Below are 105,519 nucleotides of genomic sequence, written 5' to 3' on the forward strand. Positions count from 1 at the left end.
ATGCAGCATCACTTTGCAGTATTAATGGGCATCCAGAAGGAGGATTGGCTGATGTCGAGTCATTTGGTAATTCCTGTTGACTTGCTGATTCAAACTAAGGAGTTCTCCATGAGTTGAAGATCAAGATGTTAATGTCTCACAATCAAGATCAAGATGTTATTGTAGCATGGCTTCATGTGTACCACTGTTGTTCAGTTTCATCACTAGCATTCCTTGAACTCCATGAATTAGATGTCCATCACTAATTAATTGTGTTTGCTAAGACTATGGCTCAAATTAACTTCGAATGATACCTCAAATCCTGAAGAAGCTGCTTAGAAACATCTTGGAAACCACACAGAATATCCCCACCCCCAAAATGTAAAAATCTACTTTGATAATGTTAATGTGCTTTTTCTGTATTTATTTTGACATTTTATTGTTTGTGAATCTTAGTACTAAAATTAAAATCAGCCTATTTCTATTTTTCATCCGATTAACAAAGAGCCTGCCTGTCTACATGGTATTTTTTTCTGATGAAAAGCAACAGCACATATTGGGATCTTATAGCTTGACATAGGCCTGCATATCCCCTGGTGTATCCAATGTCTATGTTCAATATTGGTCTAAATGTAAAGGATGCAATGTCACCATTTTTTTTTTTTTTTGTTGGTTGGGTACCATATTTCACTTCCTGTGCTTGACCTCTACCATCTTCTCGTCTTTACCTCCATATTTTTCTCACCGCATTCCTCATTTTTACAAGATACTCTCTCTCTCTCACACACACACACAACCCCACCCCACCCCCGACCAGCATCTTCACAAATTAATAATTCAGAACACAGATAATCAGTCAATAACATTCTTTCATATACAACTAAATAATTCACTCATCCATAGAGGACCTCTGCATTTATGTGTGTATATACTGTATGTGTGTGTGCATTGTGAGTGAGGTAGGTTTCGTTTGTTAGGGCAGCTCTGTCTATGTATGTATGTCTTTATGAAGCTATGAACACACTATATCCTATTATAAACATCCGCAGTGGCTCAGAATAGTTTGTTCTGAGAAATGGTTTAAAATAATTTGCATATGCAATTTAGTTTTACATTTTTTAATTCAATGAGATGTGCATTGTCAAATTACTTTGTGACCACTGTATAGAGAAGTCATCTACCATTAACAGTAAATGAGGGGCTCATATGGGATTTGAATCCTACTGACTTGTCTCCTAAACCAACAAGAGAGTGCAATGACCAAATACAGTTACCAAATCAAGCACAACATTAAATAGTTTATTCCAGGGGTGTCCAAAAACCTTGATTATTGATGGTTCATGTGTATAAATTAGCATCATGGTTTTATTTCAAACAATTCATTTTATACATGGAGTCCAGACAAAACCAACCATGCACGTTTACGAGGCAGTTCACAGAAAAGAAAGCATTTTTGCATTAAAATATTTTTGATGCAAGTCAGTGAATTGGACAAAACTCAAGATCTGGAGATATATTCTTTTAAAAGGTTAACTTATTTTAACTTGTTCTAATATGCAGCACTCATGTGCTAGACGTAAGTGTAATGGTCAAAGACATCCGTCGAGTGGTTATTCCTTTATCTAAAATGCTACCTTCTGCAGAGTTCACTTATTAACACTGATCCAACACACCTGTCTGTAAAAGCATAAGGTTTGATTAGGGTTGGAGATGAACTTTGCAGGAACATAGAGATCCAGGAATAGGATTTTTGTGTATCTTCTTTGTCACATTTTTGTCACCCTCAATGGCCACACCCAGATCACATCTTGCAGACTCTGCTAATGAGCTGATGAACTGAATCAGGTGTGTTAAATAAGGAACACATACAAAATATGCAGTTTTGAGAATCACTGGTCTAGGAAAAGGGTTTTCAAACCTGTCCTGGAGGCCCCTCAGCACTGGTAATTTTCTTTTTCTCCCTTATCTGATAAGGGCTTTGCAGACTCTAATGAGCTGATGAGTTAAATAAGGAGTGTTAGACAGGGATAAAAAAGCTGTGCAGTGCTGGGCGGCTTTTAGGACAGGTTAGAAAACCCCTGGTCTAGAGCAGAGAAACGATGGAAAAGCAGTGTAGTGGAATGCCAAACCACATTCTGTGCAAACAGCCCCTAGATGTTTTGATGTAACCAAGATCTGTTTGCATTGTTCTTCTCTATTACTGCCAGCAACAAATGAGCAGTGCTGCTTCTAGTGGGTTCAACGGGATAGGTTAGGGTTGGGCAACTCTAGTCCTTGAGACCCATTCTCTTGCAGAGTCCAGGCTTGTCCAGGTGTGTTTGACTAGGGCAGGAGTTTTGTTTTTCAGGACAGTGGACTTCCTGAATTGGTGGTGAATCACCCTACCCTAGCATACACTCTTAAAAATAAAGGTGCTTCACAATGCCATAGAAGAACCCTTTTGTGTAAATGGTTCCATAAAGAACCTTTAACATTCTTCAGATTATAAAAAGGTAAGAAAGAGATGGTTCTTTAAAGATCCTTTGACTGAATGGTTCTTTGTGGAACCAAAAATGGTTCTTCTATGGCATCGCTGTGAAGAACCTTTTGAAGCACCTTTATTTTTAAGAGTGTATTCAGAGAAATAATTTCAGTCAAACAGCGCAAATTCCAAACAATGGCTTATGGCATGGGTCTCCAAACTCGATCCTGGAGGGCCAGTGTCAGAGTTTAGCTCCAACCCTAATTAAACACACCTGAACCAGCTAATAAAGGTCTTAATAGGCATGCTAGAAACATCCAGGCAGGTGTGTTAAGGCAAGTTGGAGCTAAACGATACCGGCCCTCCAGGACAGAGTTTGTAGACCCCTTGAAGGTCACAGTAGGATGACAAAGACTTTCATTGCTTTTACCAAGTGTGTATCAAATGGACACATTATGTGACACAATTGCCCTGTGCTTTCCAGAGTTTCCTGCATGGGGATTGTCACTTCAAATTGGAATACAACCATAAATTGGGGGCTCGTCCGGGATATATGAACCCACAACCTCTCACACGTAAAGTGTGAACCGTCTCCCAGTGTTTCCAATGCTGGATTAACACCAACAGTATGCACACAGTGTGACAGACTATATGTAATTGAACGCAGAGAAAATCTTTGCAGAATTCCCTTTTTAAGCACTAGTTAACAAGAAAAATAGTTGACTATTGGTGAAAAATATAGTGTGGTTTCCTTAATGCTGTATTATTTTGTCCTTAGGTTTCATTTGTCCTCTGGTTTGGCAAATTCTATTTTGCAAATAGCAACATATAGGCTAAAATGGCTAAGCTTTAACTCCCTGTTTAAACTATTTATGGCTTTGGACAATGTTATCAGCAGGTCATATATATCTATAAAAACTATATGCAAACAATGGAGAGTGAGAAAGAAAGAGGGGAAAAAAGCTTTTACAACCTCAGACTGAAAAACACTGATAAAGATCTGCACAATGAATGGAGTTACATGAAAGCCAATGAATGGGTTTGTAATTAATAGTCAGGGGAGCATCAGATTGTGTTGACATATGCATGTCAAATGTATTGGTGTGGTTAATTAGGGGTCTGATGTGAATGCAGCTGTCTTTGAGGGCCAGCTGGGATTGAGTCTTTTGTTTCTGTGGAAAATGAAGGGATGCTGAAAAGAAAGAGGAAGTGATAGAATTGAAAAGACAGGAGCTTTCTTTTGGCATGGCGACTGTGGATTAGCATTCTTCCGCTGCTTAAGCCACATCTCTCCCGCTCACACTTATTCATTCTCTCATTTTACTCTTTCCTGTCTGACCGGCCACTTGTCCACAGTGATCCAGGTTCAAAACAAGCTAAGCTTTATGGACGGCATATTGTAGTGCCACAGTTTGTAAAAACAAGCAAAAATAGCATTTGCACTAATGCATGTACAAAAGAAGCCTATGGGCAAGGCATTTAGGAGATATTTAGGAGCCTAAATGTGAAGCTTCTAGTTTTGTTAAAGTGCTTACATTAATTCTTTCATACAAAACTGTGTTATTTGAGCTGTAAAGTTGTCGCAGTCATCCTTTTAACAGTAGGACTCTTCTGGGCAGATGAACGTCTTGTGTTATAAACGTCATGGCTGTGTTCTAGTTAGTTAAGGTACGAGAGGCTGTGCTACAATACATTGTTTTATTTAATAAATTTAATTACAGTTGGCGCAATTCCTTTTTAGCATGTACTGTAAAATGTTGATAATATTTGGAAAGTGTGTATTTTAATTAGCTGGTCAGCCAACATGGGTGGCTGATATGATACAATTTAATGATAGCTAAAGTTATGAATTTAAATATTTATTTTGTTTAGTTTTTACTTAAAATTAGTGCTGTCAAACGATTAATCGCATCCAAAATAAAAGTTTTTGTTTACATATGTGTGTGTACTGTGTATATTTATTGTGTATATATTAAAAACACACACAGTTTATATTTATATTCATATAAGCTATTTTTTACATAAATATATTTAATATATAAACATAACATATTTTTCTGAAATGTATACATGCATGTGTATTTATATATACATAATAAATATACACAGTACACACACATATGTAAACAAAAACTTTTATTTTGGATGCGATTAATCGTTTGACACCACTACTTAAAATTCATAAAAATATCTGAAAACATAAAATGTGCAGTATCAATCTATCATAGTCTATCACAGATTTTAATGTTTAAGTGTTACAATGTAATTTATTGCTGTGATCAAAGCTGAATTTTCAGCATCATTACTTCAGGCTTCAGTGTCCTTCAATAATTCTAATGTTCTGCTTAAGTAACATTTTCTATTATAAACGTTGAAAACAGTTGTGCTGCTTCATATTTTTGTGGAAACTGAAATTTTTTTCTATGATTTTTTTGATGAACAAGTTCAAGAATAGCATTTATTTGAAATAAATATCAGCAAGTACATTAACTTGTCCTCGCTGAATCGGAGTCTTAATAAAAAAAAAAGAAAAAAAAAAGTCATTTGAATCCAAAATAAGTTTAACTTAGTTGTTTATTACCCATACTTTCAATCAAAGATTGACAATCATTCAAACACAACCAAACTTATACATTTTTTCTCTACCCCATACACACATTTAGTACTTTGGCCAACTGCTGACAACAAACACGAATACAAACAAGCACACTCACACACGCTGCACTGCCAGCATCAAAATCAAGTATTACATTTCTTTTCTCCCAATAAACAAATAAAACTAATAAAATAAATTAAAGGCAACTTCCAAAAACCATGCACTAATTTTACAAATGCAACAAATAAATATTAACATCTAAATTAAAATACAGAAGCTCTCCCAATTAAAAAGCAAGTACAGCCACAAAATGTGCCGTGACCACGCGCTCACACAAACAATACCGATCTAGCACTGCGACCTCATGGTAATCCTATCAGGCCACAGGAAGCACGCAGGTGAGCGTTTCGCGTGAGAATAAGAGTGACGTTACATTCATTAGACTGCATTGTTGTGCTGTGAGGTGTTATTATGAGCATGCAGCTTTGATTCTATCCTCATGGTGAAGTTACGTGACACTGTGGTTTGTTGGATGACCATATGTCAGGTTGCATCAGGATTACAGCCATACCAGCTGTTCTTAATGAAATGTGAGTCAAGGAAACACCAGTATTTATGAAACGGTCATGGCCTTTTATAATATAGCACCAGAAATTTTAAATTAGAGACCGTTTAGCACATAACATTTCATTTTTGTTAATAACTATAATTAATAATTTCATCCAATTTCTTATTATAGTTACAGTTTCACTTTTCATAGTTTTAAAGGTTGTCATTTACTCATCCTCACGTCCTTCCAAATATGTTTGACTTTCTCTTCTGTGGAACATATCATGCAGCAAAGTGATAGTTGACTCAAAAATGAACATTTGCTGTTAATTTACTCCCCCTCAGGCCATCCAAGATGTAGGTGACTTTTTTCTTCAGTAGAACATTAAAAGATGTTTAGCTGAAACCGTGGTCCTTGGTGATTCATAAAATGCAAGTCAGTGGCTGCCATCACTTTGAGAGTCAAAAAAGCATATAGAGATAACACAAAATTAATACTCATGGCTCCTGATGATATATTGAGGTCTCATGAAGCGAAAACGATTGGTCTGTGTAAGAAACTGAATATAATGTTGTAATGTTCAGTTTCGCTTCATAAGACCTCAATATATAGTCAGGAGCCATGAGTATTAATTTTGTGTTGCCTATATATATGCTTTTTGACTCCTAAAGTGACAGTAGCTATTGACTTGCATTTTATGAATAACCAAGGACCACAGTTTCAGCCAAAACTCTTCTTTACCGTTCTACTCAAGAAAAAAAAAAGTCACCTACTTCTTGAATGAGAAATTAACAGCACATTTTCACTTTTGGGTGAACGATCACTTTAAAACTACATTTTCATTGTACAAGTGTGAACATTCTGCATAACATCTACTTTTGTGTTCCACAGAATTTTGAAAGTTAAACAGGTGTGGAACATGAGGATGAGTAAATAACGACCAAACTTTTCCTCCATTTTAATAATGATGTATTTTAGATTGATTTCTAACATTACTAATAATGCTGTAACTTGTAAAGCCTTAAAGTTAGGTTATTCTAATTTAGGTCAACTTTGTGAACAAAGGAGTTTCTATAAAGTAGGCAATTAGGCAAACACAGGTGATGCAGTACACAGGCAAACGACTGGTGAGATCAGCTAAAGCCTTACACTAATGCGATTCTGGTTTAATTTCAGTTAAGTGAGTCTTGGCGGCTGAACTCTGAGTCAGAATTGGGGTCCGGGAGGGCATGGTTATCCTGGAGATCGGGTTCAAGATCGGGATCATTCTCGTCATTGCTTTCTGCACTGTAGTCGACTTCCTCCAGGAATGCTGGCTCATCCTCTTCCAACACGTATGTGGTGGGACTGCAGGACACACACACAGCTGTCAGTTAATATACGTCAGCTAAGTATATGAGAAGTGAGATCATATGTTCAGACAGAAACAGATAGAACAATTTATTCCCATAAATCATAATCAGTCTACCTCATTTCCAGGGTTGCCAGGTTTTCAAAACAAAACCTGCCCAGTTGCTACTCAAAACTAGCCCAATCGCGTTTCGAGGGGGTCTCTCGGTAAAAATCGCGTTCTGGGGGGTAAAATACACTTTTTTTGGGGGGGTTCCCCTGGTAAAATTCGCATTTTAGGAGGCTAAATATCACGTTATTGGGGTCGCTTCAACCCGCAGCCATGAAAAACAACCCGCGGCAATAGTGTTAAAGTAGCCCAATGACTTATTTCTATTAACACTACTTTAATACTCAGTCGAGTGAGATTTTTATCTCTTCTGCAAGTGATGTTTGGAAGGCAAAACTCAATGCCTTAATGTTAGGGTGTTACTGTTAATAAGGCGTCCTGGGTGTTTTTGTTTCATTCACAGTGTTCTCACACCTTTTGACTAATGAACTTTCATCTGCACTAACAGAGAAATCACACCAGCATTCGTTTTAAATGAACCAAACCTTTCAAGTGTAAACATACTCTAAGCTTAAAAGTGAAATTGGCAGTGTGAATCAGTGCATATTCGCATAGGGTCTAAGCATCAGCATTAGCATGGCATTTTAAACTTTATTTGTGTGGCGTTTTGGCTTTATTTTTTATAGGACATATTGCAATATAGACAGACAGGAAGCAAAATGGTGGAGAGGAAGATGGAATTGGGAAGGGTCCTGGAGTCAGGACTCAGGTCGTCTGAAGTGCAACTGCTTTACAGTCGGAGGGCTCTTCATAAGTATATGAAGGCTCTGACAAACATTAAGGTATTTATAGAAGTCAATGAGCTTAATCATGCAAGAGAAACAATATATGAATGTACTTATGGATCATATTAAGAAATGCTAAGCATAAGAAAATGCAATTTGTGTTTAAGCTAGCTTCCCAAGGATGCTAATGGAATTATAATGTTTGCATATAAGACTAAGTAACTAAACAATGCTATGAATGAGAGTTCATGTTTAGGGACATCTTAAGAGAGAAAATGAATTTATTCATGCAATTAGAATCTTTATGGGTTTATATTTAATTAGGCTAAGCACTTCTAAGCATGTGTAGTTTTCATGAAGATTGGCTCTAGCGACATCAATAGCTCCTGTGCAGGGCAGCGGTTATATAGCAGCTACTGCACCATCGGGTTAATCCAGCAGTTGTATGTCGAAAAGCTTCTTCTGAGTCAAGTGTGCATTGATGATCATTATATTCAAGTGAATTACTTCTTTGCAATCAGAATGGATTCTGCAATAGAGCACAATCAGCGGCTTCATAACAACCAGGAAATCCTTGCTGTCTTGAAGCTTTGAAACATACAGTAGGATTTCATTTGAATGTACTTTAAAAGCAGTGCATTCATTACTAATACTTCGATTTTAACTAAAATCCATATACTTTTAACGTCTGGATATAGAATTCATGAAAGTCCCTTTTAAGGTAAGTCAGCTCACTCGATGGCCTTATTCACAACACTACAGGCCACTCCTGTCTATTTAAGCCAACAGGAGACTGATTTTCCTTTGCTGTAAACAAAACGTTGTTCTCGCGAGACTAGCATATTCTCACCGGAGCTAATGCTTACGCCTACGTCATCTGCAGGAACACCACTCTCTCATGAACACGCGTTTGACAGTTAGCGGAAGCTAGAGATTATGGTTTATACAGTTTTAAATATGGATATTTGTCTTACACAAATGCATGGATTTACTTCAGAAGGCCTTTATTAACCGCCCGGAGCTGTGTGGAGCACTTTTATGATGGATGGATGCACTTTTTTGGGCTTCAAAATCTCGGTCCCATTCACTGCCATTATAAAGCTTGGAAGAGCCAGGACATTTTTTATAACTATTTTATTTGTCTGAAAGAACAAAGTCATGTACACCTACAATTCCTTGAGGGTGAGTAAATTATGGGGTAAATTACATTTTTGGGTGAACTATCCCTTTAATGGCATGTTGCACGTTCGGCAACAATTTTTTTAATCACTAACTGATGCAGTGTGAAGCTTTTTATTTCTTAAACAACCATGTCAGAAGATGCATCCATGTATATATTCCAGGATGTCAATGCCAAGATTCATTGGGCCCAAATTTTGAGAGATTGGCCAATACAGAGTCCCGACGTTAACCCCATTGAAAGTCTTTGTGAAGTGCTGGAGTTGACTTTATAATGCCTGCCCAAAAAAGTAGCAGACTCTAATATTTCATTGGACTGTCTAGCTTTAATAACATTATGCTTTCATTGTAGCATTGTTTTGACCACGTTATGCAACATTAAGAGTTGCATTCATTTTTGGCCAAGATCTTGTACTGACAAAGGGAGAGTTAAACCACTCTGTAAAGTGGACTCCAGACTTTCAGTAGGGTTAAGCTTAGAACTCTGTGGTGGCTAATTCATATGTGAAATGACACAGTTTGGGTCCAATGAGTCCTGACATTGCCATCCTGGAATCTGGACATGAGCACGTCTTCAAACCTAGGACCAGATTTACTAAACACTGCAAATTAGCGTTAGAGCGCAATTCCATAAAAGTGCTGATGGGAAGGGAAAATTCTGCTGGTGTTTTACTGACAATGCGCGCATTGAAGAACACAGCCAGATCATTTCCATAATGACCAGCGCAATCTACCAAGAGCAGCGCATACTGCCACCTGCTATAAAGACATGCTTTTTGGGGGGTTTAAATAATGGCGCAAAACCTTAGTATATCTCATTGCATGATTCATCTGAATACTCTCCTCCCATAAATTTTGCAGCTGAAAGGGAAACTCCTACAAATGCATATTCAATAATGTCAGGCACAAATATAACTCCATACCTTTTCAGTGCTAATTCTTCACTGCACGTCTTTAGTAAATCCTGAAAATACTATTTTAACGCCAAAAGACGGTTTGCACTTGCGCAAGCTGTTAGTAAATCTGGCCCCTGGTTGTTTAAGAAACAAAAAGCTACACGCTGCATCAGTTAGGGTTAAAACAATTGTTGCCAAAGATACAACATAGTAATCACTGCATTAACACTGCAATTCTAGAGTCTTCAGTATTTGCTTATTTGAATCCAAATGGCAGGCAGTGTATATAAGCTGTACTATATAAAACTGCTAATTTACCAGATATTCCCATGATTGGTATATGGCGGACCAAGTAAACGGAGCCCACCCCAATTTCTCTATAATATTCTTCCCTTTAGAAATAACCCAGAACATCCATTCAATACAAGTCTATGGGATTTCCCATCTCTCTTCAACAAACTGCAAAATTTGAGCCATCATTCATGCCCGTAACACAAACGCTGCGGGACGAGTTACGAGCCACAGTTTAATACTTTAGGTGAAAGGGTTGTTCAAATCTCTAACCCTAATTTTGAGCTATAATAAATACCGGTCAATACAACAAAACCAACAAACGACTCCTACAGGTTAGTGGTCAAAAACCTCATGTGGCGGCAGAGGAGGCATTTCTTTGCATGCTTCTCTCAGTGTCTGTCTCTCCTAACGCAATAACCTTACTAAGAGTGATGATGGTTTTATGGCTCTCTTGTTAAGCAGTTAAATGATTTAATGTGTGGTCTGGTGGTTTGGCTGGTTTTAGTGGGTTTTTAATGGTTTTAATGGTGTGAGGGGGAAGAAACTGGATCCGAGCGAGACGGGCAGAGGGGAGGGGTGGGGGCAGACTCAAAGTGGATTAGTGGGCGTTTTGATCAGGTGATTAGATGACTATAATGAGCGGAGTGCTTCTCTCTTCACTCAAGTGCGCTGAGCCCCATGTGACCGGCATCTCCTCAAGTGGTGCCGGCCATTAGAAGAGGGCTGCAAGATCGTGTGTGTGTGTGTGTATGTTGTTATCCATTACAGAAATACACAAGCCGGGATGGGCCGAAGTACGTTCTCCCAAGAAGCTTCTAGACTCTAGAAGCTTCTGACATCATGGACATCATGGCTATTATTGTTCTGAACATTGCGGGCTCCGAGCTGCTTAATGTTGTATTGAAATTCGATATGGCAGCTGTTGTGCTGATTCATGGGGCAGCAGAATAACAGGACGTCCTGACCTGGATACGATCACTGTACTGGTGTGTGAGCGTTTACCTGGTGATGTTGGGGATGCTGCGGGTGTCTATCAGGTCGTTCTCCATGTCCAGCAGATGGGAGTTGTGGTTGTGGAGCTCTAAGGGGGAAGTGAAGCGTCTTAGCCTGAGCAGAGCCAAACAAAACTGAGCACCCATTTCTTCCAGTTCACTTGTACCAATCTGGAGCCCCTGCAAACACACACACACACACACACAGATCACAGGTTACATGGACCATTTGTTAAGGATTTGTTTGTAAAATGAGATCTGGGTTACATTTATTAACAGAGGACGTGTGATTTCATGTCCTAATTCACTCAGCATTGGGGTCTCTGAGTGTATATTGTCTGGATGTGGGACATGATGAATTAAAATATGGTAATGCTTTAATTTTAAAAGACCAATTCTCACTATTAACTAGTTGCTTATTAGCATGCATATTATTTATTTGTGTGTTTGTGCCATTTGTTTGTTGATTAATTTCTGGAGGGCTTAAATGCAGAAATGTGGAGCTTATGACATTATAAAAATCCCTTTTTTAAATGCAATTCTTAATTTTAAAAGATTAATTATTCTGTTATAACGTGATTATTTGAGCTGTAAAGTTGCTTTTGTCAATTTTCTTGTCGTTTGTGTAAAAATATGTAATCCATAATTGCACAATGTTTTCTGTTGAAGCTGCTTACAGTGAATGCTGAGTCGGTATTTAATTGTTTTTTAAACGTTTTCCCCCATGCCCATGTTTATTATTATTTATTAACTATTATTTTGACCTGCTGCTAAATGACATATAAAACCAAATGACCTGTGACAGGCAGCTCGACATGTCAGTCTGGTGGTCTCTTCCAGTGTAAAGTGGGCAATTTTTTGGATCAGACTGTCATTTAGTTTTTGTCAAAAATTGAAATTAGAAATAAAGTAAAATTAACATGATTTTTTTTTTTTTTTTTTTCACCAACTTAAAAATTAATGGACAGAAAATGAGAATACAGAAAAGGTTACATGCTGTTTCAGATTCAAACGTGTAGTGGCCACATGAACCAATACTTGATGGCTCCAACACAGGTCTGTTACAGAACTATAGAATGCAGTTCTGCTTATTATTTTTTAATCGGACGATGCATTATCATAGCACTAACCTAGTTATTGTAAATTGTAAGTTTGTCACTGTTATAGTCACATACTGGGCAGAAAGAAGCTTCAGCCATGTTCCTTGATCTCACAGAGACGCCATTATGTGTCCTGCAGACAGGAGACTGTGAGTCACACATCTTTCACACAGGGCCTATAGCACCATCTACTGTTATCATTCAGTATGAAAACCTGGCATTTTATATTCATCAATATTTAAACATCATTTAATTAGAGAAACAAGCTGTGCTTTTATCACTTTTGATAATATTAATGAGTCAGTGAACTGAAAAACATCTGTTCAGTTCTTGTGTGTCAGTGGATTCTGTTGGTGACCAAGAAACAATAAGTCCAATTTTTTGTTAGATATGTGACAGTGAAAATATCAAACATGCAGCTATAATGAATGACACTGTCATTAGAAAGTAACATTACAAAATGCTTCCTATACAAATATTTAAAAAGTGTAAATGAGCAGGCTTATGCCAGCATTAATATTGATCCATGCACTCATTTTTAACCATAAGAATTTTTTCAACCTTATGTTGAATTCCAAAATAAAAATTACAACTGTACATACAAAACGCTGCACATAATAATACTACTACTAATAAAGGATTTGACTTACAGCATTGTTCCAGAACAAAACAACTGGAGCAAAGTTCTCATATCATTCTTATTCTCCACCTTTTGAAAGGCAGGGTAAACCCACAGCTACACACACTTGTACAGGTTTTTCACATTACGCATTACCCTGGGTTAAAAAAAGATGTTAACTGAGGCTTAACGGCACTTTTACAACAGGGTTAAACAATTTGAAAAGGGCTTAGCACTGTTTTGAACTGTGGGTTATGACTCTAAATTCCAGTGCCAAATGAATACAGCAAAGTAAAGTGTGGCATCTCTGTCTGGATGAACACTCATCTCAGATGGCTGAATTATCACAAACCAAACTGTTGTTCATTCCAGCCAAGAAACATCCTGCCAAGACCTTGTTGTTGTATCATTAGATAACTTAACTATCTTCACCCTCACAGAGAGCCAAGAACCCTGATGTCATGCTGAACCACTTTTATTTGCACCTTGCATATGGTTAAAACTCATCCTGTGTTAATTTTCAAGCTGAAGTGTTTTTTCTTTGCCTGTTTCCACAGGATTTGCATGGGTTACAATGAGTTCTATTTTGAAAGTTTCTTGTCTCTTTGCTAAGTGTTCCCACACCCTGTGAGAAATTAATTTCTTACTAGATAACAGAAAGAACAATAATAGCAAGGCAAGAAACATACTTCACACAAGTATGCAAATCGAATTTTGAATTTGGTTGTTAAAGGCGATCTCGTGTCATTAGAAGGTAATAATTGAACACAAGTACTGGCCAAGTTGTCTTAGCTGATTTCAGGCATAAGAATAAAAAAAAATTTCTGCCCAGGTTATTTGCATATATAATAAAAAAAATATAATATAATGTAATGTAATATATGTACTTGCTCAATAACAAAATTTTGGTAATTTTTAATAATTATAATTATTATTATCATGACTTTTTAATATAAAATATTTGATAGCGCATTTTTTACAATTATATTTTCTTGTTTCATTAAACAAATTTTGGATAAGAAAAAAATAATAAGTCTGTGGTTTGTTTATCAGTTTTCCAACTGATGCCTCCAAACCTGCTACCAAAATTCATTCTCAAAATTTCTATTTTCTATGTTGGCCAACCAGATAATTAAATAATAACCTTAACATAGTTACATATTTAAATCAAATGAATTCACAACAATGTCTAATGAATAAGTTCACAAGGCATCAAGATATATGTATATCATCACTAAGTCAATAAATTTAAATGTGTCATTTAAACGACTTGTACTGCCCTCATTGGAAAAGTGATATTCAATAAATCAACCTGAAACTCACTGACACTGACCCTGGGCCATCATTGAACCCTAGACTGTACTCATTAAAACTCTTTCTCATGGCACGCGTGACGTCAGATCCCTGATTGTTAATGTCGACTGTTTCCTGCCCTGCTCTGAACATCAAATAATTGGATAACAAGAACCAAATGGTGATTTATACAGTATGTTGTGTGTGCTTTTGTTCTTTATCTGCAGATGTCTTGGTAACCCGATATTCTTGGTCATTTTCAGCAGAACTATGATTTTTAAAAACTTCTGTATATCCTAAATATTATTGATAAAAATAAGGCTTAAAGTTAATTACAAAAAACCCCACTGTCTCTCTTTTTCTGAATAAAATGGAGCACCCTCACCTTGTATTTGCCCTGGTCGCAGCCGCACAGCGTGCTCTCCATGGTGTAACTGCGCTGCACTCCGATCTCTCTCCACACCACCACACGCGCCGTGGCCTCTTTAGAGCGTTCAACTACAAAACTGCAGCTGGACAGGCTGAACGCTGGAGCCATCTGAGACAGCAGCTTCGGCAGAGTCTAAAAAAAACATGACGCACAATAAGCATCTTCAACTTCAAGTGCATTTTAGAAAGCTAAATTACTTGACAAGATCAACACTTGACAGAAAGTATTTATTTTTTTAAATGATTATTCTCTACTATCTCTTTGAATTAAACAAACTGTTTATGCTGCTGTAAGAATAATTCACCAAAAACCAAAAACTCTGTCATTTACTCATCCTCATGTCATTCCAAAATCTCATGACTGACTTTAGTCTGTGAAAATATATGCGATATTTGAATAATGCTTAAGTTGTTTTTGTTTATATAATGTAACCCAGATATTTTAAGCTCCAAAGTTGGCAAGCTACCTTTATTTCTATAGTGCTTTATACAGTACAGATTGTGTCAAAGCAGCTTCACAGTAATAAACTAGTAACACAGTAAAAATAGTCAATTATGGAAACTCAAATATGGAGACAGTTCAGATTCTGCTGTAAAGCAGCTCTAAAAAAGACGATAGAGTCAAGTCAGTTCAGTGTTGATTCAATTCAGATAGGGCTACAGTAATGGCCAAAAATATCGGCACCCTTGGTAAATATGATCAAAGAAGGGTGTGAAAATGTTATTCTTTTATTTTTTATAAAAAAAAAATAAAAAAAAAATAATAAAAAAATCACAAAAATCTAAGATTTCATTGGATAAGCAGAATTTAAAATGTGGGGAAATATCATGAAATAAATGATTTTCTCAAATACACGTTGGACAATTATTGGTACCCCTAGAAATTATTATGGGTAAAATATCTCGTATAAAGTATATTCCCATTCATATTAACAATTTTGAGCACTCCAGGGTGATTGAACATGAAATTATTCAGCCATGGCTTCCTTTTTCACAGAAATATAAATGGGAGGGAAAACAAAGGCCAAATTCCCTTAATCATCCATCACAATGAGAAAAACCAAAGAATATATTTCTGATGTGAAGCAAAAGATAATTGAGCTTCACAAATTAGTGAAGTGGCTTTAAGAAAAGAGCTAGAGCAGTGAAAATTCCCATTTCCACCATCAGGGCAATAATTAATAATTTCCAATCAACATAAAATGTTACGAAACTGCCTGGAAAAGGACGTGTGTCTATATTGTCCTAATGCACGGTGAGAAGAAGAGCTTGAGAGGCTAAAGACTCTCCAAGGACTGCGCAGCTGGAGAATTGGAGAAAATAGTTGAGTCTCAGGGTCAGAAAACCGTTAAAAAAAATTGTCAAACAGCACCTACGTCACCACATGTTGTTTGGGAGGGTTTCAAGAAAAATTCTCATAGCTCATCCAAAAACAAACTCCAGAATATTCAGTTATCAGACACGACTGGAACTGGCTTCTATGGTCAGATGAAACTAAAAAATGAGCTTTTTAGCAGCAAACACTCAAGATGGGTTTGTTGAACACAGGGTTAAAAAGTACCCCATGTGTAAATGAAACCCAATGAAATATACTGCTGTATTTTTGATGCTGTGAGCCTATATTTCTGCAGGAGATCCTGGACATCTTGTTTAGATACATGGTATCATGGATTCTATCAAATAACAACAGGGGGGAAAAAAATCAATAAGTGACTGACTCTGTTAGAAATCTTATAATGGGCCAAGTTTGGATCTTCCAACCAGACAATAATCCAAACACAAACCTAAAAAACAACACAAAAATGTGTCACTAAGCACAAAACCAAGCTTCTGCTGGCCATTCCAGTCCTCTGACCTGAACCCTGTAGAAAATGAGTGAGGTGAACTGAAGAGAAGCACCACCAACATGGAGCTGTGAATCTGAGGGGTCTGGAGTGATTCTGGATGAAGGAATGGTCTCTGATCTCTTGTCAGGTGTTCTCTAACCTCATCAGGCATTATAGGAGAAAATTTTGAGCTGTTAAACTGGCAAATGGAGGTTTCAAAAAGTATTGAATAAAAGGGTGCCGTTAACTGTGGCCAATGTGTATTAGAGAAAAACATTTATTTCATAATGATATTTCCCCCCATTTTAATTTCTTATTATCCAATGAAAGATTAGATTTTTGTGAATTTAAAATAAAAGATCAAAAGGATTAACACTGCAGATTAATTTTCGCAGCCACCTTTGATCATATTTACCAAGGGTGCCGATATTTTTGGCCATGACTGTACATGAAAAATCATTTTAATCGTTCTCACGATTTTTGCTTCTATCGATTTATTAAACGTACTCGTCTGTGATATTTGGTTATTTATTCTGAAATGTTTCATTTTAATTTGGTGTTATCTTGCATTGATACGTTTTCAGGTTGCGATTGCCAGATATCAAGAATTTAAATCCCCCAATCAGAGCTCTTCTCTTGAATTGATACATTATCCGCCCAGTGGTTTGCATAATATTCCCAACCTGGCTTGCTCTACATTACAGAAAAAGCACTGAGGAGCTGAAAACACCTGCAAACATTAAAGTTGGAGTTTAGTCATCACTATTGAGATATTATGCCAAAATAAAAGAAAAATACAGCCAGTCAGTTTTCTTTTACATGGCCATTTGTGCTGTTTGTTGCTAGACGGTATAAAGGCAGCATGAATTTATTCCAAACTAAAACAACTGAAACATTGATCAGATATCTTCTTTTGTGTTAAACACAAGCATTTCCATTCACTAATTTCTGTTTTGGTAACCAGTTCCTTTATTATGTAAACTTGGGCAGTCATATGTGCATGATTTGTAGACAAGCCATTTTTGCAGGTTAGTTATCATAATTGATCTGGATGGACCAAAAAGCATATTTGAATATTGTAAATGTTAAGATGATGTCTACATAATACATCAAACGTGCCAAAAAATGTCAATAAAAGATTTAGAATGGTAGCATATAAAAGTGTGCAGATGTGTTACCCTGTATCCAAGGTCCTCGTGTAGGTCACCGGTGCCGACACTGGTCTGCCACACCGTCTCCTTAATACTACAGCCGTACATGAAAACGTTCTTCTTCCGTGAATGGCCGTGATAGTCGCAGAACACCTAAACACACAGTTCAGAGACAAACACACTGCGTGTGTCATTACTTCCGTTTAAACAGAGTTCTCTCATATACAGCGTGATGCTCTCTCACCAGTGGAGTTCTTCCTGTAGCTCTGAGGTACTGCAGGAGACTCTTGGCGTGGTAGATGGTGGGGTGCAGCTCGGCATTGGGGTTCTGCCACTGTCTATTCAGATCCTCCCCACTCAGAGAACAACGATGACTGCAGAGTGTTATTACAGATAAAGTGTGTGAAGAATGATTGCCCTTTCCATTACCAGTAACACAGTGTGATAACTTTAATTTACACTATTAACAAACAATGCCACATTATCAATATTTTTATTACACAAAACCTAATCACCGCACGATATGCCGATTAATAAAATTAATTTCACATCAATTTGGGCTGAGAAATGACAAAAAAGAAGCTTTAAAAATAACTATTTTGATTCAACATAAAATTTAAGCAACTGCATTCAATGTGTCCTGACGCACAGGTCTGGGCCAGGGTGGAGTGCATTAAATGCGTTAATAATTTTGACACACTATTTTTTGCATAATTAACTTCATCACATTAACATGTTAAACTGACAGTCCTAGAAATTATATAGAAATAAAATATTAAACATGTTATTTTTAAAAATGGAAAACTTTGGATGGTTCTGCATTCTAATGAGGAATGAAAGGGGTAAACACTTTAAGACTGTACTGTCAACAGTATCTCTATCAGTATCCCTACAGAATCTAGTGTTCTATGTTGACATACTTTCCATTAATGACGCCATCAGGGTTGAGCATGGGGATGATTTTGAAGATGTAGCTCTCTCGTAGACTTTGGGCTTGAGGACTGCAGCTCATGAGATACTCTAGGGTGCCCTTCATCACCCAGCTAGAGTTAGTCTCTCCAGGATGTACCCGCGCAGACAGAAACACCACTGGACGGCTTCCTACAAACACAGCATATCTGAGTGCGCCACACCTATTCACAGAGGCTGAAATCACATTACTGACCGTTTGCATGAGAGAATGCATGGAAGAGTGCCTGAGTGAGATGCATGGAAGAGTGCTTGAATGAGCGTATGCGCAAGATCATTGAAGAATGCATGGGAGAGTGCTTGAATGAGCGTATGCGCAGGTGCATTCAAGAATGCATGGGAGAGTGCTTGAATGAGCGCATGCGCAGGTGCATTCAAGAATGCATGGGAGAGTGCTTGAATGAGCGTATGCGCAGGTGCATTCAAGAATGCATGGGAGAGTGCTTGAATGAGCGTATGCGCAGGTACATTCAAGAATGCATGGAAAAGAGCTTGATTGAGAGTATGCGCAGGTGCATTCAAGAATACATTGAAGAGCTCTTGAATGAGCGTATGTGCAGGTGCATTCAAGAATACATTGAAGAGTGCTTGAATGAGCGTATGCGCAGGTGCATTCAAGAATGCATGGAAAAGAGCTTGAATGTGTGTATGCGCAGGTGCATTCAAGAATGTATGGGAGAGTGCTTGAATGAGAGAATGCACTGGTACATTCAAAAATACATGCAAGAGTGCTTGAATAAGCATATGCACTGGTGCATTCAAGAATGCATGGGAGAGTGCTTGAATGAGCGTATGCGCAGGTGCATTCAAGAATGCATCGAAGAGTGCTTGAATAAGTGTACACGCAGGTGCATGCAAGAATGCATGGAAGAGTGCATGAGAAAGTATGTGAGTGCGTTCATGGGAGGGGTGTACACTCGAATACATGCACGAGTGTATGAGAGGCTGAAAAGACAATAGCAATGAACCCTGAGGATGAAAGAATGTGAAAGAGCATGCAAGAATTCATGGGAACAAGCATGTAAGAGTGCATAAGAAAATGCATGTGTATTTATGAAAAAGTGCATTTCAGAGTGCTTGAGAATGTGCATGTGACAGTGCATGCAAAGGGCACAATAGTGTTCATGAGAAAGTGTGTGCTTAGGAGTGTGCGCGCAAGAGTGGATGTGAGAGTGTACTTTAGAAAATGCATTCGTGAGAAAGGGCATGAGACCATATGTTGTTCATGAACAAGTGTTCATTAGAGAGTGCATAGGAGCGTGAATGCAAATGTGTTCAATAGAGAGAGTGATTTAAGTGTGCATGTGAAAGTGTATCAGAACGTATGCAAATGATCATCAGCAAGTGCATGTGAGAGTGCATGAAAGAATGCAACAATTTGTAAATTAGAAAGAATGCATAGGAGCATGCATGTGAAAGTGCATGTGGAGTCGTTATGACTGGCTCATCAGAAAGAGTGCATGAGAGCATGCGACAATGTCAATTAGAGAGACTGCATATTTGTGTACACGTAGGAGGTGTCATGAGAGTGAGTACATGCAAAAGCATTCATTCAAGAGAACACATGGTGTGAGGCATGTGAGAATGTGAATGTGAGATTTTTCATAAGAGAGAGTGCATGCGTGTATGCATGGAGATGAATGTGAAAGTGTTCACGACAGTGGATGCATGTGAGCATGCATGTAAGAGTGTTCATTGGGAGTGGGCGCATATGAGAGTGCATGAAGATACATGTGAGTGTTCATGAGAATAAGTGCATGTGAGCTTGCTTGAGGATGCACGTGAGTGTTCATTAGACTGAGCGCATGTGAGCGTGCATGAAGACGTATGTGAGTTTGCATGAGGACGCAAGTGAGAGTGTTCATTACAGAGAGTGCATGTGAGCTTGCATGAGGATGTATGTGAGGGTTTATGAGAGCGAATGCATGTGAACATGCATGTAAGAGTGTTCATGAGAGTGACTGAATGTGAGTGTTCTTGTGTGAATGTTATTGTTCGTTAAAGAGAGTGCATGAGGACATTAAAGAATGTTTGTGAGAGTGAGTGCATGTGAGTGTTTATGAAGGTGGACGCATGCAAGAGTGTTCATGGGAGTGAGTGTATACAAGTATGCATGTGGACATAAAAAAGTGTTAATGAGAGTGAGCATATGAAGATGCATGTACTGCAAGAGTGTTAATGAGAGTGGGTGCATGTGAGTCTGCATGAGGACGCATGTGAGAGTGTTTATAAGGTGTGTGAGTGTTCATGAAAGTGAATGTAAGCAAGAGTGCAAGATAATGCATGTGTTCATGACAGTGAGTGCATTTAAGAGTGCATGTTGAGTGAATCTACAGAACTGATAAGCTATACTGCTATGGCTGCATGCTTATCAGTGATATTCTTGTGCGTGTTACATACTGAACTGGCTGATGTGATCATGGCTGGATGATCCTGGCATGGCTGTGATGGTGAGCAGGGGACAGCTGTTTCCTCCCAGAGTTTCACACAGATCATCCTGTCTGTAGTAGATCTGAGCTGTGCGCAAAGCACTCAACTTCTCCAGATGCATCTAAACAAACGAGGAACAATAAAAATACAGTATGAAACATAATAGATTAAAAATATCATGCCATATGTCTGATGGTATCCATTTTCTGCTGGATTTCTGAGGTACGCATAAATGCATGCTTACTGGGCTACTATTGCCATATTGCCATACAGTTGTGCACAAAACCACTAGTCTACAGCTCTAACAGTATTCGGATTAGTAAGGTAAAAATGGCTACAAAAAGCATTAGGATTTATAATAAGCATTCTTTATGCACCTAAACTGGTATACTAATGGGCTTCTAAGTATTAATGTCCATCAGATGCATCAATTTAGGGAGGGTACATTTGTATAGTACCTTCAGCATTGAGTAGGTGTATGGGTAATGGTAGGCAAAGTAGCAAACATCATCTTTATGTTGAAAGGTCACAGTGAAGGTCAAGGTGAAGTACGATTTGCCCTTTTGACCGCCAGCTGCAATGGAGCTTCGTGAGAAATTATTTCTGTGGTAGATAGGAATAGAGGTCAACTTGAATTCTTTTAAATCATAACTGTATTTCAAATGCATTATAACCGTTAATGATAATGTGTAATCATAAATATGGAAAGGATGGTCTTTACTTGTAGTAACAGATGTCTGATCCTGTTCTAAGCCAATGGGGGCTGCCGTTGATGGCGTCCTGTACTGAGTACATGAGCACTTGCATGCCTGTCACACCATATATAGAAATCAGAAATCTGACAAACACACTCTGATTTTAAAGGTGGTTATATGGGTTGGTGGGACGCAAATAGCTGAATATTCTTCAACCCCTATACATACTGATGTTAATATGAGAACAAATTGGTTTCCAACTCTAGCACTATTCATAATAGTGTTAATACTTAATAATCCAGGTTAATGGCACAGACATTTGAAAGTAACTATCGCCATTCACATCTGTGTTTGTGCACTTGAGTAGAGTATATTTCTGAACTAATGCTTGAAATGACCCACCATAATTGAACTGGCTGTTGGACTTCTCACAGTTGATTAAGTTGAATCGATAACGAACTCCAGGACGCATATTGCCCACCTCGAAATAGAACCACTGGTGGTAGTGATTACTATTGATATCCGAGTTCAAGATCAAGTCATACTCAAACCTGCCGACAGAAACAAGCAATACACAAAAATGAAAAAAAAAAACAACTAGAAACGGCTTCTTTATTTTATGACAAGTACATTTATAAAAGAAAAAGGGCTTATAATTTAATTCTGCACATACTTTCTGACTTGTATTGCTTTCCGTAGGTTTCCAGACTCAAACTTAGAGTTGAACTTCAGAGACTCGCCGTTGTCAATTACTGGACAACTGAAAGAACATTTTTACATAAAAAATTCAAGCGTTTTGAATAACTCAAGACAAGAGCCTGGGTATGTCTGAAACAATAAATATATACTTTTTTAAATTCATCACTCTATTCCTACCAAAAAAAAAAACAATAATAAAACAACAACAACAAAAAAACCCTGAAAAGTGGCATTAGTGTCAACAGCTAGTGTTGGCCGATATATACCAGATGATATAGTTAAGTATTGTTTCACATTCAAATTTCATATTTTAAAATAAAAATAATAAAAACTACAACAACAACAATTATTATTAATATTTTGCTTCACATAACTATAAAAATAAAAAAATCTTATCTATATTTTGCTTTTATTTCATTATTTTTAATCAGTTTTCCATAATAAAAAAAATGTGTAATGTATATAGTTACAAAATTGTATATTTTCAGCTGCAAAATGCCAATAAAAATACTTGCCTACCCATAATGATAGTTTTTTAATTAAATATTTGCTTGATTATGTACAGTATAAGCTCACTTGAATTTGCTTCTCTCATCATAGCAAGACCTTTCATTTTTGTTTCATACTCCTATAGTGCCCACTGACCTCTGATTGTCTAAGTCATATACGACTTTATCGAGGATGTCACTGGGGTGAATGAGCCTCTCTATATCCTGGAAGATCTTTGTTCTGTTGGAAAATAGTTCATTAAAAAATAAAAATTCTGTCATTTTGTCAACTTACTTTCTACCATGGAGCACAAAATGAGATGTTCTGATAAACCTTCTATTCTTTAGAATCATAGAGTGACCAGGAGCGGTCTATAACACTTATTTAGGCCTGATCATCGCATACAATTCTTCAGAAGATTTGGAATATAGTCACATGGACAACTTTGATGCTTTTATGGTGTTTTTTGAAGCCCTGGCTTTTGTTGTATGGAAAAGAGCAGTGTGAACATTTTGCTGAACATCTCATTTTGTTTTCCATGGGGAAAAAAAGATACAGGTTTCAAATATGGCATAGAAATAAGACTTTATTAAATAAAGATAAATAGTTTGCACACACAAAAAAAGAGAATTAATTGAATACTAATTGAAAATTTACTCTGAGACCATCCAAGATGTACGGTAGATGAGTTTGTTTCTTCATCGGAACAGATTTGGAAAAATTTTGCATTGCATCACTTGCAATGGATGCTCTGCAGTGAATGGGTGCCGTCAGAATGAGAGTCCAAAAAACATCACAATAATCCACAAGTAATCCACACCACTCCAGTCCATCAATTAACATCTTTTGAAGCCAAAAGCTGCGTGCTTCTAAGAAGTAAATTCCATCACTTCTGGACAAAATTCAAAAGTCCATAATTCATAAATGACACTTCCTCTAGCAAAAAAGTCCATCCTCCGTTTTCCTCTCACATCAAAAAAATCCACTGGTATATTTGTTCAAAACTGATTTGAACTGTTTTTGCTTGTAAACAGTGCTTGATCTGTGAATATTTCTCTCCTGATTCAGACAAGACAACTTTTTCACAGAAGACAGCAATATTATGTATAAAACTCATATTTAGCCAGAAGTAAGGGTCTCAAGTTAAAAACATGTAGCTTTTCACTTCACAAGACATTCATTGATGGACTGGAGTGGTGTGGGTTACTTGTGGATTATTGTTTTGTGATGTTTGGACTCTCATTCTGACGGCACCCATTCACTGCAAAGGACTCATTGGTGAGTGATGGAATGCTACATTTCTCCAAATCTGTTCCGATGAAGAAACAAATCTTGGATGGTCTGAGGGTGAGTGAATTTTCATAAAATTTTCATTTTGGGGTGAACTATTCTGTTAACATTTCAAAAAGGTTGTAAAACATATGTGTAGTACCTCTGCACACCATAAACCCTCTCTAGAATGGGCTCGCGGAGGTTGAGTGCCACATGCCCAAAGTAATCTGGGTAAGCCACCTCTGTGTAGGCGGGCACTGAGCGGGTGCTCTTCACAATCTCTAAGTAAAGGTCAGGGTCGTGCAGCGGCAGCAGTGCTGCGGTGTCTGGAACTTCCAGCACCCCTTGTTCCCCGCCCTCATCCTGAGGCCCATCCGCAGAGCCTCCATTCACTCCAGCATCTAGAACCAGACGGCCCAAACTACAGACCAGATCGGGCTCCGATGTGCCCTCTGGCCTTTTTGATATGCTTTCCAGCTCCAGAGGTGATTCCTTTGACTTGGGCGTCAGAAGGTCCTCTCGCAGCGGACGTCTGTTCTGAGGGCCAAAGGGGCTTGGCGTGGTGGGAATGATGATGGGACGATGACGCTCTGAGTCAACACTTGATGGAGAGATGACAGATCTGGGGCTTTCAAAGTCATCATCCTGAGAACAAAACAGAAAGTGATCACACCTGATGACTAAGTGAATGAAGGAGTTTCCATATATGAGGGGTAAATGCAATCAAAAAAAGAGAAAGAAAATGGTTACAATATAAAAGTTATCTATTAAAGACGTATTTTTGCGTCTGCAATTTTTGTAATCAGTACATTTTTAAATTGCATGCCTTTTTTGCCTTTTCATTATTTAATCAGAAGTGCTCTCACCTCAAAATTCTCACTGAATTCCCGACAGAAATACTCGTAGGCTCTGAGCTCATCGAACGGACGCGTACTCATCTGTATGGGTCGCAGTTTGTTGATATCTGTCTCTATGTCATCATTCTGCAGTGCATAACAAACATGAATTATAAAATCAGTTTCCTGATTGCTCTTTTACAGACAATTAGAAACACGTGTAGAAACAGCAGATCATAGTATAGTACTGTGTGACAGAACAGGTCTATTTATTACCTTCCCATCAAATCTGGGTTAAAGAATTAAATAGCAACAGACGACATATATTCCAAAAAATGAGCGGGCTGGTATTTGGTCATTTTAAAATGACTGGTATTGTCTGATAAACATTTCCTGCTTGGAAGTACTAAAATGACTAAAACTGAGATACAAATATATATATATATATATATATATATATATATATATATATATATATATATATATATATATATATATATATATATATATATATATATATATATATATATATATATATATATATATATATATATATATACACACACACACTGTATAACTGACAATAAGTCAGACTAACTGAAATAAACCTGGCTTATTTGGTAAACTTGTTTTATGAAACAGGCCCCTGATCATCAGCTCGTCAGCTCCAATAAACTGTGTTCCAGTTATACACTTTACGTGTATAGACATATTTTTCACATAGCTATGAGAAGCGTTAATGGACGCGTGTGCGGTTGCCGTGCTGTATTTAATCAGGATAAAACCGTCTATTAAAAGCTAACAGAAGTATTAGCATTTACAAATAACAGCGCATCTAAACTTATGAGACAACAACAAACAAAAAACATATGTGCTTGCACAGGTTCTGTGAGATTCGGGCTCAAATTGACAGGCGATATTGACGACGTCACTGTTTACAATACAACCGGAGCACATGCCGCTGAGCTGAGGGGCGTGACGATTAGACGCGATCTGGCAGTTCAGCCAATCACAACACACTGGGCCAGCTAACCAATCTGAGCCCACTGTGTATTTCTGAGAGAAGTGCTTCATAAAACCAGTAAATCATCAGAGCATTTATCGGAGAAGGGACAGAGCGGTGTACAATAAAGGTAAATTATGTGAAAAATAATGTTGTTTTTTTATACGAAGCATTAACACATGTTAGACTGCACCCCATAAACACAATCAAGCCTAGGAAAAAAACAGTCAATCACCACTTTAAACTGTTTTATTACATTAATCCGAATTTGGCTGAAATAGTTTGATTTATATATATATTTTATATTAATATAATTTGTTTTATTTATGATTGATATCGGCTGAGCGGTATAATTTTAGTGAAGTTTAACGAGATCGTTGTACCTGTGATTTGTGACCGGTTTCATCCTCGTCATATTCTGTGTCATTTTCTGTGTCGACCTCCGTGGCTTCATTCTCATCGCTCTCATCAACTACATCATCCACTAACACAGAAGACACAACCAGCATTTAATACCAGTTTATAACTCTGCATACAAAGTATGAAACAGCATTTGCAACCAATTTGACTTCTGTTAGGAGACATATTTTGAAAAGAAATATTATTTTATTTTATTTTTTTTACGGGACTTGCATTTATCCTTTGCCAATTGATTGATAAATCACATACAACAATACCAGGAACAATATAAAGACGATAAATATGATGCATTTTTATTTCATTTTGATTTTAAGGCGAGACTGAGATTTATCATGCACCATCACCAATAGCAATGACACCCTGTGAGTGCAGCTGTGAGTGTGTTTTACCTCCAGGCGGCTGGTTGTACAGCTGCGCCACCGGTCCACCGGCTGGTATGTGTGGTAGTGGGTGGTGAAAGACACTTTTAATAGTAGGCAGTGGTAGGCGGTTCTTTGGAAAGCACTTCCTCATAATTAGGCTGGAGGTATTGACCAGTGGATCCAGTGTCCGGACAGACAGGCACTCCTGAAACACAGCACAGTTATATATCTTCATACTGTAGTAAAGCTGTCTGGCATGTTCCAATGGAAGCACAAATAAAATGAAACTTTATCCAACACTTTCATACAGTGGATGTGTTATAAAGGATCCTCATCCCATTGGCGTCTATGAAGGCCTTCCTGCCAAGCTTAATGTTAGTGAGGTTTTTGATGCATCCCAGAATGCTCTTGCGGATGACCACATGGCGGTGACGTGTGTCATTGCGGTGCCAATCTTGGTAGATTGTGAGTAGCGTGGGAAGGTATCCTCTGTCCACTGCCCGACGGGCATTCATTCCTGAAGATTGAGACACATATACATAAGAGACCTGTACATCATTCAGCATCAACAGCACTGCAATAACATGTTTTATACTGGATGTCAAATTTCAATATATTTAAAAATTTCATTTATTTCTGTGATCAAAGCATTCTTACTCCAGTCTGCAGTGTCACATGATCCTTCAGAAATCATTCTAATATGCTGATTTGCTGCTCAAGTAACAATTCTGATTATGATCGATGTTAAAACAGTTGTGCTGCTTCATATTTTTGTGGAAACGTGTATAGAATATATACTGTAACAGTATAATAAAATAAAAATAAGTATAGTACTAAAAGGTTCTTAACTCTTGACAAACAAATAAAGATAAAAGGGTAAAAACATGCTCAGCTGATGTTTTCAAAAATCAATAACAACATGTTAAATTGTATCTGTATGGACATTAAGACACCATTTTCATTCTAATTATTTTAGAACTATTTTTATTTTCATTTTGTGCGTGTGTATGTGTTATTCTCATTATTCATATTACTGTATTAGGAATAAACATAATAGTACATCTGTCTGTCTGTCATATTAACATGTTCTTGACAGAATGATCCTAGCATGCATCTTACCAGACTTCAGTAATGACGCTAGTGTGTCCAAGGCCACTCTATTCGGGAAAAGACTAAATAAATTAGTCAAACAAATCAAGACAAAAACACAGTAGTGATCAGAAAAACACAAAGGTGATCACATTTTATGTTGTCACCTCATATTTGGTGATCAGTGTCATTCTTGTAACAGTTAGTGCATTATATGATTCTCAGATCCGGTAAACATGAACACACACACACACACGACATACTTCGGCAGAGTGGTGCTCTTTTTGCTGAAGGGTCCGATGATTTCGAACATGACCTCCAAAGCGCCACTCTTTCCCAGCGACACTGCATTTACCACTAAAAGAAAAGACAAGTTCAATACAGCCTCACTGTAGCGATGCACAGAGTATCAGTGAGCATGTCATATCTTTTTATATCAGCATATTGCAAACGTATTCCACATCATAAATGTACAACAGAGCACATAAAACGAGTGAACGTACAGTTGCTTGAGTAGACCCGAAGCACCTGAAGGCACGGCAGCAACAACTTGTTGTTCTGCAGATTATGCTTCACTAGATTCAGTGTCATATTCAGAGCCCCATTCAGACGCGCTTTTACACCAAACTTCCTGTCTGAAAAGGAAGTGATGTCACTGGAAATTGATCATTTGTCCACTGCATTCTTAATCAAACTTCTACAGATTCAAACAGATAAATCTACAAAATTCAAGACTCCAACTGTACTCACAAAATGATTTTAGATCATATGTTTGGCAAAGCTAAAACGATTAGTTCTGGTGTCGTCTGTACCTTTGGGGCCGACTTTGACCAGTAGAGAGTGAATGTGATGCATTAGCTCCTCATTGGCTGGAGGGTCTTTGCTGGAGCTCACCAGCAGCTGCAGCAGAATGGCTGTTCCTCCCTTAGACACAAACACCCCGGTCCTGCGGCCTCCACCTACCACAACAAACACAGCAAGATCACGCCATGCTGTCCTTCACAAACACACTGAGGGGTCCTGATTAGAGCATCTTTGAGCTGATTCTAGTGTTGAGAACAAAAATGACTTTTTAAGAAGTGCTACTTAAAAAAAAACTAAAAATGCTATAAAGAAAACAATTACCAATTTATTAAAGGGATAGTTCACCCAAAAATGAAAGTTCTTCAGTAGAACACAAACAAAGATTTTTAACTCAAACAGTAGCAGTCTGTCAGTCATATAATGGCAGTCAATGGGACCCATGGCTTTGAGTAAAAAAAAAACATACACAGACAAAACCAAATTAAACCCTGTGGCTTGTGACGATACATTGAGGTCGCGGAAGTGATCTAAACAATGAGTGATGTATACAAGCGACTGATTGTTTCCACGCATGCATCTACTATGCCAGAGCATGTTGACATGTCACGTGCCGGCTGTTGTGAACACGCTCAGGACAGTTGGACATTGTGGTGGATCAGAGGTAAAAAACAATATAAATACTGTTCAGTTTCTTGCACAGACTGATTTCATGTCTTAAGACCTCAATGTATCGTCACAAGCCGCAGGGTTTAATTTGGTTTTGTCTGTGTATGTTTTTTTGACTCTCAAAGCCATGGGTCCCATTGACTGCCATTATATGACTGACAGACTGCAACGGTATGAGTTAAACATTTTCGTTTGTGTTCTACTGAAGAAACAAAGTCACCTACATCTTGGATGCCCTGGGGGTAAGCAGATAAACATCACATTTTCATTTACTATGCCTTTTATTAAAGAAATAATAAAGTAAACAAATCCTTACAAATGGACATATAGAGACAACTGTAAACAATAATCAGACAAACATTACAGAAGTTCATGTTCATGTATTAATATTTTAAAATAGCTTTTATTTTAATATTTTCAAATATATATTATTTTTCATATTTCTATTTAGCTTTCATTTCTTTTTATATTTCAGTTTTAGTAACTTTTAATTTTAAGTTTATAATGTTTAACCCTGTAAAGCCTGACATATGAAATAATCTAATAAAAATATTTTTTTTTTAAGTGGAGGAACAGGGTTGAAGACCTCTGCTTTTTAGGGTTAAGTTTGTCATCTAACATTAATATCTGATTTTAATTATTTTATTTGAGCTTTATTTCAAGTAACAAAACAAATGATAGTTTTAGGTTTTAGTAACAATAACACTGAAACTCACCCACAGTCAACAGTTCATTCAAGATAGCGAGGATGTTGAGAGTGGTCTGCAAATCCTGTGTATTCTGGACGAAATCAAGTGGATTAGCAGCTGAAAAACACTTCAACTTGAGCTGAGATAAACGGATGTGATTCTGTGTGATGGTACTGTACCTCCAGAGATGACAGAATGATCTCCATCCCACCAGAGCTTTTAGACCCCACCTCCTTACGGGTCTTCTCTAAAACATGACCAAACACACAGCCCATGATTCAACTGTTGCATTTCAATTAAACTGAATTAAACACATCATAGATAGGACCATTTATGTTATGAACAAGTTCCCTGCTCAAGCACAGGCTTCAGATGACTAGACCACTAAACTAGCACCATACAAGAGGACGTGCATTTTAAGATCAATTCAGTGAGAAGTTTAACATTATCTGTTTTTTTTTTCCTGGTATTTTATTTTTCCCTTTTGTCTTTTTCTGCAACATGTTTAGGCCGTCACATTCATCTCATTTTACACCTTAGAAATCCAATAGCCACTCAAGAAATGTCTCCTTGGCAGAGACCTGGGAACATAAGCGGTAAAGAGTCTTTTATGACACAGGCCTTGAATGACTGAGATGCTTTAGTATGGCATTCGGCCAACAGAGAGGTGTGTGTGTGTGTGTGTGTGTGTGAGAGAGAGAGAGAGAGAGATCTGCCTCAGTAACAACTGAATCATAATTTTGCAATCTGTAGCCTAATTAAGACCATACGGAGTTTGGCCTAACTAAAATATAAAAAAAACAACAAAAAAACAAACATAGATCTCCTGAACAAAATTAATATTCTAATTATGGTGCTTTAATTAAGTGTCATGTCAATTTTAATATTTTAAATAACTTTTGTGAAAAATATGGGTGAACTAATGTTCCATAGTCATTCAGTGTAACAGATATATTTATGTAAGCACACTTATTTTGACCTGTACTTATTAAAACATAAAATATAAAAGTGCCGCTCACACAAAATTGTATTTTTTTTTAATTATTAAAACTTCTTGACAAATGGGTAAAAAGTGGTTTGAAGGATATTTGAAAAGACTGGCAAAGATTTTAATTTTAGTGCTGCCGAATGATTAATCGTGATTAATTGCATCCAAAATAAAAGTTTTTGTTTACATTAATATATGTATGTGTACTGTGTATATTTATTATGCATACATAAATACACACACATGCATGTATACATTTAAGAAAAATATGTTATATTTATATATTAAATATATTTATACATAAATTAAATGAATATAAATATATACATGTAAATGCATATAAATATTTTCTAAATATATACTGTATGTGTGTGTATTTATATATACATAATATGCACATAACACATTCTAGTGTACGAAAGAAAAATAAAGATGTATTAAACTTTTATTGTTTTGATGCATGAAAACCCCATGAAAATTCCTTTTTAAGAGAGAGAGAGAGAGACTGAACACACAACATTTGACAAAAATATTGACGTATGTTGAGCACAAAGTACAACAGAAGCATCTGTCAACTCAACACGTCTTTAGCGACAGACTAAAGACCGCACCGTCACATTAAAAACAATTTGAGAAACATTACAAAAATATAGAGCGGTCAAGAATGTCAAGATGTTCCACTGCAGGAATAATCCTGCAGTGGAACATCTAAAATCAACACCTCGTGAAGAATAAGAAGTTTGGCTGGGGTTAAAATATCGAGTCATGCATGCCAAGACTCCTCTTAAGTAACACCCGCACGAGAGACACAGCCGCTCCATCTACCATTAACGGCAAATGAACTTGTTACATATCCCAGCATGGATGTACGCACATAAATAAAAAGTGCTGTGCAAATCAGAAACCGGTGACACGGCAGAAGGCTGGAGAGTACACATGTCAGGCTGCAATGGACACGGAGTAACCGCAGGGATCAGAAAAATCCTGAACGCATTTCAAAACCGAGTCATGTATAGACTATAGATCAGCCTGGACTGAATGGTAAAATGAATTGAATTCATTTAATTGCTCGAGTTCACAAATTAATTACATTTAAACATTTATGCAACCTGAAGTACTGTTTTGCTTTCTTTGCTTATACTGAAAAATAAAACTTATTTTGATTTTATTAATAAATAACAATTTAAAAAATGATTAAAAACAACTATTAAATAGATAAAAGAACAATGCATTAAATAATCATATGTATTTTAGTTGTTAGACCTTTGTTTAATAGAATGCAATATTAATTCTTAGCAACGTTACTGGTTGAATTTGACTGATAATTTATCATTAAAATGAGCTAAAATGAAACTTATAATTATTACTATTACACTGAAATCCTATATATTTATTCAATGTATTAAATGATAAAGTTGAAATACATTTACAAGAGATACAATTTGTTTAGTTGAGTGTGAAAGATTTGTTGCAATTAATTGCAGTTTCATTAATACTAACTGATAAAACTAAAGCTGAAATTAATATGACTATTACCATAACTTTCATTATAGTCAAGTTGATTTTACTTGTATACAAATACATTTTCACAACACACATTACAGCTTTACAGACAATCATGTTAATGTTAAATATTATAATGTCTAATTTTAGAGTAGTTTATGATGATGATGATATAAACAATCAAGCAGATGAAATTTGCTATACAGTATATTGAACATTTTCAAATTTAAAAGAGATGAAATTTGATTTATCGTAGAGGCTGCTACACTTAGTTAAGTGTGAACCTTTTTTAAATAACTAATCATCATGTCTCATAAGCATTGTTTGGAGACATTTCAGCAGCTGGAAGAAGCAGCTAAATATAATGAATGATCCATTTCTCCGAATCTAAATGCGGAGTCGTGTGTGAGCATATCCCTCTCTGATCTTACCGGGGCTGCACGGGGGCCGACACAAACCGCCCGTCTTCCTACTGGCATGGCTTCTATAGTCCATCTTTATTGCCAACACACATCCAATCCAGTCTTATGCCTCTTCTCATAACTTGAACGCACTCCAGCGCTTCATCCATAACACTGATACTGGGGAAATTCTACACTGGTGTAATCATATTTCACATTGAAGCAGAGCCCTCCCACTGCCCAAGTGCTGTCAGTCAAAACACACACGCCTTCAAAGCCCAACAGATCAATGACAGTCACCAGCAGCATGACCGAGAATAAGGGGAACTGAGAGAGAGAGAGAGAGAGAGAGAGAGAGAGAGAGAGAGAGAGAGAGAGAGAGAGAGAGAGAGAGAGAGAGAGAGAGAGAGAGAGAGAGAGAGAGAGAGAGAGAGAGAGAGAGAGAGAGAGACCATTGGGAGACATGGGAACACTTGCTGACGGTATCGTGTGGGGGTCACAGTGCAGATAGTAGAGATATTACATATATGCGGTGTATGGTTACGGGCAGCAGGGGTCAGAGGGAAGAACAAACCAGTACTGGATATCCCGGAGCAGTCACATTTCACAGCTGATCACCTCAGCATCTCAGGGCCTGTTTCAAGCCACATTTAAGATGCGTTTTTGATGATCGAGACATTTTAATCAATTAAATTTTAACTGAATTATTTACATGATGCACTGTGATTAATCAAATTAGATTAATACTGGCTGAGAAAAGCATGCAAAATAAAATAACAGTAAAAGTTTAAAATGGATCTTACAAAAAAAATCTGATACTGATCAATATTAAAATCTTGATTTTTTTTTTTTTGGATGTGGGGGGATAACTTGCGTGAGTGTTTTCGTGCTTCCTCATGGTTGGTTTAGACTAAAACCGCCAGTAGGTGGCAGCCCAACCCTGTCTTTATTAAAGTAATTAATTCAAAACGGGTTGATTCATTTAGAAACAAAGCAAATGACTGTGGCTGTGTCCAGAATCACATACTCCCTTGAGTAATTACTTTTTGAAATAAGTAGTTACTTCACGACTAGTCTCATGTAGCCAGACCTTCAGAGTGACGGCTGAAGGTCTGGGAACTTTGGCTGCTTTGAATGGCCAAGGCCTGCCCAAGAGGCCATATGACTGACAGGTAAAGCAACCAATCACGTTTCGTTTTGTGCTGCGTCACGTGGGGCATGGAAATGTCGCCACAATAACAGAAAACAGGGAAAAACTCTCGGACATATTTTAAAGATTCTCTGCCGCAAAAGACGCCTTTCTTCTTTCGTGAGGGGGGTTTGGCATCAAAATATCGATGCCAAACTCTTTGTTTCCAGAAGGAACGTTAAAGAACGCGACACACACACCTCCCAGAAATCCTGTATAATTCAACCAATCTGATGGCGACTTAGAAAATCCTGAAGTGTTTCTAGATAAGTGTGCCATCTGCATCAGACATTCAGCCAACGTTCCGTGGGTGTGACGTCTGAGGCTGAGACTACTTCACGACCACAAAAGTATGTATGTAATCTGAACTTACTACATTCCTCATGTTGTCATTGTCACATGATCTACCAGTGTCAGCTGAGACACGTCACAGCCATTCATAAATCCTCTCCCTTGGCCTCATGGGAGTGTAAAAAGTCCACTGTATGCACATTCCAGAATCACGCCGGAAGTAGTAAGTCACCTGGGTACATTTGCCTATTCTTTTAGGAGTACTGTGAATTCGTACATAATTCTTTTGTCACATACTGTTTTCGTGTACTACAGTGTAGGGAAGTATGCGATTTTGGATGCAGCCTGTCGTTATTAAAGGGTTAGTTCACCCAAAAATGAAAATTCTGTCATTAATTACTCACCCTCATGTCGTTCCACACCTGTAAGACCTCTGTTCATTTTCGGAACACAAATTAAGATATTTTTGATGCGGATACGTTGTGTTTTTATCTGAACATAAACAATGTATCCGTGTGACGCAGCTGACACAGAACAGCATATGTTGTTTACGTTCAGTGGATACTTCCCAAAATGGTGCCAGGGTGACATGGAGGAGACGGGCTGTTGAATAAAGTCATTATTTTTGTTTTCTTTTGCACACAAAAAGTATTCTCGTAGCTTCGTAAAATTATGGTAGAACCCCTGATCTTCTTGCTATGTTTCTGGACCTTGATCGTGTAAGGATCCTTGCTGTCTATGGGAGGGCCAGAGAGCTCTCGGAATTCATCAAACATATCTTAATTTGTGTTCTGAAGATGAACGAAGGTCTTACAGGTTTGAAACAACATGAAGGTGAGTAATTAATGACAGAATTTAAATTTTGGGGTGGATTAACCCTTTAATCTTTTTATTATGATTAATCACAGTGCATCATGTAAATAATTCAATTAAAATTTAATTGATTAAAATGTCTCGATCGGATCATCAAAAACACATCTTAAATGCAGGTTGAAACAGTATCTCTACTGTCCGCACTGTGACCCCCCACACAATACCGTCAGCACAGCTCCCAATGGTCGCTCTAGCTCTCTCGCTCGCTCTCTCTCTCTCTCTCTCTTTAACCTTTCAGTTCCACTTCACATTCTCGGTCATATCCCTTACTATTCCTTTAATGGGTCATTGAATAATTGACTCAAAGGGGTCATGAACTGTCTTTGTTTATTTTGTACTGTTCTCTGAGGACCACTTATAACGATATCAACATTTTTACATCAAAAAACATCACAATTTAGAAGTAATAAGCTATTTTCTGTCCTGTTTTTGACCTCCCTCATTTGAACGCTCTGTTTGAATAGGCGTGGCGGATTGTAAACTTAGAAGTAAATGCCCACTGCTGTGATTGGCTAACAGTTTTGCATGATTGACAGCACACATTCCTCATAGATGGACGTTGCTGTGATTTAGGTCAAAAACACATAAATAACTCCATACATATCAAACGATCTGTAAGAGGATACAAATCAATATGACCACGTAATGTTGCGACATTATTGTCAGATCCAATATAGCCTGCACAGCATTGTCTTTTAGTTTCAATCTTTTTGAAAATCCCACAATGAGTTGAGCTTTGTTTGTAAACGAATCCGCGGTAAAATAAAGTGAACAAAGGGCCAGTCGCGGTCTGGATCTTTATTAAAAATAAAGCTAATTCCACAACTTGACACTGCACAGCGTCTTGTTGTCTTCAGAGCCATCTTTATTGTTTGGTTTCTGGGTAGAGCTGCATGTTCGCCTCTCTCGTAAATACTACATGCATGAAACGGTGGGCGGGGCTAAACAGGCAGTGATGTAGAAGCAGGTGTTGATGTTCTTCTGTGAAGGCGGTGCTTAGTTACTCTATTACATCATAGAGTAGAACATTCCAAAAGCTGTCGTTTTGGCAAACTGCCTGCAATATAAGCTGTTTTCACACCAAGGATTTGTAGTGTCTACACCGGACTCGAGCTGCACGGCGCGACAAAATACAATAGAACGTCTTATAATCAGTGATGCTGTCTACACTGGATGCAGCGCGGAGTGACATGACAAAACCCTGATGGCTCGTTCTACTTATAACGTACTGAGACAAAGTTCAAATGATGTTTAACGGTTGCTTTGTCGTGTCGTGCCGCAACAGCTAAAGTCTGTCTACACTGGACACGACAAAGCAACCGTTAAACATCATTTAAACAACTGCCGCATTCTCAGTTCATGACCCCTTTAAAATATTTATTTAAAAACAGTTTTTTTTAAAACAGATAATATTATCAGCAAAATGTAACTCACTTAATATTAACATTGTTTGCTGAACTTTTGCATAAAATCAATATCACATTCACTTAACTATATCATATATAAATATATAAAACAAATACTCATACAGGGATATTTTTGCCCTCCTAACTTGAATTTAGGGGCATTATAACTGCATTCTAATAGGCTTCATCAAGCAGTGAATACTTTTGGACTTCAAGTGTTTTTGGGTTTTTTTTTTTTGCAAAGTGAACTAATGTAATCTGCATATCTTTTATAACACATTTATTAAATTCAATCTTTTTTTTTTTGCAAAGTGAACTAATGTAATCTGCATATCTTTCATAACACATTTATTACATTTAATTTTGTGGTCAGTGAACACTTAAGTTCCCCCTCCAAAGTCTCCAATCAACATCTTAGGTGAAGTAATATGCATTTTCATTAGTTCAGTCATGAAACTCTAGATGGCACAGACTCATAGGTCCTTCACATGCATTCTACTAGCAATCACTTATTTTACTACATGGTATAAACTGGATGGCCTGAGATTGCTTGCTCAACATTTAATAGTCTGATTCAATGTTTGCTGTAAACTGGTCTTGCGGGGCACTCTCAGAAACCCTCCACCTCCCCCAGCACCACATGTCTAGATCGGCTGCGAGATTTATGTATGCATATTCATGCAGCAGTGGCATATCTGACATGCTCACAGTAGCGTGTCTGTGTATAATGGCACTAGTAAGTACATACTTGCTCTGCAGCAGCATGCACTGCAGATCTAGTCCGCCAAGACCAAATATAGTAACATTGTCATATCATTAACATGCTAAAGCTATTCTGAGGGTTGTCATGATTGAAATATTATATTAATTGCTTTAATGGAAACTTCTGAATCATATTCCAGCACAGAGGGACCATTCTCACTGCATCCATACTGGAGGAAAGCTGATAATTTCTAATGTGAAAACCTGCACAATTCAAGACTGCACATATTACAAAATATCCTATATAAATAATAAACTCAGCATGAAGCATCTAAATCATTCACATCCCCATTTTACAGCTGAAAATTAATTATCTTAAATTACGAACACACTAGTTTGTAGCGTTAACAGTTTTACCGTTTACTGCACTTTGTTCTTCTCATTATTTCCCCACAGCGGCTTAATGAACCGGAAGTCTCACACATTCACAGAAAATAATTTACTCCCACGTTGAAAAATAAGGTGGGTAATTGCTATATGCCATAACCTTTAGAACATTAACGTTAAACAGTAGTAGATTACTAATATATATATAGCCGTGAAAAGGTTTTTGCCCCGTTCCTGTTTTTTTTTTGTTTAGTTTTTTTTCATAATTGTCACACTTAAAAGATTCAGATCTAACAAATTTTAATATTACACAAAGATAATGCAAGTAAATACAAAATGCAGTTTTTAAATGATGATTTCATTTATTAAGGGGAAAGAAGCTGTCCAAATCTACCTGGCCCTACGTGAAAAATGAATTGCCCCCTCCTGTTAAATCATGAAAGAACTGTGATTAACCACATTATTTTAGAAAGTTAAATTTCACAAGCCAAACCGAAGCCTGATTACTGCCAGACCTGTTGAATCAAGAAATCCCTTAAATAGAACCTGTCTGACAAAGTGAAGCATGCTTAAAGAGCAACACATCATGCCGCGATCTGACGAAATTCAAGAACAGTTGAGAAACAAAATAGTTAATAATGTATCCGTCTGGAAAGCGTTATAAAGCCATTTCTAAGGCTTTGGGACTCCAGCGAACCACGGTCAGAGCCATTATTCACAAATGGAAAAAAACTTGTAACAGTGGTGAACCTTCCCAGGATTGGCCGGCCTACCAAAATTACTCCAAGAGTGCAATGACGACTCATCCAGGAGGTCATAAAAGAACCCAGAACAACATCTAAAAGAACTGCAGGCCTCACTTGCCTCAATTAAGGTCAGTGTTCATGATTCAACAAGAAGAAAGAGACTGGGCAAAAATGGCATCCATGGGAGAGTTCCAAGGCAAAAGCCACTGCTGACCAAAAAGAACACGAAAGCTCGTCTCACATTTGCCAAACAATATCTTGATTATCCCCAAGACTTTTGGGTGGTCTCTGCGGTTTTCTATGGACTGATGCAACAAAAGTTGAATTTTTGGAAGGTGTGTGTCCCGTTACATCTGGCGTAAAACCAACACAGCATTTCATAAAAAGAACATCATACCAACAGTCAAACAGGGTGGTGATAGTGTAATGGTCTGGGGCTGCTTTGCAGCTTCGGGACATGGATGACTTGCCATATTTGATGGAACCTGAAGGAGAATGTCCGGCCATCAGTTTGTGACCTCAAGCTCAAGCGCACTTGGGTTATGCAGCAGGACAATGATCCCAAACACACCAGCAAGTCCACCTCTGAATGGCTCAAGAAAAACAAAATTAAAGTTTTGGAGTGGCCAAATCAAAGTCCAGACTTAAATCCCATTGAGATGATGTGGCGTGACCTTAAACAGTCCTTAAATGCTCGAAAACCCTCCAATGTGGCTCAATTAAAACAATTCTGCTAAGAAGAGTGGGCCAAAATTCATCCCCAGTGATGTGAAAGACTCATTGCCAGTTTTCGCAAACACTTGATTACAGTTGTTGCTGCCAAGGGTGGCACAACCAGTTATTAGATTTAGGGGGCAATTACTTTTTCACGCAGTGCCAGGCAAGTTTGGACAGCTTTTCCCTTAATAAATGAAAAACTGCATTTTGTATTTACTCGGATTATCTTTGTGTAATACTAAAATTTGTTTGATGATCTGAATCTTTTAAGTGTGAAAAATATGCAAAAATTACAAAAACAGGAAGGGAGCAAAAACCTTTTCACGGCACTGTATATATTTTATTTTTTATTTTTGGTGTATGTGTGTCAGGTCACCTTGAGTATGGATGAGGTGAAGGATTTTGCCTGTGATCTGCCGGATGGCATCATTATCCGAGACTTTTGGGTCCTCATTCAGTCTTTCCAGCTGACTCAGCAACATGAGCACCCGGGAAGCACTGGGAATACAGGAAACCATCACAACAGGCAAAGTACACCATCATCAAAGCTTGCTACATAGTAAAGATGTCTCACACCTATTTAGGTAACATAAGACATTCACCAATCTATCTACACTGCATATCACCATCACAGAGCTGCTGAGTGTGTGTGAATGTAATGTTTATACAAGTTATAGTATTTATAAATGTAATACAGCAAGTTAAATGTATATAAAACATATATAAACTAGATAGTAAGTGTGTGTTTATAAGAGGGAAAAAACTAACCTTTTTTCTGCAGCCATTTTGGGTTTATTCATGTCTTGTCACATTTAGTAAGTCATCAAACTGACTGCTGAGGGGAAGAACAATGTAGAAATGCGTTTATATAGAAAATCAAATTTAATTCATAAAGAGCATCAAGTCAGACTAATGCATTAAAATCATGCAGAGCTTAAACAGCAACACAATGGAAGACTACACTACACACACTCATGCACCATAAGGACCCTACAAATTCAAGGATAGAAAACAGCAGCAAGAATCTTAATCAATATCAATGGCTGTGTCTCAAAACCTAGTGAGCAACCTACCTATCAGCCTACTGAGCTGCCAAACTAGACAACATTGTTAGGCATCATTATCTATCAGTCTACATAAACAGCATTTTTGGTCATCAATACCTATTGAGCCTTCTACCTAGACAGCATTACTGGCCATTATAGCTTTTCTGCCTACATAGACTGGATTTTTGGGCATCAAACCCTAGAAAGGTTACAATATATGCAACATTTAGGCTATCATAGTATATTGGACACCATTTCTGGGCCTCAAAATCTACTGAGCAACCTACCTATCAGCCTACTGAGCTGCCAAACTAGACAACATTGTTAGGCATCATTATCTATCAGTCTACATAAACAGCATTTTTGGTCATCAATACCTATTGAGCCTTCTACCTAGACAGCATTACTGGCCATTATAGCTTTTCTGCCTACATAGACTGCATTTTTGGGCATCAAACCCTAGAAAGGTTACAATATATACAACATTAAGCTATCATAGTATATTGGACACCATTTCTGGGCCTCAAAATCTACTGAGCTTTCTATTTGTATCATATTTTTGGGCACCATGGTCATTCTGTCTATATATTTTGGCCATTTTTGGGGCATTAAACCATAGAGAGCTTTCAATATATCATTTAGACAATTTGACATCAGGTTTGGGCATCAAAATCTACTGATATTTCTACATAGACAGCATTACTGGCCATTATGGCCTTTCTGTCTATATAGACTGCATTTTAGGCATCAAACCCTAGAGAGTTTCCAATATTTGGCTACAACATTTAGGTTATCAATGCCTAACAAAATCTACTGACCGCTCTGCATAAATGCAATTTTTGGGCATCATAGCCTTTCAGCCTACATAGACTACTGCAGTTTTGGGCATCAAACCCTACAGAAATTCTATTTGACAGCATTTTTTTATCTTACTAAGCTTCCTACATATACAACATTGCTGGGTATTACAGCCTTGTAGCCTATATAGACTGCAGTTTTGGGCATCAAACCATTTAAGACTATTAATATATACAGCTTTAAGGGTATCAAAGCTCATCATACAGCATGTTTTGGGCATCAAAATCTACAGACCATTTTGCATAAATCATATTGTTGGTTATCATAGCCTTTCAGCCAACATAGACTGCAGTTTTAAGCATCAACCCCTAGAGAGCTACCAAATGTTTTGTTTACGTATTATTGCCTACACTGACAGCATTTTTGGACATGAAACCCTACAGAGCTCCCTACAAAGACAGCCATTTTAGGGCATTATAAGCTGTCTATGTAGGGAGTCTATTTGGTTTTGAGCCACGGCCAGTCTGCAAGTAACGTTACACATCAAAAATACTGTTTTTATATTAGGTTGTCAAAAGAAGTTAGTCATAGTGAGTAGCATTGATTACAGTAAGATGCAGTTCACATAATGAATAATTAATGTCAATGTCCTTATCAAATATGAAGTTGCTAAAACCCCTCCTGTATGAAGTCCTGATCATGAAAGCTGTGCTGTTAGCACAGATCCGCTAACGGGACAGATGATATCTGTCATAGGAGCAGAAATAAAAATACAGGCGTTTACCAACCTTTAAAGCACGCGAGACCTGCGCCATCGCGTTCTCTTGGCAACACAGACACAAGCCCCTGACGGTGTTTTTATTTACTCTCTCTAACCCCCAACAACACACTCGGAAGTGAGGGCGCGTCCAGCGACATGATCTGTACGCCATACACCACTCCAGACTGACGCAGAGATGCGTTACAGATCAGCTCTCTTTAGCGTGACGCAGCGCTGACGTAACGACGTAACGTAACGTCGGCAGACGTGGGAAAAAAAAAGAATCTAGTATTTATTTATTTACCTTTGAATAAATAACTTTTAAATGTATTTGGTAACAATATCTCTAAAAGTAAAACACTGAAAAAATGAAAACTGATTTTTTTATTATTATTATTTAACGTGAAAACTGTAAATTCATGGTCTTCTTAATGTCTTTATTATTATTATTTATGTTATGTTATTTTATGTATTTATTTATTGAGTCTACCAAGGGTTTTAAATTTGTACAGCTGCTTTTTGTTTTGTAAAACTGTTCCACAAAATAAAACTTAATAAACAGTTGTTAACAAAAAAAAAGAAAGTATATACTTTTTATTAATTATTTTTCATAAATTATTTTATTGGATATCTCCTAAACGTAAACGTAGGTATTACATTGTGTGTGTCCTCCAAATTGCAAATTACGTATCAATCAAACAATTAAAATAAAGAAAAATCCTTTCAAAATGACTTAGAAATAGAGAAAGACATAAGAAACCCCGGATGCCGACGATTATGTAAACACTGCAACTTAAATCAAATGAGAAACACTTCCTTATTGTCTGCCCCAAATTTCTACAATCAGAAGTATCAAACTGTTCATGATGAAACTACGCTATATACTCGGAGAGGATGAGATGGCTGCAAAATATGTATACATATACACACACTACAAAATGGTTCATTTATTGTATCAATTTGCTTTATTTGACATTCTTTATTGTAATTAATTATTATTATTATTATTATTATTATTATTAATATTAGAAATACTGTCTGCTGTTGTTATTTTTATTTTATTGTATTTATTTTCTCTCATTTATTGTCTCCTTTACTTTGATGGTGTTTTATTCTGTATTCAAATGCTTTGGCAATACTGTAACACAAATGTCATTTAATTCTAATTTGATTTATTTTACTTTAATCTCATATTCATTTGAAATATTTTATATATTAAAAAAATTATAGTATGAATTTTACACAGCTCTGTCTAAAGTATGATACAGAAGTGCAAGAAAGGGACATTTCCCATACTTCTACACCAAATTATATTTTTATGAACAAAACAAACAACTTCAGTGCATTATTAATATTATTTTTTAAATGTATCAATCTGACCAATCATTAAACATTATAACTATAATTTAAAACCCTTACTTAGAGCAAACATTTTACCAATGCAATTGTAATTCGTCAATGTTTAACTAGAAAAAGGTAAATAATAATAATAATAATAATAATAACACACGTTGTTATTTCTTTAGCGTCAAAGCTCTGAACTACATGTCTCAGAATGCAACTCACCGTGTGATGTCATTTCCTGGCGTCCGCTGCGACAGCGCTGCATATCAACAACAGCACAGCCTGCCAATCAAAAGGAATTGTATGTTTTATCATTTGAAGGTCTTTTTTGTCAAATATGAATTTAAAATATTGTAAACCGGAATTAAGTGTATATTTAGTAGTAATTGTATATTTTAAGGGTTTGACAGCTTAGCTAATGTCATCTGGCTTTTTGTTCATGAAACGTTCAAGTTTGACACATCGTTGATGGTTCTGTATTTAAATCATCTGACCAAATCATAAATAATTAATATCCAATTATATACATCACCTGGAATTCTCCGACGCTTCGTGATTTGAGTAAAGCGAGGATGTGATCAGTTCAGTCAAACTAGCAGAACTAGCGGACTTTGTTTGATTCTCTGTCATGCTTGACTCTTGATGCCAAATTTGGACATTTTGGTCTGGGTTCATAAACTAGCGAGCTGCATAACTTACTTAGACAGCACTGTGAGGTACATATAATGCCCAAAAATGCTGTCTGCGTTGGTAACTCACTAGATTTTGAGACAAAATTGTGCTAAACCCATAAATGATAAATATGGCTTAGTAAAGCAAACTGGTGAAGAGCATCACAGCGCAGACTCCAAAATACTAATTAAATGTCATTTAAAATCTTCACCAGTCTTTGTGTTTTGAATCATTTAAAATACACTAGTCAGCATTTGAAGTCAAAGTTGTCCTAAAACCTAAATGCGTTCTTGTCATGAACTTTTTTGATCCACTTCTTCAAATGTTGACTACTGTATAATACAATTTAGTATGTTTGCTTTATCTTTTATAAATGTGACCATGGACCACAATACCAGACATAAGGGTCAATTCTGAATAAATAAGCTTTCCATAGATGTATGCTTTGTTAGGATCGGACAATATTTGGCTGAACTATTTGAAAATCTGGAATCTGAGGATGCCAAAAAAAAATCAAAATACTGAGAAAATCACCTTTAAATTTGCTCAAATGAAGCTCTTAGCAATGCATATTACTAATAAAAAATTAAGTTTTGATATATTTACGGTATGAAATTTCCTAAATCTTCATGGAACATGATCTTTACTTAATATCCTAGATAAAAGAAAAATTGATCATTTTGAGCTATATAATGTATTGTTGTCTATTGCTACAAATAGTATACCCCAGCTACTTAAGTTTTGTGGGTCACATATTTTAATAAATACAGGTCAGAATAAGAATGTGTTTTTTGTTTTTTTCATTTTGACATAAATATATCCGTTACACTGAATGACGATGGAACATTATTTCACCTATATTTTATTTTTACAAAAAATCATTTGAAACCTTAAAGTATACCCTTTACTTTTGCATTTAATATGCCTATATGTATATAAACATTTTATCTGATGAGGACTCCAAAATGGGACGTCCTGTCTTTGACTCATATGTTACATTCGCAGCTGCCTCAATGGTGATGAAGTCATCGGTAGAGGAGGAGGAGGGAGGTTGGGGTCTTGGCATCCCAGAGAAGATGAGAAACAACGCCAACTGGGTGGATGTCACCAAGGAATTCAAAGGAGCCTGTAAAGGTGTGTGTTTCATGTTTATGTCTTATTATGAGAGAATTATTATCGGCTGAACTCTGCAGAAGATGTCACTGTCATCAGAGAGCACATGATCTCAGAATAGCCATTTTCCACAAAGCCCTGAGAAAAATATGCCTTGTTTATGTGACATTTACATTAATATTCAAACCAGATTTTTCCAAAACAAGGAAGAAAGTCCATGCATTGCATAACTCGCAGTTATTTATAGTGGTAAAAAATTATTTCTAAACAGGATGCAACCTTTGTATCACATCACAGCCAGTGTTTTTGATCAATAAATTATGATATTGCGTCTTGTATTTTCATTGCTCTGGAGAAATGTTGAGGATTCATTCTCTGAAAATGCAGTGAGGCATGGCTGCAGGAATATCTTTTCCTGATGCTCTCAGTTTTGCCATTTATGGTCACTAAGAGATCTAAAATTAACTTCCTTTCCCATACAAGGTTGACCCCATCATGAATCGACTCCAGCACGGCACCATACGTCACCTGAACACATCTGAGTTATTATGAACATGTTTTTTGGACCGTTTTAAGGTCATCAGTGATGTTTTATCAGGGTCAGATATAGATAAATCTGTCCTTGTAGAGAATAATGTACACAATGAATTTGCTGAATAAATCTTTCTTTTTGCAGAGCTCAAACTTGGCGAGTTGCTACATGACAAATTGTAAGTGTATTGTACTTATTTGAGTTACACATGCAACTTTTACATACAATTCAGCGTTTGGTGCGTAGGTTTGGTGGGGGACTTTATGCTCGTGTTCCTGTAGGTTCGGTCTGTTCGAGGCGATGTCAGCCATTGAGATGATGGATCCGAAGATGGATGCTGGGATGATTGGAAACCAAGTCAACCGTAAAGTCCTCAACTTTGAGCAGGCTGTTAAGGTAAGAGCTGATTTCACATAATCCTTACTCCTGATATTTTATTTTGTCTTATGAAGTGAGGTAATACTAATAATTAACCTGAATATAGTGAGTTTAAGGATGAATATAAACTGTACACTGTGCTGAAAGTGACTTTTTGTCTCTCTTTGTCTGTCTCCATTTCATTTTTTCTGTACTGTTGCTTATTCCCTCTGTCTCTCGATCTTTTTGAAGGATGAGGCCATACGAGTGAAGGATCTGAGTATTCCTGAGCTCATTGGGATCATGGACACATGTTTCTGCTGTCTGGTCAGTATAATGTCACCAACATATATATACAAACCCGATTCCAAAAAAGTTGGGACACTGTACAAATTGTGAATAAAAACAGAATGCAATGATGTGGAAGTTTCAAATTTCAATATTTTATTCAGAATACAACATAGATGACATATCAAATGTTTAAACTGAGAAAATGTAAAAAATAAGTTTATTTTAAATTTCATGGCATCAACATATCTCAAAAAAGTTGGGACAAGGCCATGTTTACCACTGTGTGGCATCCCCTCTTCTTTTTATAACAATCTGCAAATGTCTGGGGACTGAGGAGACAAGTTGCTCAAGTTTAGGAATAGGAATGTTGTCCCATTCTTGTCTAATACAGGCTTCTAGTTGCTCAACTGTCTTAGGTCTTCTTTGTCGCATCTTCCTCTTTATGATGCGCCAAATGTTTTCTATGGGTGAAAGATCTGGACTGCAGGCTGGCCATTTCAGTACCCGGATCCTCCTTCTACGCAGCCATGATGTTGTAATTGATGCAGTATGTGGTCTGGCATTGTCATGTTGGAAAATGCAAGGTCTTCCCTGAAAGAGACAACGTCTGGATGGGAGCATATGTTGTTCTAGAACTTGGATATACCTTTCAGCATTGATGGTGCCTTTCCAGATGTGTAAGCTGCCCATGCCACACGCACTCATGCAACCCCATACCATCAGAGATGCAGGCTTCTGAACTGAGCGCTGATAACAACTTGGGTTGTCCTTGTCCTCTTTAGTCCGGATGACATGGCGTCCCAATTTTCCAAAAAGAACTTCAAATTTTGATTCGTCTGACCACAGAACAGTTTTCCACTTTGCCACAGTCCATTTTAAATAAGCCTTGGCCCAGAGAAAACGCCTGTGCTTCTGGATCATGTTTAGATATGGCTTCTTTTTTGACCTATAGAGTTTTAGCCGGCAACGGCGAATGGCACGGTGGATTGTGTTCACCGACAATGTTTTCTGGAAGTATTCCTGAGCCCATGTTGTGATTTCCATTACAGTAGCATTCCTGTATGTGATGCAGTGCCGTCTAAGGGCCCGAAGATCACGGGCATCCAGTATGGTTTTCCGGCCTTGACCCTTACGCACAGAGATGGTTCCAGATTCTCTGAATCTTTGGATGATATTTTGCACTGTAGATGAGGATAACTTCAAACTCTTTGCAATTTTTCTCTGAGAAACTCCTTTCTGATATTGCTCCACTATTTTTTGCCGCAGCATTGGGGGAATTGGTGATCCTCTTGCCATCTTGACTTCTGAGAGACACTGCCACTCTGAAAGGCTCTTTTTATACCCAATCATGTTGCCAATTGACCTAATAAGTTGCAAATTGGTCCTCCAGCTGTTCCTTATATGTACATTTAACTTTTCCGGCCTCTTATTGCTACCTTTTCCAACTTTTTTGGAATGTGTAGCTCTCATGAAATCCAAAATGAGCCAATATTTGGCATGACATTTCAAAATGTCTCGCTTTCAACATTTGATATGTTATCTATATTCTATTGTGAATAACATATAAGTTTATGAGATTTGTAAATTATTGCATTACTTTTTTATTCGTAATTTGTACAGTGTCCCAACTTTTTTGGTATCGGGTTTGTATATATATATGTTTATATATATATAAATAGATAGATATATATATATAAACAAAATAATAATAAAAGTGCCTGTAATGGTAATAGATAATAGAAATAACAATATACATTAAAGCTGCAAGCAGTGTTAAAAGTGCCCTTGCACCCGGAGCTCACCTCAAGACATTCGTAATTTATAGGGGTCATATGATGCGATTTCCAGTTTTCCTTTCTCTTTGGAGTGTTACAAGATGATTGTGCATAGATAAGTTCCCTGAAGTTGCAAAGACTTAAGTCTCAAAACCAAAGAGATATTCTTTATAGAAGTTAAGACTCTGCCACGGCCCCCTAAAACGGCTCATTTAAACACGCCCCCCACATGTCTATGTCACGATGTGGGAAGATTTGCAAAACACCGCCCAAATGTATACGCAATGAAAGAAGGTGGAACTATTATTCTCGCTGTAGTATTGTTGCTGCCGCCGGCACCATGTCCTGGAGACGCTGTGTTTCATTGTGAAAGAGAAACTACTTTGTTTGGGCTTCACAACGCACTGGATAGCTGGCCAATCAGAGCACGCCTCGCTTCTCAGAACAATGAGCTTTGTAAAAAATCGACGCGTTTCAGAAAGGCGGGGCATAGAGGAGCAACAATAATGTACAGTATGTGGAAAATAATGTGTTTTTTTAACCTTAAATCGCATAAACACATTGTATTACACCAAATACACAAAATAGTGTTCTTTTTAGCAACGTCATATGACCTCTTTAACATCACAAAGGGCTTTAGATTACACTGACCACATTTGGTGCTGATCTGATTAAATCTCTAGGAGGAGTTCGTTAAAATACAACGCCTGAAAATGGCAAAAACAACACAAAAGTTTGCTCCAGGAGACTTTTTTGTAGGTATTGGCGTGTTATATGTGTCTCCTGAATTCTGTGCAAAAAATAAATCCACAAAAATATGAAACTATTTTCAGCTCATATAATAATCATAAATGTTTCTTGAGCAGCAAATCAGTATATTAGAATGATTTCTGAAGGATCATGTGACACTGAAGACTGGAGTAACGATGCTGAAAATTCAGCTTTGATCACAGGAATAAATTACATTTTAAAAGATATTCAAATAGACAACAGTTCTTTTAAATTGTAATAATATGTTTTGTTTTGTTTTTTTATCAAATAAATGCAGCATTGGTGAGTGTAAGACATAAAAAAAAATCTTACAGACACCAAACGTTTTATTAGTATAGTAGTATATTAAAAAAGCAGTGTCTGGTTGAGTGTTCAGAGCTTGCTGACTGTATTGAATGTCAGTGTCTATGCTGTATTGAATATTGTCTCACTGTTGTTTCAGATCACATGGCTGGAGGGGCATTCTCTGGCTCAGACTGTGTTTACGTGTCTCTATGTTCATAATCCGGATCTGATTCAAGACCCTGCTCTCAAAGCCTTCGCTCTGGGCATCCTCAAGATCTGCGACATCGCCCGCGAGAAAGTCAACAAAGCTGCTGTGTTTGAGGAGGCAAGACATTTTTATTTGTCACACTGTTGTCCCAATAGTGTTGTTTTATGAAGTTATGACAGGATCTGGTGTGATTACTGATGACATAATGTATATTTAAATGAACAAAGACTCACTGTAAGACCCACAACAAAAATCTATTTAATAATATATTTCCTTCAGTGTTAAATTTTGCTGTTTGTTAATTCAGTGAATATGGATTTATGTTTTCCAATCACAGGAAGATTTTCAGGCCATGACGTATGGTTTTAAAATGGCAAACAATGTTACAGATCTGAGAGTGACGGGTGAGTAGTTCATCACTAGTTCTCAATGAAAAAAGTTGAAATTAGTATAAATGTTTCTTGAGCATCAAAAAAATGATCATATTAGAATAATTTCTGAGGATCATGTGACACTGAAGACTGGCATAATGATGCTGAAAATTCAACTTTAATAAATTGCATTTAAAATATATTACCAACATACATTTTACATTTGAAAAAGGGAAACATCTGAACTAGTTACTGAAAAAAGAGGAATTAAAGAGAATATTGAGGGAAAATATTTCATGTAAATAATGTATTGATGCAAAGGAAAAAAACAACAACATTGGCTACATTTTCGTGCAATATGTAAATGACTCAAACATGTTTTTATATGATTTCAGTTTCATTCAATTTCACCATTTAAAATTGTCATTTCTGTAGGAATGCTAAAAGATGTTGAGGATGAACTTCAGAGGAAAGTGAAGGTATCTCGACTTTTCATGAGTCTTCCCATATTTTCAGATCTTTCTCTTCTTAAATATGTGTCTCTTCCTTTTTCTTAGAGTACACGCAGTCGACAGGGTGAACAACGAGATCCTGAGGTTGAACTGGATGTAAGATATAAGATAATATATAACATTTCCCCAAAATACTAGATCTCAGATAAAGAGAGAGATGGATGGTTTGGCTGAAATAGCAGTGTTCAGAGAATTCCGAGATTTTCTTTCTCATTTGTCCTCAGCATCAGCAGTGCTTGGCTCTGTTCAGTCGTGTCAAATTCACTCGCCTGCTGCTCAGTGCTCTCATCTCCTTCACTAAAAAAGAAGTATGACATTATTAAATTCACTCAAGCATATTGCTTCACAAAATGATTCATCAGTTCATTCTGATCTTTGATTGGTTGATTTGACATTTCAGACGAGTGCTGTGAGTGAAGCACAGAAGCTGATGACTCAGGCTGCTGACCTACTGTCAGCGATACACTCCACCATACAGTACGGCATACAGTCACAGAACGACACAACCAAAGGAGGTAACAGTCCAAAACACTGTTAATCAATATAACGCTCACAGTAAACTTTATACTTTTAAACTTTCTGTCAGCTAGAATTTATTACAAGAATTATTTCTTTAAATTAAAAATGCAGTTTAATTTTTAATATTTATTTGTATTTTATTTTTAATTCAACTTTATATTTAAAATTCTATTTTTTACTTAATAGCTTTAATTTTATGCTTAATTACTTTGAATATTAAATTGAACATTTTTGATATGATTATTTGTTTTTAATTAAACCTAAAATTATTCATTTTATTTTTTATTTAATGTTTGTTGTTATTTTAATGAATTCAATCATTTTATTTTAATATAATTAATTGTTTGTTTTAATTCACCCTCATATTTTTCATTGTATTTCTAATTAATTTTAATATTCTTCATTTTATTTTTAATAAAATTTAATTACTTTAGGGCCAGTTTTACTAAACAGGGTGAATTAGCACGAGAGTGCAATTCCAAAACAGCACCGATGGGCGGGTGATTTACTAACAACACGCAAATTAAAGAACACAGGTGCAACATCTCATTTACATATCGACCAACGCAATTGGGTATGGGGGCGTGACGTCACGGCTCTAGCGCCGTGGTGGCTGATGGGAAAAATCCCCATTTTGTGAGGCCACTTGTTGTGACGCACCGAGGAAGTTTTAATCATGGGAAGAATTCTTGCAATTCTTTTATAAACAACAGCCACTTCTTTATTACTGCTCTCTTTCACTTGGAACATGAGGCTGCATGTCCTTTGAGTAATATTTTGTCACAAGTTCCGGGAGGCACACTTTCTTGAAGAATTCTTGTGCTTTTTGTAGACGAGGTTCCCAGAACTCCTCGTCTGGAAAGACACGCACCACAGGGAAATCATTTTCAGTCCAAACAACAAGATCACAGTGATTTGACTGGGTAACAAAAATCTGTGTCTGGATCTGTGTGTGAGTTTTATTAACTAAACACTAACACAGACTAGTCTAACAAACATACAATCACTCATACATGGGGAAAGGGCAAATGAGAGTTGATGGATGAAACCATCAGGAAAACCAGAGAGTGCAGTTATGGAAAGAGTCATTTAACCACCTGAGTAAAACCATCAGCGCCGTTTATAACGGGTTCTATAACTTATACTAAACCTCTGTTTCGATACTTGCATGGCCTTGGTTGTGACGAGTGTCCGGAATTCAGTCTCAGATGAAAGTCTTAATGGTTTCAAGGTTTTGGATTCCCGATCACGTTCTTCCGGGTCGAAGAGTGATGAATTCCAAAGATGTTCTGAGGTAGAAATGTTCTTCCGAGGTAGAAAGTGGAAAAGAGCTAAGAAAGAGATCTGCTGAGGTCCGTGGAGCTTTGGTTGAATGGGAAGTTAAGACAAAACTTAAGGGTCCAGAAGGGTTCTAGCTCACATCCTCCTCATCTTCTCAGAATCTAACAGAACCGCAGACTGCTGGGGCGTCACTGAACTGAGATCTTTATCTGAAATAGATGTCACACCTCAGAGTCAAAGAGCCTATGGTGACTTGAACTTTTGGAGGGAAAGTTTACGACTCTGTCTCCATGCTTGGCAATTTGCATATGAACTGGATTGGAAGTTGATATAAGTGTTCTAAGAATCTTTAATAGTTTGTATATGTTGCATAGGTATCGACATATAATATACACTCTCAATTAGATCATCCGAAGACGAATTGATAGAGACTAAACATGATATACATGAGGTAATATTAACTAGTGTTCTATCATAAGCATGCATAAAACAGGATACAATACACAAAAACATATACAAGCACAGTAATAATATAAACAATGACCAAAAGATATGTGTTCATTCAAAGAAGGATTTTTCTATGAATTAATTAGAGAAGAGTCCATTTTTATGGCCTAATGTCTCTTTCCTAAGGGGATATGAAGTGAGTTTTGCTCTACCCGCATTCCTTTGAGCAATAAAACAATGTTATCGGATGGGTTGCCATGGAACCAGAGGCCTGTTCTGCCTTTCTTAGGTGTTAGATGCATTTCGGGGGAAGGGTCCACAGACCCTCATAGTTGGCCTTTTGGTTAGGTGAGGGGGCATAAGAGATTATTTGTTAAATATAACAAATAGTTGTGTGTCTGATTGGTCCAAATGTTACAATATGTTCGGATAATGTGTTCTTCTGACATTCAAAATAAATGAATACATGTGGAAAAATCCTCTCCCTTCTACCATGTGCTCTCTGTTCTCTGCGGTGCCTCCTAGCAACAATAATTGCTGCCATTTCAAGCACAAGTAGTTTAAGACATACTTTTTTGGGGCGTTAAATAATGGCGCAAATACCAGTAATTTGACAAGCGCAAACATTAGTAACTCTCGTTGCGTGATTCATTTGAATACTCTCCTCTCATAACTTTTGTGTCTGAAAGGGAAACTCCTAAAAATTGTCCACGCCTTTTCAGCGTCAATTCTTCACTGCACGACTTTAGTAAAACCTGACAGTACTATTTTAACGCCAAAAGACGGTTTGCGCTGGTGCAAGCTGTTAGTAAAACTGGCCCTTAATGTTTGATTCAATTTTTTTATTTATTTTGTCTGAGCTGTTGCTTCTTGGTCTTATCACATTCCACAAACCTTCACACTATGGTTTTTGCAGATCACCCAATCATGATGGGTTTCGAGCCGCTGGTTAACCAGCGCCTCCTCCCACCCACTTTCCCACGATATGCCAAGATCATCAAGAGAGAAGAGATGGTCAACTACTTCAGCAAACTCATTGAGCGCATTAAAACTGTCTGTGAGGTCATCAACATAACCAACTTGCACAGCATCTTGGTAAATACCTCTCAGAATAAACGCATGCTTTCTAGGGTTGTTATAAAGATAGATGTAACTAATGCTGCTGAATGTGTTTCAGGATTTCTTCTGTGAATTCAGTGAACAGTCTCCATGTGTGCTGTCCAGGTCTCTGTTGCAGGTGAGACCATCTTCATATGACATTTATAAATCTCTTCTGTGGTCAGAAAATGTGTTTTTAATGCTTTATTATCAACGAATAACACATTCAACACAACTATATCACAAATTAAACAGGTTTTGGATATATTATGTCACACATTGATCAGGAAATGTAGGATATGATGGTTGGTCTTGGCATGTAGATAGTCTTTATGCTCACCTGACTTCTGTCTGTCTGTCTGTCTGTTTGTGTGATGCAGACCACGTTTCTGATTGACAATAGGAAGGTGTTTGGGACTCATCTGATGCAGGATATGATTAAAGATGCACTACGTTATTTTGTCAGTCCACCTGTCCTTTCCCCAAAGTGAGTGATTAATTGTATAGATTGTATTATTGTTGCATATTAAATAAACAGTGGACCTGTTTTATTTTTTTCTCCTGCCTGTCCTTATCGACTTACTAAATCCTCAACTCATGATGCCTTTAAAATCACATTATATTCCCATCTTGTTTTAACACTGTTTTATTTGTTCACAGATGCAGTTTGAACAATAACCACCAGGCTAAAGACTACATTGACTCGTTTGTCACACACTGCACACGGGTTTGTGATTCATTTTGTTGAGCATTGTTTTTTTTTATTTCATGTGATGAAATAAGAGTGTTATTATGTGTCACAGCCGTTCTGCAGCCTAATCCAGATCCACGGACACAACCGAGCACGCCAGAGAGATAAACTGGGTCACATACTGGAGGAGTTCGCCACCCTTCAGGATGAGGTGCGTAGATGGTTTTTATTTGGTTAAAGTCAACAAAACGGCCCTGTTTACTTTCTTGATAAGTTCGTCTGGTCTAATTCCTCTTGATTCATCAGTGTTTGTTATTACAAAGACCTTGAAAGGAAATTCTGTCATTTACTGACAAAAGCGTTTTGTCGTTCCAAACTCATGTTCAAACCACAAATTAAGATATTTTTATCCATCCTTTGAAAGTCCACTCAACCAAAATTTTTAAGCTTCAAAAAGTGCATAGACATTGTAAAAGTAATAATATCAATCCATCGGTTTAATCCAAGTCTTCTGAAGAGACACTTTCACTTTACTTCCACAAGCTTTATCTCTTTGAAACAACTTTTCTGTCACATTACAGGTAAATGTGTTGCGATTCATGTTGTTTTAAGGTGGTGTTATAATGTCGTTTCATGTTGTCATATGTCACTGCAGTGTTGTATTGCCTTGTCTTAAAGTCTGTATGCTGCCATATGTCCTCAAAATAGTTTAGCCTATATAATCTTAGTAAATATATCCAAACATAAGTAGAAAAAAAATAAAAATTCGAAATTACAATATACGTGATACGTTTGCAATAGACTGGATAATGATTTTGTTGGTTGGACCTACGGAACGAATGTGCCAACTAGTTAGTGTTTAGAGTTTGAAAAAAAACTTAATGAACTCTGATATGAGGGACATGTTACTTGATCAGTTCAACATACAAGTCAGTCTCATTTACAACAAGAAAAATGTCAATGTGTCCACATACAAATTCAAAGACCATGTTGAGTGAATGATTCAATGACTCCCTTATAAGATACGACGATTGCTGCACCTACTGCTGTAACAATGTGATCTGTCACTTAACAAATCGTTAAACAAATATTTAATCTTCAAAAGATTCAAGTCAGCAATAAGAATCAAAATTCCCACCAACAATAAATGCTACAACATAGGTGTAACAGCCACACTGACACTAGCTTACGGTTAGGGGCTGTTCACACAGAACGCGTTTTTCCATTCCAATACCTTACTTTTCCTTTTTCTTTGTAAACGTGTGTTTGACTGTCATACTCGCGTCTTTTGCAGCGTCTCGCACATGAGCCTCGTGTTTTTAAGACACCAAGTCAAGTTAAAAGAATTTAAACTTTTACATGCAGCTCCAGTAATCAATGTCAGTTCCGAAACAGTGGACTAATCAGAAGACACTGGAGGCAGGGAAAGCATTGCAAGCTTTTTTTTTACAGTAGTAAGTTGGCATGGTAATGGTTTTATTTGACGGTAAAATTCGCGTTTTTAGAAGCAATGACACATTCTGTGTGATCTGCCCCTTAGCTGTTATAGTTTATATTAGAAAAGTGTTTTTTTTTTCTCCAATCTGTACATCATAAGAAATGATCGCTTTAGAATACGCTGGATTAAACTCCTTTTAAAGGGTTAGTTCACCCAAAAATGAAAATTCTGTCATTAACTACTAACCCTCATGTTGGCCCAAACCCGTAAGACCTTCTTTCATCTTCGGAACACAAACTAAGATATTTTTGATGAAATCTGAGAGCTCTCTGACCCTCCATAGACAGCAATACAACTGCAATGTCACCAGAAACGTAGCAAGGACATCAGTAAAATAGTCCATGTGACATCAGTGGTTCAACCGTAATTTTTACGACTCTACGAGAATACTTTTTGTGCATAAAGAAAACAATAATAACATAATTTTTTCAATAATTCTTCTCCCCGAGTTACCATCTTCCTCTATTTTGGAGAGTACCCCAGAACGTAATCAACATAATCAGCATTATTTACGCTCAGTGAAAGCGCACTCGTGCTGTACGTAAACAACGCTCATTACGTTTTCATGATGTGAGTAGTAAGGTGTCATTGAGCGTGTTGGTTGTTGTTTAGGCTGAGAAGGTGGATGCTACTCTTCACGGCCTGCTGATGAAGCTGGAGCCTCAGAGGCAGCATTTAGCCTGTCTGGGCACCTGGATCCTCTATCACAACCTGCGCATCATGATCCAGTACCTGCTCAGCGGCTTTGAGCTGGAGCTCTACAGCATGCACGAGTATTATTACATCTACTGGTATGACACGCATGGTTTTACTGCTACAAACAGAACACAATGCACAGGCACAAAATAACACAGACTAAGAATGCTCAGTATACAACCTGAATTTCGGAAATGTTGGGATGTTTTTTTTTTTTTTTTTTTTGAATAAAATGAAAACTAAAAGACTTTCAAATTAATTAATAATAAGCTCATTTCAAATTTGATGCCTGCTACAGGTCTCAAAAAAGTTGGCACGGGGACAACAAAGGGCTAAAAAAAGCCAGAAATGTTTAAAAGATTCAGCTGGTAGAACATCTAGCAACTAATTAAGTTAATTGACATCAGGTCTGTAACATGATTAGCTATAAAAGGGATGTCTTAGAGAGACCGAGTCTCTCAGAAGTAAAGATGGGCAGAGGCTCTCCAATCTATGAAAGAGTGCGTAAAACGATTGTGGAATACTTTAAAAACAACGTTCCTCAATGTCAAATTTTTCAAATCTCATCATGTACAGTGCATAACATCATCAAAAGATTCAGAGAAACTGGAGAAATTTCTGTGCGTTAGGGACAAGGCCGAAGACCTTTGTTGGATGCCCATGGTCTTTGGGCCTCAGACGACACTGCATCACTCATCGGCATGATTCTGTCATTGAATCATGAATTATTAAATTATTCATGATGAATAATCAAAAATTATTCATATTTTTTTCTACCTCGTATTGAAATATGTAAATGTAAATACCCTGTACAACTTTTTTGCACATTCTTTTGCACATTCCTCTTATACTACTATTTAAGTCAACAACATACTGACCTGCACATTTATATTTATATTTTTTATCTTTTATTTTTTATTTATTTTATTTTTTTTCTACTTTTCTTTTTCTTAATATTTATGTACATTCTGTGTTTTGTATTCTATATAATTGCACTGTCCTTGGAGAGGATCTGACTTACATTTCACTGCTGGTTATACTCTGTATAAATGTGTATGTGACAAATAAAAATCTTGAATCTCTTGACATTACTAAATGGGCCCAGGAATACTTCCAGAAACCACTGCTGGTAAACACAATCCACTGTGCCATCTGCAGATGCCAACTAAAGCTCTATCATGCAAAAAGGAAGCCATTTGTGAACATGGTCCAGAAGCACCATTGTGTCCTGTGGGCCAAGGCTCATTTAAAATGGACTGTTTCAAAGTGGAAAAGTGTTCTATGGTCAGATGAGTCCAATTTGACATTCTTGTTGGAAATCATGGACGCCGTGTCCTCTGGGCTAAAGAGGAGGGAGACCTTCCAACGTCTTATCAGCGTTCTCAAAAGCCAGCATCTCTGATGGTATGGGGGTGCATAAGTGCATACAGTATGGGCAGCTTGCATGTTTTGGAAGACACTATGAATGCTGAAAGATATATAAATATTTTAGCGCAACATATGCTCCCCTCCAGACGACGTGTATTTCAGCAGGACAATGCAAAACCACATACTGCAGCTATTACAACAGCATGGCTTCGTAGTAGAGTCTGGGTGTTGAATTGGCCTGCCTGCAGTCCAGATCTTTCACCTATAGAGAACATTTGGCACATCATTAAACGAAAAATACGTCAAAGATGACCACGAACTCTTCAGCAGCTGGAAACCTGTATCAGGCAAGAATGGGACCAAATTCCAACACCAAAACTCCAGAAAATCATAATCTCGATGCCCAGACATTTTCAAACTGTTTTGAAAAGAAGAGGAGCTGCTACACCATGGTAAACATGCCCCCATTCCAACTATTTTGAGACCTGTAGCAGGCATTAAATTTGAAATGAGCTCATTTTGAGCATACAATTTTAAAATTTCTCAATTTAAACATTTATGTTATCGATGTTCTATTGTGAATAAATTATTGGCTCATGTGATTTGAAAGTCTTTTAGTTTTGATTTTATTCAAATTTTAAAAAACGTCCCAACATTTCCGGAATTCGGTTGTATTTGCAATACACACAGGTGCATCTCTGAATGATACTCTAAATTAAGTCTAAAGTGCACATTGATGTGGGAATTAGCATTACAAATATAAATAAGTTTGCAAATTGTAACAGAGGTAATTTGCATATGGTCTTAAAGGGACAGTAGTAAAACAGCCTGTTTAATTCTGAGAGTCAGAGAAAGGTTGATGAGGCTTTCTCTCCGTGTATGTACAGGTATCTGTCGGAGTTTCTGTATGCGTGGCTCATGTCCACGTTGAGTCGAGCGGACAGCTCTCAGATGGCAGAGGAGAGAATCCTAGAGGAGCAGCTGAAAGTACGAAGCAGCAAGAAGAGCAAGAAGAAGAAGAAAGGTTTTGACAGCCTGACAATCATTCAGCAATTTCAGTTTTCTCTATAGGATTGTGATGTTTTAGTCTGACTCATTGTGTTTTCATTGTCTTGTCAGCTCGTCCTCTGAGTAAAGAGATCACCATGAGCCAAGCTTACCAGAACATGTGTGCCGGCATGTACAAGGTAACACCTTCAGATACACACAAACAAATCTGTCAATATGGCATTTGCAGCTTTTGTAATGTGACATGTTTCAGAGTGACAGAGAATATTAAGCTGTAAATAACAAATAAATCATAATTATCAGGATTTGACTTGTGGGTCAGCAATTAAGAGTGCTCATAACAAAGAAGGAAAAAAAACTCATTTAAAATGTGCCTAGTTCCTAAAGTATTTTTTGTATTCATGTTAGTTTCATATTGTTTTGAGAAACTTTTGTACTATTTTTTTTTTAAATGTTGATGAAAAGATGTTTCTGAAAATGTGTAACCATCAAAAAAATATATATATATATTACTTAAACCTTGAATACATGTGCATGTACAACTTTTTTTTTTTTTTTTTTATATATACAGTTATTGATATTTATTTATATATATCAAAGATTTGGGGAAGTTGCACCACGTGACATTTTATCAAATTGTTTTGTTTATCACATTTATTAATTTTTTTGCAATTAAGTTATTGTATATCTTTGAATTATTATCATTTTTTTTTAAATAAACAAATAGTTGTGGACAAAAAAGTGTCATGCCTTTGACCCTGGTACTGACTCTTCTGTCTTTCTGCAGACTATGATAGCATTGGATATGGACAGAAAGGTGTGCAAACCTCAGTTTGAGCTGGACAGTGAGCAGGTTCGCTATGAGCATCGGTTTGCTCCTTTCAACAGCGTCGTCACACCGCCGCCAGTGCACTACATCCAGTTTAAGGTACTACTGCTTTTAGATTATGTTTACTGCAACTATTCTATCCCAAGATTACAGTAAACAGTGTGTGTTTGTATGTGTGGATGTAGGAAATGTCAGATCTGAAGAAGTACAATCCTCCTCCTCGCTCAGCGGATCTCTATATGGCAGCCAGTAAACATTTCCAGCAGGCCAAACTCATACTTGAAAACGTCACCAGCCCTGATGCAGAGGTACAAACTCTCCTTATACTACAATGTGAAACTTTCCAATCTTATGGGATGGATGGATATTATCCCTCAGAAATCATTCTAATATGCTGATTTTATGAGAAACATATCTTATAAATATCAATGTTGAAAACAGTTGTGCAGCTTAATATTTTTGTGGAAATAATTTTTTCTTTGATGAACAGAAAGTTGAAAAATGTATTTGTAATGGCAATTTTTGGTAGTGTGTGTGAAAAAAAAAAAAAAAAAAAAAAAAAAAAATATATATATATATTAGTGCTGTCAAATGATTAATCGCATCCAAAATATTTTTTTTTGTTTACATAATATATGTGTGTATACTGTGTATATTTATTATGTATATATAAATACAAACATATGCATGTATATATTTAAGAAAACATTTATGTTTATATATTAAATATATTTAGATATAATATAATGAATATATAAATGTATAAACGTAAATACTTTCAAAATATACACTGTGTATTTATATATACATCATAAATATATATATAGAGAGAGAGAGAGAGAGCAAATTTTGCCTTAAAATCTTTTAGATATTATGTAAACCTGTGGTATAGCCTATTTTTAATCAAGATAGTGACTTATTTAAAAAATAATAATATTTAGTATTTTTGGTATTTGGAATTTGAAGCGTGCAAACAAATAAATCTGATTATTCCTATCAAATGATTAAGTGCTCACATTAATTATATATTGTTAAAGGAAGGGACTGAGATGCTGATTGTTGTTGTAGGTGAACCGCATCCTTAAAGTGGCCAAACCCAATATTGTTGTAATGAAGCTGCTTGCTGGAGGACATAAGAAGGAGACCAAGGTACAATATATGAATAGGAATTTTCTGTTTTCAGTACAGCTTGAGCATTATGGACAGCCTCTGTTACCTGCTCACTAGAGCAGAAATGGACTTATTACACACTGTCAAAATAATGTGCAGTGGTAACAAACAACTTGTCACAGATGCTGTTTATAGAGCTTAACTTGGTTATATCTAAAAAAAAAATATATACATTTTGCTTATAGATATGTGATATTGAGGAATTCATTGAATCCTTGCCTTTTTTCCTTGTAGGCCGTTCCTGAATTTGACTTCTCTGCACACAAATACTTCCCCATTGTCAAGATCATTTGAGTCCGACCATGTGAACTCGTCTCAATAACATGAACTTTCATCACAGTCGCCGAATAAGTGAGATGGTCCTCACTGCAGAACACAAGATCCAGGGGGCGTGGTTCTCCTCCCACCTTACATATACCTAAACCTACCTGTCTCCACCCCCTGATCCCTAAACCCACCCATCTCCACCCCTAATCCTACCATCTCCACCCCCTAGATGTGGATCCTGCCCCGCCCCCTGGATCGTTGTTCTGCAGTGAGGGGCTACTGGAATAAGTTAACAGCCATAAGTCTAATTGTACAGTTAAACACACGGATACACTCACAGTGGTTTGGTTTGAACAGTTCACAAATCATGTTCATTTGTTTGGTTGATAATATTGTATTAAATAAAAAAGCCCTTTCTGGTATATTTTGTTTCCAGTGGCTTCAAAATGAACCCTTACTCCACTCATCAGGTCCAGGTTTGACAAGATGTACACAAAGTGTATCCAGCGTGTTTGATCGTGCCGATATGGTGCTGTGCAAAACATTGAATCTCCCCACCAGGAACACTGGATCCAGACTCTTACCTGATCCCATCAGGAGGCATTCATTTTGTATGGGATCGAAAACTGTCAGCAGAGTTTTGTCTGATATCCAAAAGTAAAAGTCTTCTGGGGTTTACAGAGGAGGCTGTGAAACAGCAGAAAGCAGGAGATGAAGTGATGATAAAAATGAGCATATTTATTGAATAATCTTAGTCGTATGTTTCAAAGCTCAGACTTCGTCCCACCTACACAAATCCAATAAGTGTTATTAGACCAAACCAAAAGCAATGGAAGAAAACGACTGCTTCACAACAGTCATGTGACATTAAAAACCTTGAAATGGAGACATTCACTTCTAACTGATAAAGACAAATATCTCTTGAAACCACGCAAGCATAAGATTAAGCAACAATAACAAGCATTGCAAGAGCAAAGAACAAAAGTAATATAAAAATATTGTATGACATGAATAAATGATCATATTATGATTACATTATTCTAAATTAATAAAAAATATTAGGAAACAGTGCAGATGTCACTCACTCTCTTAAAGAGTCTTTGAATTCTTTCAAGTGACAGCTTTCTGAGCAGAAAATTATAATTAAAATGATAATTTCATAAATTTTAAAAAAATCAGTCAAATGTTGGTCTTTTAAAGTAATTCATGTGAGTGTTTCATAACGTGCCAGCAGAGGGCATATGTTAGATGAACTGACCCGTACCTGTACTGAAGGACAATGAAAACTCTTGGGACTTTCAGCAGATCCTTCAGCTTGCACATTGAGGTCGTGATATTAAAACGCATGACCAGAAGCACCAAAGGGTACAACTGATTAACAGCGTGCCGTACCATGGAAGGATGATTAATTCCAGCTCCTCAGAGGCCGTAGTGCATGAGCAGTCAAACGAAGATAACTGGAGAAAACCAACAATCAGAACTACTAAAACTTGTTGATTTGATATGATGTCAACATCTCCAGGATGCTTCAAGAAACCTACCAGCAAAGCTACAAGACTGGATGATGATCAGATCTCTGTGTGGAGCACTGGCTGTTGTCAGACAAAAATCTGACTGGATTATTACTATTAATGACAAAATGAATGTTTGGAAATGAAAACTGATAGGCCTCTTTCCATACACTGACACACTACAGCAAAAGATAGAAATAACTGACTTGATTTTTTTAGCTGGTGAAAATACTAGTGTTCTAATAATTTTGGCCACCACTGTATAGTATATTATAAATATAGGCTACTATTCTTCATTGTTACTTCACGGTTTTATAGCTATAACATCCACAGGGAGAGTGTTTGCTCACTTTGTCACAGTATTAGCCTACATCATCCATCTGTCACTCTGTATTTTATATATATATATATATATATATATATATATATATATATATATATATTATCCTATCAGCCATTTAAAAACTCATACCAGTCAACCTGTACAAAACTTTGCAGTTGGATACACTGTTACCTTTGTTGCACATACCAGCTTTTATATCTGTTTTTGGTCATGTTGGTGCATTTGAGGCCTTAGAAATTCATGTAGCCTATCAAATATGAAAATTAAAATTGTTAGCCATGGATTGTCCCTCGCTGAACAACTATTATTCTCCTTTAGAGAATCGAAAATGTATATATATATATATATATATATACACACACACCGTGAAACTATAATTGCCATAAGCAGGTGTTTCATTAAAAGTTTTGTTGTAAAAAAATAAAATAAAAAAGATGCCATTGACATCACAGAGAGGACACGCGTCCTGCTGCCACGTCTGAGCTGATGCTGTTGGCAGGTAACTAAATGACTGACAGCCGTCTCAGCCAATCAGCGTGAAGCGGACTGTTTTCTCGCCCAATAAAATATGTTGTGGGCGGGAACGAGGAACTAAACAGCTCTTGGCAGTAGCACCGGAGACATGTGTGGTGAGTATGCCAATGAAACTACCTTTTTATTTCATATTTACAATGTTAATATACGTACCATTTCCTTAAATTACGCGCTTCATAGAATAATGCCGCGTGGACTGAAGTAGTGAGATAGAAGGGCCGTTGGAGGCAAAATCCACTAGCATTTAGCATCGGACAGAGGCTGCGTCTTAAACCCCACAGTATTGAGTCGCCTACCTAGACAGCATTTTGGGCATCAAATCGAAGCTACGACCGCGGTTATGATGCTAAAGACATTTTCTAGATAGGTGTGACCTTAATGTGTTTATGTATTGAGGTTGTTGTACGTTTCTTGTTAACGTTACTTCTATTGTGTATTCTAACGTTAGCCATCCACAGAAAGCTTTACGTGCTTTAATTAAAGCATACTGTGCGGTCTGGCTAGGTAAGATGAACCTTGGTTTATCATTGTTTAATCTTGAAACATTTCCATTATTTGAATTGTTAAATAATTCCACTGTGGAGATGCTCAGGCCACTTTTTCCAGTTTTTACAACTTCAAAACAACACAAGTTTGGTTTGGTGGTAAATGCCAAAGAGAAACACCACAGGTTTTAAAGTCTCCATGGAGAAGGGATCAGATATCTGTTGTCCCTGGTAGAGGTCAGGAAGTGATAAAGAGAGGCTGGAAGTTCTTTTCCCAAAGGTTTTTTCTGATGAGCTAAATCTGTATGACCTCCTCTTAAGATAAAGACATTCAGGAGTTTGCAGACAGCCTTGATGAAAAGCAGGGATTGTTCTTTTCAGCCGTGACTCGGTGATCTATAGATGAAAGTTTTTGATTAGGGATTAGATTTGTTCTAACTGTTTCATCTTCTTTTTGGGGAAAGAAGAGTTGGATTGGGATACTCTGAAGGTCATGTATGTATAATTTGCAAACTGCATAGATGGCTTACTTGCACAAATATTAAAGGTACCGCTACAAAATCCTGTTAGTCAGAGGGAGGAAAATAGTCATAAACTAAATTATACGTCTTTGATCCATTAACTTGTTTAATAACTAAAGTGAAATGTAGCCTAATGCTACACAAACATGTCTCTTTTAATATAATTAGAAAATCTTCATGCTGCCAAGTTTGGGATCAGTACGATTTTTTTTTTTTGTTTCGAAACAAATGAATAACTTGAAAATGAGAATTATGTTTATATATATATATATATATATATATATATATATATATATATATGTATGTATATTAGAATGATTTCTGAAGGATCATGAGACACTGAAGACTGGAGAAATTATGCTGAAAATTCAGCTTTGATCACAGGAATATATTACATTTTAAAATATATTAAATAAAAAAAATAACTGCTTTAAGCTGTAAAAATATTTCACAATATTACTGTTTATCAAATACAGTCTTGGTGAGCATAAGCCTTAATTCTGTAAAAAAAAAAAAAAAGTATATAATAAATAAAAATCAAACAAATGCCAAACTTGCTGAACAGTAGTGTACATCTGTGTTTAAAGAACATCTTTTTTTGATGGATTTAGGCTCAGGTTTATTTTTTGAGGAGGTGGGGTGATTAAACTATATTCACAATCCATCCTTCATTCATTTTAGCAAGTCATCTGTCTAATAAAGCAGCGCCTTGTTTGACTACCACACACACACACACACACACACACACACACACGAGTATATTCAGTGCCCACGGCCAGACCACTGAATGGTGCTTCTGTGATGTTTCTGTCCTTTCGTAGTGCTGTACTTGGAGTGCATTTATCCCCATGTGAAGATGCAAACATTTAAAGCAGTCATTTTCTTTTTCACTTTCCTTATCTCACTGTTCACACAGTTTTTGCTGAGCTGATTTCCTCACTATCATTGATTTTGTTCTGACTGTGTGTATATCAGCACCGATGGATGTTTCTTTCCGTTAGACTTCTTAATTTTCTTAATGGAATCCATAGTATTACTTCCTTGTTTGTAATGTGTATGTAGTAGAGTGGCAGCTTTCTAGTGCGTATCCTCCCTCAGTGTTTATTTAAAGATGCCGAACTGGTTGTGTCTGCTTTACCAGACCACTGCTTTATCAACAGTCGCGCTTTGCTATGTTTATCTATGGCTACTTCATCAGGGCATCCTTTACTGATTGTTTGTTGCTCTGTTTTTAGAGATACTGCAGTTTTCCAAAGTATAGCATGGGCTTACATGCTGAGGTTTTGTATTGAAAGCGCACACCCCAAAATATGTTGGGTATTTTTAATTTCAATGCAAATTTCATGGACGTTTTTAGGTTTTTTTTTTGGTTTTTTTTTTTTCACTTGAATCTGTTTCCCTTTTAAAGTCACATTGAAACAAAAGTAGCATCAGATCTTTTCTTCCATGTTGTGATGTACATCCAAGTGTAACTTTTTTTTTTTTTTGGTTAATCAATTGTTGATCAGATGAAGGAAGATCCGAATGCAATTTGCAGTGGATTGTAAGAGAGGGGTCTGTCGTTTTGAGTTCTATTGCAAGTTCAGAAAATTAAATCTAGATCGAATTACCCATTTTAAGTAGTCAAGTCTGTCTTTTTTAGGGTCTGAAAGAGATGGACTATATTGTTGCATGGATGATGGATGTACAGTGTTTTTTTTTATTTTTTTATGTAGAATAGTTTGTGCTGAGGAATGCTGTAATATGCATGTTTATATCTGCATCTCAATGAAAAGTGAAAAAAAGACCTTTTGCCAGATGAATCTTAATTTACATACCATATTTTTATAATGCAAAAATCCTTAAACTGATAAAAGGTTTTGCCGTTTTAAGAGAGACTGGTAGCAGTGCCTATTTAGCTACCTTAACATGTGTTTTTTGAATTGCCTTGATTGAAATATTGCCTTGATTGTTCATTAAATTTGCTTTAATTTGTGTGTATACATGTATTTAAGAACTCATACGAGTCAGCCTGCACATAACTTTGCATTTGGATATATACAATCACTTTTGTTGCACATAATAGCTTCTATATCTGATGTTGTATTTTGTAGTGTTGGTGTATGAACTTGAATGCACTGCAACCATAGTTTTTTAATGAATTTGCAAATAAACAGATTTCACTGCACTGTCTGAAAATAAAAAAAACTCTTTCTCTCTCTGAAGGCATCTTTGCGTATCTGAATTATCACGTGCCTCGCACTCGCCGTGAGATCCTTGAGGTCCTTATCAAAGGTCTGCATCGCCTGGAGTACCGTGGCTATGACTCTGCTGGTGTGGGCATTGATGGAGGAAATAGTAAGGAATGGGAAACCAACTCCAAGAACATCCACCTGATCAAGCAAACAGGAAAAGTCAAAGCGCTGGAAGATGAAATCCTTAGTAAGTAATGGTCGTTTTACAGGTCAGGGTTAGGCACAAAACACACTATATGCCAGTATGAGAACACTTTTTACAATAAAATCTAGACTTAATGCACTTCAATATGGGTCACAGAGCAAATCGCACAATTCAACAACGTGTTGCATTCTCAATGTGTCTGCAATGATGATTATTTTGTGCCTCAATGCAAACTGCCTGCACTATAGTTTCTGTTTTCACTTCACATCAACAGTTTGAGGGGGAAAAAACAAAACTTGATGAACTACCTAATTAAATTTGATATTTTGAAGAATGTGGGTTACCAAACAGGCGTCCTGTGGAAGTTAATAGTTGTGTTCAGTAGAAGAAAGAAATTCATACAGGTTTGGAATAGACTGAGGATGAGTAAATGATCTGATCTGAACTATCCCTGTAAATGTCGACAATAAGTGAAAAAATGTTAAGATGATAAATCTGTCTTTATCATAAAAAAGAAAACCCAATCATTTAAAGGAATGAAGTCCTTGAAGGAAAAAAACGCATTCTAACAAATCTGCTTTGTTTATATTTGAAAACTCTTAAAAACCGTAGTCATGTGCTTTGAATTGTGAGCGACAAAAACATGATATATCATGAAATAATCAATCCTAAATTTATAAAAATACTTTTTACTGTGGAAAATATTTCAAAGTAATTTGTGCATTCAACTGTATTGCAAGTCTAAGATTTTTTTCAAATTTTCTTAATTTGTTAAAGGTTTTGTGAAACCAATACAAAGAGTACATTTCAAAGAACTTTTTCTTTATCTTTGACGCACTGCGCACTTGAAATGCTCTGGCCAAATGCATTTGATTACTTGTGTAAGGTGTATTTCTATTTTCTAGCCTAAGTGTGATTTGTGTCGCTATTTATTTGAAATGTTATTACCAGTTTGTATTTGAACACTGGTCAGACTTTAATTTGATTCTTGCTATAACAAACCATTAACTACAACTTTTGTCTTAATAAATTGGCAGCTTATTAATAGTTTGTAAGGTAGTTGAGTTTAGGTATTGTGTAGGATCAGGGATATAGAATATGCACATGCTTTATTAGAAGTACTAGTAATAAGCAATTAGTTATTAGTGAGAATTGATCCCTATACTAAAGTGTCACATCTGTTCCACAGGACAGCAGGATTTTGATCTTGATGTGGAGTTTGACGTGCACCTGGGAATCGCTCACACCCGATGGGCCACTCATGGCGTCCCCAGCCCGGTCAACAGCCATCCGCAAAGATCTGATAAGAACAACGGTCAGTTACCAACAACCTGCTTTTCTAATCGCATATTTATTTACTTTCACAAACTTTCCTATGGGGCTGCACGATTAATCGCACAAAAATCTCGATCTCGATTCATACATAAATGTGATCTCATTTCTAAATGACGGCGATTCACTTCCGCATTCACGCGTATTTCCCTGCATTCAGATCATGCTGCATTCACGCGTTATTGGTCACTCACACAATAACAAAACACTATTAATTCACCAATCAATCATAAATCTCAATTACTTTTCTCCTCTCCCTCATTGGCCACGTTCCGCTGTCACTCATGTGACGTGTAACAAGGCGGCAGACCTAAACTGAGTCAATAGGCGCGTTCGCAGAATGATCACCGTATTACATCAAAGTACCACGAGAGCGGTAAGAAAGCAGTCGGATCCTATGCATTCAAATCGCTCTTGCGGTACTTTGATGTCATACGGTGGTCATTCTGCGCAGCGCTGCTTCAACGGGGCGTCAGCATCAACGCTTGACGGAGGGCGTGTCTGAAGCTTGTTGCTGACCAGAGCCGCTGAGAAACAGGGTTGCGACACGCTTTGATCTCGCGGTCACGTGCTTCATGGAGCTCTCAATAGTTCCAAACAACTCCGCGCTGTCCATCGGGTCAGACAACAACAGCGGGTATACCTATCTATTCTGTTCTATTTATTTATTTATTTATTTATTTATTTATTTATATTTATGCATTGCTATGTGAACTGTGCTAGACCAACTGAGACTTGTCACAGCACTTGTTTTTTGTTGCTCTTTCGTTGGTCCGTTTGCTTCTACATTGTAAGTTGCTTTGGATAAAAGCGTCTGCTAAATGTGAATGAAAATGTAAATTTAAGTTTTGCAAATACTTCAAAATAAATAAGGCAACCAACTGTATTCATCAAAATATTTTATTATATAATATATCCAAGTTATCTAACTAGCATATACTGCCTATTATCTAAAAATAAACATTAACTAATTTCCTCAAATTTCTGGCGACTGTGCTTGAGAAGCACTGAAATGAATGGGCTTCAATGCTGAAACTATTGGCTGCTCTGTGACGCGCTTTACTTCCGCGTTCCTAAGATCCTATGGGAGTTTCTCAACGGCTCTGGTGCTGACGCGCCGTCATAGTGATAACAGCCACCGACGCCCCGTGTGAATGTGAATATTTTTATTTATTATTGTTAATGTTCTCTTATGTTCAACAACTTAAAGCTTTAAAATTATTCACTTTAAGGGGTCTAAAATAGACAATCCTGTGGGGTTTTTTTTTTTTTTTTTTTTTTTTTTTGTACTTGAGTGCAATACATTTTGGTTGAAAAAATGAGAATCGTGTAAGAGAATCGTGATCTCAATTCCCATGGAGAAAAATTGTGATTTCACATTTTAGCAAGAATCGTGCAGCCCTACTTTCCTATCTGTAAAAGATATTTGTGTTCTGATTTTGTAGCGACGATTTTATTTCGTTGCAGAGTTTATTGTCATCCATAATGGAATCATCACCAACTACAAAGACCTGAAGAAGTTTCTGGCAAGTAAACCTCATCTCTCCATCCATTTATCCAACCAGTACGTGTCTATATTTTGACCATTTATGTTTGTATGTGTACAGGAGAGTAAAGGCTATGTGTTTGAGTCTGAGACAGACACAGAGACCATCGCTAAGCTGGTGAAGTACATGTATGATAACCGGGAGAGCGACTACATCACCTTCGCCACCCTCGTGGAGCAAGTCACCCGGCAACTAGTAAACGCCTTTTCTGTTACCTTGACGATAAACACTCTAAAGGTCATGAATGCAAATGATGTGGTAATAAACATCATCTCTACTTTAGGAAGGAGCTTTTGCCCTGGTCTTCAAAAGTGTGCACTATCCAGGAGAGGCAGTGGGCAGCAGGTAACTTCAGCCTTATGTAGTCAACGTTAACATTCATTCAGTTCAGCTGTTTGAGTTTTTGTTTGTGGTTTCTAAAAACAGACTGTAACATTCTGAGCAATCATACACAAACACAAAGGTCTCTAGTGGAGCTCCCATTAGAAAGGAAACCGTTTGTCACTCTCTATGGACAGTTATAAATGAAACCAGATTGAGTTTAACACTTGTTCCATTAACATTAGTTAACTACAGTAGTTAACATGAATAACAATGGCAAACAATTCTAAAGCTGTTAACAATAATTAATAAATACTATAAATAAAAAATAACAACAAATACAGCTTATTGTTAATGCATTTATTAATGTCAACTAATATTGTAAAGTGCTACCAAAGCACAGCAAGTGATATGCTTTTCATGTAAATGTGATGTAAACACCTATTGAAGGTTAGTTTTTTTTTCGTATGTTTTGTTGCACTTGTAGCAATATAGGATCTGTTTTTTGTGCAAATGAGGTCTCCTTAACTAATAATTGCATTGTTTGTAATTATACACTTTTTTTTTTTTTTTTCATAAAACGTATACGTGTATAAGCGCACATGTTTTCTGAATCCTATCATAACTTTAATAAATTGTGTAATTTTAAACCAGCGACTGAATGGCCAAGATTAGTAATTTGCATATCATGCCCAAACTATTTCTCTTTAAAAGTTTCCGCACAGCCTTTCTTCACTCTCCGCAAACATACAACTCCCTTATTTCCCTCTGCCCTGAGAGAGCGAGCATTAAGACTCTCTGGCAGTGCTAAGTTTGCCGTCATTGAAACATGTTTAAACACACTTAACACCTTGTAAACAGACTTTACAGGTGCTTATAATAATTGTCTATTCAAATAATAATTATTTCAGTACACTGTATTTGAATAATTTGACAGCCCTATCAACAGTACTATATAACAGTACAACTAAAAGGATTAACATCTCAAATGGGCATTTCTTTGCATCTATCCAGGAGAGGAGGTCCATTACTGATTGGAGTTAGAAGTGAACACAAGCTTTCCACAGATCACATCCCCATCCTGTATCGCTCCTGTGAGTTCTCACACACATACACTTCATACACACTCTGACCTTCACTGCATGAATAACTGAACTTGCACATATCCTGTAAAATCATTGCGTGTAATGCTCAGACAGGTTTAAGCCTGTACTGCAACATGCTCCGATTCCATTGGCCCATCTCTCTCCATTGGAACTAATTTACTTTCAACTATATCTGTCAAATAACTATATCTTTGTCAGAAGTCCAGAAATAAAGTAAAAATTGATAGCCCATTAATAAGCATTCATATAGTGGCAAAAACAAGACATGCACAATATCCAGTTGTCATGCAAAATACATGTTGCTTCTGTTTGCAAATGATCCTCATATTGCAATGCAACAACTTTTACAAACATCAAAAATATTCTTGCATATATTCTCCTTAGAGTTACCAATAATAAAGTTTAAGAATTTTTTTAATTTTTATTTTTTCTCCAATAATTATTAATGTTATTTGTGTCTTTTTATATAGCTGGTAAAGATAAAAAGAGCTGCAATACTCTGCCCAGGATGGATGAGGACACGTGTCTGTTTCCTGTGGATGAGAAAGCTGTGGAGTACTACTTTGCATCTGATGCCAGGTCTGTTCTAGGGATGTGCAACAGCGATCAAGTACTCCAGTACTCGTCCGTGACAGCGATTATCGTGTGTGGGGGGGGGGGGGGGGGGTCTGATTGGTTATAGCAGCACTTTTGCTTTTTATTGCTTTTAGATGTTTCTTTTTCAAAAATACTGATCCTATAATAATGCAGCAGTGTTTTTAGTTTTTTTCCCGTCATATTTGTTCAACAGTAGGCATACTTCAATTAAAATTGTTTTCGTATGGATTCGAAAACACGCAGGCGATTTTTAGGAATCACTTGATAATTTAGATGAAAAAATAGAACAAATCTGCCATAAACATTAATGACATGAGCATTAAAATGAGAACTTTATAGGATGTGAAATCTATAGTATATTCCGTCCTTACCCGTGTTTCAGTGCGCTGTTGAAAGCGCATCACAGCGGGAGCTCTCTCTCGCTATAGCGCGTAACTTAAAGTTCACTGGCACATGCATTCTTTTGTGCAGATACAAGTTATGTTTGTTATGTGTCCAAGTTATCTGATTAATATCATGGGAAGTGTCATAGAACGGTTTTCAGTTTATTGGCATAAAGTCAGCTTCACCTCAGGCAGCTACTTTTTAGATTCTGCTTTTTTTTTTAATATCTTAACTCCTCTTTTGCGTAGCACTAATCTGCAGTGATTGGTCGATTTCATTTAAAGCAACAGTGCTGCTTTGTGTACAGCCGTTACCAGGGAAATGGCTATTTCAAAGAATGAATTTGCATTTTCATTCAGACCAACATGAAAATCATGTATTCCCAGGTCTGCGCGTGAAACAAGTGGGCGGGCAATATGCTAATGTTTCATGTTGACATAAACCTGAAACAGCTTGGGATTCGTTTTAAAAACGACTCGTTTCAATGATTGTCTTTTGAGAGACAATAACTTTATACACGTGCACTTTCAGATTTAAAACTTAAAGCTGGATGTTTTCATTCACTTAGAGCGGTGTTACACACTGCATGAAAGGTCATTTTCAAAAATCCATAATATTGGCACTTTAATATTGTGCAGAGAGAATTAGTTTGGACTGGTGGTTTAAGCACAAGGGGTGAAACCCAAAAAGAATGGAGTGAATATTTAAACCGTGTTTAAATGGCTTTATTTGATGTCACTGCAGTGCTGTCATTGAGCACACCAATCGAGTCATCTTCCTCGAGGATGATGATATTGCAGCAGTGCGTGACGGGCGTCTCTCCATCCATCGGATCAAGCGCACAGCAGGAGATCACCCGGCCCGTGCTATCCAGACCCTGCAGATGGAGCTGCAGCAGATCATGAAGGGTGAGGACAGATGCATCTTTTTAATAATTCATTAATATATTAGTAAATTATGTCCACTATTCTAATGCATAATTTTATTAATGTACTCTATGCCCACTGCTCTGATTACTGACTGCATTTGTGCTGATTCTACTGAAACTTAAGCAACGTTCAATAAGAAATCTAATTATTGATCAATTTAAAATAAATGATAGATTAATCAATTACATACACCAGTAAATAAAAAAGGACTGTGGTTGGTCACTTTACATATCACTTAGTCAATCTCTTCTTTTTTCCAAGTGGGAGGCAAGAATAAGTTCACACCAAGAATGATAACTATAGCAATAAGTTTATTAGTGTCCATATCAATGGATGATAACGTTCTGTTTATTGTAAACTCTCGCTGCAGTTGTCATCTGCCACTTTTTAAATGCTCAAACTCGTTATAATCTGGTGGATTCAGATTGCCTGTCAATGTTTTATCTTTAATCAGCAGGAAAAAAAAAATTCTGAAAGTGATTCCAACTTTAGAACAATTAGTAAAATGCTACAGTTAACAAACGCTTAGTTTTATAAAGTATGAATGGCCTCTTATGATGGTCAATAATGTGGCTATATGAGAATAACCAGAAACTGATGTGAAACGGAGGGAAAAACAAAAACTGCCCACACAATCCATTTATGCTTCATGCTAATTATTTGCTCTATCACCACCAAATACACAACACTTCAGACAATTTCCTTGTGAAGTCTGATGTTGCTCCTTTGACGCCACTGAGAAATGTTTGCTTGTAAGACATGATTATTCATTTTACGCAACTGTCATTGGGGAAATACACAGATGATTGGATATAAACCAACCACACCCAGTGTGACCCACATTAAGATTGCGAGGTTAAAACCAGTTCTCAGGATGTTTATGAACAAACTTCTCAATGCAGATCTGCCATATTAACCTTTAAGAGAGAAATGACTGACGGTAACCAAAGAGAGAATCAAAACGGTCAGCTGTAGCATTAACGCACCAAAAGTGTGCTTTTAAACGCTGATTTGTGCCGTGGCTTCTGGGGAAAACACCAGTTTCATATAACAACTTGGCTTTTAGGACCACTATTGCATGTTTCTAACTTTCTATCACTAACAATCCAGACAAATCGAATAGCTAAAATGACTTCTGAATGCCAGAATCAGACATTTCCCAATTTATGAAATAATCCCCTTTTCAGGAACATTGTCATTTTTGCACAAGGAATTTGGTAACCCTTTGTTTTAAGGACTAATTCTCACTCACTACCAAGTTGCTTATTAGAATGTGTATTACTAATTTATTAGCTGTTTATTAATACTTATAAAGCACACAATAATGCCTTATTCTGCAAGACTATATTCTAGATCCCTTCATCCTAAACCTAACTATCTTACAAAATGTTAATAAGCAGCCGATTATGAGTTTGAGACAAGTCATAGATAATAGTTAGTTAATAGGGAAAATTCCTCCCCAAACTAAAGTGTGACCAGGAATTTGAAGAGGCCTTCATCTTTGCTTTTCAATCATTTGCATTGCATTCGAACTTTCCAGTTAAGTTTCAGTGCAATGCGCATCATGCACTCTGTAAACGAACTATGGTTGTGCATCTGAGACTGCCATAGCAACCTACTACTACTGTTGAGCTTGAGGAGCTGACATGTATCGGAGGACAAATGTGTGCTTGCTTTCCAGCCACCAGAGAGCAGTACATCACTTCAGATGTGCACTGCTTTATATTTCTCCTCCTTTTTTGGTCCTCCATCTCTCCATCCACTCTTTCCCTCACTTCTCCTCGCCTCCCTACATTTCATCTGACCCATTGTGGAAAAAAAAGAAACTATTCTCATGACCTAATTTCTGGGTATGGCATTGATTCCCTCAGTTATTCTCACATTCCTGCTGTGTGTATCAATGATTTTGTAATAGGAATTAATCAATTTCTAATAGAGCATAAAATGAAGGGCTTTGGTTTTGCTTGCCGTCAGTGGCTGAAATCTCTTAATCCCATCGGACTGTCTGTAATCAGCCATTTATGATAATGGCTTCAGTCATGGCTTATGACACCTCCCAGATGCCCTTTAAGGCGAGAGCAGTTCCAGATGACATTTGCTCAAATGACACCATTCACTCAGTACAACAGAATGCAGTGATTTTGTGATGCTTATCACCTAAAAGTTCCCTTTCGTGCTTCGCTACAATTTAAAGAGACTAACTTGACTCTATATCATCTTTAAAATCAGGAAACTTCAGTTCCTTCATGCAGAAGGAGATCTTCGAGCAGCCAGAGTCTGTGGTCAACACCATGCGAGGAAGAGTTAACTTTGAGAACAACACAGGTGAGGCCAGCGGTGCTCAGATCAGAGAGTACTTTCCAGACCAGACACCAGTAAAGCTTTTAGGGAAGTTATAGTTCTTTTTAATTTAGACGTATTGCTACACTGGTCAGAAGAAATTGATTTAACGGGAATGATGTCTTCAAACGTTTACCAGCTGACTCTTGACCTTACAGTGTGTTGACTTCTGTAGAACTGAATGGTCAGTCAACTGCATCATTACCAATAAAACTGGACTCGAGCAATGAGTCAGATTTCAGGGGAATGCCAAGTAGCAAGTTTCTGGCTAATCTGTCTTCTGTTTCACTATAAACACCTAATGGAAACAAAGAAATTACTGATTTTTCTGTTTGTAAACTGGCTTTTCGTAATTTGTTTGTGTATTTGCAGTGATCTTGGGAGGGTTGAAAGACCACATTAAAGAGATCCAGAGATGTCGGAGGCTCATCATGATCGCCTGTGGGACCAGTTACCATGCTGGAGTTGCAGTATGTACATCATTAAACAAACACGCGCACAGGCCCACTTCACACCTGCCATTAGTACGGGTTTTCCAGCGAATTGATTTCATATTGAAGACTCATTGTGATGCCACATTTGGAGCTGTTTAGGGATGACTAATAACATTTAAATGTAAATGCTACAAAACGTTTGATTTGACAAGTTAGTTTCAATTAGTGGTTGGCTAATATATCACCAAAGCCTATATGAATATATTATCAATTATTTCTTAAAGCTGCAGTCCGTAAGTTTTCCCTCTTTGTCGCGATCTCTGTTTGAAAACCTGGTCTTGCAGCTGTTCAGAAAATTATCTTTCTTGCGTGGGATGTACTCTGGCACGGCTCCAGCGTGGATGAATCTGTTTTGAGGTGAATGTGTGGCAGTCAGTCACACGTGTGGATGTTTACTGTACTTTGCTATCACAGATTCTAGCCTACGTCTTGGAATATATGACCCAAATAAATTTGAATTGAAAAATGAATTTTCACTGTATATTGCCATCTGAACAAGTAATAAGTCTGCCATGTTTGTTCTGACCAACTGAGGAAAAAAGCATTAAGGCCTTGTACTTCAGACGAAATCGAAGAACTGATGACATCATTTCGAACAAAATCAGGGCAAAAGAAGTTTGTTTTGAGTTGGTTACAGCAGTTCAAAACAGCTCACCAAAGCAAACTTTCTGGGGAAGTTCGTCTTGGCACCTAAACACCTTTGAGCTACCATTGGTCTGTGACGATTACGCAATCGATGGGTGTGATATGGAGCCGTCTAACAGCGCCTGATTACTCAACTAGGTTATCTTTTGCGCTAATACTGTCAAAACACACTAGGTTTACATAGACTCAGTTGGTTATCTCTAAAATGAAATAGTTGAGAGAGAGAAATGGCTGCGTGTCTGTATATTAGATGCGTGCAGCTCTTAAAGGGACAGGACACTAAACATGCTGTTGACTGAGTAAATAATGACAAATTTAATTTTAGGGTGAACTATCCCTTTAGTGACACTCACATGTTGTCCCAAGCCTCTATTAATTTCTTGTGCTGAACCCAAAGTAAAATCCTATGGAAGTCACCGAGGACCAGCAGCTGTTTGGTTTTCCACCTTCTTCAAAATAGCATTTATGTTCAGCAGAAGAAAGAAACTCATTCAGGTTTAAAACAACTTGAGTAAATGATGGTATAAAAATAAAATATTATGACAGAATTGACAGACAGATGACAGAATATTTATTTTTGGGGGAACTATTAATTTAACGTTAACAAAACAACAAAACGCAAAGAGAAAAATCACTCACTATTCTTGACTGAAAAACGTGAATACAGTTGCTTTAGGAATCAGTCTATCTAGTGTTTTATTTTTATATGTTCATTCAATTTCATTGAATGCTCTGCTAAATACACCTATTGTACCTGAAAATAAAGCACTGTTTGTATATTATGTGTTTTTTTTTGTTCTTATTTTTTAATAAGAAAGATAAAATAATGATAGATTTTTATCTTCTCCCACTTTGGCCTAAATATCTGCCATGTCGGTTTTTTTTTTTTGTTACCTTGAAAGGCTTTGTCTTTCTAGTTTGGCTGTAATACTCAGACAACTTGTAAAACCAACATGACATAAAATTGTGATTATTTCTTATAAAAGTCGTGAAATCGGGAAGTCGTGGCCTAATGGTTAGAGAGTCGGACTTGTAATCTGAAGGTTGCGGGTTCGAGTCTCGGGCCGGCAGGGATTGTAGGTGGGGGGAGTGAATGTCCAGCGCTCTCTCCACCCTCAATACCACGACTGAGGTGCCCTTGAGCAAGGCACCGAACCCCCAATTGCTCCCCGGGCGCCGCAGCATAAATGCCCACTGCTCCGGGTGTATGTTCACTGTGTGTGTGTGTGTGTGTGCATTTGTTCACTACTCACTGCTGTGTGTGTACACTTGGATGGGTTAAACGCAGAGCACCAATTTCGAGTATGGGTCACCATACTTGACAATACGTCACGACTTTACTTTACTTTAAAAAATGGTATTTTTTTCCATATCGCCCACCCCTACTATACAGTTAATGCTATCATACAAATACACTTACTTGTAGGTTTAAAATTCTACATGTCACATTTATTATACATTTTGCTGAAATATTTGTAGTTGGACATTTTAGTCAGTTATTGCTCTCCTATTTCAACGCGCCTCTGTCTGTTTGGCGTGCATGCGCGTGGCGGTGCTCGTTCTAAATGAAGTCTGTGAAGTTTAGTGGAGAAGAGCAAAGCAAAAGCTCAGCACTTCTGACTGCAAAATGAAAATATTTCCATGGCTTTCTAACATTTACAAATGGAGAATAGGCTATACTTGTGAAATGTAAGTTATGCATTAAGGAAAACCACACATTAAACAGCATGAGTAGCATCTCTGACCGCCTCACACGCAGCCTTTCTGTCAGAGCATCTGACGGGGCGAGCGCAAGCCGCTTTAAACTGAAACCATAAACTACAGCTACTATATCTTTTTTTTTTTTTTTTTTTTTTTTTTAAGCCCTTCATATAAAGCTTGTCACATGTTTAGAACAAATTGAATTATGCAGAATTTTTTCACATGCACTTGTATTACACTACTGTAGGCTATATCTATATTAACGGTATTGCTTCATACCGTATCGCCTATAAAAAAACATCGATATATCGTACAAACTTGATATACCGCCCAGCCCTAGTTTCAAATGAATATTACACCACACTGTGCTGCTGTTCTTTCAATAAGCGAATTTAAAAGGTATACAATAATTGAAATGCCAAAAGAACGTACTATAACAAACCTTTTGTTTTTATCAAATCATGACACCTCATAAAATATAAAAAGGTGTAACTTATCCAGTTTAATAAATTAACACTAAGATTAAATAAACAGGTCTGTGTTATTGAGATTACTCCAATATGTTTTTTTTTTTCCACATTGCTAAAGTTTTCAGACTATGAGCCATTCACACTTCCTATAGAGGACTGATTATGGAAATGAGGTGGTTATTTTGTATTGCAAACATGATGCTTGACTCTGAACTGCTGCTAATCATTATTCTTTTGTTGATTTTAATATTCTGACCATTGGTACCAGTCTCACACCTTGATGGGCTACATTTCGTAATTGCATCGTTGTTGTGTTTGGGGCATGAGTGTCGCAACACGTTTACATTAATCTACACCCCGCCTCCAGCAGCGCAGGGTGTTGGAATGTTCGAAAACGGTATACTATCGCTCAGCCTTTTTGAACTTCTTTTTGCCCCAAAATGAACTTCGTTTGAAGTTTATTGGGACCTTTACAATAAATCGCGCTACCAATGGTGTGTGTTTTTTTTTTTTTTTTTTTTTTTTTTTTTTTTTTTTTTTTTTTTTATAAATCTAGCGATCGATTGGCTCATATCGCATCAAACCATGCAAATTATTATTATGGTTATACTTTTTTTCTCAAGTATTAATGTTAACAGCATCATCATTGCGTGACTGAGTATAGTGTGTAGACTTCAACTTCTGTACGGTCTAATCTAATTGTCATACCATTTGAATTTCTTAGTAAGAAATTTTTCTAACCCAAAAAGCAAATTATTCTTCCTTCGAACTGGTTCTCTTTAAAATACAAATCTTGTGTAATCCCAGGCTATGTGTAATCAGAAGCACATTTAAAACATTTAAGAGTGTAAAGACCATCGACTCTACCGTGGGACTCCACCGGGCAGGGACACCGGCAAGGGATAGTAGTAGCTTTTTATTAAATTTTTTCATTGATATGTTTATTATTGAAATGTTGTTGTTATATGCATGTTAATTTTATTTAATTTCTTTATTTTCTTAAATATGCGGGTAGATAGTATTTATAGAGTTGTAACTTTTTAGTTTTAGTTACTTTTTCTTATTTGTAAGTCGCTTTGGACAAAAGCGTCTGCTAAATGACTAAAGTAAAAAGTAAAACTGGAATTTAATTCACATGTGTTTCATAAACGCATAATCCTTTCTGGATTACAATCCGCCATCAAAATGATACATTTAATTATTAGCTGCTGTGAGAAAAGGCTAAACTATTATCACCTGCAGGATCTGCACATGCAATAGCCTAGTAGCCGGGACAACTTCTTTGTTTACAGACGTGACATAATGATGCAGTGCCATGCTCGAATTTCCCACGAAAACCTGCCCGTACCTCTTAAATTAGAGAACATTATTATAAGATAACTGTTGTGAATCAGGCTAAATTAAGGTGATTGTTTTGAACACTGGATGATTTCTTGGTTTAAAAGTTTTGGCTAATAAATAATTTCAGTGGTAAATGAAAATGTACTATTAGTTTCTGCGAGCCATGCAAACTCCATCAGTTGGATCTTCTCGTGTGCTTTTGTAGCCTGCGTAAAAACAAGTATTCTCAGTGCAGTCTGTCTGTTGAAACTTCTCTCACTTAAAATTTCTGAATGGAGAAATGCAAGAGACTAGATAACTTGCGTCATGTGACAGAAAACATTTTGAATGGGATTTCATTGGAGACTTGGAATCCAAGGTGTAAATGCAATCCAGCTGAAGATTGTCTGGATATGAAACATGTTATTGTCCAGTGTGAAGGGTGAAGTTTAAATCCAGCATTTAAAGGGGTCATATAAGGGGAAAAAAAAAATCGGATTAAGTTTTGAGTTCTGAAACTTTTCAGTGTGTAAAAAAATAAAAAATAAAAATAAAAAATGAAACCAAACTGCAAAAGCAATGTTATGTAAATGGTCAGCTATGGAAAGGCACAGACTCTGCTGGGCCTGCTTTTACTCATGTTATAAAGTGGGAACTTACATGGAAGGTTTAAAGCTCCAGCTATATAAAAAAAAAAAAAAAAAAAAAGTCGGTAACACTTTAGTATTGGGACCAATTCTCACTATAAGCAAATTGCTTATTAGCATATAGTTAATGGTGTGTTAATGGCGAGAATTGGACTTTAAAATAAAGTGACCAAAATGTCCCATTTTGTTCTAAAGGTACTGTCACATTAGTTTGGTGAATATTTGTGGGTGAAAATCCAGTGTTTTTAATATGAATCCACAGTCTGGAATTTTGTGACTTCCCAATTCAGATTTTGCTTGGGGTTTAGGTTGATTGCACAGATCTGCCATTTTGACCAATAGAAAACTGCTTGGCTTGAAAGGGACTTCATAAAGCGCTACACTGTTGGCAATAAATAATAGACCCTTTTGTTGAGATTTAACTTGTATGACTTTTTTTTTTTTTTTTTTTTTTTTTTTTTTTTTTTTCCATGTTTTTTTTTTTCATGATGATATCCATTCTCTCCAAACGCGCTGCAAAAAAAAAAACCTTGACTAACAATCATAAATTGATTTTGGGGTCAAATAAATGCCTGTAATCAGACATGATGCAACAAAATATGATAAAGTGATAAAACAATGAAGAATTGGTTCATGCTGGTTCTGTTTCTGGCTTAGACTCGTCAGGTACTGGAAGAACTGACTGAACTTCCGGTCATGGTGGAGCTGGCTAGTGATTTCCTGGATCGAAACACGCCTGTCTTCCGAGATGATGTGTGCTTTTTCATCAGCCAGTCAGGTTGGTTTGCGTGCCTGTGTATTATGAATTATGTTTTTGAGGTAGGACAGTCATCTGAACTGTGTGTGTGTGTGTTCAGGAGAGACAGCAGACAGCCTATTGGCTCTGCGCTACTGTAAGGAAAGAGGCGCCCTGACGGTGGGCATCACCAACACTGTGGGCAGCTCCATCTCCAGAGAAACGGACTGTGGTGTTCACATCAATGCTGGCCCAGAGATTGGTGTGGCTAGCACCAAGGTGGGTTATTTTTATTTTATTTTTTTGGTTCATTTATAAAGTAATTTTATTGCTGAGGGAGGGGGACAAATAAATGGCAACCATCTTTTAATATTTTGACAATTTTTTTTTTTAGGATTGTTGAATTAACATGTTAATTTAGTATAATCACAAAAATGGATATTATACAATTGATCTAATTTAAATGTAAGGCTGTAAATTAAAAAAACTGTAATCAAAGTTATACTTGATCATTTTATTTTTGGTCAATGTACCATCCGATGCTGATGGTAATGCTCAAGCAGCCAACAGTGGCTATGGTTGCTCAAGGCAAAAACCTTCTCTGTTCATAGGTATTTGAAAATACACATTCTGACTTGCTTGTAATCTACCTTTTTAGTTACATAAGTGTTCTTTGAAAAGTGTTGAAATGTTCCCTATGTAGGGTTAAAACTGTTAACATATGTACAGTTTAAGACGCATGACTTTGGGAAGTTCAGACCCTAATTAGGTGTTAGGCCCCTTGTAATTCATACCATTCTCTAACCCATTTCCACCAATTTGCATCCAATGCTCAGTACAACAGATGCTTTTCACCAATTACTGTGTATTGTATGGCCCATACGGCAGACCTCATTATGTGCTTTAAATTGGCCTATTTAGGTCCCCGTGGCTATCCCATAGCTAGAGGACCTGTTCAAAAAATATCCATTAATTAACCCAAATTCAATATGCTACAGTACTGCTGGAGAAACTAGACATAGGAGCATGGTTATCCATTTTACTGCTTTTTTTTTTTTTTTTTTTTAAAAGGGAATTTGCATTCGGTTATTTGGTGCCAATTTAAAACCCTTTACATATATTTTTTTTTTTTTCTGATGTGTCATCTGAATGGTTTATATTCACAGATGATGAAGATGCTATGAACTACTCAGTTTTCTATAAGTGTTTTAAATGTGTATGGTGGGCCAAAGTAGAATAGGGCTGAAGATGGAAAACCAACAGGGACAAAAAAAAAAAAAAGTGTAAACATTGATGTGGAATACATATTGGAACCCAAGGCGGAAAGATTTGAGAAAATCCTGAATGGTGATGTTCAAGTTGCTGCTTTTTTGTTGGTAAGGACCATTCTCTGAAGAGTGAATCATTGTGGTATCAGTACTACAAGTGCATGCTTACTAAAGAACTACTGAATGCACTTAACACATTGCTGATTGCTGAAAGTTGAACATTGCTGATTTGAATGTAAGAAAATGGATAAGAATTAAGAACTAGAACTCAAAGAATTGAGAAGTGTCCCACACCATTCTGGACCACGTCGAGCCATATACCAGAATCAAACCGGCCTCCTGCGTAAGCACCACAGCTCAGAAGGTCTAGATTCTAGAGCATGCGTCTTAACCACTATTCTATCTACATCTTCAACCACTACATACAAGTCTAATGAAGTCACAACAAATGTGAAAAGAAAAAAACTGTTCTCGGAATCAAGCATCTAAGGAGCAGCTGTATGAGAGCTGTTAATGCTGAGAGAAGAAATATGACCACATAGGAGACTGCACTTTTCATACTCTTGCTGCTCCGGCCTTTCTCTACCTTTTACTTTTTAATTTATAATAAGGCTTCATTAGGATAGAAATATGGATGTCTGCAGGCTGGATGAGGTGATCTAATTGCCTATAGAAGTATCAGATTACAGTGAAACAATGAGAGTGAGGTGCCAAGACATCTGCCAAAATCCTGCATTGGTATTTTAGTCCCACTTTCTTTAGCTCTTGGAACAATTGGGCAGGCCGTTTTCAATGTGTTTAAGCGATAAGTTACAGACTCCATTGGATATCTTCCAGGTTTCAAATGAGATGCAGGACTCTACAGTTGAGGACCAAACTCTAATTAGATTGGTGGTTTATTTGTTTCTGCATTCAAGAATCATTATGATGCAGTTGTGATTGAACAAACTCCCACATGTTGTTAATGGCCACGTGTTATGTATTTGTAAAAGACCCCCTACCATAGTCATTACTGCAAAGGTTGGGCTATAAAAATTGAGATGGTCACAAATCAGTGAACTTATGCAGAGATCATATATTGGATTGTTCATTAGGTTATAGTCAAGTCAGTATTAAATCTAAATTGACAATTTCTACTTTTGATATTACTGCAAAGAAATTGGAGTTAGTACTACTTCGTCCTCCACAATCGACTGCAAAATCTCATTCAGGTGTGGGTCCATTCTGACATGAATGCCCACTTTGAAAGATCCAAACAGTTCAATCCATTGTTATTTCATGCTTAAATCCGCTTGTCCTATATAGGATTAGGAGGATGCTGGAGCCAATCACAGCATCTCGGGCCAAGGCAGTGAAAACCCTGGACAGATGACCAGTCCAAGCATTTCCGAATGTTTCTCATGTAGTACATCACATTACAGGTTGAATTTATGTTGATTTTAATGATAAACATAGTCGTCGTGTGATTGCGGTGAAAACCTGGTAATAAAGGTTGTTGGTTCAGGACCTCCAAGAAGAGATCGGAGCTTTCACCTTTGTAGTCTCAGCCTCAGACGTCACACTCACGTACCATTGGCTGAACGTCTGATACATATGGCACACAAACACTTCAGGAGTTTCGGAGTCGTCATCGGATTGGTTGAATTATACAGGATTTGCGGGAGACGTGCGTGTTGCGTTCTTTAATGTTCCTCCTGGAAACAAAGAGGCCGTGGTGCCAAACCCCCTCACAAAAGAGGAAAGCCGTCGTGTTTACAACTGTGACGACGAGCGCTTGTCAGGATCAACTAAACGCTGGATTTTCAAAAGAATATGAAATGTATAAAGTTCGCGGCATAGAATCTTTAAAACACGTCAGATTTTTACACACCGGTCTGTTATTGTGGCGACATTTCGAACTGTGGTTTGTTGTTTGACATGTCGGTCAAATGGCCTCATGGGCGTGCTTTGGCCAATGAAAGCTGCCATGGATTCCAGACCTTCAGCCATCAGTAAGGCACCTCAGGTTCTCCCTGGGGGTGCCTGTCCTTTTAAAACGTTTATAATGCCATTCTATGGTGTCGTGCCATTCTAATCGATTCCACCGGCCTGGTTGTGCGGTGATTAATTACGATTCTGTTGTTGCTGTATATTAGCTTCTTTTTAAATTTCATGAACATGAATTTGACACTTTGTTGCTCTATAAAATGATGGTCTGTTTCCTGTGGTGCATTGTGGTCGTAATAATTTCTCAAGAGTCTCCGATGAATGCCCTTTGGAGGGATGGTCATTCTGGAAGCGGTTTCCCCAACTGGAACTCATCACAAAGAGAATGACACTTTCTCATCTATCATCAATACAAGTAGAAATCCATCCATTCATTCTTTTATCCTCCCACTTATTAGTTAACTCGTGTTTTTCCAGATCGGGGTATTAAGTGTTCCAAAGGACTTTCTTTGTGCTAGGGGTGTAAGAAAATATCGATACACATGAGTATCGCTTTTTTTTTTTTTTTTTGGGCGATACTGTATCAATTCTCCAAAACGGAATATCAATATTAAAAAAAAAAAAAACGCACTTAATATAGTTCGCTGCCAGTAATGGAGGATGAAAGAATTGTTCCAGCTCTCGTTTCGATGTACAAAGCTGAAGTGTGGCACCATTTGGGCTTTTGTGGTAATGTCTGCCCCGGGACCGCTGCGCGAGCGCAACCTCGGTTCTGCCGCTTGCCGCGTCCCGTGTTGAAGAGTCTTTGCGCGGAGCGTGGCGGGCGGGCGGTAGAGTCGCCGCGCGGCTGCAGCTTTCTCTCGTAATTCGGGGGCGTTTTGTGCAGTTGGGGCGGTTCACGCGTCGCGGTCTCGGCGATTCCATGCGGAACACAAACTGAAAAACCTGTGAAAGCCAAGTTGAAAAGTTCTGAGAATGTTTAACATCTGTATTTATTTGATTGTTTTACAATTGTTTTGTTTTCTTTAGGAATCCTGCAAGCACTTTATTTTTCATTGATATTAAGCAGATGTAATCTTTTGTTCAGATCAAATGTTATGACATTGCATGTCACAATTGTAAACCTAAACTGTGAAACTTTAAAGTAGAGTCTATAAATATATATTTTTCTTTTTATAAAATACATTTTATACATGCATTTAACTAAAGAATCATCAAGCACTTGAATATTTCCCCCTTTACTCGTACTGCGCAAAAAGTGGTGCAGTAATGTTGAATGTTACAGGGACTGATTATTGCAAATGCAGATCCCAGTGTGTTCTGGTTAAACTATTTTTATTTATTTTTTTGCTAAGGTTTGCATATGGTGGTGTGTTCTTAATGACAGCTTTCCTAAAAAAAATATCTTATTCCTAAAATAAGAAATATCCCAATATATCGCCTTGCTTACAGTATCGCAATATATCGTATCGCAACCCCATATCGTGATTGTATCGTATCGCCAGATTCTTGCCAATACACAGCCCTACTTTGTACATGTTTATTCTTTGTAAAAACACCCAACAATCATGCACCCTCAAGTCGAGGTTATCTGGTCTTCTTGCTTGCTGTATAAATTATCCTTAAACCACACTTTTAAAATGTCAGGACTTTTGAGAATCGTTGGATTACTCCACAGATTCTCTCACTCACTCACACTCACACTCACACTCATGTCTGCACAGCACCAGAGCAGTCCCTCAGGGGAACCTCTACACCCACAACTACTTGGAGTGTTATGCTCCTGGGTTTCCAGTTTGAAGCTGCAAAATTAGGAAGTTTAAGATGGGGAAGATGACCCTCTGCTGACTGAGAAATAAAAGCATCATTTAGATGCCAGTGTTTTTTTTTTTTTTTTTTTTTTTTTCCCTCTCTTGACTCTTTCGTACATGGGCGTAAGGCTTGGGTACATTAGATTGCCACCACAAATCCAGCCAGTGAAGTTACCAATCACATTTTGCGCATTGTGGACATTAGATGGTTAGGCCGACTACTTCGTTTAACCCAAATCCAAATATCTGCTAATCAAATATCTTTGCAGTCAACAGTTTTCCAGGCACCAGGCAACCTCCAACTGTTCCTTCCACTTTGCCAAAATACACCAGTTGCAGCACAGTTTGAAGCCAGTTAGCTTATGCCCAGCCCATCTTGTGAGTTGCTGTATTTGATGTAGATGTGACCTATTGCTTTGCCTGATTTTGCTGTGATCGAGGCCTCTGTTCTACAAGAATGCTGCTGTGGCAAGCTTTGTATCCTTTATAATTCAGTGCATAAAACTTTCAGTGCTCCCCTAGGGGTTCTTTTTGTCACTGTTTTCAAAGTCTCAATTATGTCATGCTACCCATTGACACTTCTGGGGCCTGTTTCATAAAACAAGTTTACCAAATAAGCCAGGTTTATTTTAGTTAGTCTGACGTATTGTCAGTTTATTTGATTAAAAATAAGTCAGACTAACTGAAATAAGCCGAGTTTATGTGGTAAACTTGTCTTCTGAAACGGGCCCTTTTTTGTTTTGGTTTTTTTTCTTCAGTGGCTAGAAGTCGCTCAAGTCGGTTGTGGCTCTGCTTGTTCCTCACTGAATCCATATACTGTTTTACCTACTGAAATGAAAAATTGGAAACGCATATGGCCAAAAATGAATGGTGTGTGCGTGTTGGCTTGGTCACAGTCAGTGTGAACCCCTCGTTTAGATACATCTAGAGCAGAGGTGTCAAACTCGGTTCCTGGATTTAATTTGGGTTTGATCTAAACTCTGCAGGGCTGTGGCCCTCCAGGAACTAGAGTAAGGGTCCACAACTCTGTACCTCGAGATCTACTTTCCTGCAGTGTTTAGCTCCAACCCTAGTCAGACACACCTGAACCAGCTAATCAAGGTCTTCAGGAACACAGCAAAGTTGCAGGTAGGTGTGTTTAATCCAGGTTGGAACTAATATCTGCTGGAAAGTGGATCTCGAGGTCCAGAGTTGATTAGAGCAAGAGTAACCAACCCTGCTCAAGAACCTAATATTGCATTGTGGCGGAATCTCCTCAACGAACACCAATGTGCGGCATCCACCTGGATGATGCGATGGGCAGCCATATTGCGCCAGAATGCTTACCACACACCAGTTTATTGGTGGAGAGGAGACCATTTTCAGACAATTAGTAGATATGGGGATGGTTAGGAGGCCATGATGGCCAGAAACCAATGGGCAAATTTGCCCAGGACTCTTTTTCTACTCTTTTTCGAAGGACATCCTGGGATTTATAATGACCAGAGAGAGTCAGGATCTTGATTTATCGTCTCATCCAAAGGATGGTGCTTTTTTTTTATTATTATTTTTTTTTTAATAGCACAGTGTCCCTGTCACTATACTGGGGCGTTAGGACCCACACATGCCACAGGGTGAGCACCCCATGCTGGCCTCATTAACTCCTCTTCCAGCAGCAACCTAGTTTTCCCAGGAGGTCTTCCATCCAGGTCCTGACCAGGCTCAACCCTGCTTGGCTTCAGTGAGCAACCAGTCTTGGGCTACAGGGTGATATGGCTGCTCAAATGCCTCCTTCAGCCTTTGCAACCATCCATGAAGTTTACGCTTTGGGAATGCAATTTTGCATGGACTGTTGGTTAATACACCATTGTAGAAGTCATTTTACAAATGCAACTTATGTCTCTTTGCATCCAGCTTCTTCATGGAAGAGACAAAGATACACTTTATAAAAGAGTCAATGTATTGTTATAATAGCCATTATTATAACAGCCAGCACTATAGAAAACTGAAAGAGAAAACAGACTTTTACACTGACACTAAGGCTGTCAGCCTTTGCAATCATCCCACAGGTCTGATTAGGTGACTTAATGTTGCATGGACTGTTAGGTCAATTTACAGACCCCTGATTCGCAGTGGTCTACAACCTGAATTCGAATGGGGCCAAACAAATTGACTGCAATAGAGTTGTTTGCATTTTTTATTTTTATTTTTTTATATAAATGTATAACTTAAGGTTTGCACCAGGTTTGGGTTTGTTTAATTTTGAGGGCCTTGTTGCCTTAAAATCACGCAGAGGGTTTTGGATTACTGTGCATTGGGACTCTGGTAAATTGGTTAAAAAGGGTTGCTGGTTTAATGTGATCTAACGGCTCACCAAGATCATAATCTGTCAATCACATCTCTCCTTAGACCAAACTCCTTAACCTCAGATTGGTACAGGAACTTTATCCCTGCAGGCAGTGAACAGTCACAGATGAAAATCCTCTGTAAATAAGCAACAAAGAAAAATGTACCCATGGATCAGTGCTCATGTGGTAGTGATTAGTGAGGGTGGATGTCTGGTCCGTGGCTCCTCTACTGTCACTTGACGTATCTTGCGTGAACTCGGAGAACCATAAGTGAGCCAGAGCATGTTGTCAGACGTCCTCAGTGCTCCCTAAATGTGCTTCATATCTGACTGAGAGTAGCTTTAATATTCTCTGAAAGATAGTGGCATAGCACCAGATTACATTTAGACGTGTAATGTGACAACGTATGCACTGAGGAATGCTGTTAAAGCGATTTACAAGCCACAGAGGCTTTGGGATCAAAGGCCTTTGTGAGAGATGGGGATGGAGAGAAAAATAGGAAGTACTTTTTCTTTCACTTTTCCATGCAGAATTTTTAATTTAAGGCAATTTGAAAAATTATTTCTTATACCATTTAACGTATTTAAAACTGTCTAAGGCCTTAAGCTCTTCAGTTTAGTTGTATCAAATTTAAGGACCCGTGGGAGCAATGTTCCCTCTAATTTTGTTTTTCTTGCTGAGCAAAACTTTTCTCTATTGGGTGGACATTTCGGGCACCTGAGCAAAAGCATTCTTTATACCAGACCTGTACAGCATGCTTTTAACTTTAATGTGCTATTTATTTGATTTGACCCTTGATGTAACTAAATGTACATTTTATGTTACCTGAGAAAACATATTTTTACTGGACAATACACTGCAGTTCAAAAGTTTGGATCAAAGTTTTTTTTTTTTTTTTAAAGAAGTTTCTTATGCTCATCAAGGCTGTATCTATTTGATAAATACTGAATATTATTTCACAAAATAATATTGTGAAATATTATTGCAATTTAAAATTATTTTCTATTTTAATATACTTTACCGCTTTGCTTCACGGGAATGAATACAATTTTATTTTCAGTGTCACATGATCCTTTAGAAGTCATTTTAATATGCTGATTTTTAATCAATGTTGGAAACGGTTGTACTGCTTTATTTTATTTTGTATACTGTATTTTTTTGGGACCCGTGATATTTTTTAAAAATAAAAAGTTAAGAACACCGTTTAGTCAAAATAGAGGTTTTGTTACAATATAAACTATTAAAAAGTTTGGGGTCAGAATTATTTTTTTTCTTTTTTTAAAGATACTATAAACTTTATTCAGCAAGGATGTGTTAAATGGATAAAATTGATAAAGACTTCTATTGTTAGAACATATTTCTATTTTGAATAAATGCTGTTCTTTTAAACTTTTTATTAATCAAAGAATCAAATAAAGTAACAGGTTCCAAAAGAAATATGAAGCAGCACAACAGTTTGAACACTGATAATAAATCAGCATATTAGAATGATTTCTGAAGGATCATGGGACACTGAAGCCTGGAGTAATGATGCTGAAAATTCAGCTTTGATCACAGGAATAAATACTATTTTAAAGTATAGGTATTAAAATGGGAAACCAATGTTAGAAATTGCAATAATATTTCACTATATAACAGTTTTTTTCAGTATTTTTTTTTTTTTAAATGAATGCAGCCTTTGAGCAAGAGACTCAGTCAAAGACTCAAAAACAAGGTCAATTATTTATCAGGTTTATAATCTAGCCCTAACATAATATATTATCAAAACAAACTATTTAAACTGATAATTTTTTCTGCGCGTCCGTGGTGGAAGAGGAGCGCGTGTGCGCTCAGCTTAGAGGGAACACTGCGTGGGAGCCCTGTATTTAAGGTAGCCCGTCGGGCAGGGCAGTGATGCATTTTGGTAGCCCGACTGGAAAACACAATAGCCCTGGGGCGTCGGGCTAGCGATTTTGCCAGCCCTGATGCAGGATTCATGTTTACAGAATATTTTTGCGACTTAAATCAAAATGCGTGTGTGTGAATATTGTGTATTTATTGCATCCTCAGATTCCAGATTTTCAAATAGTTGTATCCTATCATAACAAACCATACATCAATGGAAAGCTTATTCAGCTTTCAGATGATGTAGAAATCTCAATTAGAAAAATGGTCACTTATAACTGGTCACATTTTAACTGTGGCTTCAGCGTCTCAACTACTTTGTGGGGCCACTGTGGGCCAGAGTATAGTGTAGGATTGACCCCCATTTGTAACAACAAATAGCATTTTGAGCTCATGTGAACACTATTTTGTGCTGTTTGTTTTTATTTATTTTAGGCATACACAAGTCAGTTCGTGGCTCTCATCATGTTCGCCCTGCTGATGTGCGACGACAGAATCTCAGTGCAGCCACGCAGACGAGAAATCATACAAGGCCTCAAAGTGCTGCCAGGTAAGCACAAATACAGCTGTGTGTGTTTTTGAATTGTCTAGAATTGCTGCAATCTGATACTAGTCATTAGTCACTATTAGTAAATTCGATAACTAAATTCTGTGCTTTTGTGCGCATGTGCTTTTTGTGTACACTTACGATGGTGAAATGCTGACGTCATAGAGCTCCATGTGCGTGTAAGTGCATTCGCTCAGGAGTTTGTGTGCAGAGAGGAGTAGACTGCCTCGGCCAGCCCTCTGTCATTGCTGGAAGTCTTTATTGGACCGCAAGTGTCTGCTGGGGCACCCCCCTTCCCCATCTTTCTCTAGTTCTTGCTTTTTCCCTCTGTGGAGTTTTCGTTCTGTTTCCAAGCCCATGAGGTCAGGAATGTATTGGCAGCCAGTTACTGACGTTCCCCCTGCGCTCCAGCTCACTGTTCATATGAAGAACTGCTGAATCTGTAATTATTGCTAGCATGTTTTGGATGCTGTATTTGCAGTCTTTAGCCCAAAACGTATGTACGTAGATTAAACCAACACATGTACCACACATGTACATGTTCTCAGTCTTGCCACAAGGGGTGCTGCAAGCAGGTGCCATATCTGTTCCCTCTTGAAGTTCAGCTAATGTCATGATGGAGCAGTACCGTATTGATCCGAATACAAGATGACCCCCCCCCCCCCTTTTTCCAGATGTACCTAGGCTTTTTGAAAATCAAATCTTCGTTTTTTTTCTCTGTAAAACGCTTTTTTTTTTTTTTTTTTTTTTTTTTTTTTTTTTTTTTTTTTTTCATATTACATATTTTTCCTATTTTAGTTTGTTTTGAAAGTATGGTAAATCCTGGTCAAATGTACCAACAATGACTTTAAAAATGTACTTTTTGATATACCATAAAAATAACAGGTAGCCCATCTGAATTATATAACACCATCAAAGTGGCTGGAAGTCTTTCAATGTGAGCCGGCGGCGAGCTCCGGCGAGAGCGGCACAGCGCGTCTTGGACGGTGAGAGCGTCGAGGAGAGTTGAAGTCAGGTCAACTTTATGGTAATGAGCTATGACGCGGTTGGGCGGCAACCAATCGGAATGTAGAAGTCCTCCGCTTGAGAGGGTTCCAGAGAACGCAGTCCTGTAAACTTTGGTTCCGACCACAATAGTTCCATTTTATAGCACTTTCATGCTAGAACGCTTGTTTTTCATCAGAAATGCAATTAATTTCCCTTAAAACAACACCGATTTGACCAATTGCATTTAGGCTACACTTCAACCAGGACAATTTGGAATGTAGGCTGCACACAAATTAATGTTAATTAAAGACCTAGGCTCGTAAACGTCTCCTATAAACTGCATGTTGAAATTAGACTAACTTAGCACTTAACCATGAACACAAACACGCCACACAAATGGCTTTTATTGGTTTTAGTTAGCAAACATGTAACTAAGTTCTTTCCATCGATCAATTTCTTACTTTCACAATTAAAATATTTCATGAGGGTAACTTATACCCTACTTGTGGTCAGTCTACACAAGATCAACCTGCTTGTTTCCTTTGCGGCTCCTTTAAATACAAGACCAAGCGCTCGCTCGTCAGAGCGTCAAGGAATCTTTCTACAGCGTCGCTGGCAGGGCGGCCAGAGCGAATTTTGACGCTCTCGCCGGTGGCGGTGTGAACGCACAGTTAGGCTATCCATCTCATAGTAGCATACCAATTTTATTAACAGTAGGCCTAGAAGTGAAATCTTATTGTAGTCTTCAAATCTGGGTACTGTCTTATGTTTTAAAATCACTTACAGAGGAAGTTTGGTCCCATCAGGCTAACATGACAGTCACGACTCATGCCGCTGTAAGCTTTTTCTTTTTTTTTTCACTCGCAATCTTTCATTTCATTAGCATTACATATTTCATGGCACACTCGTTTTATGCGTGTTTGGTGCCACCTGTTGTAGGTGTATTATTGACATGTCAAAGTCTGGACCCTGAATATATGATGTCTGTTTTTTCAGATGGATTTCCAAGAAAAAAACATTCTTGTATTCGGGTCAATATTTGGATAGATTCTTGCGGAGCAAGTTAGTTGACATGGTTTTTAGCTAGCGTTTTTAGAAACTTGCCCCCTTTTTGGGTTTGTTAAAATGTTTTTGTGGGCGTTTTAAAAAAAAAAAAAACAAGAAATGGCATTAATGATGATATTATTATTATTATTATTATTATTATTATTATAATAATAATAATAATGTGTAGTAATATATTTATATAAAGGGATAGTATTTTATAAATATTTAAAATAAAGATTTAAAGTCTATAAATGTATATTATAAATTTTGTCAGGATTTTATGAACAAAAACTTAAAGTTAGCTTTACATATAACAAATCATTTGTGACGGCTTCGGTTTCATACAACAACAAAAAAAGGAAGGAAAGGGGAAAAAGTGGACATTTTAGATGTACAGTTGAAACGGTACCTATTAATTTAGTTCCGTTCCAGGAAATCTTTCTTTTAGAGCCTTTACTCGCATTACAAAGAGAGAACATGACTAATTGGCTGCTGAATTTTTTCTTGTAATTGGTATCCTCATGTCTGTCATAAATAGCTGTGTGTCTCGTTCTGTAGATCTAATCAAGGAGGTCTTGAGCCTGGATGAGGAGATTCAGAAGTTAGCAGCTGAGCTGTATCAGCAGAAGAGCGTTCTCATCATGGGCAGAGGATACCACTACGCCACCTGCCTGGAGGGAGCTTTGGTTAGACCGCTTCCCTTTCTCCTTTCACCCATCTAGCACTCACTCCCCTCCTACCTTTGTTTCAAGCCTCCTTAAACCATGTGAAAACTCTGTGGAAATAACAGACCCAAATTGAAGTCATACTTGACTGCTAGTTTTCCTCATCAAAGCGCTCAAATTTCTCATTATAACTCTCATCATAGCTCTCAAAAATTGGGGAAACGTTCTTAAATGCAGAATATGAATATAAGCTTACATTTATTGTGAAATTGCACTTTTTTTATTCTAGCTTTTAACATGATTTTTGGATGAACTTTCCCTTTAACCGAGTCTCTCTGGCATCCCTCTGTTTCTGATTTGAGTGTAATTTGCACTGATTGAAACTATGCTGTTTCACATTCAAGAATGAGTAGACCTGTACATCCAAGTCTTACAGGAAAACAAGAGCAAGGAAGAAAATAAGAATCTTAACTGATGGACTTAAGAATTTTCCAGAAGTTTGGCCTCATTTAGCCGAACCACAAATAAACAGAGGAAGCAGTTTGACCGTGTTAGTTCAGAAAAAACCCCACATACACTGGAACTGAGAATGAAGCTGTCATTAAGGCATTAGCAAGCTCTGACCACAAAAATGTGCACATGAACCTATGTACTTTTAGATTTATTTATTTTTTCGCTGATTGTGGTTATGCAACAGTTGTGCAAATGTTTTTTTGGGTAACACTTTAGTTTAGGGAGCAATTCCCACTATTAACTAGCTGCTTATTAGCATGCATAATATTAATATATTGGCAGCTTATTAGTGCTTATAAAGCACATATTTTGCATGACCATATTCTACATCCCAATACCTAAACAGTCATAGTTATTGGTTTGTTAATAACAAGAATTGGACCTTAAATTAGTGACAACACTTTTTTTGGTTTGGCTTTGCTTTTGAATTTTCTTCATTTTCTTTTTGCTTTTACTTTTTTTGCTTTGTTTGCCTTGCCTTTCTTTGCCCTTTTTTATTTTTATTTGTATTTGTTTCATAGTTCCCATCTAGTCTGTCTTCCCATGTTAAAGCTTGTGTTTGTGTGTCATTTAGAAAATTAAGGAGATCACGTACATGCATTCAGAGGGGATTTTGGCTGGAGAGCTGAAGCACGGGCCGCTGGCTCTAGTGGACAAACTCATGCCTGTCATCATGATCATCATGAGAGACCACACATACATCAAGTGCCAGAACGCACTGCAGCAGGTCGTGGCGAGACAGGTAAGAGCCATTCAAATGTTCACATTTATCGTTACTAGATTTGCATGTCCTGAAGGTAATGCTACTGCTTGTAAGATATAAAATAGTTTAAAATTCAGAGGTACATTGATTACTTGCGCTGAAAATCAAGTGGCAGACCAATCACAATGCTATATGCCAAAAACGCGCAAGGATAGACTGAATTAAAAGCTTCCTATGTAGAGACAGCCCTAGCTGCTGTTTTTCCTCCGTTTAAGAGGATGTGGTTATGTTACTGTTGTAGGGCCGTCCGATCGTGATCTGTGATAAGGAGGACTACGAGACCATCAAAAACTCCAGCCGCACCATCAAAGTGCCTCACAGTGTGGACTGTCTGCAGGGAATCCTCAGCGTCATCCCGCTACAGCTGCTGTCCTTCCACCTCGCTGTGCTCCGCGGATACGACGTGAGTCTCTTATCCACTCGCTTTCATCTCACTTCCTGATAAATAAATGCCATTATTCAGCAATGACACATTAAATCAAATCAAAAATGACAGTAAAGACTTAAATTGCTACACGAGTTATTTGAAATGTTCTAAATTTAAAGTGTTTTTTACAATCACTTGGACACATTTGTCAATACTTGGGTCACTTTTGTCACACAGTGAGCACAGCAGCAGTCTATGCGTGTTAAACTGTGGATCATTTGTCATTGCATTGGCAAAATGATTTCAGTGACTACATTGTTCTGATTACATGAATTCTATTCTCACTCAAACACAACCAAACCTCTGTTCAAAACCTAACATGATACAACAGTGAACAAGACGGCAATTTGCTACAATTCCACAGTAATACATTATTGAAATATAAATAATGTATTCGTCATTTAAAAACTTTACCATAACCAAAAAAAGAGACAAATAAGGAATCATTTGTAATGTAAACATAGACTGTAATATATTGCAGTGAATTCTAAACGAGTAGAAAGGTGTCATTCTTGTTTTGTAATGAAATTTTATAAATTTACCACCTGTTGTTAGTGTTTTTTTTTAGATCATTATTTTTGGTGGTTGACAATCTTTGCTAGTGTTATGGAAGAAGAGTTGATTTGAGACGTGTATGAAGTGCTTTGGTAGTTTTAGTGCATTAAGACTGTGCAGTTAACTGCTGTACCCAGATGAAAGCTGTTTAAAAGAACTATGTGAAGAGTATTGAGAAGTGTGCCCTTAACGATTGTTAAAAAAAACTAAAATAGAAATGATCAAAGCATTACTGTATTTATTAAATAGGTGAGCATATTAGACTTCTTTCAATCTTGCAGACCCCAAACTTTTAAACAGTAGTGTATGATACTAAATTTTATATTTTTTCCATTGGGGCCACTTCATTTTTTGCAGTGTACAGAAAATAAAGTCTTCAAATGAAATCTAGAAAACAGTCCAGGGCTCATTTTTTCCATTTAAGACAATCTATAAAATGCTGTTTGATTAAAACAAGATCCACCCAAAAGATTTACAATGGACAACCTAAACTCCAGTCTAAAACAGCTGACCCACCGCTAGGGGTGGGTGACGTATATTGTTGCTGTGAAATAAATTGACACATGATATTAGATTTTGATCATATCACAAAATGGTTTTAAAGTTGTTGTTTTTTTCTCTTAAACAAGGTCTTTATGATATCATAATTTGATACCATATACATTTAATAATTCTTGTCACAAGTATTATCACAGAAAACTAATACTAGCCTACAATTGTTTAAAAAACGTAATAAAAAAAGAAACTCAGTCTCACTGAAGACGAGTAAACAGTCACCGATTAAATGCTATAATTACAAGCAATAGGACAAAGAAACTACAATAGCACAAAAAAACTAATTGTATAAAAACACTGTAAATTGAATATATAGTAGGGATGCTCCGATCGATCGGCCAGAGATCGGTATCGGACGATATTCACATTTTATGATTCGATCGATACTCATAAATTTGGCCGATCTCACGTACCGATTTCAATTTGATGACGTCAACGCGTGACGCCGTAGATGATGCGTGGGGACATATACTGCAGTCATCGCCGGTGTGGAAATGCTACGACGTTTTGAGAAACAATGAAAAATTAGTTGTGTATGAATCTGCTGTTAAAAATGAACCATCCATTCTTCATGTCATGCAAAACAGTGACGTTAGAGTGCTGCCAGTGCTGTTTTGATGCGCTGCTCGCTGTATGGTGCTGCTGTTACGGCTCGCGGTCCGGATGGATGCCGGGATGCGGAAGCACTTATAGAAGTATTTAAGGATAAAAGACTCGAGTTGCTTTTTAAAATATTCACAAGTCCTTTTCCTCGAGCTGGAGTCATTTCAGGTCAAGTCTGAAGGGTATAAAAATGCGACTCGAGTCCGAGTCACTAACTCGAGTGCCCATCTCTGCCTTGGGTTGCATCAGACACATTTTGTTTGCATTTATTTTTGTCTTATATTAAGTATCCTGATGTTATGCATAAACATAATTTTAAATGAATAGTAAAATGTTCACTGTATAAGGAATAATGTTTGTAATTATTTATATAATATTATTACATGTGTTAAATAAAGCTTGAAGCATCAGAATCGGCATCGGTATCGGCCGATCACCATGACAAGAAATCGGTACTCGCTATCGCCTGCAAAAATCCTGATAGGAGCATCGTGTGTGTGTATGGTTTCTTAAAGTTACAAAAGTGATTTCAATCAAGAGCAGTGAGATTTTATCCATTTTGTTGTTTGATTAAAATAATGACAGACAGCAGGAATATTAGAGTGCTGTCACTTTAAGAGCTGCCTGGATTCAATATACTGTTACACGTGTTTTCTTTCTCAGCTGTTTGCTTTAACTTAAGACCTAAATTACTGTTAATGAGAGTACTTGGAAAGATGGGCCTTTTGACACATACAAGTGTGTATTTAACCGTTCAAGGCCTATAAAGCAGCAAAAATAACTCCATCAAATATAATACTCAATATAAAAAAAACAAAAATTAATGTTCAGTACCTATTATGCCAAATTACTTAGTGCGTTGTTTTTTTAATTAATTCTTCTTTTCTTGCTCTACACAGGTTGATTGCCCAAGAAACCTGGCCAAGTCTGTGACTGTTGAGTAATCGCTTCCTGATCGATGCCACACACACACACACACACACACACACACTAGTACAGACTATCAAAGACATGAAGACAATTGAAGAGAGGGTTTTATACATGCCAGCTTTCTTGATCCTAAAGAACCTGAAGTGTACCCCTCTCATACCGGTTTCTCGTCTCAGAGCATGATTCTGGAAGTTTCATATCGTTGCTATTGTGAATTTGTTTTTGTTTTTTTTGTGTGGTGGCGTAGTATGGGGTGGCGGTATAAGAGCTGCACTCGTAACTCAATGTCACTTGATGCGGCCTTTAACACATTCATCTAATGGCTTTTTATTGTTGGTTGTTTTTGCTCTGTTTGAAATATTAGTTTGACCCAGAAAGACGTCTAGATGCTTCTCATCAAATACACAAGCTTTTCTGTAGCAAAGATGAGTGACACACGAGCCTCATAACTCTCCATTAGCTGTACTGCTTATGGAAGAAAAAAAACAATACTGTGAATCAGTATTTTGTGGTAGTTTGCACAATTTTGTTTATCCAGTTTGCTGCTATTTAAGGGGATGTACTCGTTACTATGAGCATAGTTTTTCCGGGATGACACTTAATCGTCTGGAACTTCATATCCGTGGAGATTTCCATAGTTAAGCTTCTGTGGCCTTATTGATACAATGACTCTTATTCAAATTGGTAGGCTATTCATTGGACTGATGTTGATGTTCACTAGAGTAGAGTCTTCTCAATACATTGCTTTGAGACTTTAATACATAATTTGAACGGTTTATAAATTTGGTGTTGTAATTTACAATATGGTTCAATGCTTTTATTAAGGTGTTTAAAACAAGAATCAATGTGTAAACAATGGATAGTAGTACATTTCTCAATTTAAAATGAACCTAAACTCGTAAATGCATTAATTAATGCAAATAACTAATGGTAAAGATTTTAATTAGTTTTCTTGTTGCAAAGAACTGAATGCAAACCTACCAGAAAATAAGGTAAAATATCAAGGTTGCAATTAGATTAAAGGACAACAATCCCCTGTCTTCTACATGAAGGGTCAAACATGAAGTGAATGTATTATGTTTCTAGTGAAGTTTCGATGTACTTTTGCCAAATTGGGTCATAGAATTGGTCAAGTTTGATTTGATGTAGCTCAAGGAGATCTACTGGTATGTTAAACTGAAATGTTTACATGAAGCGAACGAGATGTTTGAATATTGCGTTTTGAAGAATCTCCTTTGCTTCGCACAGAAAGTCTGTTCAGGAAGTTTTGAACCCACAGTAGTGATTGTAGTGAATCACTGTAGTTACTGTATGAGTATCATATTTATAATAATCAGTTACTGAGATTCATCTGAAGGTACACTTGTGTACATTAAATATATGCATGAACTTTTTTTTTTTGGTTCCTTTATTGTAGAAAGTTCAGAGGCCTTGTTACAGAGGAGTTTACGGTTAACAGTAGTGCTGCCAAATGAGTGTAGTATTACGTAGAGCCTGCCCCATACAACGCCACCGACTGTTATGATTGTTTCCATGGGACCATTTTTGTTGTCTTTTGTCTTTCTCTTATGTTTTGTTTTATTGGGTATAGAAGGGGTATTTTATATACTACTTTATTTGCATTTAAAATGCTTATGTACTTCCTTTTGATCCTAATATTGTTTTTTTTTTCTTTTTATTGTGCATAAAATAGACATGAATAAAGATTTCTATCATCACATTATGAATCTTTTGTTCAAAGCACCTGATGGGCATGATGAACCAAAAATATATATTAAAGGCGTGTAACCAAAGGTTGAAGAAGGGTCATATGGGGCAATATCTCTGACGGTACGATTATAGTCCTGTGCTTATATTTTGGAAATGATTTAAGTTATGCAACTCATGGAAAGGGTTTTAATATTTATTTCACAGGCTAACATACTAGCATTGCTCTTTGGTCGGTGGAGCACTGAACTGCTTTGCTTTTAGATTTTACAAGAGCGTCTTAAGTGTAGCTTTATCTTTTCATCTTAAAGGTTTGTGTTCGGTTTCTGTTTGGCGACACATCCAGCAAAAGGTTGTCCGGCATCAAGGCCTTAATCACAGTTTAAGGTTAAAGCATCTCGTAATGTGTTTTGTGTGTGTGTGTGTATAGGATTTAAAGTTATGATGATAAGAGTTAATAAAACATTCAGTCTTTCTCACTCTCTGGTTGCTTTCATTCAACTTTGGCCAAGTTGTACAGTGGGAAGAAATGCTTTGTTGGAATAGGAGACAAAACAGGGCATGAAACTCCTTCAAAAGTTTCATCTCTCTTTCTCTTTCTCTCGCTCTCTTTCTCTTGCTGCCCCCCCCCCCCCCGCCCCCAAATGGCCGTTGAATGGAGGTGCTTGTCCTTGTGTTAAAATTTAATGAAATATTATGTGGCCTTTTTTTTTTTTTTTTTTTTTTTTTTTTTTTTTTCATTTCACAGGCAATTCACATCAAAAATAAACATTAAAATACATTTCAAATTTAGCCTAGTACTTTTATACTGGCTAGATGTGGAATTTTATTATTTACAATATTTTTAGTTTTAACTTAAATGAAAATGTAATGGATTTTCATTAATGTAAAAATGAAAAAAAGAGAAATTCTTATGCTATAGAAAGGTCCTAACGATGTTATTTCATAGCTGTCACAGTTTTATGGGATGTCACATTTTCTGTAATTTTTCAAAGCTTGGGGTTAACAATTAATGCTATTCTAAATTTTGTCTAAAAAGAATGATTTCTACTTGGCAAAGTTCATAAAGATTTGGATAGAAAATATGGAGCAGTTCTAGTGGTCTATATGTAATACTCAGTTTGATTAATCAAGTATTTGATATTTTGAGACTATATTATTTTACATTTTTTGAGTATATTCGATTTGGATTCAACCTTTAACACTCAAAAGACATGCGAGACTCTGGACATGTGTTATACAGGTGCATCTCAGAAAATTAGAATATGGTGAAAAGGTTAATTTTTTTTCTTGTAACTTATTTCAAAAAGTGAAACTTTCATATATTTTAGATTCATTACATGTGAAGTAAAACTTCAAAAGTTTTCTTTTTTTTTTTTTGTAATTTTGAAGATTAGAGCTTACAGCTCATGAAAGTCAGAATGAGCAATAAAGCTAAGTATGTTTACACATACGAGGAATTTGTTTTAGTGACAGAAGTTCCACAGTGCAACAGAGAGACTGCAACAGGACAGGACACAGATAATAAAAATACAAATATCCAAATATGTACAAAACAGCAAAAACACAATATATAATATAGCCAATTATGGTGTACAGGTCTGATATGTGCAAATTTTAAATGAAAAAAAAATAAAGTAAGCAAGTGTGGGGAATAAATAGTTGTGTGTTCCGCATTTTAGTGTCAAGTGTTCATGAGATGGATTGCCTGAGGGAAGAAACTGTTCCTGTGCCAGGCCGTTCTGGTGCTCAGAGCTCTGTAGCGTCGACCAGACGGAAACCGTTCAAAGAGGGAGTGTGCTGAATGTGAGGGGTCCAGAGTGATTTTACCAGCCCTTTTGCTCACTCTGGATGAGTACAGTTCTTGGAGAGTGGGGAGGGTTGTAACAAGGATTCGCTCAGCAGTCCGGACTACTCTCCGTAGTCTTCTGAGGTCAGATTTGGTAACTGAGCTGAACCAGACAGTTATTGAAGTGCAGAGGATGGATTCAATGATGGCGGAGTAGAATTGTTTCAGCAGCTCCTGTGGCAGGTTGAACTTCCTCAGCTGGCGAAGGAAGTACAACCTCTGCTGGACCTTTTTCACAATAGAGTCAATGTAATTGGCCCACTTCAGGTCCTGGGAGATGGTGGTGCCCAGGAATCTGAATGACTCCACTGCAGTCACAGTGCTGTTCATGATGGTGAGTGGGGGGAGAGCAGGGGGGGTTTCTCCTGAAGTCCACAATCATCTCCACAGTTTTGAGCGTGTTCAGCTCCAGGTTGTTAAGGCTGCACCAGACAGCCAGCTCCTTAACCTCCTGTCTGTAAGCAGACTCGTCACCGTCCTGGATGAGGCCAATCAGTGTGGTGTCGTCTGCAAACTTCAGGAGCTTGACAGAGGAGTCTTTAAATTTACAGTCGTTGGTGTAGAGAGAAAAATTAGTATCTCAAAATATATTAGAATATTTCCTAAGATCAATCAAAACAATTATTTGCAAAACTCATGGCCTAATGGTTAGAGAGTCGGACTCGTAATCCAAAGGTTGCGGTTTCGAGTCTCGGGCCGGCAGGGATTGTAGGTGGGGGGAGTGAATGTCCAGCGCTCTCTCCACCCTCAATACCACGACTGAGGTGCCCTTGAGCAAGGCACCGAACCCCCAACTGCTCCCCGGGCGCCGCAGCATAAATGGCTGCCCACTGCTCCGTGGGCGTGTTCACTGCTGTGTGTGTGTTCACTGCTGTGTGTGTGCACGTTGGATGGGTTAAATGCAGAGCACGAATTCCGAGTATGGGTCACCATACTTGGCAGTATGTCACTTCACTCACTCACTCACTCATAAACTCCAGCATCAGTGATGTGTGGCATGGAAGCGATCAGCCTGTGGCACTGCTGAGGTACTATTGAGACTTCAGCTCGTCTGTATTGTTGGATTGACTGTTTCTCATCTTTCTCTTGAAAATATCCCATAGATTCCACATGGGGTTCAGGTCAGGCATGTTGCACATGTTAGGCATCAAGCACAGTATTATCATGGTCAGCAAACTACTTGGAAGTGGTTTAGGCACTGTGGGCAGGTGCTAAAGTCCTGCTGGAAAAGGAAATCGGCATCTCCATAAAGCTTGTCAGCAGATGGAAGCATAAAGTGTTCTAAAATATCCTGGTAGACGGCTGCATTGACTTTGGACTTGATAAAACACAATGGACCAACACCAGCAGACGTCACGGCACCCCAAATCATCACTGACTGTGGAAACTTCACACTGGACTTCAAGCAGCTTGGATTCTGTGCCTCTCCACTCTTCCTCCAGACTCCAGACCTTGATTTCCAAATGAAAAGCCAAATTTACTTTTATCTGAAAAGAGGACTTTGGACCACTGAGCAACAGTCCAGTTCTTTTTCTCCACAGCCCAGGTAAGATGCTTCTGACGATGTTTCTGTTTCAGAAATGGCTTAGTAGTCCTTTTCCTGAAGACGTCTGAGCGTGGTGACTCTTGATGCACTGACTCCAGCTTCAGTCCACTCCTTGTGAAGCTTTCCCAAGTGTTTGAATCGGCTTTGCTTGACAGTATTCTCAAGCTTGCGGTCATCCCTGTTGCTTGTGCACATTTTCCTACCCAATTTCTTCCAGTCAATTTTGCATTTAATATGCTTTGATACAGCACTCCTTGAACAGCCACACCTTTCAGTAATGACCCTCTGTGACTTACCCTCTTTGTGGAGGGTGTCAATGATCGTCTTCTGGACCATTGCCAAGTCAGCAGTGTTCCCCATTATTATGGTTTCAAAGAACAAGAGATACACTGAAATTATACTTTATGGATGGTCATTTATAGAAACTCAAATGTAAATATTATAATATTTTGAGAGACTGATTTTTGACTTTCATGAGCTGTAAGCTCTAATCATCAAAATTAAAACAAAAAAACTTTTGAAGTGTTTTACTTTACATGTAATGAATATGAATCTAAAATATATAAAAGTTTAACTTTTTGAAATGTTACAAGAAAAAATTAACTTTTTCACCGTATTCTAATTTTCTGAGATGCACCTGTAGTTTGCAATGCATCACAAACGGAGGACCGGTCAAAACACTTTTAGACCTTTTTTTTCTAAAAAAAAAAAAAAATTGAATGGATGTTATCTTTTGAACCCTTGACATGAAAATTAAAAGAGGTTTTTTCCAAATTTACATATGCATTGTTCTTTCAAAACAGGTCAGAACTCACTCATCGACTCTGATGAGTACTCTTGTTACACACTAATAAATTATGGTTGCCCTAAAATATATCAAAAAGCAGTCATGAAAAAAACAACTATCGAGTCTGTAAGCTTTCAAAAGATACACAGCTTGTCAAGGTTACTTTAGGTTTAGACTGATGTCTTACTGTCTTACTATAAACATGTAATAACAAGTGAACTCACCGGTGGGTCAGTGTCTTAAAGAACCATTTTCTACTATAAAGAAGCTTTTGTGCATTGCAGTGACATTTACACAAACATGGAGATCTCCCACTCCACTGAAGCCATAGACTCGCACTATTTTCCGCTCCTTTGATGCCAAATAGTAACCAGAGTTTTGATGATCTGAGCTGTATGTCTTTCTAAAGGGTTGTTCTTCAAGAGCAGGAAAACATTTAAGCTCTTGACTCTTGGCAGTGTGGATGGATTGGAGCTGCCTGCGTCATGCTTGTTGATGACTGGATTGCTTTCTTGGCCAGAGCAGAAAGTGGGTCAGGGAGTATGATGCTGAATGCAAACTCCACTGAATGTCTAAAGAAAGAAAGGCCTGTCACTCGCAGCAACTCAGCACTGACATGCAATCCACTTCATATGCGCACACTTTGTCAGTATGGGTAAACTGCCAGTTTACTGCCAAGTCTGAGCTCCGTTTAACTCCCTTGGGTGGGTACATTCACTCTTTCTCCAGCTACAGCTATTTCTCGTTTGGATGCAATGTCTGCCAGGAACATAAATGTGAATATTATATTGGCCTGGTTGCCCTTTAAGTAATAATTCATTAAAATTCATATTATCAGACGATAATAATGGAAAACCTTTCCTGTGAGACAAATTTTGGCCTATCAAAATGTTTCAGAAATTGTGTTCAACCATGTTTCTGTGGTAACAACAATAAAGTTACAGACTGCCGACTGTGATACGTATTTAGTTTTATATGCAACAGTTCTACAAACAAGATGTTAATAACTTGCATTTCAGACCATATTTGGTCAGATAGTTTGTATATTTTTTCTCTGCCAAAGGTTCCAAAACAAGACAAAGCATTAATTTGTGTGTGTCAATAATTCAGCTGCACACTGACTTAAACTGGTGGTTTGGATCAAATGTGTTACTAAATTATTACTTTATTACCTTAAAATTTTACCTACTGGCTGGCTCGCTCTGCAGTTTGGGGCAGCTGTGGCTAATAGATAGAGAGTAGGACTTGTAACCAGAAGGTTGCGGGTTCGAGTTTCAGGCAGGGATTGTAGGTGGGGGGAGACTATGTCCAGCACTCTCTCTACCCTCAATACCACAACTGAGGTGAGACCCTCGAGCAAGGCACCCAACTGCTCCCCGGGTGCAGCAGCATAAATGGCTGCCCACTACTCCAGGTGTGTGTTCATGGTGAGTGTGTGTGTGTGGACTTGGATGGGTTAAATGCAGAGCACAAATTCCGAGTATGAGACACCATTCTTGGCCACACATCACGTCCTTTCCTTTTTTCCTCCTTTCCTAAAATCTCAGTGGTAGTTCAAGTACATACAGTATCTCACAGGAGTGAGTACACCCCTCACA

General features: G+C 37.3%; 3 protein-coding genes across 5 annotated transcripts; 2 read left to right on the forward strand and 1 right to left on the reverse strand.

The window, feature by feature from the left end:
- Positions 1-4,560: 4,560 nt before the first annotated feature.
- On the reverse strand, positions 4,561-41,971 carry LOC306849477 (cytosolic carboxypeptidase 1-like). Of its 2 annotated transcripts, none has more exons than XM_079384524.1 (26): positions 41,808-41,971; positions 39,944-40,010; positions 39,552-39,673; positions 30,152-30,219; positions 30,000-30,063; positions 28,626-28,772; positions 28,317-28,448; positions 28,077-28,170; positions 27,844-27,881; positions 27,033-27,241; positions 26,752-26,929; positions 26,326-26,426; positions 24,970-25,086; positions 24,264-24,748; positions 22,988-23,071; positions 22,317-22,403; positions 22,046-22,194; positions 21,670-21,757; positions 21,407-21,551; positions 20,919-21,069; positions 18,470-18,650; positions 17,794-17,923; positions 17,577-17,702; positions 14,529-14,705; positions 11,142-11,311; positions 4,561-6,933 (listed from the first exon to the last, which is right to left on the reverse strand). In XM_079384524.1, the coding sequence occupies exons 2-26, from the start codon at positions 39,973-39,975 to the stop codon at positions 6,759-6,761; spliced, it is 3,450 nt and encodes a 1,149-aa protein (XP_079240650.1). In that variant the 5' UTR covers positions 39,976-40,010; positions 41,808-41,971; the 3' UTR covers positions 4,561-6,758. The 2 variants fall into 2 exon arrangements, with proteins under 2 accessions (XP_079240650.1, XP_079240649.1); XM_079384523.1 differs by having other exon boundaries at positions 27,844-27,896.
- A 1,381-nt stretch (positions 41,972-43,352) lies between these two features.
- LOC306848854 (N-alpha-acetyltransferase 35, NatC auxiliary subunit-like) lies at positions 43,353-61,305 on the forward strand. 2 transcript variants are annotated; one of them, XR_013782282.1, is made up of 24 exons: positions 43,353-43,424; positions 44,801-44,929; positions 45,585-45,618; positions 45,722-45,836; positions 46,050-46,124; positions 49,077-49,244; positions 49,465-49,531; positions 49,934-49,977; positions 50,056-50,106; positions 50,235-50,318; positions 50,411-50,525; positions 53,174-53,352; positions 53,435-53,494; positions 53,736-53,842; positions 54,016-54,082; positions 54,159-54,257; positions 56,157-56,335; positions 58,496-58,632; positions 58,728-58,795; positions 59,404-59,544; positions 59,631-59,753; positions 60,514-60,594; positions 60,850-60,966; positions 61,152-61,303. XR_013782282.1 is itself a non-coding variant. In XM_079383605.1 (23 exons), the coding sequence occupies exons 2-23, from the start codon at positions 44,809-44,811 to the stop codon at positions 60,907-60,909; spliced, it is 2,175 nt and encodes a 724-aa protein (XP_079239731.1). In that variant the 5' UTR covers positions 43,357-43,424; positions 44,801-44,808; the 3' UTR covers positions 60,910-61,305. The 2 variants fall into 2 exon arrangements, 1 of the variants encoding a protein (XP_079239731.1); XM_079383605.1 differs by having other exon boundaries at positions 43,357-43,424; positions 60,850-61,305.
- A 1,999-nt stretch (positions 61,306-63,304) lies between these two features.
- Positions 63,305-100,219, forward strand: LOC306849560 (glutamine--fructose-6-phosphate aminotransferase [isomerizing] 1). The gene is made up of 18 exons (XM_079384686.1): positions 63,305-63,365; positions 66,482-66,697; positions 67,845-67,970; positions 69,455-69,513; positions 69,595-69,729; positions 69,818-69,879; positions 70,870-70,949; positions 71,432-71,540; positions 72,687-72,850; positions 75,101-75,196; positions 75,584-75,681; positions 81,146-81,266; positions 81,346-81,503; positions 90,876-90,990; positions 93,580-93,707; positions 94,774-94,941; positions 95,204-95,365; positions 98,002-100,219. Exons 1-18 carry the CDS (start codon positions 63,359-63,361, stop codon positions 98,044-98,046), a joined length of 2,049 nt encoding a protein of 682 aa, XP_079240812.1. The 5' UTR covers positions 63,305-63,358; the 3' UTR covers positions 98,047-100,219.
- Positions 100,220-105,519: the final 5,300 nt, after the last annotated feature.

The sequence above is a fragment of the Barbus barbus genome, assembly GCF_936440315.1.
Source record: "Barbus barbus genome assembly, chromosome: 29".
Lineage (NCBI taxonomy): Eukaryota > Metazoa > Chordata > Actinopteri > Cypriniformes > Cyprinidae > Barbus > Barbus barbus.

Bases quoted from the DNA above. Each gene is read 5' to 3' on its own strand.
- LOC306849477 (XM_079384523.1), bottom strand. From the start codon at position 39,975: ATGAATAAACCCAAAATGGCTGCAGAAAAAAG. The intron at 28,773-29,999 runs GTGAGTTTCAGT...TTGTTGTGGTAG, and splicing joins GAATGAACTGTTGACTGTGG to GTGGAGGCCGCAGGACCGGG. The intron at 14,706-17,576 runs GTAACACATCTG...TGTTTTTTTTAG, and splicing joins ACGAGGACCTTGGATACAGG to ACTCTGCCGAAGCTGCTGTC.
- LOC306849560 (XM_079384686.1), top strand. The intron at 66,698-67,844 runs GTAAGTAATGGT...TCTGTTCCACAG, and splicing joins GCTGGAAGATGAAATCCTTA to GACAGCAGGATTTTGATCTT. The intron at 81,267-81,345 runs GTTGGTTTGCGT...GTGTGTGTTCAG, and splicing joins CTTTTTCATCAGCCAGTCAG to GAGAGACAGCAGACAGCCTA.
- LOC306848854 (XM_079383605.1), top strand. From the start codon at position 44,809: ATGGTGATGAAGTCATCGGTAGAGGAGGAGGAGGGAGGTTGGGGTCTT. The intron at 46,125-49,076 runs GTCAGTATAATG...CTGTTGTTTCAG, and splicing joins ACACATGTTTCTGCTGTCTG to ATCACATGGCTGGAGGGGCA. The intron at 54,258-56,156 runs GTGCGTAGATGG...GTTGTTGTTTAG, and splicing joins TCGCCACCCTTCAGGATGAG to GCTGAGAAGGTGGATGCTAC.